The sequence below is a fragment of the Saimiri boliviensis genome, chromosome 4 (genome assembly GCF_048565385.1).
Source record: "Saimiri boliviensis isolate mSaiBol1 chromosome 4, mSaiBol1.pri, whole genome shotgun sequence".
Lineage (NCBI taxonomy): Eukaryota > Metazoa > Chordata > Mammalia > Primates > Cebidae > Saimiri > Saimiri boliviensis.
The window spans coordinates 166,421,055-166,562,811 of NC_133452.1; the positions used below are offsets into that span (position 1 = coordinate 166,421,055).

General features: G+C 44.4%; 3 protein-coding genes, 13 non-coding genes and 2 pseudogenes across 23 annotated transcripts; 8 read left to right on the forward strand and 10 right to left on the reverse strand.

Moving 5' to 3' along the window:
* The first annotated feature begins 2,965 nt into the window (after positions 1 to 2,965).
* Positions 2,966 to 3,038, forward strand: TRNAR-CCG (transfer RNA arginine (anticodon CCG)). Its single transcript has one exon. It is a non-coding gene; the product is annotated as a tRNA-Arg (tRNA).
* Positions 3,039 to 19,076: 16,038 nt separating this feature from the next.
* TRNAL-CAA (transfer RNA leucine (anticodon CAA)) lies at positions 19,077 to 19,181 on the reverse strand. The gene is made up of 2 exons: positions 19,144 to 19,181; positions 19,077 to 19,121 (listed from the first exon to the last, which is right to left on the reverse strand). It is a non-coding gene; the product is annotated as a tRNA-Leu (tRNA).
* An 8,213-nt stretch (positions 19,182 to 27,394) lies between these two features.
* Positions 27,395 to 52,992, reverse strand: TRIM27 (tripartite motif containing 27). The gene is made up of 8 exons (XM_039462654.2): positions 52,270 to 52,992; positions 50,670 to 50,765; positions 46,406 to 46,636; positions 36,135 to 36,157; positions 33,776 to 33,891; positions 33,619 to 33,651; positions 31,870 to 31,896; positions 27,395 to 29,028 (listed from the first exon to the last, which is right to left on the reverse strand). Exons 1-8 carry the CDS (start codon positions 52,714 to 52,716, stop codon positions 28,433 to 28,435), a joined length of 1,569 nt encoding a protein of 522 aa, XP_039318588.1. The 5' UTR covers positions 52,717 to 52,992; the 3' UTR covers positions 27,395 to 28,432.
* Positions 42,987 to 43,087, forward strand: LOC120361186 (U6 spliceosomal RNA; annotated as a pseudogene).
* LOC120361198 (small nucleolar RNA SNORA11) lies at positions 45,590 to 45,718 on the reverse strand. The gene has a single exon (XR_005577542.1). It is a non-coding gene; the product is annotated as a small nucleolar RNA SNORA11 (small nucleolar RNA).
* An 8,783-nt stretch (positions 52,993 to 61,775) lies between the features above and the next one.
* LOC120361170 (U6 spliceosomal RNA) lies at positions 61,776 to 61,882 on the reverse strand. The gene has a single exon (XR_005577520.2). It is a non-coding gene; the product is annotated as a U6 spliceosomal RNA (small nuclear RNA).
* A 4,905-nt stretch (positions 61,883 to 66,787) lies between these two features.
* Positions 66,788 to 66,893, forward strand: TRNAL-CAA (transfer RNA leucine (anticodon CAA)). Its single transcript has 2 exons — positions 66,788 to 66,825; positions 66,848 to 66,893. It is a non-coding gene; the product is annotated as a tRNA-Leu (tRNA).
* Positions 66,894 to 67,325: 432 nt separating this feature from the next.
* Positions 67,326 to 67,397, reverse strand: TRNAQ-CUG (transfer RNA glutamine (anticodon CUG)). Its single transcript has one exon. It is a non-coding gene; the product is annotated as a tRNA-Gln (tRNA).
* Positions 67,398 to 69,287: 1,890 nt separating this feature from the next.
* Positions 69,288 to 69,369, reverse strand: TRNAL-AAG (transfer RNA leucine (anticodon AAG)). The gene has a single exon. It is a non-coding gene; the product is annotated as a tRNA-Leu (tRNA).
* A 1,888-nt stretch (positions 69,370 to 71,257) lies between these two features.
* Positions 71,258 to 71,330, forward strand: TRNAM-CAU (transfer RNA methionine (anticodon CAU)). The gene has a single exon. It is a non-coding gene; the product is annotated as a tRNA-Met (tRNA).
* A 3,944-nt stretch (positions 71,331 to 75,274) lies between these two features.
* On the forward strand, positions 75,275 to 75,347 carry TRNAK-UUU (transfer RNA lysine (anticodon UUU)). The gene has a single exon. It is a non-coding gene; the product is annotated as a tRNA-Lys (tRNA).
* A 2,806-nt stretch (positions 75,348 to 78,153) lies between these two features.
* On the reverse strand, positions 78,154 to 78,226 carry TRNAM-CAU (transfer RNA methionine (anticodon CAU)). The gene has a single exon. It is a non-coding gene; the product is annotated as a tRNA-Met (tRNA).
* A 550-nt stretch (positions 78,227 to 78,776) lies between these two features.
* On the reverse strand, positions 78,777 to 79,254 carry LOC101029885 (large ribosomal subunit protein eL29 pseudogene; annotated as a pseudogene).
* A 4,422-nt stretch (positions 79,255 to 83,676) lies between these two features.
* On the reverse strand, positions 83,677 to 83,749 carry TRNAF-GAA (transfer RNA phenylalanine (anticodon GAA)). The gene has a single exon. It is a non-coding gene; the product is annotated as a tRNA-Phe (tRNA).
* A 439-nt stretch (positions 83,750 to 84,188) lies between these two features.
* On the forward strand, positions 84,189 to 84,260 carry TRNAE-CUC (transfer RNA glutamic acid (anticodon CUC)). The gene has a single exon. It is a non-coding gene; the product is annotated as a tRNA-Glu (tRNA).
* A 7,346-nt stretch (positions 84,261 to 91,606) lies between these two features.
* TRNAL-AAG (transfer RNA leucine (anticodon AAG)) lies at positions 91,607 to 91,688 on the forward strand. Its single transcript has one exon. It is a non-coding gene; the product is annotated as a tRNA-Leu (tRNA).
* A 5,476-nt stretch (positions 91,689 to 97,164) lies between these two features.
* On the reverse strand, positions 97,165 to 109,186 carry ZNF311 (zinc finger protein 311). 8 transcript variants are annotated; one of them, XM_074398607.1, is made up of 8 exons: positions 109,130 to 109,186; positions 108,320 to 108,682; positions 107,008 to 107,124; positions 106,263 to 106,344; positions 102,347 to 102,438; positions 101,885 to 102,011; positions 101,122 to 101,226; positions 97,165 to 98,969 (listed from the first exon to the last, which is right to left on the reverse strand). In XM_074398607.1, the coding sequence occupies exons 3-8, from the start codon at positions 107,014 to 107,016 to the stop codon at positions 97,384 to 97,386; spliced, it is 2,001 nt and encodes a 666-aa protein (XP_074254708.1). In that variant the 5' UTR covers positions 107,017 to 107,124; positions 108,320 to 108,682; positions 109,130 to 109,186; the 3' UTR covers positions 97,165 to 97,383. The 8 variants fall into 8 exon arrangements, with proteins under 8 accessions (XP_074254708.1, XP_074254707.1, XP_039318550.1 ...); XM_074398606.1 differs by having other exon boundaries at positions 109,111 to 109,163; XM_039462616.2 differs by having other exon boundaries at positions 108,320 to 109,171.
* A 6,452-nt stretch (positions 109,187 to 115,638) lies between these two features.
* Positions 115,639 to 118,570, forward strand: LOC101028609 (heat shock protein HSP 90-alpha-like). Its single transcript, XM_010332932.3, is given in 1 exon segment — positions 115,639 to 118,570. A coding segment is annotated over 1 exon segment (2,202 nt). The 5' UTR covers positions 115,639 to 115,679; the 3' UTR covers positions 117,882 to 118,570.
* Positions 118,571 to 141,757: the final 23,187 nt, after the last annotated feature.

Sequence of the window (141,757 nt, forward strand, 5' to 3'; positions counted from 1 at the left end):
TGAAAGTGAGAAAAGAAGAATAAAAGAAAAAAAAGTGCAAGAGAGGAAACTGTTGGCCGGGCGCGGTGGCTCAAGCCTGTAATCCCAGCACTTTGGGAGGCCGAGGCGGGTGGATCACGAGGTCGAGAGATCGAGACCATCCTGGTCAACATGGTGAAACCCCGTCTCTACTAAAAATACAAAAAATTAGCTGGGCACAGTGGCACGTGCCTGTAATCCCAGCTACTCAGGAGGCTGAGGCAGGAGAATTGCCTGAACCCAGGAGGTGGAGGTTGCGGTGAGCCGAGATTGCGCCATTGCACTCCAGCCTGGGTAACAAGAGCGAAACTCTGTCTCAAAAAAAAAAAAAAAAAAAAAGAAACAGAGTGGGAAGCAGGTTAGGAGGCTTAGCATTTTCAGCTTAGCAAGGTGAGATTTAAAAGGAGAGAGAGAGAAAAAAAAAATCTCCACAAACTCTCAGTCCTTATTTTTATTTTAGAATTAGAGCCCTATAAGAAAGCTGACAATTGTGTTTTAACTCACAAAGATCTCAAACCCTAATGTTGTCACTATCCAGGATCTAAACCTTTGAGCTCTTTGTGGCCTCTCTGGAGGAAGGATTAGGACCATGAGTCATGGTATTGGCCACATCTGTCCTTGTGCAGTTTCAGAAGAGGTCCCAAGTCCCAGGTGACCTTATTCCCATTCATTAAAAAGGTGAGCCACATATATTCTTTCAACAGCCACTGTTCCAAGTCTGATGATGAAGATGAGAAAACATCTTCCAGTAGCTGAATTTTTTTTCAGTTTCAATACTTTCAATATATCCAGTTTCAGTAATTGTATGTAACTTCAGATATTGTGCTTTAATTGAAAATGTTCACTAAACTTTGAAAATGGGGAGGGGGAGTTCAATTTATTGGAGTTCCATGTATGTTTATTACATTAAACACATTAGAATGTGTCTTGTACAGGTTCCAATTTCCAGTTATTTGAAAGGATTGAGAACTTCAAGACTGAATCTGAGTGGAGAATCTGCCATGTAAATATAGACTTACACAGTTGGGATCATAATGCGTGTCTTTTTGTTGTTTGTTTTATTCTCAACATTGTATTCTGAACATTTCCCCATGTTATTAAAAATTCTTTTAGCAAAGAGAATCCTCTTCAGTTTCTACATTTGCCCTTGTACTTGTTCGTCATGGTGATGTTATGTTTTGTTAATCATTGCTGCATAGACAGGGCGTGGTGGCTCACTCTTGTAATCCCAGCACTTTGAAAGGCCGAGACAGATGGGTCGCTTGAGTCCAGGAGTTTGAGACCAGCCTGGGCAAAATGGCTAGACTTCTGGCTCTACAAATACAAAAAAAATTAGCTGGGCATGGTGGCAAGCGCCTGTAGTCCCAGCTACGCTGGAGGCTGAGGTGGGAGGATCCCTTAAGCCCGGGAGGTTGAGGCTGCACTGAGCTGTTATAGGGTCACTGCACTCCAGCCTGGGTGACAGAGTGAGACTCTTGTCTCAAAAATAATAATAATAGGTTGGGCGTGGTGGCTCACACCGGTAATCCCAGCACTTTGGGAGGCCAAGGCAGGTGGATCACTTGAGGTCAGGAGTTTGAGACCAGCCTGGCCAACATGGTGAAACCCTGTCTTTACTAAAAATACAAAAATTAGCCGGGTATGGTGGCGCATGCCTGTAATCCCAGCTACTCGGGAGGTTGAGGCAGAAGAATCTCTTGAACCCGGGAGGCGGAGGTTCTAGTGAGCCGAGATCGTGCCACCGCACTCCAGCCTGGGTAGCAGAGGGAGACTCTCTCTCAAAAACAAAACAACAACAAAATAATAACAATTGCTGCATCTTTAGGCAATCTTTGCAGCTTTTACAGTAAAGCTTAAGCCACCTTTCTAAAATGCAGTGGGCTATTCTGTTGCTTTTCTGCTCTACCACAGTTGATGTAATCCTGTATTGGAATGACAAGAAGCACGCAGTGTGATTCCAAATCTTGTCCTAGTGCTAGCTCATTTCCCTGCCGCTTTGTGGCCTCTTTCTCATCAACGTCCCTCGGCTCCTGAGCAAAGCTTAAAGCAGACACTGGAATATTCAGAGATAATTTTAACTTGGTCTTAACCCGAAAGAAAATACTGTAGAAGAAAACAATGGGAAAAACAGAAGTTGATGGGAAAGACTCTCTTTATCGAAAAGAGTGTAGGGTTCAGGAAGGGAGAGATTTTGCTTTGATTTCATTGTGTTAGAATAACACGTCATTTCCAAGGAACCAAAATCATGCCGTGTAATGGGCAGATCGGTCTCACTGCTCTACTTCAGGGCTGGACGTTTACATCTTTCCTACCCCATCCACTCGTTTGGTGACTGTGGGTTTGTTTCCCCAACCCCCTACCGCTCTGTGGATTAGCCCACAGTCAGCTAGTGACATGTTTTTTTCAAGACCAAATCAAACTTGAGAAGTCTCCAAGTCAAGCATGGACGTCACCAGGCTCCATGAAAATAAGCAGTATCTGTGAACTGCACAACCCGCTTTGTTCTGGTCAACCGCGCGCTTCCAGCAGAACCTTCTTCCCCGCGTTCAGGCGCTCCCTGCCCGCGTCCCGCGTCGCCACTCTCAGCCCCGACTCCCCAGAGCAGCTTCTGTGCGCTCTCTGCCTCCTCTTGTTTCCCCATGGGCTGCACTGTCAGTTCAGGGCTGAAAATCTCCGCGCCCCACTTCTCCAAGTCATTCATCGTCCGCTTGTCACTTTGATGCCCGATCTAACTGCTCGTCCTCTCTCAGTTTCTGACAACTGCGCATTCGTTTTTGCAAGTTTTCTTGCAAGGGTTCTGTAAATGGTTTTTAGCTGTTAGTGATTTTTAACTTCAAACGAGGAACTTTTTATGAAGCTGGCCCTTTGAAGTCAGCGCTTCAAAAGCCCCTTCCCCACCAGGTGACATTCCCTGTGTGCCTTATGGAAGAAGCCCGCCATAGCAGTTGGCCGCGTGGCCTAATGGATAAGGCGTCTGATTCCGGATCAGAAGATTGAGGGTTCGAGTCCCTTCGTGGTCGTCGATTTTCGTTTGCTGTTGTGAAAGATGTTTATTGATTCGAAGCGTTTTCCCTCTTCTTGCTGCAGTCTGGCTGCCAATAAACTACTAAAGGTAGAAGTCTTGGTTAACGTATATATGGCGTGCCCGCCATGTGACAAGCGCTTTATAAAATAACAAAGCAGAAATAGCACTTGGCCTCAAGGAGCTTACTTTCTACTGGACCTGACCGTTGAAATCAAGCAAACCCTGGGGAACAAAACAAGATTTAAAAAAAAACCCAAAACTTGTTTCAACTCCTGTGAAAGAAGTAGGAGGTTAAAATAAAAAATAAGGATTGGGGATTCTTTAGGAAGCATTCATCTTCCTGGAGGTTCTGAAGAAATGCTATTTAGCAGAAGAATGGTTATTTTTCAGGTAGAAGGAATAGCATTTGTTAATTCACTGAGAATCTGAAATCACTAAGTATTTTCAAAGTTCAGGTTGCTGAACTCTTGTGTGTATGTGTTTGGAGCTGGGGATGGGCAGGGTGTGGGGGAAGGAGCAGAAATCACTACAGAAAAAAAACAACGAAAAGGGATAAAGTGAGTTAAATTTCTGGGAGCAAGATCTCTCACAGATATTGTCTATGGCTGAGACTCTGAACATGGTTTAAAATCAGTGTTCTCCAGATTTCCACTAGCTACCAAAAAAGGTAACTGTCATCACCTCACAAATCATCATCACTTAAAGAAGCCTAAAGGCAGAAACCACCAAAAGCTTTAATCCCAACTGAGCTGCCCTCTGGTGCAGCCTCTATTAGGGCAGTCATGATAGGTTCAGTTTTTGCAGGAGGGTCAATAAATGGATCTGAACATTACTACAGAGAAAGCACAGTGAGAGCAAGATAAAGCAAATTTCATCATTTTTAATTGAGCTCAAATCCCCTCTTGAGGAAAAATAAGCTAAAACTGATTCTCAAGAACATTTGTTTCTGTGAGAATATGTGGTAACTGAGTAAGAATTCTTCAAAAAGAAACAATGCAATTCCCAGCTTTAACACCAATGCCAGTTAACATTTACTGAACGCATACACTGTGGGTGCACTATTCCAACTACGAGAAATATATTAATAGTGTTGTTTTACAGATATAAAAACCGAACCCTGAAAGGGTGTAATGCATTGCACCACACAACTAACAAAGAGTAAAGCTAGAAACTTAACCAAAATATGTTATTTCTGGAGCACAAGTCTTAATGTTTAAAACCAATTTTTGTTGTTTAATGGCTTGATACCGTCTGGTAAAACATATGTAACATAAAATGTCACTTTAACCATTTTTAAGTGTCAAATTTCGTGGCATTCATTACTTTCATAGGATTGTACAACCATCACCACAATCTACTTCCAAATTGTTTCATCATCTCAAACAAGAACTCTGTCATCATTAAGCAATAATTCCCAATTTCCCCCATTTCCTAGCCATTGATCACCTCTAATCTACCATCTGTCTCTTTGGGGTTCTTGGTTGGTCTGTTTGGTTTTTTGTGTTTTATTTTACAGATGGAGTCTCCTTCTGTTGCCCAGCCTGGAGTGCAGTGGCACTATCTTGACTCATTGCAACCTCCACCTCCCAGGTTCCAGCGATGCTCCTGCCTCAGCCTCCCGAGTAGCTGGGATTACAGGCACATGTCACCATGCACAGCTAATTTTTTGTAGTTTTAGTAGAGATGGGGTTTCACCATGTTAGCCAGGATGGTCTTGATCTCCTGACCTTGTGATCTGGGCCCCCTCAGCCTCCCAAATTGCTGGTATTACAGTGGTGAGCCACCAGCCCCTGTTTTTGTATTTTAAAGAGACAGGATATCATTCTCACTGCAGTCTAGAACTCCTGGGCTCAAAGGATCCTCCTGCCCCAGCCTGCCGAGTATCTAAGATTATAGTCATATGTGACGACACATGGCTGATTTTTAATTTTTTGTTGAGATTTGGGTGTCAGCGTGGTCTCACCATGTTACCCAAGCTGGTTTTGAACTCCTAGTCTCAAGCAATCCTCCTGCCTTGACCTCTCAAAGCTTGCATTATAGGCACGAGCCACAGCACCTCACTTTTTCTGTCTTTTCAGAAAAATCACCTATTCTGGATATTTCACATAAGTGGAGTTAAACAGTACTTGTCCCTTTGTATCTGGCCTATTTCATCACCAAGCAAAACGTTTTCAAGATTCACCCACCTCACAGCATATATCAGCGTGTATCCTATATTGTATGTATAGTCTTCATTTTGTTTATTTTTGTATTTTTCATTTTTTCTGTTTTGAAACCTATTCTGCTTATGTATTTTTGTTTGTATTTACTTGTTATTTTGCTTATCTGTTCATCTGTTGATGGCTGGATTCCCTTTAGCTATTATCGATAATGCTGCAATGAACATTGGATTACAAGTATGTTTGAGTCTCTGCTTTCAATTCTTTATACACCTATGAGTAGAATTGCTGAGTCATATGCTAAATCCGTGTTTAGCTTTTTGAGGAACCACTAAACTGGTTTCCATAGTGGCTTTATCATTTTACATTCTCACCAACAATACAGGAAAAGTTCCAATTCATCCACATCCTCACCAGCACTTTGCATATGCCATTTTCCTAATTTTGCCATCCAAGAAAGTAAGAAATGGTACCCCATGCTGGTTTTAACTTGCATTTCCCTAGTCAGTGAAGATACTGAGTACTTCCTGTGTGCTTCTTGGGTATTTACAAATTTTCTTTGGAGAGGTGTCCATTGGAGTTCTTTGTGCATTTGTTAAATTGGGTTATCTTTTTGTTTGTGAGTTGTATTAAGGTTTGGGGTGTGTGTGTGTGTGTGTGTGTGTGTGTGTGTGTTTTGGCATATTCTGGATGTTAGACCCTCATCAAATATGTGATTTGTAAATATTTTCACCAATTCTCTATGCTCTCTTTTCACTGTCTGGATAATGTCCTTTGATGAACAAAAGTTTTTAATTTTGATGAAATATCATTTATCATCTATTTCTTTGTGGGGTTTTTTTTTTTTTTTTTTTTGAGATGAAACTCACTCTCACCCCAGCTGGACTGCAGTGGCAGGATCTTGGCTCACTGCAACCTCTGCCTCCAGGTTCAAGCAATTCTCCGGCCTTAGCCTTCTGAGTAGCTGGGACTACAGCCATGCACCACTACATACACTGTACAAGCTGGGATTACAAGCATGAGCCACTGCACCTGGCCTAATTATTTGTTCTGTTGCCTGGGCTTTTGGTGTCATATAAAATAATCCATTGCCAAAGCCAAGGATATGAGGATTTATCTCTATGTTTCCTCTAAGAGTTTTCTTCTAATGGTGATAGCTCTTATATTTAAACTGTATTATATAGTATCTACTATAATGTTTATAATGTCTGAACCCCACCCATAATAATAAAAGTGCCATACACTGCTCATTGTGAGAACCATAAATGTCCACAAATTAGATACCAGTAGGTAGCAATGCGCTGGCTAAAGACTACTGCATATTAGTATAGATAAAGAATTAGCACAGATAAATTTTTTTTTTTTTTTTTTTGAGACAGAGTTTCGCTCTTGTTACCCAGGCTGGAGGGCAATGGCGGGATCTCCGCTCACCGCAACCTCCGCCACCTGGGTTCAGGCAATTCTCCTGCCTCAGCCTCCTGAGTAGCTGGGATTAGAGGCATGCGCCACCATGCCCAGCTAATTTTTTTGTATTTTTAGTAGAGACGGGGTTTCACCATGTTGACCAGGATGGTCTCGATCTCTTGACCTTGTGATCCACCCGCCTCAGCCTCCCAAAGTGCTGGGATTACAGGCTTGAGCCACCGCACCCGGCCAGCACAGATAAATTTTATTCAGTGCCCAAATAAAGTCTTTTTAAGGCTCAAGTGTTTTACTCCATAGTTTCCTTTTAATTAAAAGCTGATTCCTTTTGTGAAGACAGCTTCATATTTTATAACTCAGAGTTTTCTTTTAAAAGAAGAAGCACATGTTAGTTTCCAAAGTTAAGTGAAGATAGGCCACATCACAAATAAACTGGGAACAATACTTGACTGTATCTCATAGAAAAAGGAAACCTTGACAAGTTTCACACTGCGTCACAGTTTTAGACAGAACACAATAATTACATTGTTAGTACACCGTACTTAAATAATTGGTGTTATTTTTCTTCTTCATTTAAGAGCATAACTTAGCAATAGTCCCACTTGGTCAGGTCTATGTTCCCCCCAGTCTATTACTGTATGATTCTAAAACTGTCGGAGGAAGCGATGCCTTCCTCCATATCAACTCATGAATTACATATGCATCTTCAAAAGCTCAGAGATTGCCATTTTAACCATCTCATCATTATTTCTACATAAGTTTAAAATAGTTCTATTTTCACCTATGCCACTTCTTACAACTGAATTTCAGTAACTATACTATATAAGCCCAGGATTTCTAATCCTATTTATTTTAACTCATTTCAATAGACATTATGGAATGCAAGTGCTGACCACAATGCCAGCTGCATGCATACAGAGATGAGGAAGAACCATCTGGTTGCCTTTATCTCAATTCATGCTAATTTCACTACATCTTCGTGACAGTCTGGGAATACAACTACACATAGTGGTCCAGGCTTTAAAAAAGGGCAAGAAAACAATTTATTTCTTTATTCATTTTTATTTTAGTTTAGTTTTTTGTTTTTTGTTTTTTGATTTTTGAGGTGGGTTCTCATTCTCTTCCCCAGGCTGGAGTGAAATGGTATGAACATGGCTCACTGCAACCTCTACCTCCTGGGTTCAGGTGATCCTCCCACCTCAGCCTTCCAATCAGCCAGAACTACAGGCCTGTGCCACCACACCTGGGTAATTAATTTTTTTGTAGAGAAAATGTTGCCCAGGCTGCAAACTCTTGCACTCAAGTGATCCTCTTGCCTCAGCCTCCCTGTGAGCCACTGCACCCAGCCAACAATTGATTTCTTAATACCTTTCAACTGATACCCAGTATTTTATAAGTCTTTTTGGATATAGTGAGCATCTTTTCTTGAAACAGAGAACAGGGAATCACAAATATTACAAAGCTCTATTTTCACAAAGTCTCAGGAGTGAGTGACCATTTTGCCTGCCTTCTGAACATCCAAGTTTTCAAATATCTACAGGCTTAGACAAAATACTCTTCACTTCCCACCTAAGAGTTGGTAACTTAGAACTGGTCACTGGGTGAGACTGACTCCTTCCTTAAGGAGGATGTTGACTGAAAACACATTTATTTCTGCTAAATCAATGCTGCTTTTTCAGTACTTTTTGGAACTCTGAAGTCATGCTTACATTTCCAAACCCATACTCAGGCCAGGAATAGTGGCTCACACCTGTAATCCCAGCATTTTGGGAGGGTTACTCGAGCCCAGGAGTTTGAGACCAAGCTAGGCAACATCATGAAACCCCATTTCTTTTTTTTTTTTTTTGAGACGGAGTTTCACTCTTGTTATCCAGGCTGGAGTGCAATGGCGCGATCTCGGCTCACCGCAACCTCCGTCTCCTGGGTTCAAGCAATTCTCCTGCCTCAGCCTCCCGAGTAGCTGGGACTACAGGCATGCACCACCATGCCCAGCTAATTTTTGTATTTTTAGTAAAGACGGGGTTTCACCATGTTGACCAGGATGGTCTCGATCTCTTGACCTCGTGATCCACCCGCCTCAGCTTCCCAAAGTGCTGGGATTACAGGCTTGAGCCACCGCGCCCGGCGAAACCCCATTTCTTTTAAAAAAAAAAAAATACAAAGAATTAGCCAGGCATGGTGGTGTGTGACTGTAGTCATAACTACTCAGAAGGCTGAGATGGGAGAATTGCTTGAGCCCAAGACGTTAGGGCTGCAGTGACTGTGCTACTGCACTGCAGCCTGGGTAACAGAGCAAGACTCTGTCTAAAAAATAATAAATAAATCTACACTCAGCTTCTGAAACAGAACAAAAAATTATTCAAATTTCACTGCTGAAGGATAAACATAATTATCTAAACAAGAGCAGTAAGCTCTATTTCCCTTTCCTTCAACAGATTTGTAAATTTAGCTGTAAATGAAGGATTTGAACACATACAAATTCACACTCAACTCTAGTTTCAGTTCTTCCTATCTTGTTGGCCGTGTAACCTTAGGCAAGTCACATAACTTTGTGCTTTTGTATCTTTGCCTACAAAACATGGACAACAGCTGCAACCTCAAAGGGTTATGAAAGCACACAAAACTGTACCTGACACACTGTGAGCATTAATTAGTGTTAGCTGCTATTGTTACCATTCTCACATGTCAGTATCCCAACATGTTGCTTACCTTAAACTGAAAAAGATTAAGAAACATGACTTGCTATTTCTACGGATTCTCTCTTGCTTATCAGAATGTCATGTAAGTGGCTTTGTAGCAAGTCTTGTGTATAGTAGTTCCTTGTTACATCCCTGGTATAAAGATGACTAAGCTGCTCTTGAAAGTTATAACCTAGAGATATCCTTCAGTTACAGTATTACTACTGTAAGCATGAAGCATAAGAGCTGTGGGAGAGGCCGGGCGCGGTGGCTCAAGCCTGTAATCCCAGCACTTTGGGAGGCCGAGGCGGGTGGATCACGAGGTCAAGAGATCGAGACCATCCTGGTCAACATGGTGAAACCCCGTCTCTACTAAAAATACAAAAAAAATTAGCTGGGCATGGTGGCGCGTGCCTGTAATCCCAGCTACTCAGGAGGCTGAGGCAGGAGAATTGCCTGAACCCAGGAGGCGGAGGTTGTGGTGACCCGAGATCACGCCATTGCACTCCAGCCTGGGTAACAAGAGTGAAACTCCTCCTCAAAAAAAAAAAGAGCTGTGGGAGTGCAAAGATGGAAATTATCTAACTATCTGAGAGAATCAAACAGAAAGCTTTGTGGAGGACAGGTATAGAATATAGAATACACGACTTGACTTCTGTAGAAAATACTTTCCAATGCTGGAATATTAAAAAAAATTTTGATTAAGAAAACTTATTTAGAATAGATTCAGTAAGTGGGTAGTGGTATGTACCCTATGCTCCTTAAAACCCAGGATCACCACTTTGGGAGGCTCAGTTGGGCCACTCACTCGAGGTCAGGAGTTCGAGATCAGCCTTGTCAACATGGTCAAACACCATCTCTACCAAAAAATACAAAAATCAGCTGGGTATGGTGGTGCACACCTGTAGTCCCAGGTGCTTGGGAGGCTGAGGCATGAGAATCTCTTGAATCTTTGAGGCAGCAGTTGCAGTGAGCCAAGATTGCACCACTGCACTCCAGCCTGGGCAATAGAGTGAGATTCTGTCAAAAAAAAAAAAAAAAAAAGGACGGAAGGAAAGAGAGAGAGAGAGACAGAGAGAGAGAGAGAGAGAGAGAAAGAAAGAAAAGAGAAAAGAAAAGGAAGAAAGAAGAAACACAACTGAATTCATTCAACTGCAGTTGAGCATTGCTGCTGAGGACATCAGCCGGAGCTGGTCTTGAACTCCTGGCCTCATGTAATCCTCCCTCCTCAGCCTCACCCACATGCTTGGATTATAGTTGTAAACCACCATGCCTAGCAGGACAGTCAAGAAAATTGAAACTGGAAAGCACCTTGGTCTTTTACCCCAAATCTACCCAATTTTACACAGTGGCAGTGCTGTTTCCTCTAGCCGTATAATAGAATTCTGCAGGAGAAGTATTTCAGGGAGTTTGCCTTTTGTTTTATTAGAGAGCTAAGTAACACTGGGAGGTTGGGGTGGCTTTGGAAGCCTCTGGAAATAAAGGGGTGTTTAACAGACATTAACTCCATGTCACCTCACAGATAAATGCCATTTTACTTTGAAAAGCAGCAAGTGGCGGCGGGGGGTCGAAAAATAAGAAATTCCATCAGTTTTGTGAAAGCTGTTAGAGAATAATGAACTCTGTTCCATGAAAGAATTAGAAATGTGAGCGATGCAGGGAGAAGGGTAAATCCAGACATGCAGGATGGATTCCAGATGAGAAACCGTATCTTCCTTAGTGAATTTTGAAAGGAATTTATAATCTCCGCAAAGTGCGCAGAGAGCACGTAGGATTCCAGAGTTCTGCTGACACCACTCCAAAGCCACATCCTCGAGGGCAGGTTTGGTGGGAGGAAAAGCAGCTATTAATCTGAAAGCCAGCAAACTGAGAAGGTGGCGAACCAGCGTTCTAAAGTACCACCTTACATTAAAAAGTACCATAGGGGCCGGGCGCGGTGGCTCAAGCTTGTAATCCCAGCACTTTGGGAGGCCGAGGCAGGTGGATCACAAGGTCAAGAGATGGAGACCATCCTGGTCAACATGGTGAAACCCCGTCTCTACTATAAATACAAAAAATTAGCTGGGCATGGTGGCACGTGCCTGTAATCCCAGCTACTCAGGAGGCTGAGGCAGGAGAATTGCCTGAAGCCAGGAGGCGGAGGTTGCGGTGAGCTGAGTTCGCGCCATTGCACTCCAGCCTGGGTAACAAGAGCAAAACTCAGTCTCAAAAAAAAAAAAAAAAAAAAGTCCCATAGGATTTTAAACTTGACATTTGGTATGGGAGGCACACGGGAGTGGTGCAGGGTGCGGGGTCTGTGTTTCTTGTTCCTGTGGCTGTCTTGGACGGCTGCCTGTCCAGAGGCCTGGTTGGCTGAATCTTGACTTTGGACAGATGGCGTGGATAACTGCTGGAGACTCTGGCTAAGTGGGCGTAGGTGGGCTTGAGGAAGGAGCCCCAGGCATCTGGGTTTCCCTCCCACTTCTGTCATCCACAGTGCATCTCAACAGAAGAGACAGCAGGCCAGCTGGGCCTCCTGAATCTCCTTCCTGTAGGTGGCAGGCTTGGTCTTGGGGAAACTCTCCGGAAGACACTGTTTTTACTTAAAACAAGGTCAAACCCGAAACATTTTCACATGTGAGTTCAAAAACTGTACACCGGAACCCTTCCATATGTGATTCCTGAAACTGTAAACAGAGACCTTTTCACATGTGATTCCTAAAGCTGTAAACCGAAACCCTTTTCATATGTGATTTCTGAAGCCATAAACCTAAGATTCTTCCATGTGTAACATCTAAAGTATAAGCCTATATAAAGGCAGAACCTTCATTTGTTAGACAGATCATCTCCTCACCTCTGGGCTGCAATAAACTATTTCCTTCTGTATTTCGTGTTCGGGAGATCCATTTCCCGGGGCCTTTCCTGCTACAGCCTAAAGTGCCTGCTTTGTTTCAAGATTAGCTTCTGGAGTTTCTTAAACTGAAACATAATTAGATAAGCATGCATTGTTAAAGGGTAGTGTCTAGAAAGGGAAAGAATGGAGAGGTGAGAGGGGAGAAAAGGAAGAAAAAAGAAGTGGGTGATTTTTAAAATTGAGGAATCTGATTGCAAGAGGAAAGAGAATAAAGAGAATGAGGAAGCAAAGTGAGAAACGAATGAGAAGCTCTCACAGAAAACATTACAAGGGTCATTAATTTTGAGGCTACCATAAATGATTAACTCAACCATGAATGATTAAATGCAATAACAATTCTATTCATTTCCTCTTTTCTCTCCTTTTCTTTCTTGTCCTCATTACCTTGAAGTTAATGAAAATAAGAATACCCAGGCCGGGCACGGTGGCTCACGCCTGTAATCCCAGCACTTTGGGAGGCTGAGGTGGGTGGATCAAGAGCTCAAGTGATCGAGACCATCCTGGCCAACATGGCGAAACCCCGTCTCTACTAAAAATACAAAAAAATTAGCTGGGTGTGGTGGCATGCGCCTGTAGTCCCAGCTACTGGGGAGGCTGAGGTGGGAGAATTGCTTGAACCCGGGAAGCAGAGGTTGCAGTAAGCCGAGGTCGCGCCACCGCACTCCAGCCTGGCACCTGGTGACAGAGTGAGGCCGTTTCAAAAAATAAAAAAGAATACCTGAAAAACTTACATAAAAGCACTTGTTATATAACAATGTAAATGTCACAGAATTTCTCAATAAATGACCATTACTATTTAAGGACACTGATCGGCTAAATCATTAGTTCATATTGGACAGTACTCGCTGAGATGCAGTGAGATCGATGTCTGCAGTCTCCACTTTTTGACAGACTTGTCAAAAGATATAATGACAACACATTCAGTTAAAAATCGAACTGGCTTTTATTTGAGATTCATGAACGGGGCTAGAATCCATTATACAGAAGAGAATGAAGGTTGCCACTAGGCAGTAGCAGAACAGGAGGTTTTGTAAGGTGGGAAAGGAAGCAGAACAATAGTGAGGGAAAGCTGATTCCCTCACCAATTTCTGGTGAGAGTTATATGCTAAGCCCCGGTACACCACAGCAAACCAATAGAATCACTCATGGTAAATGCCATATAATCAAACTTTGAGGAAGCAGATAGATCCCCTAACAGACCAACGTTCCCTTAAGACAAGAGATGCCTGTTAACCTGAGTGAGGTTAACAAGAAAGTCCCCTCTGCTTTAACAGTTGCAAGAAACGGAACTTGAAGTGACTTGATGTTAACCAGTCAGCATTCCCCACCCCTGCCCACCGTTGTTCTGTCTCCTTGTTCCCACCTGACAAAATCCATTGGTCTGCTATTGCCCAGTGGGAGCTTTCATTCCGTTTTGTAGAATGGAGGCTGACTTAATTCATGAATCACAAATAAAGGCCAGTTAGATCTTTTTTTTTTTTTTTTTTTTTTTTCCCCCGAGAAGGAGTTTCGCTCTTGCTACCCAGGCTAGAGTGCAGTGGCGCAATCTCAGCTCACCGCAACCTCCGCCTCCTGGGTTCAGGCAATTCTCCTGCCTCAGCCTCCTGAGTAGCTGGGATTACAGGCACGCGCCACCACGCCCAGCTAATTTTTGTATTTTTAGTAGAGATGGGGTTTCACCATGTTGACCAGGATGGTCTTGATCTCTTGACCTCGTGATCCACCCGTCTCGGCCTCCCAAAGTGCTGGGATTACAGGCTTGAGCCACCGCACCCGGCCTTAAGATCTTTAACTCAATTTGTTTTAATTTTGTGTGTTGACAGGCACTAAACCAAACATAGCATGGGCAAGTAGAAGTGTATAGCCAGGGGTCAGTGTGGGAGTCGGTGGATGGAAAATCACTAAGGGGAAACACCAGGAGTAAGGGGAATTCTGGCTAAACCAGCCTAACAGGTTTCTTGCTGAAGACCCGCCAGGGTGATCAGACATCACCTGGGCAATGGTGGAGGATGCAGAACCTATCAGAGATGAGGATGATCAGATCTCAACGATATGGGTTCTTGCTAAAGTGACTTAGTAGGTTCTTTGCTAAACGGATTTTATGAGGCAGTGCACAGCTGGGTCTAGGAGAAGGTTCAGAAGCCTGACTAAAGTTTGGCCAAGCAAATAATTTTTAACAGTTAAAACAGACGGGACTTTGTTAATCTGACTCAGGTTGACTAGAATCTCGTCTTTTCAGAAAAAACTGGTTTGTTTGGGGGATGTGTTTCCCTAAAGTGTCAGCTTGATTTTATGGCATTTGGCATGATTGACTATTTTGGTTTGGTTTGCTGTGTTGGGGCCTAGTGCAAAAGATCAATCTGAAACGATAGCTTCTCATAACTATTCTTTAACAAATTCAACTCTAAAACCGAATTCTGGCCAGGCGTGTTGACTCATGCCTGTAATCCCAGCACTCTGGGAGGCTGAGGGGGGGGCGGATCACCTGCGGTCGGGAGTTCGAGACCAGCCAGACCAACATGGAGAAACCCTGTCTCTACTAACATAGAATTAGCTGGGCATGGTGGTACATGCCTGTAATACCAGCTACTCAGGAGGCTGAGGCAGGAGAATTGCTTGAACCCGGGAGGCAGAGGATGCGGTGAGCCGAGATAGAACCATTGCACTACAGCCTGTGCAACATGGCTCAAGCCTGTAATCCCAGCACTTTGGGAGGCTGAGGCGGGTGGATCACGAGATCGAGAGATCGAGACCATCCTGGTCAACCTGGTGAAACCCCGTCTCTACTAAAAATACAAAAAATTAGCTGGGCATGGTGGCACGTGCCTGTAATCCCAGCTACTCAGGAGGCTGAGGCAGGAGAATTGCCTGAACCCAGGAGGCGGAGGTTGCGGTGAGCCGAGATCGCGCCATTGCACTCCAGCCTGGGTAACAAGAGCGAAACTTCGTCTCAAAAAACAAAAAAACAAAACAAAGAAAAAAACAAACAAGAGCAAAAGTCCGTCTCAAAAAAAAAAAAATTGTATGAAATTATATTGGTGAATAGCGGGAGGATGGGTTCAGTTTTGAAAGTAATAATTGAATCAATCTCTCATGTGAATTCTGTCAGGAAAAAGTAGAAACAAGTTTCAAATGGAGGAAAAAAGATTCCTGGGTACTTTGTCAAGGGCATTTTTCACTGATTTTGTGTTATCTTACAACTCTTCAAATTACAGAAAATTGAGAATAGTCCAAATGATTTCATCCATAGAAATACAAATGAACTATGTTCAGTGGAATGCAATTGATCATTGCTCTGAATATTGATAGGTTTTTAAAAAATCTATTGGGTTGGGCATGGTGGCTCACATAATCGCAGCACTTTGGGAGGTCGAGGTGGATGGATCACTTGAGGCCAGGAGTTCGAGACCAGCCTGGCCAACATGGGGAAACCCTGTCTCTACTAAAAATAAAAATAAAAAAATAAATAATCTGGGCATGGTGACACACCCCTGTAATTGCAGGTACTCAGGAGGCTGTGGCAGGAGAATTGCTTGAAACAGGAGGCGAAGGTTGCAGTGAGCTGAGATCGTGCCCTGAATTCCAGCCTGGGCAAAAGAGCATGACTCTGTCTCAAAAATAATAATAAAAAGAACAGACTCTTTAAGTCTAATAGGAAAAATTTGCAATCTGTTTTCTCTGTAGCCTGCTACCTGGAGGTTTTATGGGTGTGATAAAAGCTTTGTCTTCACAACCCTTTATCACACTACTTTCTGTTGATAATAACTCTTTCAACCAATTGCCAATCAGAAAGTCTTGTAATCTACCAATGCTTGGAAGCACCCCCACTTTTAGTTGTTTTGCATTTCCAGACCAATCCAATGTACACCTTACATGTATTGACTGATGTCTCATGTCTCCATGAAATGTGTAAAGCCAAGTCGTACCCAAAACACCGCCAGCACATATTCTCAGGATTTCCTGAGGGCTGTGCCAAAGGCCATTGTTTATTCACATTTGGCTCAGAATAAGTCCCTTCAAATATTTAACAGAGTTTGAGTCTTTTCACTGACAACATTAACACCACCTAAAAGAGAAATGTGAGCCAAAGAAGGTAAAAACTCTTAATAACACTTACTTAATCATTCCTCTTCCTACGGGGAAAAGCAAAGGATAGGGGGAAACGTGCTGAAGCATCTTCTTGATTATTCCAAGAGGCATCTGTAAAATGGGAAGGATAAACTTCCTCTTAAAGAGTAGTTTTGTAAAATTCTGCAACTTTCTCGGCTCACCACAACCTCCGCCTCCTGGGTTCAGGCAATTCTCCTGCCTCAGCCTCCTGAGTAGCTGGGATTACAGGCAAGCGCCACCATGCCCAGCTAATTTTTTGTATTTTTAGTAGAGACCAGGATGGTCTCGATCTCTTTACCTCGTGATCCACCCGCCTCGGCCTCCCAAAGTGCTGAGATTACAGGCTTGAGCCATCGCGCCCGGCTTGACTTTTTTTTTTTTTTTTTTGAGACAGAGTTTCGCTCTTGTTACCCAGGCTGGAGTGCAATGGCGCAATCTCGGCTCACCGCAACCTCTGCCTCCTGGTTCAGGCAATTCTCCCGCCTCAGCCTCCTGAGTAGCTGGGATTACAGGCATGCACCACCACGCCCAGCTAATTTTTTGTATGTTTAGTAGAGACGGGGTTTCACCATGTTGACCAGGATGGTCTCGATCTCTTGACCTCGTGATCCACCCGCCTCGGCCTCCCAAAGTGCTGGGATTACAGGCGTGAGCCACCACGCCCGGTCTTTTTTTTTTTTTTTTTTTTTTTTTTTTTTTTTTTTTTTTAAATAATAGAGACAGGGTTTCACCATCTTGGCCAGACTGAGCTTGAACTCCTGACCTCGTGATCAACCCGTCTCGGCTTCCCAAAGTGCTGGGATTACAGGCATGAGCCACCATGCCCAGCCTCTGTAACTTTTTTTGAACAAAAATTAACCTGTTTTTTTTTGTTTTGTTTTGTTTTTGAGACAGGTTTTCGCTCTGTCGTCTAGGCTGGAATACAATGATGTGATGATGGCTCACTGCAGCCTACACCTCCAGGGCTCAAGTGATTCTCCCACCTCAGCTTCCCTTACAGACATGCACCACCACTCCTGGCTAATTTTTTATTTTTCTTTCTTTCTTTTTCTTCTTCTTTTTTTTTTTTTTTTTTTTTTTTTTTGTAGAGATGGAGTCTTACTATGTTGCTCAGGCTGGTCAATGATCCTCCCACCTCGGCCTACCAAAGTGGTGGGATTACAGGCATAGACCACTTATTCCCAGCCTAAAATTAACCTTTAAAAATCTAATATAACAGTCTCAGAAAAGTCATTTATGGCAGCATCCTTGCTTTTTCTCCTGTATAAATTAACAGGAGAGGCAGCTGCTATCTCTTCCTCCTCCTCCTCATACTATCTTCCTTTTTCTAACTCACCTGGGTCTCCAAAAGGAACTGTAATTTTTTATAAAATTATAAAAAATTTTATAATCAAAGGTACACTTTATAATCAAAGGTATAATCAAAGGTACATTTTATAATCAAGGGTCAGCAAAGGTACACTTAGATGCTCATTTGAACAAATCCTCATTAGGGCAGTAGCTGTACATGAAAATGCTATATTATGCCCTGGACTTTTTTTTTTTTTTTTTTTTTTGAGACGGAGTTTCGCTCGTTACCCAGGCTGGAGTGCAATGGCGCGATCTCGGCTCACCGCAACCTCCGCCTCCTGGGTTCAGGCAATTCTCCTGCCTCAGCCTCCTGAGTAGCTGGGATTACAGGCACGTGCCACCATGCCCAGCTAATTTTTTGCACTTTTAGTAGAGACGAGGTTTCACCATGTTGACCAGGATGGTCTCGATCTCTCGACCTCGTGATCCACCCGCCTCGGCCTCCCAAAGTGCTGGGATTACAGGCTTGAGCCACCGCGCCCGGCTTGCCCTGGACTTTTATGTATTTAATAATAATAATAGAAACGTCATGGCCTTTAGTTTCATTTATCTGACACAAGCTTTTAAATTTCATTTCATAGCTCACCCTCCCACGGTTGATTTAAGCATGGCAGGAATCTGGGACCGTTTGGAAGTTCTGTACTTAAAACTATTTGGTTCAGGGGCCGGGTGCGGTGGCTCACCCCTGTCATCCCAGCACCTCGCAAGGCTGAGGCGGTGGGTCATCAGGTCAGGAACTCGAGACCAGCCTGGGCAACAGACGCCAGATTCCTGCCAGTAAATTTCTGACGGTGATGATGTTTGGGAGAGGAAGGCACAGCTTTCCTATTTCATTCAGGGGTTCCATGGTACTCGATTTTGACTGAACAGACAACACGGTGATGATGAGATGTCAAAACGAGTGTGAATGCGCGAAAGTGACGAGAGGCATTTCTGAGAACTAGTTACAGGAGTTCTTAAAACAGGAGAGCGGAGAACCTGCGTAGGAGTTCGGAGCGGACCGCACTGTCACGAGCCACAGGGTTGTGAGGCTGAGAGGCAAGCGCTTCCGGAAGTGTCCAAGGGAAGGGCCTGGAGCCGGCACACAGCGTGTCAGCCTGGTGGAGAACAACCCCTTCCCGACCTCCCTCGGCCAGGCCGGAAGCTCCCTGGGTCCCGAATCCCGCTACTTCCGGATTATCTCGCCTTGCCACACAGAGACCGACCGCTACTCATCTCTGCCTTTTATTGACTGTGTTTTGCCCCAAATCTCGCGGCTTCGTAAAAATATCGCGATACTTCCGCTTTTCCAGGCTTTCAGTTTGGACCATCACTTTGAGAAAAATTGAAAAGCCGATTCCTAAAAATATACGTTGGTGGTTGTTGATGCCTACTGCTGAGATCAAGATACGTTAAAGGGGGAGGAAAAGAAAAAGCGAATGTGTCAGAAGTGGGATTCGAACCCACGCCTCCATTGGAGACCAGAATCCCCAGCACAAGGAAGCTAAGCTTGAGTCTGGCGCCTTAGACCACTCGGCCATCCTGACACTCGGAAAAGCCGTTGCGATTTTTTCACTAATATAGAGATCAACGTGCACTGCGTCTGTGACGCGCACGGAGAAACGCGATGACGTCAGGTTGCTTGGTAACGGATAAAAAACAAAGCCACCTGTGGGTTGAAAGCGGAAGAGACTATGCAGCAGCAGAAAACGTTTATGTGTAAAACTGGGTCAAGTCTCTTAGGGGCCTTACAGCTGTCATCCCTATCTCGAAAAACGCGTGCAAATGTTTTTTTGCACCCAGCCTGCCAGGTTTCGGAAAGGAAAGGCCCTCTTGTGCCTGGTCGCTGGGTAGGCTCTCGAGCGTCTGCTGTTGACTCAAATCTTGACGGTATTCAGCGTCCCCAAGGACTTAATTCTTGGGAAGACCGTGAGCGAAACCTAAGGACAGACACCGCTCTATGCAGGGTACCCTTTTATCTCCTGGATTCTGGCCACGTGTCACCGCCTTGCCATTGGTCTGTGTGTCTTGGGCTCTGAAAATGGCGGCCGGGAAGGTCCCCGCAGGGGCCGCCGGGGCAAGGCTGGTGTCTGCGCCGAGGATCTGCATCCCAGGTTCGGGAGGCTCCGGGAGCCACGCGGTCTCCCGCGGCCTTCCTGCTCGCTTTCGGAAGTTCCTGATTCACGGGCTCCTACGTGTCTACTGCCTGGCACATTTTAATAGGTAAAAAATAATAAGGCCTTTTTTTTTTTTTTTTTTTGTAGAGACGGGGTTTCACCATGTTGACCAGGCCGGTCTCGATCTATTGACCTGTGATCCACCCGCCTTGGCCTTCCAAAGTGCTGGGATTATAGGCGTGAGCCACGGCGCCTGGCCAAGGCCTGTTGCTCAGGCCGGAGTGTAGTGGCTCGATCTTGCAAGGCTCACTGCAACCTCTGCCTCCAGCGTCGTGGTTCAAGCAATTCTCCTACCTCAGCCTCCCAAGTAGCTGGAATTACGGGCACCAGCCATCATGCCCAGCTAATTTTTGTATTTTTTTGGGAGAGACGGGGTTTCACCATGTTGGCCAGTCTGGCCTTGAACTCCTGACTTTGTGATCCACCCGCCTCGACCTCCCAAAGTGCTGGGATTACAGGCGTGAACCACCACGCCCGGCCCAATAAGGTCTTTTGTAAAAATTTAAATTATCCACTATCTCACTAGTCAGAGGTAACTATTAACATTTTTAGATAGTCTTTGATATGGCATACATTTTTCCAAAAAAGGGTCATATGTGGTATATAATTTACTAACTTCTTTTTTAAACGAATATATTATGAACATATATATTTGCTAAGTACTATAGATATTTTGTATCAATCTTAGTAACTGCTCCCGGCACATTTTAATAGGTGAAAAATGAGGACTTTTTTTTTTTTAATTAAAATTATACACTATCTCACTAGTCAGTTCCAGATTCAAGGGCTCCATCCTGTCCACTGCCAGGTCAGGGACACAGCAGCAGTTTTTAAGCATCTGACCCACTTTTCCAGCTGTTCCTCAGCCTTTGCCAAGCAATCCGATCTCCAAGCCAGGAAGCCCTGAGGTTGCAAACTTTAGTGGAGGCCTGAAACTAAACAGAAATGACTCCTTCAAGTAGAACAGAGTCCTAGAGGCTGGGGACACTGCTAAAATGACGTGTGCAGACCAACGCCGCCCAGGTGGCAGTGCCTGGCGAACATAGTACAGGTGCAATACATGTATTTTAACTCAACCGTCATAACTCTTGTATTTGGGGCTGTGAAATTCAGATAGAGGAAATATAAAGTTGGATATTTTAATTAGATTTTGTCCCAATAAGTTACTTTCTGTATTTAACATAAAACATTTTCCTTTTCGTAAGGCAAAGCTTAGGCCTCTTTTCTGCATGGAAAATAGCCTGAGTTTCAGTAGGCTGTATCTTAATTTCCACAGACTTCCTTGGTTTCATATCTTATTTTTGATAAAGACAAAGTTAGCCGTGAGAAGTACAGTGAAGACTGGTTCCCCTAGTCTCCCTCCAACACATGAAATTTCTGTATTTTCTTTCGATTGGAAGTTGTCGTCCAGGAAGTGATTCCCAACATGGCAACTGTAATCCCCTATTTATACCACTTTTTCCTAATTGCAAAGTACACACAAATTGTAGAACATACAAACGTGCCAAGATTGAAATTATCCACTATCTCACTAGTCCGAGGTAACTATTAACATTTTTATATAGCCTTTCACATGGCATGTAAAGTTTATTCTCTGTAGGTTTATTGCCAAGTTAAAAATGAGGAAACTGAGGCAGCACAAGAAAATTAGATGCCAATTTATTCAGCTCCTGGGTGAGGTTCTGTGGTCCCAGAGAGAGAGGCCCGGGAAGTCGCACCTGTCTCCTCTCAGGAGTGGGGTGTTATAAGGAGTCAAGGCATTCGATTGGATTTGGAGAAACAGGATGTGGATGGGGTGAGCTGCTATTGGTAGGTAGGTGGGATTTCCAAGGCGGGCTAAATGCTGAGTGCAGAGGGGATTTCCCAGGGTGGGGTTAGGGGCCGAGTGCAGAGGCGATTTCCAAGGCGGGCCAAGTGCTGAGTGCAGAGGGGATTTCCCAGGGTGGGGTTAGGTGCCCAGTGCAGAGGGGATTTCCAAGGGTGGGGTTAGGTGCTGAGTGCAGAGGGGAGTTCCAAGGCGGAGCTAAAATGATGGGCATATTCTGATGATGTAATTTTCAAGGGGCGAGGGAGATGGGCGTGTTCTCCCGGCGAGGCAACCAGCCTTACATGGCATACATTTTTTCCAAAAAAAAGGTCATGTGTAGTACATAATTTTTGCTTTTTAAACAAATATATGATGAACATATATATTTGCTAAGTATAATAGATGTTTTGTATAAATCTTAACTGCAGATATTCCATATCCAACTGGTGTTCTTGAACATTGGATTCTAATTTCTTATTTTCATGAGCAATGCTGTAAAAACTATCCTTGCCTAAGTATTTCCAAACATACATAATTATTTCCTTAACTTTCTAGAAGTGAAAACACTATATCAATATTTATCCAGTTTTTGCTGTCATTGTTTTGAGATGGAGTTTCTCTCCTGTTGCCCAGGCTGGCCCAGCTAATTTTGTGGTTTTAGTAAAGACGGGGTTTCTCCATGTTGGTCTTGAATTACTGACCTCAGGTGATCTGGCCCACCTTGGCCTCCCAAAGTGCTGGGATTGCAGATGTGAGCCACCGTGCCCAGTCTGTTTATCCAGTTTTAAAAAGTTTTAATATATACCGTCCAACTGCCTGCCAAAAAACAAAAAACAAAACCAAAAAACAGTGAAGCAATTTACACACCCCAAACATAACACTGGACATTAGTGATTATGTGTTTGTTTATTTTGAAACAGAGTCTTGCTCTGTTGGCTAGGCTGGAGTGCAGTAGCGTAATCTTGACTCGCTGCAACCTCCATCTTCTGGGTTCAAGTGATTCTCCCATCTCAGCCTCCCGAGTAGCTAGGATTACAGGCGTGCACCACCACGCCTGGCTAATTTTTGTATTTTTAATAGAGATGGGAGTTCCACCACGTTGGCCAGGCTGGTTTTGAACTCCTGACCTCAGGTGATCCGCCTTGGCCTCCCAAAGTGCTGGGGTTACAGCCGAGAGCCACCAAGCCCAGACATAATTTTATGTTTGAAATGGTTTCAAGTCCTCTTGAAATAAGGTAAAATATAATTAAATATGTAAATATTTTTAACTCTTACACAGTAAGATTCCCCATAGGCCTTTCTTTATTATTCTTTCTCTGTCGCCAGGCTAGAATGCAGTGGCGGGATCTCGGCTCACTGCAACCTCCACCTGATGTGTTCACAAGATTCTCCTGCCTCAGCTTGCTGAGTAGCTGGGATTACAGGTGCAGGACACCATGCCCGGCTAATTTTGTATTTTTAGTAGAGATAGGGTTTCACCACGTTGGCCTGGATTGCCTCCATCTCTTGACCTTGTGATCCGCCCACCTTGGCCTTCCAGAGTGCTGGGATTTTCTACATTTTAATGAAAACATCAGCAAGAGGAATTTTTAAAGGCCTGACAAATTATTTAAAGAGGGAAGCAGGGGACTAAAAAGGAAAGAAGCTGACAATGGTGGTCTATGACAATGAAAAAAAACAAAAAACAACCAAAAAATAACCAGAATTCTCTTTCCAACCTTGAAATGAGTCCTTTGACTGTTTTGTGTGAGTCTTTTTTTTTTTTTTTTTTTTTTTTTTTTTTTTTTTTTTTTTTTTTTGAGACGGAGTTTCGCACTTGTTACCCAGGCTGGAGTGCAATGGCACGATCTCGGCTCACCGCAACCTCCGCCTCCACCTCCTGGGTTCAAGCAATTCTCCTGCCTCAGCCTCCCGAGTAACTGGGACTACAGGCATGCGCCACCATGCCCATCTAATTTTTGTATTTTTAGTAGAGACGGGGGTTTCGCCATGTTGACCAGGATGGTCTTGATCTCAAGACCTCGTGATCCACCCGCCTCGGCCTCCCAAAGTGCTGGGATTACAAGCGTGAGCCACCGCGCATGGCTGTGTGAGTCTTATGTAACTAGATTTCCTGCTATGTCCAGGATTACTTGAGATTAACAGGGACTGGGGTGGAAATTGAGATGAGGCTATATTTAAATGAGATTGACTGTAAATTGGTAGTTAAAGCTGGGAGATGATATAGGAGGGTTTGCTGTGTATTTTCTTCCTTTTGGTGTGTGCTTAAAGATTTCCATAGTGAAGAATTCATTCCACACAGAAAAAAAGAAAATCACCAAGTCTCATTGAAAGCATCTATGCTAATATTTTGGCATATTTCTTCGCAGGTTTTTTTGTTTGTTTTTTTTTTGAGACGGAGTTTCGCTCTTGTTACCCAGGCTGGAGTGCAATGGCTCGATCTCGGCTCACCGCAACCTCCAACTCCTGGGTTCAGGCAATTCTCCTGCCTCAGCCTCCTGGGTAGCTGGGATTACAGGCACGTGCCACCATGCCCAGCTAATTTTTTTGTATTTCTTCCCAGTTTTTAAGGAAATATGTAAGTTGAAATCGTTCTAATCTTAAATTAGTATTTCTCTTTTTTCTCTTACATTCTTTTTGCCCCTCAGAACACTGACTTGGGTTTGGCAATCACGTCCCATACAAATCCAAGTCCTTTACATGCTCTGAACAAAGAATCTGGCAGAGATGTGTGTATCTGAAAAGGATACCTTCGAATGTCCTGCTTACATTTCAAATGTCAACATGCAAAATTAATTCAGCAGATAAGCCAGTCCTAAAAACAGATCTTTTCCCTGTTTTTCTCCAACAGGGAAAGAGGAAATATAACAGGCAATACTGCCAAATGCAAGTCCTGTTTTGCCGGGCATGGTGGCCCATGCCTGTAACCCCAACACTTTGGGAGGCTGAGGAGGGAGAATCCCTTGAGCCCAGGAGTCTTAGGCTGCAGTGCAGTGATGATCTCACCAATGCACTGCAGCCTGGGTGACAAAGTGAGATATTTTTGCTAATGCTGATTTGGATGGGGTTTATTATTCCCACAGACTTCATATAGGAGGAACTTCTGCAACATAGTGCAGGATTTAGTAAGTTACTTACATAATTAAGTCAAAATTTATTGCCGGACCGAACTACTAGGCAAGTCCCATAGTGTCAAGAAAAAGGGCACTGAGAAACAGCCCCAGCATTCTGTCTTCCTCTTAGATTTCTGTGGTCTGCAGTGAGGGCTCCTGGACCGCAAGTTTCACTTCTCCCCAAATTATCTTTAGTTGCACTCTCCTTTTTTTCATGTTATCCTCCCCCTCTCCTAATTAACTTTTTGAAGGACAGAAGCCATGTTCTCTTATATTCTCTTCAGGAGCAAGTTCAGCTGGCACCCAACACTGGTTAATTTTCTATTTGAATAAAAGAAAGTCTTTCATTTGTGAAAAAGAAGCAGTTCACTCACCACTGGTATACTAAGAACCTTTTGAGTTTTGGTTTTTATTTTGCTGGGAGGAGACAGGTGATTTCCATCTATACTCTTTGGTCTGGATCTCTGACAACTAAAGGCATTAGCACATGGCTCTCATTTACCATCTGATAGCTATTTGCTCTTAATTTCATAGTGCCTTAAGTGTGAGGCACTTACATGCATTCTCTCTTAATTATACATGGTGGACGGTAGAGGCCATGCTCAGTCCCTTTGTTCTTTGAACCTATCTCTTCTAAGCCTTGTCTGCTCTTGGGGAAGATGGTCTTTTCATGTTGGCCTGTATCAGAAAAAACAAGAGCACCTAAAGACACACAGGCATGTACACATGCATGCACGCACACACACTTCCTGGAACAGCAAAAGAATTGAGGAGGAGTTATTGAAACCTTAATGTATAATTAACAATTGCAGATGTTCTGAGGAAAGAGAGGAACTACAAGAATCAGGGTGGGCCCTGTATCTGCCTGTAGTGATTCAATTTGTTGACTTATGAACTCAAAAGTGGCTTACCTTTCTGCAGATGAGTAAACTTAAAATCACAAGTTCATTTAACCCCATTCAAAATAGCAGGCTTTTAAAACTAAAAATAAATACCTATTAACACACCACCCACATGAACTAGAAGACAACCAGTAACACCTGTCAACCTATGCTCTCTCCTCTATCCCATCTCCCCTCACTCCATAGGTAACCGTGCTATTCTTCATATTATAAAGGGCATTATAAGGTATATAGTCTTCCGAGACTTTTTTCACTAGGCACTGATAGTCAAATTCTTCACCCTCATAGATATATCCCCATTCAAATTGCAAGAAATTTTCTTGAATCCAACAAGATTGTTTATCACTGGTCCAGCTGATGCTGTCAATAAAAGTGCAGTTAAGATGCTGCACCTAAAGCACTAGGTCTCCTGGGACTAAAATAGACCCAGTGTGGGATTCTCTTAAGTAGCTTGGACACAGCTCTATCAGTGGGCAGCAAGAACCAAAGGTCCATCCCAAGAGCATGTTTCCTTGGACTGATGCGAGGTGTCCTCTTAGTGAGCCTTTATTCTTGCTCCCCGCCCCAACTGACTAAATTAAGTGGAAGGTGATTTTGAATAGGACTCTTCACCCCATTTTCCAGTTGCAGATCCTTGAGTTTAGAGTAGACACTGTCATAAGGTAGACTTCTGGGTCAATGGACTGGTACTCCAAGGCTTCCAGTCTCTGCTCTGCCTCTTCTATGCAGAAAGCATCATCTATATAGTGTGGTCATGTGTTCTACCTCAGTTTGAATCCTGGCTCTGCTGCTTCCTAGCTGTGTTATCTTGGATAAGTCATTTACCCTCTCTGCTGTTTTTTCTTTATCTGTAAAGTAAAAGTAGTACACACTTGATAAAGTTATCATGAGCATTAAATAAGTTGCTGCGCATAAAGCTCTTCATATGGTGTGCCAAGCACTGCTCTGGTTGTTAATAGTATTTATGGCCGGGCGCGGTGGCTCACGCCTGTAATCCCAGCACTTTGGGAGGCCGAGGCGGGTGGATCACAAGGTCGAGAGATCGAGATCATCCTGGTCAACATGGTGAAACCCTGTCTCTACTAAAAATACAAAAAATTAGCCGGGCATGGTGGCGCGTGCCTGTAATCCCAGCTACTCAGGAGGCTGAGGCAGGAGAATTGCCTGAACCCAGGAGGCGGAGGTTGCGGTGAGCCGAGATCGCGCCATTGCACTCCAGCCTGGGTAACAACAGCGAAACTCCATCTCAAAAAAAAAAAAAAAAAAAAAAAAAAAATAGTATTTATGTACCTGTATATATATTACCATATACATGTAGATCTCACAGTATTCAGCAAAAGCTAACCTAGCCTCATGGCAGCTGCTTTCTATAGCCCTGGTTCTATTGTTTCCCTTAAAACCTGATGAATAAATGAAGAATTAGGATACACTATCATCAATACATGAACCTCAGCCGTGGAAATCCAATGCCTGGCACAGTATTTACAAAAAGGAATTGAGAAAAATACTCTCCTAGTAAAACTACAGGATTAACCAGTATAAGAACTGTGGCCGATAGCTGTCCAACACTACTTTCTTAGCACCATTAGAACATAGTGACAAGGTCCCTAGAAAGTGGTTTTATTTTCCAGTTTGAAGTAAACTGTTGGCCAGAATGGAATTTTTGGACCCATCTGGGAAAGCAACAGCATTAACCATTTCCTCCCCACACGCATTCCAACATCTGAACCCCATCCGACCAACACCCAGAAAGCAACAACATAAACATCCATATTCACTTTATTTTTAAACAGAGGAGCATGTACCCAAAGAGAAGCACAACTGAGAACCACCACTGGGGCTTGCTGGAAGTGATCCGCCCCAGCCTTCTGACTTCAGAGTGTCTCAAGTTCCAGTGGCTGTGGGGATGGAGCTGCCCCTTGATACGCACTTTAGAAAGGTCAATTTCCCCATCCCCCAAAAGAAATGGAGAAAAAGAGGTAAGAGGTCAATGAATCCCTGGAAGACTGTCCCGGCATCCTTTCAGGGATGGTGTATGACCGACCATCAGTCCACAAATGTGACTGCTAAGGGTCTAGTAACAGCAAATGGAGCTGGGCAGAGTATTAGCCTGGATGACATGCACCCAGCACTAGATTAGAATACACCTCTCATTAGAACGAATGGAGCAAAGCCCTCAGAAAAGATACAAAGGCAGAGACATTGATTAGAACATTATCTCCTAACAGAGGTGGGGCCATTACCCACCATTATTGTAAAAGAACTGTAACTAACCAAAACACATATAGGCTTCTTTAATGGAGTTAGTAAAACTATGGCAGGTTGGGAATCAGGGCAAAGGTACTGTTCCCAGGTGGAAAAACCAGGAGAAAGGGAGCCGTGCGGATAGGGCCTTGTTCCAGTCTAGGCTGTCAGAAAGGAGCCCTAGCCCAGAATGACAGCCAATAGCCGTGATCATTATGTAGGGCTGAACCAGAGGAAACCAGGCTGAGCCAAGAAGGTGTGAGTATCTTGAATGGCTCTCCAAATCCAAAGATTATTCATACTCTTCATCCCCTCCATCAAGTGTAAAACCACAAAGTGTGACACACTGGAGGCGGACTTCTGGATACGCCTCATGGCATCTCACAATCTGCATGGAGGGAAGAGGGAGGTGGAGAACATGGACATCCTGTCTCCCACTGCAAGGGTGTGGAACGTGGTAAGGAGACCCACCCGTGACGGGGTGTGGCAAGGCAACAAGATGTCTCGTGCCTGGCGTGGGATTTCAGCCAACAGGCCTTTTGGCCTGAATTCACCTCAAGGGGACGTCTCCATGGAATGACCGTGATTCCCAACATGGCCAGAAAACCCATCTATCCCACTCATGGGGCAGATGATCAGAGGAGCTGCGCTTTTCCCTCCTGAGTAACTCAGGCTGAAGTAGGGCCGCACAGGACCACAAAAGGTAGCATGAGAGAAAGTGAAGGTGTGACACCTCTCTGTCACGTTGTAGAAGGAGACCTCACCAGCATCATAGTCCAAGAAAATCCCCACCCGCTGGAGAGGGGTCCGCAGGGGGAGGGCAGTCATTGGGGAGGTAAGAGCCCAGTATTCTTTCCCATACCACAAGGACACTGCCCAGAATCCGTTCTGGGGGGCTGAGGTTACTCCGCCTTTTCTGCACACTGAGTCTTCACAGACACCTATGGTCCACTTGGCTTTATCTCCCACCTCTACCTCCCAATAATGTCTCCCAGCGATGAAGCATGGAGAGCCCAAGACACAGGGAAACAGATTGAACCGCTCGGGGTTGTCAGGCAGGTCCTGCTGGAGGTAGCTGTACCGGACTTGCCGCAGATTGTCAGAGAGGATCAGGCTGGGGTAGGCTGTGTCTGGGTCCAGAGTCACGTCCACTGTGGAGACACAAAGAGGAGTGAGCTGCGGGCCAGGAAAGCCTACTCCACCCAGCCTTCTTCCACCTCCCCAAGAACATGAGCTTCCCACGAGAGGCTGCGCTCATTTTATTTAAAATATATTCTAAATTTCACATTTCAAAAACGACAGCTTGGATTAGCTGGTTACCAGGATACACTTAAAGTACTGAATTTTAGCCCCACAGCTTGCTTTCACATCTGAAGCCACAACATCCATTACGAACTGAGTTTAAGAGATAGGGTCTTGCTCTGATGCCCAGGCTGGAGTGCAGTGGTATGGTCACAGTTCCTTGTAACCCCAAATTCCTGGGCTCAGAGGATCCTCCTGCCGAAGACTCCCAAGTACCTGGCGCCACAGGCGTGCACTACCACCCTGGCTAATTTTTAAAAACTTTTTGCAGAGATGGGGGTCTCACTCTGTTGTCCAGGATGGTCTTAAACTCTTGGCCCCAAGCAATCCTCCTACCTCAACCTCCCAAAACAATGGGATTACAGATGTGAGCCACTGTGCCTGGCAGATACACCGAACTGAGGTTTTCTTACGTGCTCACCATCCCTTATTCTGAAAACTTCGGGGGCCCAAAGTTTCACAGAATTCGGAATATTACAGGTTTTAGACAGGCAGGGTCTGGCACAGTATTCTTTTTTTTTTTTTTTTTTGAGATGGAGTTTCGCTCTTGTTACCCAGGCTGGAGTGCCATGGCGTGATCTCGGCTCACCGCAACCTCCGCCTCCTGGGTTCAGGCAATTCTCCTGCCTCAGCCTCCCAAGTAGCTGGGATTACAGGCACGGGCCACCATGCCCAGCCGATTTTTTCTATTTTTAGTAGAGACGGGGTTTCATCATGTTGACCAGGATGGTTTCGATCTCTCGACCTCGTGATCTACCCGCCTCGGCCTCCCAAAGTGCTGGGATTACAGGCGTAAGCCACTGGGCCTGGCGTGGCACAGTATTCTATAATGAAATATGAATAGGTCTGCTTCGAGATCCATGAATATTTACATCATGAAGGAGACTCTAAATAGTGCCACATAATTTCAGGTTTTGATTTCCTACAAAATAATGACAACACTTTCGGCTTTGAGAGATTTGGGATTTTAGAACTGTGGACAAGGAACTGGGAACCTGTATCAGTATGCTCACCTTTCAAATCACTCTTTTTTAACATTTCTTTTACTTTTTATTTTTTGAGATGAAGTCTCACTCTGTCACCCAGACTGTAGTGCAGTGGCATAATCATGGCTCACTATAGACTTGATCTCCTGGACTCAAGCAATCCTCTCATTTTGGCTGCCCAAAGTGTTAGGAGTACAGTGTGAGCCACTACACTCAGCCCAAATCACTCTTTTATCCATTCTAGAAGATTTTTACTCTGCACATCCAAGCCCTATTCTTCTTCTTCTAATGTCCAGTGCAAGATACACATCCTCCAAGTTTTCCTCCATCTCCCTAGGCCATTAAAACCTTCCTGTTCTGAAATCTAAACTGTGTATGACCCATGTCATCTCCTCTGGCATTTAGTATCACAGCATCTTGCTATCAAGTTTTTTCTCGCTTCAGAAGCACTGATACGGGCTGGGTGTGTGGCTCATGTCTGTAATCTCAGCACTTGGGGAAGCTGAGGCAAGAGGACTGCTTGCCTACATGAGTTTGAGACCAGTCTGGGAAGCATAGTGAGACCCTGTCTCTACGAAAAATAAAAGTAAATTAGGCAAGCATGGTGGTGCATGCTTATAATCCCAGCTACTCAGAAAGCTGAGGCAGGAGGATCACTTGAACCCAGGAGTCTGAGGCTGCAGTGAGCTATGACCACGCCACTGAATACCAGCCTGGGCAACAGAGAACCCGCCTCTAAACTGAGTAATAAAAATGTTAAAAATTAAAATAAATAAATAAAGGCAATGACGTATTCTCTCATTTGCACTCCGCATCTTGTTCAGGAGGAAGATTACCAAATATTACCTCTCAGAAATTTAGGCCCACAAATTTTGACTGCTACAGAAGACAGGCAACTGGCAGAGGTAACCAAGAACCCCAGCAACTCAGTTCCTGGTTCAATAATCTGCCTACGACAGCTGCCTACCTCGTGCTTGTGCCACGTGTACACTTCCAGACAGACAACGTAAACCCCAAGAGTAGGATGCCGTAGGCTCTTCTGCTCCTCTGAAATACCCTGCACAATGTCAGGCAGCGCAGGACACAAGCGAGGTACTCAGGAAAATACTCGCGGAAAGAATTAAATAAGGATCAGAGCCAGTGCGCACCAAGGACTGCAGATCCACTGTATGAAGAGGACGCTTCAGAACAGAAGGCGGCTGTGACTGTGGGACGAATACACCTTTGATCTGAGGACTCCTGCAAGGTTAAATTTTCCCAGGCTCTACCGTAGGGTGAAAATGGTTGAGAGGAAGAGCAGTTTCACACTTTGCCCTGAGGCACAGTAATGGGATGACACAAGACTCCTAGACTCTCTCTAGCACTCAGACTGGAGCTCAGTCAGTCCTGCCTGTCACACACCATGGTTTGACCCCGAAGCTGGGCATGCAGAGCGGTGCAGTTGCGCACCAGCTCTGTTCTGCTTTTGGGGAACTGCAGTTTCCGCCCTGTAATCCTTCTTCAACACCTGAGGTTGATCTTACCCTATGGCTTCAGCTCTGACAAAGTTATAAACACAGAAACAACTGCGGATTTCTGTGGATCTTTATACATGTAACCTAAAAAATCCAATTTAAGCCATTTCCAAAATCATTCATACTGGCAGTTGGGTTCCCAAGGATTTTTACTCCTTACCCTAATATGGTTTTGTCTCTCATCACCTACCTGAGTATAATTGAGCCTCTCTTAATTCTGAAAGAACAAATGAGAAAAGTTACAAAAGTGATGAGTGTTTCCAGGAAATACATAAATGAAGGAGCTCTGGTTAGTCATCATAAAGCAGTGGTCTCCTCTAGAAACCCCAGAACTCTGCTGTCAGTCAGGCACTGATTTTTCCGTATGCTCTATGGCTCTACCATCCAACCAAAAGCTTGAAGGGGAGACAGACTGGGAACCTTGAGTAGAGGGAAAACCACAAGCCTGAGACTGGTGGAACATGAGATCAAACGGAGCCCAAACCAAGAGTGCTACGCCCTAGTGAGTCAGCCGGCCCTGCAGAGGAAAACGCAGTTCCAACCTCACATCACACACGAACGTCTGAGAGCTGAATGGCTCAAGTGACACTGACACTCCAGGGCAAACATGACCGTTCCTTTATAAGGCGAAGCAGATCCCACTAAGCCTTTTACGTGGCAAGAAAAGAAGACAGACCCAGATCAAGGAATGTCATGCCTGAACTAACCACGTCTGGTATTATCCGCTGTACCAACTGCAGTTTCTCCCCATTTGTCTTGCTTGCAGAGGACATGTATCTGCTAAATCTATGTTACCAGATGCCCCCAGAGTATCTATCTGAGCAGGTGCAATGCAAATTAGAGCTCAGCATATACATTACAGAAAATTATCAAAGATTATGGGGGCTTGTAATTTGGAATAATTAAGAAAAGGGTTTACCTACATTTAAGGATTTCAGAATCCACCAGACTGCCCAGGAATTTTAGAATTCAATATATGGCCAACTCTTTACTGAACGTGGATCGTGAGGAGAAAAATTTAGATTTGCAAAAACTTCTCCAAATGCCTAGAACACTTTATTTAATAAACATACATAGCTGGGCGCGGTGGCTCACGCCTGTAATCCCAGCACTTTGGGAGGCCGAGGCGGGTGGATCACGAGGTCAAGAGATGGAGACCATCCTGATCAACATGGTGAAACCCCGTCTCTACTAAAAATACAAAAAATTAGCTGGGCATGGTGGCACACGCCTGTAATCCCAGCTACTCAGGAGGCTGAGGCAGGAGAATTGCCTGAACCCAGGAGGTGGAGGTTGCGGTGAGCCGAGAACGCGCCATTGCACTCCAGCCTGGGTAACAAGAGCGAAAACTCCGTCTCAAAAAAAAAAAACTATACATATAGGACTTATTATGTTTCAGGTTGTATTCTACAAGTGTTAGAAATGTAACCCTATTCTTCTATCTTAGGAGGAAAGAACTATTATTGCTCTTATGTTACAATGAGGAAACTACCCGTAGAATCCTTACTAAGTGGTAGAGCCGGGCCCAGAGAGCCAAGGCGGCCCGACTCCTGACTGCCTGTCAGGGTGGCTCGGTTCCTCCTGCCGGAGCTGGCACTTGTGCCCACAAGCAGTAGGAACTCCGTAAATCACAATGATAAATACTGGCTCAAGTGAAATGTAACCAGGATAGGTTTTGTTTATACTCTTTCCTGAATACAAATCAATTGTGGATTAATTCTGGATGGCTGATTTTTTTTGCCTCCATCAATGCAGATTGAGAACTGACTAAATACACTTAACAGACTGTTAATTGAGAAAATTGAGGCCACAGGGAAGATGTGAAACATCAGGGAAGGCTGGCCAATGGGTAGAGCCTTATCCTATTTTTCTCACTTTCAGTGCAGATGTTCTTTCCAAGCAACTTTACATCAAAAGCCCAGGAGGTAGACAAATTTACCTTGGATTTTCTCCATATCAGACTGCATTTTTTCTAGGAAAAGAAAACAAAATATTCAGTTTGCATCCCACTATCTGGCTGGAAAATATTTCCTTTCAGGGAATATGCAGACATTGAGTATAAATCTGTCTACCTCACGAATCTCTCCACACGTTACCTGTGAACTGCTTTAGCCCCTCCGTCAAGAATAGACATTTTTGGGCAAAAATGTGGATTTTCTCTTGCAAATCTGGAGGAGTGATCCAAGGTTCAGGAATCCTGATTCTTTCAGCCCTAAATTGAAAAAACATGAGTAAATTATTTCCCCCAATTCCATGACCTTCCAAGAACCAGGACCACCTAAGCTAAACTGTCCAGCACAGATGGACAGTCTTTGAAACCAGCCCCGACACCTTTTCCCACCGTCTCTTCCTGGGCTATGATCCTCTAGACCAAAATAAGGTAGATATTGTAGTCATTCTTGTATCTCCCACAGCAGGTAGCTCACAGCTTTCCAAATATTGAGTATCCAAAACGATTTACTGAATTACATATGAGGCTGACTTTGCTGGAAAACAATCTTTGATATTTATGGTGGGCAATTACCCCGAATTCTCAGGTTCCCAAATACGGAGAGACTGACATGTTCAGAGAGAAAGGCACTGTGGGGGACAATACCCAATTCCCTCGCCCTGCAAGGATGTCTATGGCAAAGACTGCCAGTTGGCTACCCAATACCCGTTCCACCACCTTCCACCTTTAATGGCTCACAGCTGCCCAGTCCTTCATAGCTACATGTGACCTTGTGACTGAGTTATGGCCTATGAGAGGTAAGATGTATCTCATGGTGTTTTGAGAAGTCTGCTTAAAAAAGTAACATGACCAGGAACAGTGGCTCATGCCTGCAATCCCAACACTTTGGGAGGCTGAGGTGGGAGAATTGCTTTGAGGCTAGGAGTTTAAGACCAGCCTAGGCAACATGAGAACTTGCCTCTACAAAAAAGAAAAAAGAAGAAAAAGTAACGTCATGTGACTTATTTCATTCCTGTTGGCTGGCATTCTACCAGCTACTGTGGACTCTACGAGAACCACAGCTCAGGATGGTAGAACAGTGAATGCGAAGAAACCTGAGTCTCTAAGGATCGCTGAGTTACCATACTAGCCACAGGCTACCTACCCACACATTTCTCTTTTTCTGAGACAGAGTCTGGCTCTGTCACCCAGGCTGGAGTGCAGTAGTGCAATCTCAGCTCACTGCAACCTCCACCACCCAAGTTCAAGCAATTCTCCTGCCTCAGCCTCCCCAGTAGCTGGGATTACTGGCAGGTACCACCATGGCTGGCTAATTTTTGTATTTTTAGTAGAGACGGCATTTCATCATAATGGCCAGGCTGGTCTCAAACTCCTGACCTCAGGGGATCCACCTGCCTCCGCCTCCCAAAATGCTGGGATTACAGGTTGAGCCACTGCGCCCAGCCTGCACATTTCTTTTATGGTAAGAAAATATTTTATTATGTTTAAGCCTTAAGCCAATAAAATTTTGGGTTTTCTATCTTATACAGCCAAATTCAATCTTTAATGTCACAAACTGCTATGGTCTGAGGGAGCTAACTGCGTATGTTAGGTCGGAGCTAGACTGGCATCATAAAGTAGCAGGTAACAGGAGTATCTGCTTGGGTCATGTGGCTGGGACTAGCATGAACTCCATCTCTCCGTCTTAGGGTCCCTCAGGAACCTCAATTCCAACAACGTGATTCTATCAACACAGGCCTCCCAGCCCCATCGATGAGGCCCTCTCCCGTATCTTTACATGCTCCCCCACGGTCAAGCTCTATTTTGCTTTAGGGGGTTTCACCACTCAGGGTCTTAATCACCTTCAAAGTACAGCTCCCTCTAAGTCAGTCTCCACCTGAAGGCACTCCTGCACCAGACTTTAGCTTCCCAGGGCCCATCCTACTCGCCTAGTCACCTGTCCTGCAAATACAATTCTGCCCTGGCTTACCGCCCCCTTCAAGCTCTCCCCGTCTGGTCATGTCCAGCTGCCAGGGAGCTCTTCCTCACTTTCTTTTTGATGGTACATAGAGAATAGCAAGAATAAGAGCCAGAATCCAGGTGGCTCATCAGTAATTATGTAAATCTAGGTCAGTCACACCTTTATTAGGCCTTATTTCCCCCATTATAGAAAAAAGAAAAGAGAGAGACAATGAAGGGGGAAAGCACTGTGAAATGTGTAGGAAGCAACAATCATAAACTACCCTTATACTCAGCCCAGGTCCCGGTAAGGCCACACTTCTCCATGGAAGTGTCCTCACACCCCTAATCCACCAGCAGCCACCCACGTGAATGCCCCACTCCCTCGATTTTACTGAGAGCTGTGGTTCATGGAATTCTTTGTATACTAGTGACTCTCTTCAGGGATACGTCAATTTGATAAGACGCCCATTCTCAGGCTCAGGGCTCCTTTCAGGATTTACCAATGTGCGGGGGACAGTCTTCTCCTATGTGATCTTTAACACTAGGGACACAGAAAACGTTACCTGCTCAGTGTGTCCCCGATGTCCTGTAAGAGAAACAAGAAACAGAACCATGAGAAGTCATTTCACAGATGTCTGCTGAAAACCCAGCTATAGGCTGGCTCTCCTGGGAGAGGAGGCAAGGATCGCTGGAGCATAACTCAGTCCTGAGGAGCTGAAAAGCAGGCAGAGAAAAGCGAGCTGCACGGTATTTGCCATGGCAGCATTTCCCACACCCTCCTCCTGTACCCACCAGCCACTGCTCAAGGACCTCCGGATTTAAATTTACTAACTCAGGCATCCTTCCCTTGGACCTCAACGTGCCTACCTGTCCAGCTTGCTTTCTTTTCATTATGAAATAAGGTCAAATACACAGAAAAGCTGTTAGCACAAAGAGAAGAACTCCTGTATACTCCTATTTTTTTTGAGGCAAAGTTCTGCTGTCACCCAGGCTGGAGTGCAATGGCGTGACCTCAGCTCACTGTACCCTCTGCCTTCCCGGGTTCAAGTGATTCTCCTGCCTTAGCCCCGAGTAGCTGGGAATACATGTGCACGCCACCACACCCGACTAATTTTTGTATTTTTAGTAGAGATGGAGTTTCACCATGTTAACCAGGCTGATCTTGTACTCCTGACCTCATGATCCACCCACCTTGGCCTCCCAAAGTGCTGGCATTACAGGAGTGAGCCACCACACCCCACTTCAGTAATGTTGTTTACAGCTGTCCCACCCTACCCCCTTGGGTAAACCAGGATCATTCATTTCACTTAGTTATAATGTGTACATTTTAATTTTTAATCATTGTTATTTTACTAACACAACCATAAAAACAAGATTATTTTATTATAATTAATTTATATTTTATATATTTCTATAGAGATGAGCCCTGTTCTGTTGTCCAGGCTGGAGTACAGTGGCACGATCACAGTTCACTGCAGCCTCGACCTCCTGGGCTCAAGTGATCCTCTGCCTCGGCTTCTCAATTAGCTAGGGCTACAGAAGCACCTCTCAACATCTAGCTATTTCTACATGTTTTTGTAAAGGTCAGGTCTCACTATGTTGTCCAGGCTGGTCTCAAACGCCTGGGCTCAAGCAATTCTGCCACCACGCATCTAGAACCAGAGGCACACGCCATCATGCTTGATATGACACGTGTCTTCAACTGGAGCAGTTTCTCAGCACTGCTTCATCTTCATGACAGGGCACTGTTTAATACAAGCCCATTACTGCATAGAATGTCCCTCCCTTTAAGTTTGTCAGATATCTGCCTCATGACTAAATCCGGCTTGTACCATCTTTGACTAGTATATGTTGTGTCTTTCTAAAGGTACACAGTATTTGCTCGGCCCTTACTGGTAATACTAATTTTAATCACTGTACAGTCACTATTTTATCTTTTGTAAGCAGTAAGTAATCTGTGATACTTCCGGTACTCATCAAACTTCCCCGCTTAGACGTAGCATGCATTGATCATTTTTGTGTGAGTTAACGCCAAGTGGTCATTTTTCTAACTTCAAAATTCTGATTTAGTTGACATTCTAACAGAAGAATTTTGCTTTTTTATTACCATGAACTCAGATTATTTTATTCAATGAGTTATAATCCATTGCTGTTCTTATTTCAGTGCCCCCAAATGTCTTAGACTTGGCTAGTGTCCTTGTCGCTCCTCCTCTATCCCTTCCCATCTCATTCTCCCCTCCCCATTTTTTCCCAGTTTATATTTCGTCTCCACTGTAAAAATAAGCAGATACCTAGGCCAGGCGCGGTGGCTCATGCCTATAATCCCAGCACTTTGGGAGGCCGAGGCGGGTGGATCATGAGGTTGAGAGATCGAGACCATCCTGGTCAACATGGTGAAACCCCGTCTCTACTAAAAATACAAAAATTAGCTGGGCATGGTGATGCGTGCCTGTAATCCCAGCTACTCAGGAGGCTGAGGCAGGAGAATTGCTTGAACCCAGGAGGTGGAGGTTGCGGTGAGCTGAGATTGCGCCATTGCACTCCAGCCTGGGTAATAAGAGCGAAACTCTGTCTCAAAATAAATAAATAAATAAAGCAGATACCTGTATTTTCTAATTCTCCCTTCTTTTTTTTAATTTGAGACGGAGTCTCACTCTGTTGCCCAGGCTGGAGTAGTGTCGCAATCTTATCTCACCGCAACCTCTGCCTCCGGGATTCAAGCGATTCTCCTGCCTCAGCCTCCCAAGTAGCTGGGACTACAGGCACATGCCACCATGCTTAATTTTTGTATTTTTAGTAGAGATGGGGGTTTCGCCATCTTGGCCAGGCTGGTCTCGAACTGCTGACCTCAGGTGATCCACCCTCCTTGGCCTCCCAAAGTGCTGGGATTATAGGCGTAAGCCACCATGCCTGGCTTTCATATACAAAAAGTAGCATACTCTCTATTTTACATTTGTATTTTCCACATAGCAATACATAGTGGAAAACACTCCATATCAGTTCGTAGGCAGCATTCTTTTTCTTTTTAAAACTTGCATAATATTCTATCATGTCTATGTGCATAATTAACTAAAACAATCTCGTAGGTTTCAAAGTTAATTTCCAATATTTTGCAATTACAAAACGTTGCAGCAAGTAATCTTGTGCATATGTATTCTCAAACATTTTCATGCTTAGTTATATTTTCAAAGTAAATTCTTAGATTTTTAAAAATTTATTGATACATAGCAGACATACGTATTTTGGGAGTACATGTGATAATTTAACATGATTTAACACACTCATAATTTGTGAAGAAATCAGTGTAACTGGGGTATCCATCACATCTAAAGTATTTGCCTTTTCTTTATGCAAGAAGCACTGCAATCATTCTCCTCTAGTCATCTTGAAATATAAAATAGATTTGTAAACTACAGCCACCCTGCTGACCTATCAATCTCTAGGTCTTATTTCTTCTATCAAGCTGTGTATTTGCACCCATTAATCAATCTCCCCTCATTTCTTCTTCCCCTACCCTTCCTAGAAAAGTTCTTCGTAAATTCCGTGTGTGTATATGTACACATACACACAGAGTTTTGTTAAACATTGCAAAATTCTCCTCCAAAAGGGCCTAGGATTTTGCATTCCCGACCACCCACTGGTGTATGAGCATCCCTCCCACACTTCGTCAACAGTGTATTCAGTTTAACATTTTTGCTATTCTCTTTTATTTTTTATTTATTTTATTTTATTTTATTTTATTTTTTTGAGACGGAGTTTCGCTCTTGTTACCCCGGTTGGAGTGCAATGGCGCGATCTCGGCTCACTGCAACCTCCGCCTCCTGGGTTCAGGCAATTCTCCTGCCTCAGCCTCCTGAGTAGCTGGGATTACAGGCACCCGCCACCATGCCCAGCTAATTTTTTCTATTTTTAGTAGAGACGGGGTTTCACCATGTTGACCAGGATGGTCTCGGTCTCTTGACCTCGTGATCCACCCGCCTCGGCCTCCCAAAGTGCTGGGATTACAGGCGTGAGCCACCGTGCCCGGCCACATTTTTGCTAATCTAACAGGTAAGAAATGATATCTTAGTGTGGTTGTAGTTTGCGTTTCTCTTATTGTAAGAATAGCTGAGCATTTTTTCACCTGTTCACAGACCAACTTACGTCTTCTGGAACTTGGCTCTTTCTGTCTTTTATCTATTTTTCTCTAGAATTTGGGTCTTTTCTTTCTTGATTTTTAAAAGGTCTCTGTATGTTAGAAGTATCATTTGTATTTATGATATTTGTGGCAAATAGTTTCTTTCAATTTAATACCATCTTTTGACTGGTTGCAACGTGTGTGTGCTTTTTTTCTTGTACTAATACCACTTGCTTTAATTACATAGGCTTTAAAATATGGCGTAATAATCTAGTAGGCCCAGTTCTCCCTCAGAGCTCCTTTTTCTCAGTGTAGCCCAGCTATTTTATTTTATTTTATTTTATTTATTTTTTTTTTGAGACGAAGTTTCATTCTTGTTACCCAGGTTGGAGTACAATGGCGCGATCTCGGCTCACCGCAACCTCTGCCTCCTGGTTTCAGGCAATTCTCCTGCCTCAGCCTCCGGAGTAGCTGGGATTACAGGCACGCGCCACCATGCCCAGCCAATTTTTTGTATTTTTTTTCTTTTTTTTTTGAGACGGAGTTTTGCTCTTGTTACCCAGGCTGGAGTGCAATGGCGCGATCTCGGCTCACCACAACCTCCGCCTCCTGGGTTCAGGCAATTCTCCTGCCTCAGCCTCCGGAGTAGCTGGGATTACAGGCACGCGCCACCATGCTCAGCTAATTTTTTGCACCATTAGTAGAGACGGGGTTTCACCATGTTGACCAGGATGGTCTCGATCTCTTGACCTCGTGATCCACCCGTCTCGGCCTCCCAAAGTGCTGGGATTACAGGCTTGAGCCACCGCGCCCGGCAATTTTTTGTATTTTTAGTAGAGACGGGGTTTCACCATGTTGACCAGGATGGTCTCCATCTCCTGACCTCGTGATCCACCCTTCTCGGCCTCCCAAAGTGCTGGGATTACAGGCTTGAGCCACCGTGCCCGGCTTATTTTATTTAAAAAAAAACAAAAACAAAACAGAGTCAGGCTGGGCACAGTGGCTCACGTCTTTAATCCCAGCACTTTGGAAAGCCAAGACTGGCAGGCAGATCACCTGAGGTCAGGAGTTTGAGACCAGCCTGATCAACATGCAGAAAACCCCTCTCTACTAAACATACAAAATTAGTCAGGCTTGGTGGCGCATGCCTGTAATCCCAGCTACTCAGGAGGCTGAGGCACGAGATTCGCTTGAACCTGGGAGGTTGAGGTTGCAGTGAGTCGAGATAGGGCCATTGCACTCTAGCCTCGGCAGCAAGAGTGAAACTCCGTCTCAAGGAAAAAACAAAACAACAAAAACAAAAACAAAAACAGTCTTGCTCCGTTGCCCAGGCCGGAGTGCAGTGCTACAATCATAGGTCACTGCAGGCACAACCTCTTGAACTCAAGTGATCTAGCCCAGCTTTTTTTTTTTTTTTTTTTTTTTTTGAGACTGAGTCTTGTTCTGTCACCCAGGCTGGAGTGCAATGGCATGATCTCAGCTCACTGCAACCTCTGCCTCCTAGGTTCAAGTGATTCTCCTGCCTCAGCCTCCCAAGTAGCTGGGACTATAGGCATGTGCCACCACATTCGGCTAATTTTTGTATTTTTAGCAGAGATGACGTTTCACCACGTTGGCCAGGCTGGTCTCAAACTCCTGACCTCAGGAGATCCACCTGCCTCGGCCTCCCAAAATGCTGGGATTACAGGCATGAGCCACTGTGCCCAGCCTATCCCAGCTATTATTATGTGCTTATTTTTTCTAACTGAAGTGGACTATCAATTTGTCGAGATCCAGAAAAAAAGCTTGTCGATATTTTTATTGTAATTCTAAGGGTAGGAAGGGGGGGATAAGGGATGAGAAACTACTTTAAACACTACATGGGTGATGGTTACACTGAAAGCCCAGACTTCACTATACAATATATCCATGTAACAGGAAAAAAAGAAAAAAACAAGGACAACTTGCTTTTACGATGCCTTATCAAAGAATAAGTGATACCTATTTGTTCAAGTTTATTTTGTGTCTTTCAGGAATGTTTGAATATTTTGTAATTTTCTCCACACAGACTTTTGTACATTTCTTATAGATTTATTCCCAGGTAGTTTATCACTTTTGGTTTTTTTGCAAGTGGAAACTGCATATTCTCTTCTGTCTTCTAATGGCTATTATCTGGCATATGAAGGCTGCTGATTTCTCTATATTAACTTTTCCCAATTTTTTTTTTTGCTTCAAATAGTTTTATTTCCATTTGGTTCCCTTCCCAATTTTTATGCCTGTAATTCTTTTATCTAACTGAACTGGTTACAACCTGTGATGCAGTGTTAAATAGAGATAAATGACATTTATCTCTATAAAATGACATTTATCTCTATTTAACATAATAGAGATAAATGTCATCTTGGCTGCTTCTGCCCTCAATGGGAGTGCCTCCAGTATTGCCCCATTAATTAGTATTTAGCTTGCTTTTCCAGTGACTTCCAACATAAGCACTTTTTGAAGTGCTCATGGAGACCCTCTTCCCTTACTGAGTATATGACTTTCTTTCTCCACCTTCCTCATCATCCACCTTCAGTTTCATGCTATTTGTTTAAAAAATATTCTTAAAAAAAAAAAAAAAAAAAAAAAAGCTTTAGCCTGGCATAGTGGCTCACCCTATAATACCAGCACTTTCAGAGGTTGAGGCAGGTGGATCATCTGAGGTCAGGAGTTTGAGACCACTCTGGCCAACAGGGTGAAACCGAATCTCTACTAATATAAAAATTAGCCGGGTGTGGTGGTGCATGCCTGTAATCCCAGCTACTCAGGAGACTGAGGCAGGAGAATCACTTGAACTTGGGAGGCGGAAGATACAGTGAGCCGAGATCCCGCCACTGCATGACTGTGCCTGGGCAACAGAATGAGGCCTTGTCTCAAAAAAAAAAAAAAAACCCAAAATCAAAAACAAAAAAAAAAACGGGCCAGGCGCGGTGGCTCAAGCGTGTAATCCCAGCACTTTGGGAGGCCGAGGTGGGTGGATCACAAGGTCAAGAGATCGAGACCATCCTGGTCAACATGGTGAAACCCTGTCTCCACTAAAAATACAAAAAATTAGCTGGGCATGGTGGCGCGTGCCTGTAATCCCAGCTACTCAGGAGGCTGAGGCAGGAGAATTGCCTGAACCCAGGAGGCGGAGGTTGCGGTGAGCCAAGATTGCGCCATTGCACTCCAGTCTGGGTAACAAGAGTGAAACTCTGTCTCAAAAAAAACAAAAAAACAAAAACCAAAAAACAGACAAACAAAAAAACCCACCAAAGTTTTAAAGCCTTAATTATGATGCTTGCTTCAGCAGCAGATATCCTCAAATGAGAACCATGCAGGGAAGACTAATGGCTCCTGCATGAGGGTAACACACAAATTTGTGAATTGTTTTCAACTTCTAATGTTCACAGCAGCACTATTCATAATAGCCAAAAGATGCAAACAACCAAAACACCCGTTGACTGATGAATAAACAAAACAGAGTATATATCCATAATAAGAAATAAAATACTGAAACATATTACAGTATGAATGAACCTTTAAAGAAGTATGTGAAGTGAAAGGAAAAGGCCATGTATTGCATGATTTCAATCATCTCTAATACGTAGAATAGACGAATCCACAGAGCCAGGAGTCAGGGGTAGAAGGAAATGAGGAGTGATTGCTTCATAATGTGGGGTTTCCTTTTGGGTGGTGAAAGCATTTTGGATCCAGATGGTTGATAATTGTACAACTTTACTAAATGCCACTTTTGTGCCTGATTTTACACTATAAAACGGTGAAATTTAAGTTAGATATATTTTACACTATAAAACGGTGAAATTTAAGTTAGATATATTTTACAATCAAAAAAAAAAAAAAAATGAAGAAGCCTGGATGTGGTAGTTAACGCTTGTAATCCCAGCACTTTGGGAGGCTGAGGCAGGTGGACTGCTTGAGCCCAGGAGTTTAAGACCAGCCTAGGCACCAGGCACGGTGGCTCAAGCCTGTAATCCCAGCACTTTGGGAGGCCAAGGTGGGTGGATCACGAGGTCAAGAGATTGAGACCATCCTGGTCAACATGGTGAAACCCCGTCTCTACTAAAAATACAAAACATTAGCTGGGCATGGTGGCGCGTGCCTGTAATCCTAGCTACTCAGGAGGTTGAGGCAGGAGAATTGCCTGAACCCAGGAGGCGGAGGTTGCGGTGAGCCGAGATCGCGTGCCATTGCACTCCAGCCTGGGTAACGAGAGTGAAACTCCATCTCAAAAAAACAAAAAGACCAGCCTAGGCAACGTGCCAAAACTACATCTCTACAAAAATTACAAAAATTAGCCAGGCATGGTGGTGGACACTTGTAGTCCCAGCTACTGGGGAGACTGAGGCTGCAGTGAGCCATGATCATGTCACTGCACTCCAACCTTGGTTTCAGAGTGAGACCCTGTCTCAAACAGCAACAATAAAAAGTAAGAAAAAACCCCTCAAATCCATCTTGCAAAACCTAATCCCGGATGAGACTGCTTTCTCAGTGCCTGTGCCACAGCAGTCAAGATTTAAGAAAGCAAAGCTGATAAGAAAGTTACACAACAGGACGCAGGACGGAATGGTTACACTATAGATGTTCACTGACCAAGCACTCCTCCTGGTTCTCGCTGGCCAAGTGACTTTCCCATACTCTCAAACAGTAACTTCTTCCCATGTAACAGAAGACCCCGTGAAACTAATTCCTGGCACATAGACTTTAGTTCTAATTTCCACCTGCCTTCTCAGGAACCACGCACTGTTCATCAGTGTATCGTTTCTGGCGACTTCAGTGTCCCCTCTCTCTCACCTGGAAACCTTACAACACAGACTCCTTTCCCACTCCAGGTAAAACTCCATCATCCTGCCTCATCTCTAGGTATTTTATGACACCCCCTTCTCCTCAGTCACCTACTTGTGCAGTCTCCGGTTCAGGTCCCTGCTCAACTCCCTCTAATATGGCTCCTGCCCCAAGTATTCCACTGTGGCAGTTCTACATGAGGTCTACATAATAATGGTCATGCTATTAAATCAAATTTGCATCAGCTTTGCAATTCATAGTAATGCGATTTCACCTCAATTGCATTACTATGGTGTTCACTCCCTCCTTCCTGAAACAGGCCTGGCCACATTCTACCTCCCTGGCTAACTGTCCTCTTTGCAAATTCTTCCTTTTCTCCCCATCAAACACTGATGTTCATTACAGTTCAAGCTGTCTTTTATTATTCTAAACCAAGGGTTGGTAATCTTTCTTAAAGGCCAAGCAGTAAATATTTTAGACTCTGTGGGCCATATAATCTCTGTTACAACTCAACGCTGCTGGTGTAGCAGAAAAGCAATGATAGACAACACATAACAAACAAATGAGCACGGCTGAGTTCCAATAAAAATTTATGAGTACTAAATTTAAATTTAATATAATTTCACATATAATAAAATACATTTGGCTGGGCGCAGTGGCTCACACCTGTAATCCCAGCACATTGGGAGGCTGAGGCAGGTGGATCACTTGAGGTCAAGAGTTCAAGACCAGCCTGGGTAACATGGTGAAACCCCATCTATAATAAAAAGATGAAAATTAGCTGGGTGTGGTGAAGGGCACCTGTAATCCCAGCTACCCAGAGGCTGAGGCAGGAGAATTGCTTGAGCCCAGGAGGCGGAGGTTGCAGTGAGCTGAGATCACATCACTGTGCTCCCTCCTGGGGGACAGAGTTAGACTTCATCTCAAAAAAAGGAAAAAAAGAAAAAGAAAAAGAAAAAGGGAAAAAAAAAAATTTCTCTGATTTTTCCTATTTAACGATATAAAAACCATACTTATCGCCCAGGACATACAAACACAGGTGATGGACCATAATCTGCTGACCCTTGCTTTATGCCATCATCGATTTTTTTTTTTTCCACATGTAGAGCATTTGTTTGTAGGGAAGCCACAAGCTTCATGCTTCTCATCACAATGACTCCAGATTCCTGTTGGGTGTGTTATAAACAGAGGAGCCATTCTTCAGGCCCCCTGCTCTGAGCACACCTCGCCATCATAAAATTTTAATGGCTTTTATCAATACCTATAAAAACTGTCCGATCGCCACACTAAAATATAATTCAGGATAGTTTATTCAGCTCTTAATCCCAGGGCCTAGAATGGTGTCCCATACAGAGTAAATAATATGCACGGAATGAGCGAACGACAGACAAGCGTTAGCTCATTCCGTGTGGCTTTGCTGGGGTCAGTCTGTGCAGCTTCATCAGCAGCTCTCCAGGGTTACACCACAGGACCTCTCAGTGACCCCAACCACTCCTGCTCAGGTGCTCACTGTTTTGTGGCCATAGTCATATGTTAAAACTACAAGACACTCGAGTGAAGAGAGTGAATGACATGTGGTCTAAGCCCGTCGTTATTAACACGAGGTCACTGAGGCCCAATGAGGTGGAGAGCCTTGCCTGTAATCAGACCACCTGTCAGTGCTGAGCAGGCCCAAGTACCAGGTCTTCTTTTTGCCATTCTCTTGAGACAATGCAATTGACTAATCCAAGCTGTGCCAACCAGAACTTCTAGCGTACATAGTTTCCTTCCACAGTGCACAATGCAGAGTGTGGCAAACTCTTGCTATTCCTGAGAGTTAACACGAAGACAGGGCATCCTGGATACTACTTGGCAAAGGAAGAAGGGAGGCTAATTTCAGTGGACACTGCTCTGGCAGAGCTCGGTAACCCTTACCTGCAGGAGTTCCCTGGTGGGCTGCTGCTGCTTCTCTTCCAGCTGAGCGATCAGGCCACTGAGGTGGGAGATGTTGCAGGAGAACTGGGTGATGGCACCATTGATGCTATTGTAGATGGCCAAGTCCAGCTCCTCAAGGCGGGCCAGGAGGCGATACTCATGCTCCTTTAAGGAGTGATACAGCTGCTCAAACTCCCAAACAATCTTCTCCCTTTCCATCTGGGTTAGGCTCTGTGCAGACGACAGGAAAAGGCAGTAAAGAGAAAAATGGCTCATTTCTAGGGCCTTCACATTTCTCCGCTGGCCACCTACCGCAAGACCTCATCACGGATGAAACAAGCACAATGCACTTGAATTAAACCTTAGAATGACTGAAAACAAACAAACAAACAAACAAACAAAAGAAGCACAGAGCTAACTCATTCTTGCCAGTCTTTACTGACTGGATATATAATGGCAAGGAACTGAGTTACCCCAGTGACTATTAAGACAAAATCCTTATTCTCAAGTAACTCAGAGAAGTGAGTCAGGTTCATGTGATACACGTAGTCATGGTAAGGTAATTAAAGATAGGGTGACAGCTTGTAATGAAAGAAACTGGTACCATCTTCATGGAAGCAATTTCAGTGCTTATGGGATGAACAAGAGTCCACCACACAGGCAACAAGCAGGAAGCCTTTCCAGGCAGAAGAAATGGCACAGGCAAAAGAGTGGGGAGAGAAAGCAAACGGTGCTCTCTGGCTGCAGCACATGAATGTTGAGGGAAAAGATCAGAAAAACTGAGACTTTGTCACACCTTGCCTGGCAGCCTCTATCGCAACTGGGAGGCATGAAATATTGTCACACGGGAAAGGGACAGGGTCAGATATGTGCCCTACGGAGGACGGTTCCTTGCCCAATTTCCCTTCATATATAACCCATATCCTCGACCTGTCTTTCACGGGTGTTCACAAAATGCTGTCTCTAGCTTGGGGTGGGAAAGAGGTGGTTTCCCTATGGTTTCCTCTTGGTGCTCATTTGTTTGCCATAACTTACTGTCTTTTTTTTTTTTGGAGACGGAGTCTTGCTCTGTCGCCAGGCTGGAAGCACAGTGGTGCAGTCTTGGCTCACTGCAACCTCTGCCTCCTGGTTCAAGCGATTCCTCCACCTCAGCCTCCCAAGTGGCTGGGACGACAGGCGCATGCCAAACGCCTGGCTAATTTTTGTACTTTAGTAGAGACGGGGTTTCACCATGTTGGCCAGGATGGTCTCGATCTCTTGACCTTGGGATCCACCCGCCTTGGCCTCCCAAAGTGCAGGGATTACAGGCGTGAGCCAGTGTGCCTGGCCAACTTACTGTCTTTCTTTCTTCAGCCACCCCCATCACCAGCAGGTCTCTATTTAAAAGTTTTGTTCTAGCCTGGCGCGGTGGCTCAAGCCTGTAATCCCAGCACTTTGGGAGGCCGAGGTGGGTGGATCATGAGGTCAAGAGATCGAGACCATCCTGGTCAACATGGTGAAACCCCATCTCTACTAATGGTGCAAAAAATTAGCTGAGCATGGTGGCGCGTGCCTGTAATCCCAGCTACTCCGGAGGCTGAGGCAGGAGAATTGCCTGAACCCAGGAGGCGGAGGCTGTGGTGAGCCGAGATCGCGCCATTGCACTCCAGCCTGGGTAACAAGGGCGAAACTCCGTCTCAAAAAAAAAAAAAAAAAAAAAAAAAGTTTTGTTCTAAACAAGGAGCCAGCAACAAGCTCCAAAGAAATCAAGCGAAGTCGTACTGGACACAGCCATGCCCTGCATTTATGTACTGACAATGGCTGCTTTTGAGCTGAGCTACAACAGAACTAATCAGCTGTGGCAGAGTCCATATAGCCTGCAAAGCCAGAAACATTCACTACCTAATCCTTTTTAGAAAAACCGGCAGGCCGGACGCGGTGGCTCACGCCTGTAATCCCAGCACTTTGGGAGGCCTAGGAGGGTGAGATCGAGACCACCTTGGCCAACATGGTGAAACCCCGTCTCTACTAAAAATACAAAAAAAATTAGCCGGACGTGGTGGCACTTGCCTGTAATCCCAGCTACTTGGGAGGATGAGACAGGAGAATTGCTTGAACCCAGGAGGCGGAGGTTGCGGTGAGCCGAGAATGTGCCATTGCACTCCAGCCTGGGCAACAAGAGCAAAACTCCGTCTCAAAAAAAAAAAAAAAAGAAAAAAAGAAAAATTGGCAACGTCTGTTCTAAACCCAGCTTCTCCCAAGAGCCTTCCCCCACTGACCATCCCTCTAGTCACCCATATTAGACACGCCCCATGGACATGTCTTTGTTTATAAATCCTTTCCAAAAGTCATACTTCATATGAGCTGGGTAATTCTTTCAAAGACATAAACTACACAAAATAATCTTTCTTTTTTTTTTTTATTCTTTGAGACGGAGTTTCGCTCTTGTTACCCAGGCTCGGCTCACTGCAACCTCCGCCTCCTGGGTTCAGGCAATTCTCCTGCCTCAGCCTCCTGAGTAGATGGAATTACAGGCACATGCCACCATGCCCAGCTAATTTTTTTTTTTATTTTTATTAGAGACAGGGTTTCACCATGTTGACCAGGATGGTCTCGATCTCTTGACCTTGTGATCCACCCGCCTCAGCCTCCCAAAGTGCTGGGATTACAGGCTTGAGCCACCGCGCCCGGCTACAAAATAACAGGCACGAGCTGAACTTCTTAGAAACAAAGAAGGCTGAAACAATCCTTAAATATCAACTAATGCAGTGTTTCTCAAAGTGGGTGCTACTGGCACCTTGGCAGGACAATTCTGCCTGGCATGGGACTGTTTCTTGCATTGTAAGACACTTAGCATGCCTGCCCCAACCTCTCCAATCGCTCGAGTTTTCTGAAGACAGCCAAATAAATACCCACACACCATTGCAGAGGACAGAAACGCAGTACTAGCCTTATGAATCTAGTCCAACGTACTCACTTCACATATGAGCAACCGAGGTCCAGAGAGGCTGTATGACTCCATCTTTGAAATTGAGCCTAGAAGCATGTCCAGCTGCCCAGATGCTCAGAGAAGGGCTTTTCTCCCCCTGGATAATCCTCCCACAGAGGATACCATCATGTGGACAATGACCTGAGTCCACTCAGGCTCACTGAGAAGATTCTCCATCCATCAGACCTATTTTCAAGGAGAGCTGAAGTCTCAGTGCACCGTGTGGGCAGAGCAAGTGGTGGGATCTCAGGACTCCATGGGAATGAGTTCCTTGTCCAAAAGTTATTTACTGCACCCTGCCAGGACTGACAAAAGGATGCTAGACTCTACTAGTCTGGGATTTTATTTTTCAGATAGAAATACCTCTACTCAATGGAGATTTGTCATGTTTTATTTATTGTTCCAAAAACACTGTTAAACACCTAGGTGGTATTAAAAAATGTTATAATATAAAAATGCATTTTACAAATGTCTCTGTACTTTTTGTTGGTTTTTTTCTTTTCAAAACAAAACTCCTGGCTGGGTGCAGTGGCTCACACCTGTAAACCCACTTTGGGAGGATGAGGCAGGTGGATCACTCCAGGTTAGGAGTTCAAGACCAGCCTGGTCAGCATGGTGAAATCCCATCGCTACTAGAAATACAAAAATTAGCTGGGTGTGTTGGCACAATGGCTGTAGGCCCCGCTACCTGGGAGGCTGAAGTGGGAGAATTGCTTGAATTGGGAGACAGAGGTTGCAGTGAGCCGAAACCTCGCCATTGCATTGGTGACAGTGTGAGGCCCTGTCTAAAAAAAAAAAAAAAATCCTAAATACCGCTATCATGAATTAACACATCAGCCACTTGTCAAGGCCTTAAGACTGGAAGAAGAGAACAGAGTAAAAACTTCTTAATTAAGGCACTGTCAAGGAGAATAACCCAGAGAGAAGCAACAGTGGGCCTTATAAAACCCTCTACAAGCACTTGTCTGCAGAATGGTACCAAAGGAAGCTAACTGTACCCAATAATTTTATCTATCTCAGTTTCGGCAACAATAAACCGTGGTCTATGCAGTTAGCAGTTTAAACTTTATTGACAGGTCTGGTTTCCAGGGGTTCCAAACAAGGCTCCTCCATCCTTTCCCCAAAAGTAAGGGAATCTCTCAGTTCTCAGGATGAGTTCTCCCTGTCATGTGCGGTTGATCCACCTGTACCTACAAGTTCTGGTTGACTTGCTGGAGAAGTTTAAGGGAAGTAACATCAGCTCTACAGAATAGGGGAGCACCCGCAGAAGCGACTGTGAATTCCAACAACCCTTACCAAGAGTTCAGCTCGTGCCTGTTCCCCCTGGGCCCGACGTCTCTTCTTTAAATCTTTCACTCTTTTAAGATGGTCCAGCTGGTTCTGGATCTGCTCCTGAGAAAAACAAAACAAATGGGCAGTTCAAAATTAAGTTGACCTTAGCATCAGCATGATCATCCCTCCCCCCACCCCCCAGATGGAGTCTCACTCTGTCATCCAGGCTGGAGTGCAGTGGAGCAATCTCAGCTCACTGCAACCTCCACCTCCGGAATTCTCCTGCCTCAGCCTCCCGAGTAGCTGGGCCTACAGGAACGTGTCACCGCACCCAGCTATCTGTTCTTTGAGTAGAAATGGTTTTTACCAAGTTAGTCAGGCAAGTCTCAAATTCCCGACCTTGTGATCTGTCTGCCTCGGCCGCCCAAAGTGCCAGGATTACAGGTGTGAGCCACCTCACCCAACAGCATGGTCATTCTTATCACAGATGGAATCCACACACCCGATGCCAAGTCCCTAGCTGGTGCCTGTCCTCAGGCCACAGTGCCACCCACAAGATTAACACCAGGGCATAGGGGCCATCAAGCCTCGCCTCTGGCACTTTGTGTCTATATGAGCAGCCTGTCGCTTCAACCACTGAGCTACTGCGTCAGGCCTATTTGTGTCTATCTTAAACAATGAGTCATCTACCTGTCCCTGGTCGGATATTGCATGACTTAGCGGAAATGTGGCTGGAGCAGGAGGCTGAGAGTTGTGTGGTACTGGAGCTTTTCCTCACAAGCATACTGCGAAAGTGACTTGTTTTCCTCATGTGTGACATGGGCAAACACCATCTTCCCAACCTGCTCAAGATGTATCACCAGGGAGTGAAATAACATAGCTGAAAGGTCCATTAATGTTAAGTGATTACGCATGAATGTACTCACAGTTAAACACGGACCTAATTGTGTATTCATTTCTGAAGCCCTCAAGATACAAAAAATACACAGTATCACGGACTCCTTGCAGGTCGCCTTACGAGTGTTTTATATGTAGCACTTTGTCTCCACGTCAGTGTTCAGCTATGCCAGTTAGCAGAGGGCTCCGTGCGTCCTATGATTCCACATTCTTCCTCATAACTGTGTTACCTCCTGGGTCCCAGAGTGGTTAAACGACTCACTCAAGCAGCAAAGAGCTGTTATTTTCTGTGAGCTTCCAGAGCAGGGCAGACTGCACGGAAGTGTTAGAGAAACGCTTAGAGACTAAGGAATGGCCGTTAGTCAGCTAACGTCTGAGCGCGTTTTTGTCTGCGAACCGGTGGGAGCGGAGCGTGTTCCCAGCTCGTGGATGTGCGCGGGTTGTATGCGCTTCCTTCATTCTGTCTAAAGGTCTCCGTGTACAACGCGCCCGAGAGGTAGGAAACTCGGGGGCAAACGGAGCGAGGGGAGTGGGGGTGGGGGGACTTGTGGCTTCTTCGCCAGCCACAGGTTTTCCTCCCGATCCCAGCGCGGAGGCTCCGGGGCGCACGGGGAGGAAATGACGGCTGCGAACCAGCCCCACGTCCGGCTCAGCCATTTTCTGGGCGGAAAAGGGACGCCCTGGGCTCCCCCCCTCCCTTTGTCCGCCGCCCGCGCCCCCAGCTCACCTTGAAGCCCTCCACGGCCTCCTCGAGCGGCAGCACGCTGTGTCCGCGGTGCTCGCGGGAGCGGTCGCACACCACGCAGATGGGCGTCTGGTCCTGCTCGCAGTACAGCTTCAGCGGCTCGCGGTGCTTCTCGCACGCGCCCATCTCCCCGCCCGGGCCCGCCGGCCGCTCGGAGCGCAGCTGCTTCACCAGCTGGGTGACGTTGGCCAGGTGGCGGTTGGGCCGCAGGTGCCGCTGCGGGAAGGTCTCCCGGCACTGCGGGCACGACACGTTGGTCTCCGCCGCGCCCCAGCAGCGCGCCAGGCACGCGCCGCAGATGTTGTGTCCGCAGTCCAGCATCATGGGCTCGCAGAAGTACTGCAGGCACACGGGGCAGGTGGTCTCCTGCTGCAGGCACTCGGCCACGCTCGCGGACGCCATGGCGGGGCCTGCGGGGCGCACGGGCATGGGCCCCGGCCGAGCTCCGCGCCGCGCCCAACTCTCCCGCGCTCTCCGGTCGCAGTTCCCGGGAGGCGCGGGGCGGGCGGAGGGCGGCGCCTCGCCAGACGGGCCCGCGCCGCGAAGACTCGAGATGGCCGCGCCGCTCCCCGCGCCCGGGCCCCGGATGAAGGCGCGAACACGCTCCGGGTCAGGGCCGGGTCGTCGAGGGGCAGAAGCCCAAGGCCAGGCGCGGCAAGCGCGCAACACAACGTGGCCGCGTCCGAGCGGGTCCCGGCGTCCGCGCAGACCCCACCCCGGCGCGAGCGGAAGAGGCGGCTCGGCGGGCGGGGCTTGGCCCGCGCTTCCAGAGAGAGGCTGGCTTTCGGGGCCTCGGGGCCTGGGCTTTTCCTCTTGGAAAGGCCGAGGAGGCTCCGCCGCGGTCCCTGCGCGGGTCGCGCCGAAGCTCCAGCCTCGGCGACGGAACCCGAGAGCAGGTGCTGTCTCCGGGCGCGGCGCTGACCCGCTCTCCCAGCCACGCGCTCCGGGCCTACAGGCTTCCGCGGCTGCCGCGCCCGGCCCCGGGTCTTTGTTCGGATTCCTTTTGGTGCCTGGGTCTCAGCCCTGCAGAAGAAAGCTGGCTTTGTATGGGGGCCGAGGAGCGGAGAAATCTGGCCTCCCCCCGAGTCTGGAGGATGAGGGTTGCCGACTGAGCCCACCTGATACGTGAGGCCTTTTATTAAACAGCCCCATTTGTAGGCACTTGCAGTTTCGTTTAGAAAAAGAGGTTTAATTATCAGACGGTAACGTTTCTGTGTTGCAATAACAAGCCCAGTTCTTCTCTCCTGTGCTAAGGCAAGTTGGTTTACGATTCATTTACCTCAGTTTCTCCCGTGTGAAATGTGGATAATTGTACCGCAGTAAGAAGTACATTTCCTTACAACTTTTACTTTTTGTACCATAGGGTTGTTTATCCATTAAAATAGTAATAAAAGTAATAATAAAAAATAGTAATAAAAGTAATAAAAAGCACAACATAGGGTGGTTGTGCTGAGTAGCAACTACAAATTGCTTGCTCCTTTCTGAAGCATAGACTAAGAATCCTGCGGCGACCCAGGGTCTTGGAGGCCCGCAGTTCTCATGGTCTTAGCATCCAGTGGACCGCCAGCATTTTTAGGTTGGTTTCTTCTCCCTTACTTGGCGTTTCCTAGTTTACTTTGAGATTTTTCTCAAAATTATCCTGCTATCTGAGCAAGACAGGCTTCTGCTTCCAGATAATCACTTCATTTTTATTTTTTTCAAAGTGAAAGTAAGTTTATTTTTTTCTTTTCTTTTCTTTTTTTTTTTTTTTTTTTTTTTGAGACGGAGTTTCGCTCTTGTTACCCAGGCTGGAGTGCAATGGCGCGATCTCGGCTCACGGCAACCTCCACCTCCTGGGTTCAGGCAATTCTCCTGCCTCAGCCTCCTGGGTAGCTGGGATTACAGGCACACACCACCATGCCCAGCTGATTTTTTGTATTTTTAGTAGAGACGGGGTTTCACCATGTTGACCATGATGGTCTCGATCTCTTAACCTTGTAATCCACCCAGCTCGGCTTCCCAAAGTGCTGGGATTACAGGCTTGAGCCACCGCGCCCGGCTTCTTTTCTTTTCTTTTTCTTTCTTTTTTTTTTTTTTTTGAGATGGAGTTTCGCTCTTGTTACCCAGGCTGGAGGGCAATGGCGCGATCTCCGCTCACCGCAACCTCCGCCTCCTGGGTTCAGGCAATTATCCTGCCTCAGCCTCCTGAGTAGCTGGGATTACAGGCACGGACCACCATGCCCAGCTAGTTTTTTGTATTTTTAGTAGAGACGGGGTTTCACCGTGTTGACCAGGATGGTCTCGATCTCTTGACCTCGTGATCCACCGGCCTCGGCCTCCCAAAGTGCTGGGATTACAGGCTTGAGCCACCGCGCCCGGCCAAGTTTATTTTTTTAAAAAGCAATGGAATAAAAAATGGCTACTCCGTAGGTGGAGCAGCCCACATCATTGTTTTAGAGAGTTCTACTACTCTGGTCCTCTTCCGCAGGGGACAAGAAGTCTAAGGACCTAAGTGGACTTGCCAACCCCAAACCCACATCCACCTTCTCAACCATACTCTGAGTATCCGGTCTTTCAGATTCCAGTTCCAAATAGCCCTAACCCATTTCCAGAATGATGCAGAGTACCTGGGCCAGGACACACCACAGTCTGGTCTTGGTTTGAGATTGGGTCAACATTGAAATTTGTAAGAATTAGAGAATAAGGACGTCAGTTCTGATTTACTCCAAAAAGGACTAGTAAGCACTGCAATACATGCCGAAATATGAGAGATACAGGCAGGTAGATAAAGCTGCCCTTCATCTGCCTCTTGATTTGGGGGATGCAAGTCTGGACTTTGGCTTTGTTGTTCAGAGTTGATTGATTTTGTTTTACCAACCCTTTATTACCTCTGGAGACAGGTGACCTGGGGTAAAGAAAGGTAGAACAGGTAGGGTGTGGTGGCTTATGCCTGTAATCCCAGCACTTTGGGAGGCTGAGGTGGGCGGATTGCTTAAGCCCGGGAGTTTGAGACTAGCCTGACCAACATAGTGAAACCCTGTCTCTACCAAAAATATAAAAATTAGCCGGGTGCGGTGGCGCACACCTGTAATCTCAACTGTAGAGGCTGAGGCTGGAGTATCAGTTGAGCCCAGGAGGCAGAGGTTGCCGTGAGCTTAGATCAAGTCACTGCACTCCAGCCTGGGTGACAAAGTGAGACTCCACCTCCAGAAAAGGGAAAAAGAAAATTAAAAAGGTAGAACAAAATTGATGAGTTGGGTACAACAGGGTGGGAGTAGGGGGAAGGGAGTATTTACGTTTAGCAATCCCTAACAGCCCCTTTCCTTCTATTTTTATTTTAAAAAGTTACACCTATCTTTTTCTTGATTTTTTTAAGGAAAAAATATATCTGTATATCTTGCAAGAAAAAAAATATTTCTTAGAGATGGGGTCTCACTATGTTGCCTAGGCTGGTCAAGAACTCCTGGGCTTGGCCAGGCTCAGTGGCTTATGCCTGTAATCCCAGCAGTTTGGGAGACCAAGGTGGGTGGATCACGAGGTCAGGAGATCGAGGCCGTCCTGACCCAACACGGTGAAACCCTGTTTCTACCAAAAATACAAATAAATAATCTGGGCGTGGTGGTGCACACCTGTAGTCCCAACTACTCGGGAGGCTGAGGCAGGAGAATTGCTAGAACCTGGGAGGTAGAGATTGCAGTGAGCTGAGATCGAGCCATTGTACTACAGCCTGGGTGACAGAGCAAGACTCTGTCTCAAAAAATAAAAAAAAAAGAAAAAGAAAAAAAGGTAGCCTGAGGATCCTTGTGATGGAACAGTTCTGTATCTTGACTGTAGTGTTGTTCCTCTGTGATATTTACATATGCAATAAAATTGTGTAGAACTAAACATGCCCAAACATGATGTATGTAAAAATGGTGAAATCTGAATAAGATTGGTAAATTTTAATAATGATAATTTCCTGGTGTGATACTGTACTGTATTTATGCAGGATGTTATCATTAGGAGGAACTGGATGAAGGGTATGTTGGATTTTTTTTTTTTTTTTTTTTTTTTTGAGACAGAGTTTCGTTCTTGTTACCCAGGCTGGAGTGCAATGGCGCGATCTCGGCTCACCGCAACCTCCGCCTCCTGGGTTCAGGCAATTCTTCTGCCTCAGCCTCCTGAGTAGCTGGGATTACAGGCACGCGCCACCATGCCCAGCTAATTTTTTGTATTTTTAGTAGAGACGGGGTTTCACCATGTTGACCAGGATGGTCTCGATCTCTAGACCTCGTGATCCACCCGCCTCGGCCTCCCAAAGTGCTGGGATTACAGGCTTGAGCCACCGCACCCGGCTGGATCTTTATTTTAGTTTTTTGGAAACAGAGTCTTGCTCTGTCGCACAGACTGGAGTGGTGGTGCCATTTTGTCTCACTGCAACCTCTGCCTCCTTCCTGGGTGCAAGCAATTATAATGCCTCAGGCTCCCAAGTAGCTGGGTTTACAGGCATGTGCCACCATGCCTGGCTAATTTTTGCATATTTAGTAGAGATGGGGTTTTGCCATGTTGGTCAGGCTGATCTCGAACTCCTGGCCTCAAGAAATCTGCCGGCCTCAGCCTCCCAAAATGCAAGGGTTACAGGAGTGAGCCACTGCACTTGGCCATTAGATCTTTAATAACTGTATGTGAATCTACAATTATGTCAAAATAAGTTTAAAAAAAAATCTGCAATCACAACATCAATTACTTCTTTTTCCCAGGTAGTAAAGCTCTGTATTTTGCTCTTGATTGGACTAATGCCTGTGGACAGAGAAATTCATGTGCCTACTGGGTTAGAGTTAGTTTTACTACCTATTCCTGAACCAATTACTGTGGCAAGGTGACTGAGATCACCCTCATGGTCTATGCATCAAGACACATTCTTGAAGTCTAAACTCTGAAACCTCATGGGTACTGTGGAGTGGAGAGTGGCGTTGAGTAGAGTGGAGTTGAGTGGAGAGTGGAGTAGAGGAGTGGAGAGTTGAGAGTGGAGTGGAGTGTGGAGTGGAGTGGAGTGAAGTGTGGAGTGGAGTGGAATGGAGAGTGGAGAGTGGAGTGGAGTGGAGTGTGGAGTGGAATGGAGAGTGGAGTGGAATGGAGAGTGGGGTGGAATGGTGTACTGGTTCGCTCTTTCCCCTTCCCTATCACTCTTTGTACTCACCTGGGCCTTATATCCATGGAAATTCGGTTCTTCTGGGTAAATCAAAATAAGGGGCTCAGGCATGACAGAGTATTTATCTACCTCAGTAGAAAGACCAGAAGGTGGTTGGGGGTCGTATGGCGGATTCATTATCTTCAGGGCTCACTGTCCTGTTTTCTGCTCCAACATTCTTGGGCATCACAATCTGTCCTCAATGTTATCTGATAGTCCAGGATGACTGCTGGAGTTTCATAGTCCAGATGGGAAAGAGAAAGTGCAAACTGTCATTCATCCCAATTGAGAATTGAGTGACTCTTCCCACTTTTTTTTTTTTTTTGAGATGGATTTTCTCTCTGTCACCCAGGCTGGAGTGCAATGGCACGATCTCGGGTCACTGCAACCTCCGCCTCCTAGGTTCAAGTGAGTGTTTTGCCTCAGGTTTCCGAGTGGCTGGGATTACAAGTGCATGCCACCACCCCCAGCTAATTTTTGTATTTTTATTAGAGACGGGGTTTCAACATGTTGACCAGGATGGTCTCGATCTCCTGACGTTGTGATCCACCCACTTCAGCCTCCCAAACTGTTGTGATTACAGGCGTGAGCCACCGCTCCAGCCTTTTTTTATTTTTAAAGGTTGCCATTGAAAAAGGTGGTGTTTTAATTCATTGCACAAACTTGAGAACACCTTTGAGGGGGAAAAGGGATGCCTTTAATAACCATGTAAGAACAACAGGTAGAAGTAGGAAGCACTTGAGATAAACTGAGAAAAATTATCACCTTATCTTTGAAGACACTTCTCAAAAGTCTGTTCCCCACAGCAACTTGGGCAGTAGGCATATGACTAGGCAGGGTAAAACTCTGCATTCTTTGTGGAAGGAAGGAGGAATGTCAGAATGGCTGTTGGGTAGGCAATTAGCAGTTTTTGTAGCTAGTTCTGTAGCAGGCCCTGAATTAACATTGTCTGTGACCTGAGTTTTACAATGTCTTTTGAAACGACTCCTTTGACTTGGCCTTCACCCTTCTTTGCAAAGGCACTCCAAATAGGTTGTGAATTGTGGCTGGGACCAAACCCTCTTTGGACCTCATCTCTTCCCTTTTATTTTGCAACATCTTCCCTCAGCCAAAAGTTAAAGGACCTCATGAAACAGACTAGAGAAGTGTGTGTGTACTCCACACAAAGAATTAGGATTCTTGGAGCCATTCTCCTCAGCTACTTCTAAAGAGAATCAAGCTGAAATAGTTAAGAAAGATAGAGATATCTTAGAAAAACAAAGAGGAAGGCTGAGCACAGTGGTTCATGCTTATAACCCCAGCCCTTTGGGAGGCTGAGGTAAACGGATCACCTGAAGTCGAGAGTTCGAGACCAGCCTGACTAACGTGGATGAACCCCGTCTCTACTAAAAATGCAAAATTAGCTGGGTGTGGTGGCACATGCCTGTAATCCCAGCTACTCGGGAGGCTGAGGCAGGAGAATTGCTTGAACCCAGGAGGTGGAGGTTGCAGCGAGCTGAGATTGTACCATTGCACTCGACAGAGTGACACTCCATCTCAAAAAACAAAACAAAACAAAGCCCAGAAACTTATTTTCTCACATTTTATTTTCTGGATACTAGAAGTCCAAGATCAAAGAGTCTGCAGGGTTGGTTTCCCCTGAGGTCTCTCTCCTTGGCCCGCAGACAGCCGCCTTCTGAGTATGTCCTCACATGACCTTTTCTCTGTGCGCATGCACCTCTGGTGGCTCTTCCTCTTCTTATAAGGACACCAGTACTGTCAGCTTAGGGCCTCAGTCTTACTGTCCCTGTAAAGATCATATCTCCAAGCAGGCTCAGTGTCTCATGCCTGTAATTCTGGCACTTTGGGAGCCTGAGGTAGGTAGATCACTTGAGGTTGGGAGTTCAAGACCAGCTGGCCAGCACAGCGAAGCCCTGTCTCTACTAAAAATACAAAAATCAGCCAGGTGTGCTGGTGCACACCCATAATCCCAGCTACTCCGAAGGCTGAGACAGGAGAAACGCTTGAACCTGGGAGGTGTAGGTTTCAGTGAGTCAAGATTGCGCCACTGCACTGCAGCCTGAGTGACAAAGCAAAACTCTGACTCAAAAAAAGAAAAGAAAAAAAGAAAACTTCAAATATAGTCCACATGAAGTGTTGGGAGCTGTGTGTATGTGGTGGGGACATGGACACAATTTGGCCCATAATGCTGTCTATCCCTCTGCTGTGGGACTCCTTAGAGGGGGAGCGGGGTCACTGAGGCCATCCTTCCAGCCATTCCCTGGCAAAAGCATGAGGATTGTCAATGAAGAGTAGCCCAATTGCCAAATGGGTATGTTCTAAGTCTCCAGTCAGTGCCAGATGTGACAGAAAAATCACCCCAATGAGCCCTACCTGTTGGGGCAGTTCGTTGTGCAGTAGGACATAATCAGAACAAGCAGTGGGATTCTATTACTACTCAAATCAATGTGTGGAGCCTAACTGTGGCAGGTGCTATGGAGGATGAGACAGGATGCTATGTGAAAGAATAACACTGAGTGGGAACGGCATCCCGAACTGCAAGGAAGAAATGATGGAAGGACCTGGAGATGTTGGGCCTGAAGAAGATGTCAATGCTTTCGTGAGCTCTGGAACCATTTCTCTTCCCTTTCTGGGCTAAACTCAGAAAAGCAGATGCGGCCGCTTTCCTTGCAGGTGACCACTCCCTCCAGATCAGCCTCTCATAAGACTTTTTCCATCTTCCCAGGTCACAACAGCTTCTCCCTTTTTAACGTCACATTAGGCTGTGCATGCACTGCCATGAAGACATACCTGAGGGTCGGGCACGGAGGTCACGCCTGCAATCCCAGCACTTTGGGAGGCCAAGGCAGGCGGATCACCTGAGGTCAGGCGTTTGAGACCAGCCTGGCCAACATGGTGAAACCCCGTCTCTACTAAAAAAAAAAATCAGCCAGGTGTGGTGGTGCATGCCTGTAATCCCAGCCACTTGGAAGGCTGAGGCAGGAGAATCGCTTGAACCCGGGAAGCGGAGGTTGCAGTGAGCCGAGATTGCGCCACTACTGCACTTCAGCCTGGGCGACAGAGAAAGAGACTCTGTTTTAAAAAGCAAAAAACAAAAAAAAAAACAAAAAAAAAAACCCCTGCAACTAGGTAATTTATAAGAAAAGAGATTTAATTGGCTAATGGGTCTGCAGGCTATACAGCAAGCATAGTGGCAGCTGTTTCTGCAGAGACCTTGGGAAACTTATGTTTTTATTTGTTTGTTTGTTTTTGATTTTGTTTTTTGAGATGGAATTTTGCTCTTGTTGCCCAGGCTGGAGTGCAATGGTGCCTTCTCACCTCACTGCATCCTCTGCCTCCCGAGTTCAAGCAATTCTCCTGCCTCAGCCTCCTGAGTTGCTGGGATTACAGGCATGCTAATTTTGTAGTTTTTTTTTTTTTTTTAGAGACAGGGTTTCATGTTGATCAGGCTGGTCTTGAACTCTAGACCTCAAGTGATTCACCCGCCTTGGTCTCCCAAAGTGCTGGGATTACAGGCATGAGCCACCGTGCCTGGTCTGAGAAACTTCTAATTATGGAGGAAGACAAAGCAGGAGGAGGCACATCGCGCTGCGAGAGAGGAGCAAGGGGGTCCCACCAGACCCCATCTCCAATATTGAGGATTACATCTCAACATGAGACAAATATCCAATATGAGTGGAGACAAATATCCAAACGATATCAAACCTCTTTAAAGTTTATGCTGTCGAGTACTTAAATTAAATGATAAACTGTCTCATATTGTTAATTTATTGAAGTAAAATATACATGAAGTGCACAAGCCTTCAGTGTATAACCTAATGAATTGACCCATGTGTAGCCACCATCCAGATCAAGACAAAGAACATTTTCAGCATCCAGGAGGGGTCTCATGCCTCTTTCTCATCAGTACCCACTCCAGAGGTTACCTAGAAGAAATCACTAGTCCAGATTTCTAGAAGCATTGATTAATTCTGCCTGTTCTTGAACTTCACATAAATAGAATCCTATCATAAGCACTTACTGGGTTAAGTTGTTGTCTGTTGTAAATAAAGCTGCCCTGAACTTTCTGGTGATATGTGTCTGTTCATAGACAAATGCCCTCATTTCCAGGAATGGAATTGCTAGTAGGCATATGTTTAGTTTTTTAGATAATGCCAAACAGTTTTCCATAGTGAATATGCTAATTAACACTTCTAGCAGCAATGCATGAGAATTCTAGTTGCTGCACATATTACGCCAATACTTGGAACAGTATATGTGTTTTAAAATACTTTAGCTGTTCAGGTGGGTTTGTGATGGCATCTCATAGTGGTTTTTTTTTTTTTTTTTTTTTTTTTTTTTAAATATGGAATGCTTCATGAATTTGCGTGTCATCCTTGTGCAGGGGCCATGCTAATCTTCTCTGTATCGTTCCAATTTTATTATATGTGCTGCTGAAGCGAGCACCTCATAGTGGTTTTAATTTAATTTATATTTTCCTGGTAAATTAATGATACTGAGCACATTTTCAAATTTTCTTTTGCTGGAGAGCAGTGATACAGTCAAGGCCCACTGCAGCCTCAACTTCCCAGGCTCTTGTGATCCTCCCACCTCAGCCCTTCCAGATAGCTCAAACTACACCACCATGCCTGGCTAATTTTTTTTTTTCATGCCCTGTTGAAAATAGCCTGGCTAGTTTTTTTTGTTGTTGTTTATTTATTTTTTCTTGTGAGATGGAGTTTCACTCTTGTTACCCAGGCTGGAGTGCAATGACGCCATCTCAGCTCACCGTAGCCTCCTCCTCCTGGGTTCAGGCAATTCTCCTGCCTCAGCCTCCTGAGTAGCTGAGATTACAGGCACGCTCCACCATGCCCAGCTAATTTTTTGTATTTTTAGTGGAGACGGGGTTTCACCATGTTGACCAGAATGTTCTTGATCTCTTGACCTCATGATCCACCCGCCTCGGCCTCCCACAGTGCTGTGATTACAGGCGTGAGCCACCGCGCCCGGCCTTGGCTAGTTTTTAAAACAAATTTTTTGTAGAGAAGGTGGGGCAGAGGGCAGTCTCACTATGTTGCTTGCCCAGGCTGGTCTCAAACTCTTGGACTCAAATAATCCTCCCACCTCCAAGTGCTGGTGGCATTACAGCATGAGCCACCATCGTGGCCTCATATATTTACTATTTGAATGTAGGCTTTAGTGAAGTTCCTAATTAAGTCTTTTGTCATTGAAAAAAAAATAGTCTTTTTCTTGTTGATTTGTAAGAGTGCTTTATATATTTAGGATGAGTCCTTTCTCAGATAGTATTTTGCAAATGTTTTCCCCAATTCATGGGTTAAATTTTTCATTTCCTTAATGATTTTTTTTTTTTTTTTTTTTTTGAGATGGAGTCTCTCAGTGTTTCCCAGGTGGTAGTGCAGTGGCTCAATCTTGGCTCACTGCAACCTCCGCTTCCCAGGTTCACACTATTTTCCTGCCTTAGCCTCCCAAGTAGCTGGGGTTAGCAGCGCACATCACCACACCTGGCTAATTTTTTGTATTTTTAGTAGACACAGGGTTTCACTATGTTGGCCAGAATGGTCTCAAACTCCTGACCTCGTGATCCACCCATGTCAGCCTCCCAAAGTGCTGGGATTACAGGCATGATCCACCACAACCAGGCTTATTGACCTGTTTTTACTTTGTATTAATGATAGCTTTGTAGGGAAGATTAGTCTTTCCTTAGTCCAGCAAAGAGGGTGAGACTGTTAGACATAAAAAGAATATACTTAAGAAAATATATTAATAATGTATTTTACTGTATAGCTTTGTAGGGAAGATTAGTCTTTCCTTAGTCCAGCAAAGAGGGTGAGACTGTTAGACATAAAAAGAATATACTTAAGAAAATATATTAATAATGTATTTTACTGTAAGAATCTATCCATAAGAATCCTTTATATTTAGGTGTATGCTCTTCATCAATCTCTTCTTGTAGATATTTATTTTCTTGTACATTTGTTAATTCAACATATATTTATTCAATAAATTTTTGAATATGATAACATACATTCATATGTATTATTATTATTATTATTATTTGAGACGGAGTTTTACTCTGTCACCCAGGCTGGAGTGCGGTGGTGCCATCTCTGCTCACTGCCACCTCCACCTCCTGGTTTCCAGCAATTCTGCCTTGGCCTCTAGAGTCGTTGGGACTACAGAAGCCTGCCACCACACCCATCTCATTTTTGTATTTTTAGTAGTGATGGGGTTTCACCATGTTGGCCAGGCTGGTCTTGAACACCTTCGGCCTCCCAAAGTGCTGGGATTACAGGCATGAGCCAGTGCGCCCTGCCTCACTGTGTAATTTTTAGTTAAATTATTATTTATAGTTTTTATTGTTACGACTTTGCAGTATTTTTCACAGCTGAGCTATAATAGTATACCATAATTACCTTCTTTGACAACCGTTTGTTCTCCCTGGGATTAATTGTTACCACCTGTTTTGTGCTTCCTTTTCTAAATACTTATTGCTATTCATTGCCAGCTTTCTGACAATATTTTCTGGTCAAATGCATGAGGCAATGTCAGTTCCAGTTTCCCCTGGAAACAACCTTCGTTGAGCCCTTCTTTCTTCTATTCCACCATAGACTGATTGCCATCTAGGCTGGCAGCTCAGCAGGTGCTGGCGAATTTTTTCTTACACCTTTCTTCTATGTTACGTCCCCAATCACTGGATTACATATTTCCTTTTTCTTAGTTTAGTTCCTTGTTTAGTGGACAATTCTCTAGAAGCTTTCTGAGCAAAGGTGCATGGGAGGTAATGTCCTGAAAATGTCCATTCGGCCGGGCGCGGTGGCTCAAGCCTGTAATCCCAGCACTTTGGGAGGCTGAGGCGGGTGGATCACGAGGTCGAGAGATCGAGACCATCCTGGTCAACATGGTGAAACCCCGTCTCTACTAAAGATACAAAAAATTAGCTGGGCATGGTGGCGCGTGCCTGTAATCCCAGCTACTCAGGAGGCTGAGGCAGGAGAATTGCCTGAACCCAGGAGGCGGAGGTTGTAGAATTGCCTGAACCCAGGAGGCGGAGGTTGTGGAGAGCCGAGATCGCGCCATTGCACTCCAGCCTGGGTAACAAGAGCGAAACTCCGTCTCAAAAAAAAAAAAAAAAAAAAAAAAAAAAAAAAAAAAAGAAAATGTCCATTCACATTTGATTGGTAATTTGGCTGAGTTCAGAACTCTAGTTGTGGAAATTATTTTCCCTTATTGAAAAGATTTAGAAGATACTGGTTCATTGTCCTTCAGCTTTTGGTGTTGGTGTTGCTGTGGAGAAAAAGAGATGCCATTCTAATTCATAATCCTCTCTATGCAATCTTTTCCTTTTGTCTTCTTTCTGGAAACATTTAGGATCTTCGGTTTATTCCTAGTGTTCTGAGATTTCACGATGACAAGCTTTATTGTGGGGCTTTGCCACACACTATGCAAGGTAGTTGGTGGGCATTTTAAATCTGGAGATTTAAGGTCCTCGTTTCTGTGAAATAATCTTATATTATGTCTTTATCTCCTTTATTCCACGTTCCTCTTCTCTTTTCCTACAATCCCTGTTAGTTTTTTGTCATATTTTCTATTATACACCCTTTTTTTTTTGAGACGGAGTTTCGCTCTTGTTACCCTGGCTGGTGTGTGCAATGGCGCGATCTCGGGTCACCGCAACCTCCACCTCCTGGGTTCAGGCAATTCTCCTGCCTCAGCCTTCTGAGTAGCTGGGATGACAGGCACGTGCCACCATGCCCAGCTAATGTTTTGTATTTTTAGTAGAGATGGGGTTTCACCATGTTGACTAGGATGGTCTTGATCTCTTGACCTTGTGATCCACCCGCCTCGGCCTCCCAAAGTGCTGGGATTACAGGCTTGAGCCTCCGCGCCCGGCCCACCCTTTTATTTTCTTATCAATTATCTGCTATTTTCCAGCATCCACCCCACACTTTCCAGATTTCTACAATCTTATTTTGAAATTTAAAAAAATTCTGCCATAATAATAATAATATGAAGAGCTTCCCTCCTTTTTGTTTGATGAGTGCAGTATCTTCTTTTACTTTCCTGAGGATTATATATATATACTATATAATAATTTTGTTTTTTTGAGATCGAGTTTTGCTCCTGTTGCCCAGGCTGGAGTTCAGTGGGGTGATCTCAGCTCACTGGAACCTCCGCCTCCCGGGTTCAAGCAATTCTCCTGCCTCAATCTCCCAAGTAGTTGGGATTACAGGCATGTGCCACCATGCCTGGCTAATTTTGTGTTTTTAGTAGAGACTGGGTTTCTCCATGTTGGCCAGGCTGGTCTCGAATTTTCCATCTCAAGTGATCCACCCGCCTCGGCCTCCCAAAGTGCTGGGGCTACAGGTGTTAGCCACCACAGCAGGCCAATTAATTACAATTTTTTTTTTTAAAGAGTCCAGGTTCCTGCTTTGTATATGTTTCCTCTTAGGTCCTCCTGCCCCCATCTGTGTGTATTCGTTCTTGTCCTGCTGTAGAAATATTTTCACAACCATCTGATCATCCTTGGTTGTCGTGAATATTTTAAGTGAGGAACTGAACACCTGACTCTGGAAGATTTGTGGGTCGGGGCCAGGCTGTGGACTGCAGAGTCTTTGAGGATTCTGTGGACACTCGGCCATTTCATTGGAAGACCCTCAAATACCAGTGTATGTCGTTGTTTTAATTTTTATTTTTTCCTTGTAAATTCACATGAATATCTCATCTGTCTTTACTTCTAGGAAGCTTTATTCCAGTTTCCCTCGACAGACACCTTCACCGTCCTGGGAGAGGCGTGCGGAGGGGAGATGAGCCAGTTTAGTTCTGGGGATGTGGGGAGGGAAGAGATGGGAGACGTTTCCTTCACGCTGCTCACCCCATTTGCACTCCTAAGTCAGCTCCCGCGGTTCGCCCGCAGCCGTTCTTCGTGTTCGGGGTCCCTGAGCGCACTCCCCCCTCTAGTCTGCAGCAGCTCTCCTGCTTTCGCTTCCGGTCTACACTGGCTCGCGCGTTCCTTCCGTTTGCTAAGCAGCATATCGGGGGCAGCCCCTGCTCTGTGTTCTTTCTTTCTTGTTAAGGGCCGAGTCGCGGCTGGGTCGTTGGGTGTTCGCGCCCCTGTACTTGGGGTGTGCAGGGAAGTGTAGACAGGGCGAGGGGTGAGAAACGCTATATCTTTGCCCGAACTGGAAAAAAAGTGCCTCGTGAGTTGAGTCGCGGCTCCTGATTCCATGTAGACAGAATATGTCAGTGGCTGGAATTTTCTTTCATTAAATCGCGAAGACAGTAACGGTTTGCGCTGGTGACACACTCATCAACGTTGAAGATGATGCTCAGTGGCAGGCAAGGACCCCAGGTGTCAGGATGGCCGAGTGGTCTAAGGCGCCAGACTCAAGCCCTGCTTCCTCGTGCTGAGGATTCTGGTCTCCAGATGGAGGCGTGGGTTCGAATCCCACTTCTGACACAGTTCTTTTATTCTCCCTGAACTTTACTTTCACAGCCACTTCTGTGTTTTCATTGTCTCTACCTTTACTTTTTCGACCCTAACTAAAATGATACACCCTCCTAGAGGTGTATGTCTCCTTCGTTTTCAGTCTTGCTCGCTGTTGAATAGTGAACCACGTTTTGGTTGGTTAAAGGGCGTATTCATTTACTACAGGAGCACTCAGCCAGAAGCGTCCTGGGAGGAAGCCACCCTAGGTGAGAACAGAAAGACTTGTATACCAACTACATTATTACACATTGGCCCGGAGCTCATGGGTTATTGGCACCGCAGATTACATGTTTTTCCTCACGGCCAGAAACCATCAAAAACCAAAACGAAGAAACTGAAATTGAAAGCAGCAAGGTTCATGCACAAGTTACCGGAAGCGAAGCAAAAAGAGAGGAATATGAAAGGTTCCACCGAGATTTGAACTCGGATCGCTGGATTCAGAGTCCAGAGTGCTAACCATTACACCATGGAACCCTCCTTAAGGAAAGCCGGATGCTTGATCCATCTGGGATCTGTCTTTTCTTCTACTTATTTATTTAAAGTAACTTTGCAGGGGCAGTTTTTGTTTTGTTTTGTTTGTTTGTTAGTTTTGGAGTGCCAAACGCAGGGTTGGCACAGGGAGGAGTCACAGACTGTTTCCCGTGCACCTTTCTCCCAGGTTTCTTTCTGTCCTTCTAGGCGGGGCAGCATACTGATCTGCTAATAGAGTTATTCCTGGAGATTTTTATTTGCTTTCGTTTCCAGCCCACGAAAAGGCAAACTGAATTTTAGTCTCACGGTTTGAAAGGGAGAAAAAAAATATACTATCTACTTTCTACAATCTCATGTATTCATTGAACAATGCATACGCCTCTAGAGCAGCCTCCGAGTATCTTTTTTTTTTTTTTTTTTTTTTGCTTGTTAATGAAATTGGTATGGTAGGACATGGGCAGCGAGTATCTTGGCATTGCCCCTCGGTTGTAACCATGGGCTTGAATTTTTTTAAATCTGTCTCTCGCAGTCCTCCAAAATGACTTAAGGGCAGGACTGAGTCTCACCCCTCTTTGATAGCCCACGTTCTGGTACTTAGGAGAAGCTCAATCAATGCTTGCTGCATAAATGCAGAAATGAAAGAAAGAGTGAATGAATGAATGCATGAATGCTCATTGCGACAGCCCACCTTAGACTTTTGGGAGACTTTAGACTTCTTTTTTGCCTTCTCTTGATAGGCTAAATTTTACAGGTTCAAGAGAGGGTAATTATTTCTCCTCCTCTTTCTGTCTTGTTTTGCCTTTCCAGGTCCCAGCTCCCGGGTGGGCATCTTAGTGCCCAGATGGCCCCACAAATGGGTGTCCTTTAGTATGGATGACCAAACAGGGATTTTGCAGTGCCGGATGTAGTCATTTATTTTTTCAAATCTTAGCTTTATTAAGATAACATGGTTATGTATCTAGTAACTGTAAGAACAACACGTAACAAATAGACCACATATATACGTAGCTTGTCTGAAAGAAATAGGTATAAATTACTACTTTAGTCAATCTTAGTGTTAATTATTGGTCATTTATGCTTCATGTGTCTCTCTAGTCTCCCAAGTCTGAATTGCTCAGGAAGCCTTTAATCTTTTGCTGGCATTCATCCTTTTGTTGTATCTCCAATCAAGCAAGGTGCCTGTTACAAAAGTATGTATTGGATACATCTTTTGGAAGGTGACGAAGGAAGCAGTGAAATTAAGTATCTACCCACCTCCCGATATACACAAACTCTCCATTCTAACTAAAAAAAAAAAAAAAAAAAAAAAAAAAAAAAAAAAAAAAAAAGACACAGGTGTCATTCTTTTTATTCTACGAGCCTCCACCTGTTTTTTTTAAATAAAGAAATAAATAAAAAAGGAAAAAGAAAATTAAAAAATGTTTACTGTTTGAAGATGATATCAGAACCTCGTAAAGCGAACTCTTGAACTGTGTTCAACTGAAAGGCAAAGGGGGAAAGGCTCTAGTGTCTGGCGACTGTTTTGATTGATAGTTTGTCTTTTTAGCCTCATCACGTTTATCCCTTGGAGAAGACAATGGAAAATAGGGTAGATGAGCGTGCATGGCTTATTTATTCTTGAGTCTGGAGTTAAGAAGGTTGTATTTTTTTTCCCCACTAATCATGCAAAGTCAATAAAAACACATGAAGGCCACTGAAGGAAATAACTAGGGGAAGAGATATCTGAGCCCTTAAATTGGGAAACAGTTGGGCAGTGTTTGGGGGACTGTATTATCTCTGGCCCCTGCGAAAATAGAAGATAACTCTGCTTCACTTAGGAGACTGCGAGAACTGCCCACACGGGGCTTGGAATGAATTTCTGACAGAATGAGAAGAGGAAAGAAAAAGCCACCATGGCAGCGGTGGGATTCGAACCCACGCCCCCGAAGAGACTGGAGCCTTAATCCAGCGCCTTAGACCGCTCGGCCACGCTACCACCCGCGGAGCGAGGCACCGCTGGCACCTTCACCCCAGTGACTGTCACCCCTTTCCAGTCCGTTTTTGCCCATTCTCACATCTCTATAAACCCTTCCCGCAGGCCGTTCTTCAGCATTCCTCGCGTCTCAGCTCAGCCGGAGAAGCCCCTGATCCCCGACGCTTTGCCTCCTCTCAGCTCCCAGGTGGATCCTGGACAGGATGCTGCAGGTGCTGCAGGAGGGGACTCCTGCCCCGTTTGTCACCCACACAAGAAAAAGGGTCGCAGAGACTGAGAGTGCCAGAGGGCGCCATGGGCTCCACATGCGCTTGGACTCCAGGGAGTCAGCCTCTAGGCTTCAGGAGTAAGCAAGTCCAGCTGTTTGGTTTGAGCCTGCTGCTTGTCAAGAAAAACGAGGAAAAAGTCGTAAGACCCCCTCCCCTCGCCCTTCATCCCTTCCAGCGGACGGAGTGTCTCCAAGGAGCTCCATAAGGGAGGCGAAGAGTGCACGCATGGTTTTCTGTCTTGCCTTCTTTTCAGAGGTGGTGCGTCTACGGAAGCCCTAATCATAGAGGGAGAGACTGCTGGGTCTGGCCCAGAAATGAGTGGAGAAATCCAGGGCCCCAGGCAGGAAGGAATTTTGCAAAGTCCAGACTCAATTGTCTTCGCAGCCCTTAAAGTCCCTTCGGGAAGGTCTGTGGGAGAACGAGTTCGGTTTGGGAGTTGGCCCTGTCTTGTACTGCGTAGTTTTGTCACCCAAAGTCTTTTAGATGTGAATGAAGTAATAGTTCCGCCTTACAGGTATTGATCCACTTACGAACTATGCAACCTAGGGCCATTTGACGTTACTACCACAATCGCTAGCCACGACTGCTGCGCGTCTGGCAGCGCAAACGTGGCCCAGCTGGACGTAGGACACCGAGGACCAGCTTCCGGCAGCACTACCGTCTCCGCGTGCACCATTTCAACTGTTATCCCAGACTCGGTACAGCAGTTTGTGTTTTGTGTCTTGGATATTTTTCATCAAACCCCTCCCAAGATGTCTACCAAGAGCAATTGCCAATAAAATGTTTCGTACATGTTTATGTATGTTGATACGTTTTGCAATTGGGAAAATGTTTCCTATGGTATTTTTTTTACACCTGTATTTTATATTTTTGTATGCACATGTATTTTGTAATTTTATATGTTTCGCAAATATTAAACCAGTTTTACTGGTAATGCAGTATTTTACTTAAACCTGAGGAATGTAAAAATAAGAAACAAAATGGTGTAGAGATGATACAAATGGCATAAAATGAACAAAGAAAATTATCATATATAACAATAATGAAAGAAAATTATGATTAAATATGACTTAGGCCGGGCGCGGTGACTCAAGCCTGTAATCCCAGCACTTTGGGAGGCCGAGGTGGGTGGATCACGAGGTCGAGAGGTCGAGACCATCCTGGTCAACATGGTGAAACCCCGTCTCTACTAAAAATACAAAAAGTTAGCTGGGCGTGGTGGCGCGTGCCTGTAATCCCAGCTACTCGGGAGGCTGAGGCAGGAGAATTGCCTGAACCCAGGAGGCGGAGGTTGCGGTGAGCCGAGATCGCGCCATTGCACTCCAGCCTGGGTAACAAGAGCGAAACTCCGTCTCAAAAAAAAAAAAAAAAAAAGAAAAAAGAAAAAAGAAAGAAAAAAAAATATGACTTAAAGATTTTTATAACATAATTTCACGGTACTCTACATATAGCCTACTCAACTTACGACCAAATAGTGTTACGACCGTCTGTCCGAACCAATCGTGGCCGTAAGTCGAGCACTCGCTGTATTTTGAAACACTGTGATTCAGAGAATTTAAAACCGAATTAATGGTCCTCTTGGTCATATTGGTAGAGCCCTTGGTTCAGAGGGAGGGACAGTTGCCTCCTTAGCGCAGTAGGCAGCGCGTCAGTCTCATAATCTGAAGGTCCTGAGTTCGAACCTCAGAGGGGGCAACGTGTTTGTTTTGCCATTTTTCTTCCCCTTGATCCAAAATGAGTAAGACAACAAAGGAAGCTGACAAAACCTTGTGTTTTTTTCTGTGCTTTCTCTGTAGAAAAGCATACACTATACCGGGTAAGAAAAAAAATCTAAGGAAATTGCTTTGATGAAACAGAAAGGGTAATTGCTGTTTAATAGAACTATGTTCAGTTACAAAACAGTGATTTTCACTAAGAATTCAATTCTCCAAAATTCTTCTCGTCTCCCATTCCGTCCCGCATACCAATTGGAGATAGAGTTGATAGCATTTTCAAATTTTTTTCAGATATGCTTGGCAATTGTCTTTGTTTTAAAAACAGCAGAGTCAAGAAACTTACCTGTTTTAGGGTGCTGAGAGAAGGAGGAGTGGGTGGAGGGCTGTACTAGGGGTGTGGAAGGTATAGAATAGTGCTTATCTAATTATCAATTGCTGACTTAGTTATCTTTTACCATTCTTCTGGAATGGCTTACCACCAGGTTGCCACCAATAACATTCCATATGCAAAAAGAAAGAAACCAAAAAAAGCCTAACGAAAAACTCTCCCGCCTCGTTCTCGTTGCGTTGGAACTTTTCTCTCGCTTCCAGTGCTCTTGACTGGATCTAAATTATCCAAACTAGATAAGGGATAAAATGCAAACAAAAAGTGAAGACAGACAGGCTGATGTTTACAGTTAAGATGAACCCCTGACTCAAGTAATAATGAAAAGACTGATAATTAATGTCCTGCTCTTGAGTCCTACTGTGTGCCAGGACAGAGTAGTAGCTCCTTTGCTGTGTTCCTATTAGTCCATTCCCTCTCAGCTTTTTTTTTTTTTTCTTCCTTTTTGAGACAGAGTTTCACTCTTGTCATCCATGTGGAGTGCAATGGCACGATCTCGGCTCACTGTAACCTCCGCCTCCCAGGTTCAAGCAATTCTCCTGCCTCAGCCTCCTGAGTAGCTGGGATTACAGGCATGGGCCACCACGCCTGGCTAATTTTGTAGTTTTAGTAGAGACGAGGTTTCTTCACGTTGGTCAGGCTGGTCTTGAATTCTTGACCACAGGTGATCTATCTGCCTTGGCCTCCCAACGTGCTGGGATTACAGGCCTGAGCCACTGCACCTGGCCTCCCTCTCAGCTTGAAAATCACCCTCAGCACTGTGTTCTGTGATATTGGGGCTGGGGAATCTGCAGACGACTTTTCCCAAACTCCTTTGCCCAGTGGCTTTCTCTTGTGTTCTGTCAGTAAGAGGAAACAGAAGGAGACTAGAAAGCGAGAGGAGAGACGCAGGGATTGCTTTCTAAATGTTTTTCTTCCTTTCTTCCTGTCAGGTCACAGCAACAATGGCAGTGGAGTCCCATCTCTATTTGTTTACTTCATGCATTCCCAGAATGTCTCACTGTCCCTTATATAAGTAAGTGCTAGTCCAGCTGCAGCAGCAGGACGGTGCTTCCTCCCTAACACTCCAGGGGTCTTTCCTCAGTGGTCACAATCTCTTTCCTTTCCTTCTTCCAGCCCCATAAGGTGGCAGTTACTTCCCAGTAGTTATTACCTCTTGGTTACCATAATGTGCCCCATGGAAATACCTAATCTTTTCTTTTTTTTAAATTGAGACAGGGTCTTGCTCTGTTGCCCAGGGTGGAGTACAGTGGCACGATCTCGGCTCACTGCAACTTCCGCCTCCTGGGTTCCTGCCTCAGACCCCTGAGTAGCTGGGATTACCGGTGCCCACCACCACGTCCAGCTAATTTGTGTATTTTTTACCAGAGATGAGGTTTCACCTTGTTGGCCAGGCTGGTCTGGAACTCTTGACTGCAAGTGATTTGCGCACCTCTGCCTTCCAAAATGTCGGGATTGCAGGCAGGAGCCACCAGTCTGGGCCTGTTTTGCTTTATTTCTGCCTTTCCCTTTAAAGAGCTTTTTTGGTAAATGAGCAGCTGAGACCTCTTGACACCTACTGCTCTCCAGGTTCCCAGGGGCACTGTGGGCCCAAGTCGTCTTTCTTCTAGCTGTTCCCCAGCTCTCTGCATCATCCATTCCCAGTGCCATGTGTCACTGAGCTGTGTCTGCGTGGCCTTCTACTGCACATGGGCCTGATTTACAGTTTCACGTCATCTCTTGCTCCACTCTGACTCATTCTTTACATAAAGCCAGTGTACTCCTAAAAGTCATCATCATGTCATTCCTTCCTCCTTAGAATTCCCAGTGGCTTCCCCTTGCTGCTCGGGTGCAGTCAGCTCTCTGTACTGCTAGCCATAACCTCTGAGCCTGTGAGTCGCTGGGCTGTCCCTGCCTTCCTGTCCACCTCGGCTCCCGTCTTCATCAACAGTCTCTTGAGCTCTTTGCACACAAGCTGCTCAGGTCTCCTCTCAGGTCTCTGAAAGTGCTCGGCTCTTTGATCTTCCTGCAATACTGGAGTCACATTTTTGTCCAGCTAAGCCTGTAGTTTTCAGCTTAAAGATCCCTTCCTGGGAGAAATCTTCTCTAATCTGCTGGAAGAGGTCATCGCCCTTTATAACCCATGCTCTTGAAGGTAGGGGTGGGATGTGATTTATAGTGTGCATTATTTGTCTCACTTTTCTTCTTCTATGTTCCCTTTATCCCGATTTAAATCTATTTTTTTTAATTGCATTTTAGGTTTTGGGGTACATGTGATGAACATGCAAGATTGTTGCATAGGTACACACTTGGCAGTGTGGTTTGCTGATTTAAATCTATTAACATTTTCACTTTATCTTATAGTATAGTTGTGTAGATAACCTCAAATCTGTTTGTGAATAGTAGCTTAAATAAATGCAAGATCAGAAACACACTACATGACAACCATTGTGCTAGACCTAACCTTTGAGGAGGGGTTTCTGTCGTCAGATTTTTTTTTTTTTTTTTTTTGAGACGGAGTTTTGCTCTCGTTACCCAGGCTGGAGTGCAATGGCACGATCTCGGCTCACCGCAACCTCCGCCTCCTGGGTTCAGGCAATTCTCCTGCCTCAGCCTCCTGAGTAGCTGGGATTACAGGCATGCGCCACCACGCCCAGCTAATTTTTTGTATTTTTTTTTTTTTTTTTTTTTTAGTAGAGACGGGGTTTCACCATGTTGACCAGGATGGTCTCAGATCTCTTGACCTCGTGATCCACCCGCCTCGGCCTCCCAAAGTGCTGGGATTACAGGCTTGAGCCACCGCGTCCGGCCTCTGTCGTTAGATTTAACGAGAGAAAGTGGTTGAGAGCTTAAGTAACTTGTCTAAAGTGGCACAACAAAAATGGCTAAATATGGTGTTTTAAATGATCTTCTGTTTTACAATAGTATGAGTAATGATTGTAATAAAACCCAATTTTCACTGAACCGCCAGCAAGAGTTTGCTTACATTATCTCGTTTAATTTGCAAAGTCAAGTCACGAGATTATGCTTGTTTTTCCCAACATTTTGTAAGTTGAACTTTTTCTTGAGAGCATTGACCAAAATGGCTATTTAAACAGTTACAGTATAATTTGTTCTTTCATGGCTGCTTTTCCCTTTTAAAGTGTGAACTCCCCGAGGGCTGAGGTAGTACCTGCCCACCGCAGCAAGCCCAGCTGAGCGCCTTGCTCAAAATAAGTTCTCAAGACCTGTTTTTGTGCGCACTTTGTGCCAGATATTCTCAAGTTCGCAGGGAAGACAGGAGCATAACTTTTGAAGACTAAAGACAAGACAAACCAGGCAATTATGTCTGTAGTTACATATTACTTTTACAAGTAATTGTTTGGATTACATTACACAAGGATGGAAGTTAATTTTTTCCATGAGCTGGAGATGAAAATAACTGTGAGCCGTATTAAAAGGGGCAAAAGTAGAAATGGAAATAAAGAAAAGAAACACGGACAGAATCTAAGTTGAAACATATGAAGTTTGTGCACCTTTTTACTCACTAGAATATACACGAAGGAACTTATTCGTGGGGAGCCCGGATAGCTCAGTCGGTAGAGCATCAGACTTTTAATCTGAGGGTCCAGGGTTCAAGTCCCTGTTCGGGCGTGTCCTGTGGTGTTTGGCAGCTGCTTCTAAGGCTAGGTTTGAGAAAGCTCATAAGAGAAGCTAATGTTTTGTAGAGACAGATTACTAACACCTTAAAAATTCACAAAACTCTTTAGGGCCCAAAATCTCAACCCACGATTAGACAAATAACTGTTGCAAAATAAAAGCGGTGAGGTGAATACATACATGGGGCCTCTACACTGAGATAGCCCTAGATTTTCTGAAGAAAACTGACAAGGCGTTAGAATAAAAAGTATTTAATATTTTATTATTTCTGTTATTCTGCTTACAGGTGCCAGAGTAATTTGTTGTTATTTGCTTTCCAGTGTAGAGTTTATTTTACGTAGGAGGGAATATGCTGATCAATTGCCAAGAAAGTTATAAGTGTACATATTCTGGAGTGGCATGTTTGTGGCATTTAGTTACTGTAAGTCAGCACTGCAAGTCTGAAAAACTAGGTGAATTTAAAAACAGTTTCTGGCCGGGCGCGGTGGCTCACGCCTGTAATCCCAGCACTTCGGGAGGCTGAGGCAAGAGAATCCCTTCAACCGAGGGGACGGAGTTTGCAGTGAGCTGAGATCGCGCTGTTCCACTCCATCCTGGGCTATAGAGCAAGACTCTGTCTCAAAATAAGTAAATAAATAAAATAGGCCGGGTGCGGTGGCTCACGCCTGTAGTCCCACCACTTTGGGAAACGGAGGAGGGCGGATCATGAGGCAAGGAGTTCGAAACCAGCCTGGCTAGCATGGTGAAACCCCGTCTCTACTAAAAATACAAAAATTACCCGGGCGTGGTGGGTAATCCCAGCTACTCTGAAGGCTGAAGCAGGAGCAACACGTGAACCCGGGAGGCGGAGGTTGCAGTGAGCCGAGACCCTACCAGTGCCCTCTAGCCTGGGCGACAGAGAGAGACTCGGTCTCGAAAATCATCATCATCTTAAAAATAAAATAAAAAATAGTTTCTGATTCTGCAAAGAAGAGGAACAGACTCTGAATGATGCTGGCTCCAACAAAGGTAAAGGAGTCTCTTTAAACTCAGCTGTTAGGCATCTCCCGAATCTTTAACAGCCGTTCCTTATCTGTGGTAGATTCAAGGTTCCTGGAACCTGAGGCCTAGGGTCCGGAAGAAACTTTTTTTTTTTTTTTTTGAGACGTAGTTTCGCTCTTGTGACCCAGGCTGGAGTGCAATGGCGCGATCTCGGCTCACTGCAACCTCCGCCTCCTGGGTTCAGGCAATTCTCCTGCCTCAGCCTCCCGAGTAGCTGGGATTACAGGCACGTACCACCATGCCCAGCTAATTTTTTGTATTTTTAATAGAGACGGGGTTTCACCATGTTGACCAGGATGGTCTCGATCTCTTGACCTCGTGATCCACCCACCTCAGCCTCCCAAAGTGCTGGGATTACAGGCTTGAGCCACCGCGCCCGGCCTCGGAAGAAACTTTTAAGATATTCCCCATAAAACACCTCCTTAAGTCGGCCCCCGAAGGAACTACTAAGAAAGCTGCCCTGAAATACAAACCCCTAAGGTCCAGACATTTTGGAGGAGACGCCTAAGGCGTGCCCTCTCTTTTTCAGCACAGACTGGGCGGAGAGGTGTAGCCTGCAAGATGAATTGCAGTATGTGTGACTGCTGGGGGATGATCGCAAATACTCCTCATGTGCGATTTGCATTGCGTGGAGTGAGGTAGTGACAGGAAGCATCTAGAAAAAACCGTAACATTTAATATGCAAAATAATTACGTGATTGATTTGAGAAGTACTTGTTTATCGGATACCGTGCTAGGCACTGAAAATACAGAAGTGGATATGACAAATTCTATCGCTAATGGAATTTACAATCTAGGAGGTTGGGTGGGCAACAGACAACAAAGACATCAAACAATAAAAATCGTTCCTCTCTTCCTTTCTCCGCCATCGTGGTGCGTGCTTTAGTCCGTTTCTTGCCACGTCTTCGCCGAAGACTTTCAGGATTAAGCGATTCCTGGCCAAGGAACAAAAGCAAAATCGTCCCATTTCCCAGTGGATTCGCGTGAAAACTGGTAATAAAATCAGGTAAAACTCCAAAAGGAGACGTTGGAGAAGAACCAAGCTGGGTCTATAAGGAAGTACACATGAGATGGCACACATATTTATGCTGTCTGAAAGTCGCAATCATGTTACCAAATTGAGCTGAAAAATGTCACCGGTATCTGGAGAAGTTTGAACAGTTTCCTCTCTGGATCTGTTATGAAGGCATTAGTTGGTACAACCCACAGTGCTTCCATTATTCGTGTTAAAAAAAAAAAAGAAGAAGAAGAAGAAGGCGGCTTTGGTTGGCTGGGTTCAGTAATAAATATGTGAGACCTTTCACTTTAAAAATAAAAAAAAAAAACATAAAATAAAAAAATAAAAGAACAAGGAAACTTTATATAGTAAAACATTCTATGAAGAAAATAAAGCAGCTTGAGGTGAGGTGATGGGAGGTTGGTGAATGAGCGACGGGATGGTGTATTAGTCTTCTAGGCCTGCCATAACAAATTTAATATCAGGTTTTTATCTGTCTATTCATTTTTTCCATTAATTAAATTGCACCAGTAGAAGGATACCGTCCCAAGAAGGAACTAAAGTCAGAGGAACTCGGACAAAACAGCATGTCCACTGGAAAGAGATGATACTCATTACAGGAAAAGAACTAAAACAGATGTACTGTCGGGACATAGAGACTTGAGATTTAATCTGTCTGACAACAGACGCGTGGCCCAGGAATGACGAGATGGATGTATAATGAACGAGTATGGTTGTTTATGGCAGTTGGAGACAAAAGGCTGCCCCCTCTGAGGCTCGAACTCAGGACCTTCAGATTATGAGACTGACGCGCTGCCTACTGCGCTAAGGAGGCACGCGAGGACACCCCTTCATCAGATATTTTCAACACTGATTTTCACTTTGTTTAAACTTTGGTCCACATTACCTTTACTTTAAATTTCGAAAATAAAACATTCTTACGAAGCTTCTTGAAAGTTCAACAGTTTCCAAAACCTGAACCAGATGAGGAAAGTCTCTGCTGATCCTGCCGCTTTTGCCGCTGTCATTCTGAACTGACGACCCCACTTCTCACCTCAGGTCAAACGTTTCCTAAACCTCCTGTCTGGAAACCTGACACGTCGCCTGCGCGCGTGTCCACCCTTTTTTCCTCGATGGAACAGGAAGCCAGCCAGTTTCCTCTCTCCCTCCGCACCGGGTCTTTCCCACGGGAAAAGTGATTCGGCGTCCCCCGTCGCGAAGCAGAGTGTTTACTATCTTCAACAAAAACCAGCGTCCTTTGACAGACAGACACCACCTGTCGCTCTGCTGCGCTCCCCTACAGCAAACTTCTTGTAAGGCCTCTGCTTTAAGAAAACACCTCTCCAGGTCTCACTGGCTTTTCCACCCGCTGCAATCGTCCCCGATCACGCCTCGGTCTGTGCCTTGAGCAAGTCCAGAGGGATTTGGACAAAGGTAACTTCATGGTGTGAAGAATTGGCCTTGGCCTTGACCTTTGGCCGGCAGAGCCTGAGCCCCTTGGCAATGAATGCGTGCACAAGCAGGCTTCCCAAGCTTGGGCTGGGCAATGTAGGCAAGTCGATCGAGCTTGCGGCTGATACCCCCCTTTGGAATCTTGGGCTTAACCTCCTTGGGCTTTACGAGGGCCTTGATGGCCTCGGCACGTGCACTCATGGCCTTGGCATTGTTGGCCTGCGTCTTCTTTAGGCCCTTCGTGTTGTGCTGCTTGGCAAAGCGCATGTTCCTCAGGAACTTGGGGTCGACCCCCTTAAGAGATTCGTATCTTTGTGATCGGAGTTTCTTGATACCATTTCTGTGCCATTTTCGGGACTGCTTGTGTGTTGTGTGGTTCTTGGACTTGGCCATGTCTGCACCTAACCCGCGGTTCCCCAAGCGCCTAGGACCGGAAGAGCTCTTTCTTTCCTTCTTTCCTTTCTTTCTTTCTTTCTCTCTCTTTCTTTCTTTCTTCTTTCCTTTCTTTCCTCAGTCTTCTTATATAATGATGTGACAGGAATGTGTAGAAACATCAGGTCCCAGAGCATCAGCAGCCTTGTGACTTGCAGCGTGGGCTGCTGATCAGCAACGCTGGCCCAGCCTGGGTATTTCTTAAGAATGCAGAAGACCCCATCCCCTATCTACAGCGTTAGAACTTTGCATTCTAGCCAGATCCCGAGGAGATTTCATGTACATACTGAAGCCTGTGAAACCCACTCAACACAGTCCTCCACTGTTTCCCTTATTAAATTTACAAGTCTTTGTTTAATTGATCTTTTTGCAAAGGTTCAGAGAACAGCATAGTAAGGGAGGCTCATTCACCTCCGCCCGTGCTTTCTGCGGTCTCCTCAGCTCGGTTCTATTTGGCACTTCTCGTAATGCGGAGCTGCAGCCGGCTGGGCAGCCAGGAAACCGCTGCGCGCATCCCGCCTTCCAGCACACGCAGCCGGCAGCTGCAGCCTCTAGGACCGCGGTGCCGCCAAACCCAGCGCCGGGCGCGGTGGCGCGCGCCTGTAATCCCAGCTCCCCGGGAGGCTGAGGTCGGCGGATCGTGGGTGCTCGGGAGTTCGGGGCGGCGGCGATGTGTGGAGCGGGCGTCCGCACCGGGCCTGGCACCAACATGGGGCTCCCGGGGGAGCCTGGGGGTGCCAGGTTGTCTAAGGAGCGGGGGACCAGGCCCAGGCCGGACACGGAGCAGGTCAAACTCCCCGTGCTGGGCGGCGGTGGGACCGCGCCCGCGAGCAACGCCTGCAGTTCTGCCTGGGACATCTGACGAGACCCGGTCTCTTTTAACCTCCCTTTTGGGGATTTCCTTTAAAAAGTCAACGGCATTATTTTTGCATACAGAAGACCACGTGAGTTCACGGGTGGGACTGGCACATGCTACCCTATGCTCGCAGGGAAGGATGATTCAGTCGGTGGGAGCCGGAAGAAGCTCTTGTCAGTGACTTTTATTACCTTGGAAATTTCTCCACGCTATGCTCTTTCTTTCCTAAACAAGACGGCAGTCTGTGTTGCATTTTGCAACTAAATCGCATAAGAATTTGACAAAGATTGTTCGCTCGGCCAAACTTTACTCAAGCTTCTGAATCTTCGGCTAGGCCCATCTGTGCACTCTCTTGTAAAGTCTAGTTTTAGCAAAAGACACTGTCAAGTAGTTTAGGAAGAACTCTCACATCCTCTATGTCTAATTACGCTTCATTTCTGATCAGGTTCCTCATTCTCCGCTATCCCCCAGATGATTGATGTCTGACCACCTTGACCCGTCTTCAGCAAGAATCCTGTTAGGTTTCTTTAGCCAGAATTCCCCTTATCTCTGATGTTTCTCTTAGTAATTTCCTGTCCACTCACCACAACACACTTCTCCTTGCCTATAAATTCCCACTTGCCCATGCTATATTCAGAGTTGAGCTCAATCTCTTTCCCTCTCTTCAAGACCTCCTTGCAACGGGTCCTATGCCTATCCTGATGGTCCTGAATAGTCTTCTTACATTGCTTTAAAAAGTATCACCAAGTCGTATTTGTGCTTTAACAAATTGTATGGCATGACAGCTTCATATTCTAAGATAGAGATTTGCAAAAGGTTTGAGATTTTTCAGGAACATCTCACATAAACACCTGTACACAACTATTCTCGGATTGGATGAAACACCTAAAGAGACATTTCCCCAAAGAAGAGATACAGATGGCAAATGATCACACAAAAATGTTTTCAACATCCTTAGCACTAGGGAAATGTAAATTATAACCACAATGAGATATCACTATACACCTATCAGAATGACTAAAGTGAAAATAGCGGCGACAACCAAATGCTGAAGAGCCTGCATACACATAGGTGGGATGTGAAATGATGTAGCTGTTCTGGAAAACAGTTGGCAGTTTCTTATTTATTTTTAAAATTTATTTTTTTTTAACTTTTATTAAAAGACAGGATTTCACCATGTTGGCCAGGCTGGTCTCAAACTCCTGACCTCAGGTGATTGGTCTGCCTCAGTCTCCCAAAGTGCTGGGATTACAGGTGTGAACCACTGTGCCAGGTGGCAGTTTCTTAAAAAGTTAGTACCATACTACTGGCAGTTGGACTCCTGGACGTTTATCTTGAATAAATGAAGATTTATAGTAGCACTAAAACCGGTATGCAAATGTTTATGGTAGGTTTATTTGTAAAAGTCAAAAAGTTGAAAATGACCCAAATGTTCTTCAACAGATGAATGTTCAAACTGGCAAATTCATACAATGGAATACTATTAAGCAAGAAGAAAGAACAAACTATTGTTGCTGAACAACCCGTAGATGGCTCTCTAGATAATTATAGTGAGTGCAAAAAGCCAATCTAATAGATTACATAATGTATGATTATGTTTTTTATGACATTCTGGAAATGACATTATAAAAGTGAAAAACCGATCAGTGGTTACCAGAGGTTGAGGCAGGCACTGTGGGAAGTGGATGTGGCTATAAAAGGGCAATAAGAGGAGTCCTTGTGTAATGGAAATGTTTTGCATCTTGACCTCATCAATATCAGTATCAATATCCTGACTGTGATTTTGCACTATAGTTGTGTAAGATGTCACCATTGGGGGCAAGACTTGGAATCTCTCTGTACTATTTCTTATAACGGCATGTGAATCTATGATTACCTAAAAATTAAACATTTAATTTAAAAAGACCAAAGTAGTTAAAATGAGAGAGATGAGGAGCCGAAAGGGAACAGTGAGAGAGTACGGGGAAAGATAATGGAGAGTCAAGTTGAAACAGGTTAGAAAGAAATGGCTTAGGTAGAGAGGGCAGAAGAGTCCCCATCAGAACTTCCCTTCTAACAAAAAGCAGCCCTACAAATTATTTCTTTTCTAACAAAGAGGAGCCTGAAAGATTGAGCTGCAGACATAGGTAAGGAAGCTGGAAGCTTGCAATGGGGGTAGGCTGGCGGCTGCACCCATACAGAAGGGCTACCTGGGGGCCAAACATGTCAGCCCTGAGGCTCCTCCTTCCCTTTTTTGTTAGCTTGGCGTGGTAAGAAAGAAATGGGGGGCAACAGGGAGAGGCCCAGGCAGAGAACCCACCTGCATAATAACAGATTGGGTAAGGGCTGCCAGAAATTCACACGTATGCAGCTGGCACACCTGGTCTTAACTGGGTTTTTCGTGCCCTATGTAGATCAGACACCACCCTCCAACTAGCTCATCCGTAAAATCCCCTGCATTTCACAGAATTTCGGCACCCTTTTTTTTCCGGGACCCCTCTCTGTAGCAGAGAGATATTTTCTTTCTTTCGCTTATTAAATTTCCGCTGTTAACCTGACTCTTGGTGTGTCCAGGTCCTTGGTCTCGGTGGCCGTGAGACAAGGAACCTTGGGTGTCACCCCAGATAACCAGGCTGCTTCAAAGTCCCAAAATCCGAAGGAGGACTGCTTCATAAGGGAAGGATTGTCAGTAGGTTAATATACTGTGCAAAAGTAAGCATAGGACCGAAAAGAGCCAAGACATTTGGCAAGTTGGAAAGTTGATGGTAATGGTTTTCTGGGATTGGAAGGCAGACCTCAGCTGAGCAAATAATGAGGCAAACATTATTCTTACAACAGATAGGTGCTGAGTGGAAGGAAAGAGTCTGAGGATGATGCACAAGGGCACGCGTTCCACCTTTGTTGTCCAAAGAGGGAGACTGAGACATTCTGCAGTTTGAAGAGAGACAGGTAAGGAGGAGAGAGGTGAAGGATGCAAGCATAGAGCAAAATGGAATGAATAGGAGAGGGGTCAAATGCGCAGGTAAGTAGACTTGGAAAAGAAAGACCTTTTCTCCGAGTGGGAAGACAGGGGTTGAATATGCCAAGAGCTAGCAAATTGGGAGTTCAGGAAAAAGGTGGCTGAGGGAATATGCTGTCTGTCTCCTTTCACAGCTCAGCGGCCACCTTGCCCCTACCCTGCCTCTAGCAAGGAGCCGCTTTTTCAGTTAAACTCAGTTCAGGAGGCTGCTTCTTCCAGGAACGTTTCCTTCGGTTCCTTGAGTGCCTCTCTCTTTCCTTTGAGAATTGCTTAACAATTCACTTACTCTATAAATATTTATTGAGGGAACATAGAGGTCGAAAATAAAATGTAATAGGTATTGCTCAAGATTAAACTTCTTTCAGCACGTTTGCCTCTTCTTTTATCTAGAGTTCTGCTACTGAAATACACTTTGTATCCCACAGGGTTCTTACGATTTCCTTTATAAATCTGAGAAAAACGTGACTCCATTTTAGGTTCCCAGGAGTGTTTCTGTTTTATAGTTCAGTATCTATATTGCTGTGAACTGAAAAAGTGAGTGCGTTTCTGCCGAAACCCGGGATCGAACCAGGGACCTTTAGATCTTCAGTCTAACGCTCTCCCAACTGAGCTATTTCGGCTCCGCCCACGTCACTTAGAAAAAAGGCATAATGACTTTATTACTTATCTTATTATTTAACTGTTAGTTTTTGTTTTTGTTTTTGTTTTAAATCCGCAATGACGAGTTTGCCGAATAAACCAAAGACAAATTAAAAAATTATCTTGCTCTTCAAGGGTTCACCACTTTATGCAGAGAAAAGCAAGAAGAAAATTATTTCCGGTTGAATCCACAAATCGAAATAGAGCAGGTTCCATCATCCGGTAACGAACCTCACAAATTACTTTTATGGCGTTTCCACGTCCTTTGCCGTGCAGATTTTATGGGTTGGTGCAAGACAAGAGGCAGGTGAATAGGAGAGCATTTTGCGTTGACTCATTGGAAAAACTAGGAGAAGTCAACTGTGAGCATGCATATCGAGTTCTAGCTCGTAAAGTGATTTTATTAAGCTTTTAGTAACTTCCCTGGTGGTCTAGTGGTTAGGATTCGGCGCTCTCACCGCCGCGGCCCGGGTTCGATTCCCGGTCAGGGAATTCGCATTTTTTTAACCTCTAAATTTTTTGATCCAGGAACGAAACCTCGAGGTAAACAGTGAATTGAGGATAAGTTAACTTTCTATTTTCCATATGAGGCATTTTCTGCATAGAAACCCTGATCCTATTTTGGTATTCCAGGTACAAAATGACAAGTGATGTAATATTCAATTACTTAAAAACATTTGTTAATGAATACTTAATCTAGTAGTGTACTCCAAGTGACTGTCATGGTACTAAGTGCTTTAACATTTTTAACTCATTCAGTTGGATGATTCAATAAGCAGGAAATTTCGGAGACAATGGATTAGGAGTTGGTTGAGATTAGCATAACCTTTTGAAATGACAGTTATGAAGATGACAGACAAGAAATGGGGAAGTCATTTTTGAGAGATTTGATGAAGAGCTCGCTTTGTTCAAGCTTCTGAAGCTGCTAGAGCTTATGGGGTTTAGACACCCACTCTGCCTTCCTCGGATTATCTGTACGTTCCACGCTGCTCCAGCTGGGCGCTGGGGGATAGCTCCAGAAATACCTACACAGTAATTTAATATTCCGGGCCAAAGCAGTTTCAGGACTGCTTCATCTCTCCAGGCTTCAACCTTTCTTCCCATATGACGCCACAAGCTATGTTTTTTCCTACGAGAGACTAGGAGAAGGTCATAAACATGAGATTAAAACCTCCTGTCACAAAACTGAGAAACAGGCAAACGAACAGCTCATTCAGCATCACCTCTGAAAGCACATTTGATAAATTTACCTGTAGCTACTGGAGAAAAAGCAGACTTTTTGTTATTCTCCTGACCAGGTTTGGTGCCTCTGCGCTATTTGGCTCCTGCCTGACAGTACTGAGGCAAGAAACTTGGTTTCCTGGTCTGTCTAAAGAGCAGACCAAATGTATTGCTTATTATTTCTTTATTATATCTGATAAGAGTTTGGGGCATGTGTGATTTGGAGCACTTCTCTACAGGTTTCCAAACAAAGGTCATGGTGCTACCCTGATCTTTTTTCACCAACAAATGGGGGTGTGCTATTTTGTTTGTTTTTTGAGAAGAAGTCTCTCTCTGTTGCCCAGGCTGGAGTGCAATGGCTTGATCTCAGCTCACTGCAACCTCTGTTTCCCAGGTTCAAGCAATTCTCCTGACTCAGCCTTCTAAGTAGCTGGAATTACAGGCACGTGCCACCACCACACCTGGCTAATTTTTGTATTTTTAGTTGAGACGGAGGTTTCATCACTTTGGCCAGGTCGATCTTGATCTCCTGTTCTCAAGTGACCCACCTGCCTCAGCCTCCCAAAGTGCTGGGATTACAGGCGTGAGCCACTGCCCCTGGCCAGGATGTGATTTTTATCTATTTATTTATTTTTAATTTTTTTTTAAAATGGAGTCTGGCCCAGGCTGGGATGCAGTGGCATGATCTTGGCTCACTTGAACTTCCCTCTTCAGGGCTCAAGCAATGCTCCTGCCTCAGCCTCCTGAGTAGCTGGGATTACAGGCATGTGCAACCATGCCCGGCTAATTTTTGTATTTTTAGTAGAGACAGGGTTTCACTATATTGGGCAGACTGGTCTCTAACTTCTGACCTCAGGGAATGCACCCGCCTCGGCATCCCAAAGTGCTGGGATTACAGGCATGAGCCACTGCTGGCTAGGGCGTGATGTTTTCATGATCAAGTTAAATGAACCAGGAATTTTTCTAACTAACTGCACTTTCTCTTCCCTCCCCTTGCCCCATATATTCACAGTTTCCAAAACTGCTTTGAGATGGGACACTCTTGTCATCTTGTCAGTACTCTCCGTGAAATAATAAACTTTGACACATTCATAAGATCCATTTGACTAAGAAATTTGGTTTTGACATAAACATAAAAGTAGTATAGTTTGTCAAATTCTGGTATGCACGGAAGCCTTTCAAACTAATGCTTCATAGGAATTCAACCCTCTAGGCCTGGTAGTGAGCACTTCTTGTACTGCACCCTCTTCTCATGATATCACACTCTGCCTCCTTTATGTGCAGCAGGAATCTCTTACTTCATTAGTTTTATGCCTCTGCTCTCAGGGAACAGTCTGGTTGGATCCCACAGATCCCTGTGGAAGGAACTCTCTTGGTTTATTTTCTTGGTAATGCCTTTTTCTTTTCCTCCTTTTCCGCATAAAGCGAATTGGAAGCTGGGCGCTGTGGCTCACGCTTGTAATCCCAGCACCTTGAGAGCCTCCCAAGTTCAGGGTTTGAGATCAGCCTGGCCAACAGGGTGAAACCCCGTCTCTACTAAAAACACAAAAATTGGCCGGGCGCAGTGGCTCACGCCTGTAATCCCAGCACTTTGGGAGGCCGAGGCGGGTGGATCACGAGGTCAAGAGATCGAGACCATCCTGGTCAACATGGTGAAACCCCGTCTCTACTAAAAATACAAAAAATTAGCTGGGCGTGGTGGCGCGTGCCTGTAATCTCAGTTACTCAGGAGGCTGAGGCAGGAGAATTGCCTGAACGCAGGAGGCGGAGGTTGCGTGAGCCGAGATCGCGCCATTGCACTCCAGCCTGGGTAACAAGAGCGAAACTCCGTCTCAAAAAAAAAAAAAAAAAAAAAAAAAAAAAAAAAAATTAGCTGGGCATGGTGGTATGTGCCTGTAGTCCCGGCTACTAGGGAGGCTGAGGCAGGAGAAAGACTTGAATCCGGAAGGCAGAGCTGGTGGTGACTCGAGATCTTCCCATTATACTCCAGCCTGGGTGACACAGTGAGACTGTCTTAAAAAAAAAGAATTAGAGATGAGAAACTCTGCTTCAAATGCTACCATTTTTTTTTTCTTTCTTTTATGAGCTATTATTCATTGTCCATGGAGGGAAAAAAAATCTCTAATTCTGCATTTTGGCACAATAAGTTCTGTTTATTCACCAGACTTGCTACCTGATTACTGGTCAACTCAGAGAAAAAATAAAAAAAAATAACAAAACCAAAATAAGCATCAGGAAAAGAGGAGGAAAGAGAATGTAAATGACTGCTTAAAAAAAAAAAAAAAAAAAGAAGGGTGGGCTCAGTGGCTCACACCTGTAATCCCAGCACTTTGGGAGGCTGAGGTGGGTAGATCACGAGATCATCAGTTCGAGACCAGCCTGAACAACATGGTGAAACCGTGTCTCTACTAAAAAAAAAAAAAAAAAAAAAGAAAGAAAGAAAATACAGAAGTGAGCCGGCATGGTGGTGTGTCCTTGTAATCTTAGCTACTTGGGAGGCTGAGGCAGGAGAATCGCATGAACCTGGGAGAAGGAGGTTGTGGTGAGCTGAGATCGCTCCACTGCCCTCCAGCCTGAGCAACAGAGCAAGTCTCTGTGTCAAAGAAAAAAAAAAGTCAACAGCTAGGGTCAAGGAAACAATCTGTAATTATTGAGAGCCAGTAGGAGTGGGCTCGTACCACACTAGTCACTTTGGGAAGTGAAAAATGACCGTGACACAACCTCATCTATTGACACCCCCTAAATCCCAATTTTGTCAGCTGTAAAATGGGAATAAAAATATTATAGTATCCAGTATATAAAGTTGTGATGAGTCCATAAAATAATACAGAAAAGCAGTCAGCCAATTATCTAAATCCTTGTTATTAATGTTATCATTATCACCATCATTCTTCTCATGGCACTCAGGGAATGAAGGACACAGATCCTGTGGATAAGTTTTCTATTGGGCAGAAAAAGTCACCTGCTAAAATGAAGTGTGGAAAAGTACAATGGTGTGTGTGTGTGAGAGAGGGAGGGAGATTTGGCGGTGGGGTGCAGAAGGCCCTATTTGAAGTGGGCTTTGAAGAATGAACAAGATTTTCCTTAGGAAACAAAATGGAAACCAGCATTGCAGGACAAGCAATCAGGAGAAGCAAAAGCACAGAGCTGTGACAGCTCTTGGATTGTTCAGGACTTTGGTTTCTGAACTATAAGCCTGGAAAATATAGGTTACGATGGGATGGCATCAAGATCTCAATTTCAAGCTTTCTGGTCATGTACAGTAAAGCTGGGGTTAGAGTTTCCTATGTCTGGCAGTTGTTGACAAGTCCATACAGGTACATAAGTGCTTCCCAGAAAGTTTCTCAAGTTGGTAGGTCCTGGGGAATTAGCTTAGTTCTAAAGATAGGACCCACCTGAGATCTCTGTTCAACTTCCTAGAATCTGTGAGGATAGCTCCAAACCTCACTCTCATGTCCGGCCTATCAAACAAAGCAAACCAGTTGGACTGAAGCTGTGGGGTCCTCGGGACTGAAGTCGCACCAGCATGAAAGGCAGTGCTCCTCGATTCGAAGAGAGAATACGTGGGGCCGGCAGTTGGATGGAGGGTATCAACAAGTGCGTTTCCAGGGCCGGGAAAAGGGGATACGTTCACATCCCTTCTGGCCAAGGCGGGAGGGTCGCTTGAAGCCTCGGATTTCGAGATCAGCCTCGACAAAAAAGCTAGACCCCCGTTTCTACTCCCCTCCCCCCCCCAAATAAAACCGAGGGAAGGAAAGAAAAAGAAAGAAAAGAAAGGAAGAAAAGAAAAATCAGCTAGGTGAGGTCACGCGTGCGTGCAGTTCCAGCGACTCGGAGGCTGAAGCGGGAGGATCTCTCCAGCTATAGTTCGAGGCCGCAATGGGTTCCGATGGCGGCAGAGCGAGACCCTGGCTCAGTACATACACACTTTGGTCTGAGCCTGTGTTCCGTGCGCCCTCACTCTTTCTTCAGGTGCGCGCCTGGGCTCGCCCCTGCTGAGAATCTCGGAACCACAGATCCAGCGCGTTCAGGCAGCTGCAGGTGTCGGGGGCCTCCACCGCCGCGAGACTGACCCGCGGGGACTGTGGAGAAGTCCTCCTGCTCTCTTCTTTCTCCTTCGTTCTTCTGGTCCCTGACCTCTTAAGGATTCTCAGTCTGGCTCCGGGAGATAGGGATCCTCTGGAAAGATAAGCATGGTGGGGGTGGTTCTACTGTGGGTCCAATCCCGCCGGCGCCCCCCGAAACCCACATTGTCTATTCTCTTTTCAGGCTTCTCGCCAGTCTCGTCTGGCTCCAGCCTTCTGCCCCCGCCCAGGTCCTCAGTGCATTCGTACATTTCTCTAAGCAGAGGCCTTTCCAGGTCCACACGAAGTTCCCATCCCGAGCTGTGAGACTGGCGCCAATGCAGTCACCGTGACACCTGCAATTGCTTGATCAGGCCGTCTTTCCCCGAGTTCTGAGGGTGAGCATCACTGGGGTGGGCGTTTGTCCTGAGTACTCAGGCCCAGGCACAGAAGAGGCATTGAGTCCACACTTGCTGAGCGAGTTAATGGATCACAGAAGAGGCACTGAGTCCACACTTGCTGAGCGAATTAATGGATCACAGAAGAGGCACTGAGTCCACACTTGCTGAGCGAGTTAATGGATTCCTGATGTTCACTGGTTAATATCGACAAGTGATGGAATCAAATTACTTTTTTTTTTTTTTTTTTTTTTTTGAGACACAGATCTCGGCTCACTGCAACCTTCACTGCCCAGGTTCAGGTGATTCACCTGCCTCCCGAGTAGCTGGGACTACAGGCACCCGCCACCATGCCCCAATAACTTTCTGTTATTAGCACAGAGAAGGTTTCTCCATGTTGGCCAGGCTGGTTTTGAACTCCGTACCTCAGGTGATCCGCCCGCCTTGGCCTCCCAAAGTACTAGGATTACAGGCCTTAGCCACTGCATCCGGCCTTCTTCCATTTCGTTTGTTTGCTTGTTTTTACCCTCCTAGTTTACTGTGCAGGAATGCAAACACCAGAGAGACAATCAGTCCCTACACTGATGCCTTTGATGGACAAGATGCAGCTGATGAAGCACTGAACTAATTAGCACCTAGCAGTAGGGCACCCTTGCTCTGTGTCCTTGAAGGTTAAAGCTGTCAAAAAGTGGTTAGTATCCCTCAAGTTTGGCCATTTCCCTCTCAGAGGTCTAGAACTGGTAGGAGAACATAGTCTTGATAGTGGAGAGAAGACCATTGCTGTTGTGAGGGACTGAGAGACAGAACCAGGCAGAGAGCCCAGACTGACACAGCAGGTGACAAAAGAGGTGCCTACCTTGGGCAATACAGAGGAAGTGAGACCAGGAGGAAGAGTAGGGGGTGACTACGTTGCTTTTGTTTTCTTGGAAATCTTTTTTCTTAGTAATTTTCCTAAAGTAATTTACTTATGAAATGATGTATTGCCATGAGTATTGCAACTTTTAGCATTGATGGGATATTTTTCACTTTTTTGGCGGGGAGGGGGGTGAAGGCCATATGAAGAGAAAGCAGCGGGATATTTGCAGGTGCTGACCTTGAAGGCTGGAGAGATGTGGCTAAAAGCCAACAAACAAGCACAAGAAGCCGGAAAAGGCCAGGATAGGGTTTTCTCCTAGTCTCCAGAGGGAGCTGGACCCTGCCCACACCTTGATTTTGGCCCACGTACTGATTGGATTTCTGGCCTCCAGACTTGGAAGTGAAGACATATCTGTTGTTTTAAGACCCACAGTTCCTAATGATTTGTTACAGTGGCCACAGGAAATTATCAGCAGGCACTATGCAATAAATTTCAAATAAACAATTCAAGTACAGGAATGTGTAAGACAGCCTAGTTTCTACTGTCATATTGGATAAAAACGTCTGTCAGCCTTGATTTTAATGCAGATGAATGACAGAACAATCAGAAACTCCAGCGCTAGTTAACTTTCTTTATTATGATCTTATTTCTCTCATGATTTTTTCACAATGCGTTTTTGTTTTTGAACTCAGTCAAAATTTTGGGCCAAGGAGACGGACGCCTGTCGCCTGCACGGAGAAGAGAAATGTAAGGAACAACTTTATCATGCGTTGTGTTTTATACAGCAGCAACTACGCTTTTAAATGATTCACATCTTGGAGTTTCACAATGAACCGTCCTGTGCCTTTTGCCCGGCGGGCATTTCTGCGGAGACGGCGGGTCACCTTGTGGATTTTCACCTTCCTACACAGCAACGACTGCGTTCTTGCGCACCGCACCCCCGTTTCTCGTAGCGTCCCCTCGGCCAACAACGCTGGACACTCACTCAGCGGCCTCGGGGCCGCAGCTAAGCGTCACCTCCACGGCGAACCTGCGACCTCGGGCCCCGTGGCCGCTTCTTCTTACCTCGGACACCAGGGACTGGCGCCTAGAACCGGCTGTTTCCTTCCTCACGCTCCCATCATTGCGGAAGCAACGCGTGGGGGTCGGGCTGGTGCTGGCTGCACAGCAGCCTGGAGTTCTCTGATGGCGCTGGGGGAGCTCCAGAGCGGAGGTCGCAAGAGAAGACAGACTTTAACCCCCGCAGGGCGCGACATTGACTTATAGCGAAATTGCAGAAAGACGCTGTCTCAAAGCCGCGGTAGCGTGGCCGAGCGGTCTAAGGCGCTGGATTAAGGCTCCAGTCTCTTCGGGGGCGTGGGTTCGAATCCCACCGCTGCCATGGGCTTTTTCATTCTCACTGTGGACTCTTTTAGGAGAATCCCTTTCGAAATCCTCAGTATGGATGGCTGGTTATTACTTATCTATACCATTCTTTCCCTCCTTTGACTTCTGTTTACCAAGGAGCCAGAGATAACCGCCCCCCGAACAGTGTTCCCTCTTTATTGAGAGGCCAGTGTACTCCAGGCGCCTCAAATACAGTAATGAGTGACACAAGCAAAAGAAACCGTTAATGGCACATACTGCCTTATTACAAACAAGCAAATTGATGTATGACTCTTGCAACCTGCTCATAACTAAAGACAGATCCCACCCATTTCCCTGAAGGAGTATTATTATTATTAATTTGAGACAGAATCTTGCTCTGTTGCCTAGGCTGGAGTGCAGTGGCGCGATCTCGGTTCACTGTAACCTCTGCCTCCCCACTTCAAGAGATTCTCCTGCCTCAGTCTCCCGAGTGGCTAGGATTACAGGCACGCGCCAACACACCCCGTCTAATTTTTGTATTTTTAGTAGAGACGGGACTTCGTCATGTTGGTCGGGCTGCTCTTGAATTCCTGGCCTCAAGTGATGCTCCCTCCTCGGCCTCCCAAAGTGCTGGGATTACAGGTGTGAGCCACCGCGCCCAGTCTAAAGGATTAATTTATGTTTGAAATCAGTTGCTGTTTTTCCTCCAGCCTCTCTGTAGTGTGCTCACATCATGCTTGGAACCCTGGTTATGTGGACTGGAGGAGAGACAACCCTAGGGAAAGTGTCAGTGCCTTGCCTTGCCTTACAACTGCCAGACACATCCTGCCTGGTATTTTCTCTGAGTGCTTCTCAGCATCCATGTCTCTATGGTTTCCCGGACGGCCCTAGCCCTCCTCTGAGCAGTTTTCTCTGCTACTTCCGGCCTCTCATTCTCTAGACCTCAGCTTGGAAGTTGCTTCCCCTCGGAAGCCTTCTCTAATTTCTTTCTCTTCCTCCGTCGAGCTTCGTAGTTAAAATTTGGGAAGGTACAGAGACGACGTGCAAGGGAACAGCACAGAACGTCCCTGCCCCGTGGAACTCAAGATTTAGCTTGGCTCTTATGGGATTCACAAGAATTAGACAAGTTATTGCCCTAATATGGTGCAAACTCTACTAAAAAGGAGAGTTTTCTTTTCTTTTTTTTTTTTTTTTTTGAGATGGAGTTTCGATCTTGTTACCCAGGCTGGAGTGCAATGGCGCGATCTCGGCTCACCTCAACCTCCGCCTCCTGGGCTCAGGCAATTCTCCTGCCTCAGCCTCCTAAGTAGCTGGGATTACAGGCATGCGCCACCACGCCCAGCTAGTTTTTTGTATTTTTAGTAGGGACGGGGTTTCACCATGTTGACCAGGATGGTCTGGATCTCTTGACCTCGTGATCCACCCGTCTCGGCCTCCCAAAGTGCTGGGATTACAGGCTTGAGCCACCGCTCCCGGCCAAAAGGAGAGTTTTCTATGAGTAGATTTTGAATGATGTTCCAGAGATTTATGATAAAAGAATAACATGAATTGTATGTCAGAAGGAAGGACAGCTGCAGCGTTGTTCCCGGTGGTTAGGGTTGAGACACAACTTTCCACGGGTCTGTTTCTGCATGGACCATTATTACATATCAACCCTTACAATGTATTGTAAGCCTCTGTACTTTGTTCCCACCTCCAACAAGCAGTTTTTTGATTCTCCATGGACATCAACTAGTGTTTAATAATTCAATGTGACTCCGACACTAACTACAGGTAATTAGTGCAGACGCCACATGTTACGGACTCAGACCCACAACACTGTCCCCTACTTCACACACGTGGCAAGTACCAGGCCTCTTGTACTTCCAACTGACTGGCTATAAATTGGGGGTTCCCACGAATCCCTCCTCATGGTCCATAATTTGCTAGACCAGTTCACAGAACTCAGGAATACACTTCACTTATATTTACCAGTTTATTATAAAGGATACAGCTCAGGAACACCCAAATGGAAGAGATTGATAGCATAAGGTATGTGGAAGGTACCTGAAGTTTCCATGCTCTCTGGGTAAGCTGCCCTCTCAGCACCTCAATTTGTTCACCAACTTGGAAGCTTTCGGAACCCTGTCATTTACAGTCTTTATGAGGGTTTCACCACCATTGACACAATCCATTAACTCAATTTTCAGTCCCTTTCCCTTCCTCAGAAGGTGGAAGCCAGGACTGAAAGTTTCAGGCTTCTAATCAAGGCTTGGCCTTTCCTGTGACCGGACACTGAAACCATCTAGGGGCCTACCAAGGATTATCTCGTTAGAACAAAAGAGGTTCCTATCCCTCAATAAATTTTAAGGGATTTAGGAGCTGTGTGTTGGGACAAGGGACAAAGACCAAATATATGCATTTCTTTTTTTTGTTTGTTTGAGACGGAGTTTCGCTCTTGTTACCCAGGCTGGAGTGCAATGGCGCGATCTCCGCTCACCGCAACCTCCGCCTCCTGGGTTCAAGCAATTCTCCTGCCTCAGCCTCCTGAGTAGCTGGGACTACAGGCACGTGCCACCATGCCCAGCTAATTTTTTGTATCTTTAGTAGAGACGGGGTTTCACCATGTTGACCAGGATGGTCTCGATCTCTTGACCTCGTGATCCACCCGCCTCAGCCTCCCAAAGTGCTGGGATTACAGGCTTGAGCCACCGCGCCTGGCCTATATTTCTTAATATGCCACAGAGTCACCAACTAATTTTGTTTTGGACAAGAACAATTTATAGCCAGTGAGTTGGAAGTACAGGAGGTCTGGGACTTGCCACGGCAATTACTACAGCTTTAGACATCTTGACATCCGATAAAGTATGTCATACTCTTTTGTTATTTTCCTTTAAAATTAACTTGGCTATTCTTGGAAGTATTATATTGCATTTCAATATAAATTTCAGAATCAATTTGTCAGTTTCCACAAAAACGTACTCAGGATTTTGTTTAGGTTGCACTGAATCTGTAGATCAATTTGGGGGAAATTGACATTTTTACAACATTTAGTCTTCCAGTCTATGAACAAAATGTAGTCATCCTTTCATTTTGATCTTTTGTAATTTTTCCAAATATTGTTATAGTTTTATGTGAAGCTTTTACATATTTCTTCTTAGATTCATTACTATTTGATCATTTCTGATGCCATTATAAATGACATTTTAAAGAACATTTCATTTTTGAAGTTTTTATTGCTGGTGCATAGAAATATAATTGTTATTGAAATTGTATTCTGCTACCCTGTTGAATTTATTAATTTTAATAGCTAATCTGTAGATTTGTTTCAGTTTTCTTGATGGATAATCATTAACATTTTTTCCTTTCATATTTTTTATTTCATTTTCTTGCCTTATTGCAGTTAGTAAGACCTGAAGTACAATTTTTTTTTTTTTTTTTTGAGACAGAGTCTTACTCTGTTGCCCATGCTGGAGTGCAGTGGCACAATCTCAGCTCACTGCAACCTCTGCTTCCTGGGTTCAGGCAATTCTTTAGACTCAGCCTGCTGAGTAACAGCCACACACCTGGCTAATTTTTGTATTGCAATACCAGATACACGTAGTCAAACTACAATCCTTACCAAGAAGTATCTTATCATCTGTATTAAATGAAGTTGGCATTCTTCATTTCTTTTGCGAAGTAAAAATAATTTCATTATCAGTGTTTCTGGTAAAAATTTTCTGTTTGCATGTAGAATGTAATTAGATTTAAAAAAGTGAGTTTTACCTGATTTTTGTATGCAAATTTTTTTTTTTTTTTTTTTTTTTTTTTTTTTTTTTTTTGAGACAGGGTTTCACCATGTTGGTCAGGCTGGTCTTGAACTCCTGACCTTAGGTGATCCACCCGCCTTGGCCTCCCAAAGTGCTGGGATTACAGGTGTGAGGCACTGCAACCAGCTTTTGTATGTAAACTGTAACTTAGACTGTCTAACTCTTGTTTGGTAACTTCAGAATTAGAACTACAGCCTAGGGTTTTAAGCAACATGTTTTATCATTCGATTACGCACGTCACCTTTGAATTCCTGCAACATTATTCCTACCAAACTTACTACTTATGGCAGAATCTGTTCCAGTTTAGCATGTCCTAAACATAGACGTCCTGTAGCTTCTACTTGTGGACTGTAATTCTATCCTGGGATAGTTGCAGAACAAGATTAACCCACTGCTCATAAAGTAGTTCTTCAAAATTCAGGACATATCTTTTTCACCGGGTAAAAAACTAAAATTTATTCAAATACGCTCTCGAAATATTCATTTTATGTGTTTAAGAATCAGTAAAAGACGGCCGGGCACGTTGGCTCAAGCCTGTAATCCCAGCACTTTGGGAGGCCGAGGCGGGTGGATCACGAGGTCAAGAGATCGAGACCATCCTGGTCAACATGGTGAAACCCCGTCTCTACTAAAAATACAAAAAAATTAGCTGGGCATGGTGGTGCATGCCTGTAATCCCAGCTACTCAGGAGGCTGAGGCAGGAGAATCACCTGAACCCAGGAGGTGGAGGTTGCAGTGAGCCGAGATCGCGTCATTGCACTCCAGCCTGGGTAACAAGAGTGAAACTCCGTCTCAAAAAAAAAAAAAAAAAAAAAAAAATCAGTATAAGACTTCTGAAAGTCAGGTTGGTAATTTCTTACTGCAAGACTGAAAGTTAATCAGGAGTTCTAAAAGCAGATGTGAGGCTCACAGTGGTATTTTAAAACAAGTTATGTTGAAGATGGATTGGTGAAAGTGGTGTCTGAAGGCAATCTGTCTGGATCCAATACGGAGGCCATCAGAGAATGTTAGACAGAGTGTCCTGAAAAGTTTGCTAATAAATTTGGAAGATTTCATGTCATGTAAATATTTAAGAAATAAACACTTTGAAAAATTTTGGCCTATCTATAACCAAATACTTAATTTGATGGAGCAGGCTTCATGCTCATCCATATATGAACTGTTACTTAAGCAGTTTAGTCGATTTCTTATTTGTAACTTATTACAGGCACCCACCATCAGGCCTGGATAATTTTTGTATTTTTTAGTAGATACTGGGTTTCACCATGTTGGCCAGGCTGGTCTCGAACTCCTGACCTCAAGTGATCCTCCTACCTCGGCCTCCCAAAGTGCTGGGATTACAGGCAGGAGTCACCGTGCCTGGCCCTTATCTGTGGTTTCCCTTTTCACTTTGAATCTCAGCAATCCTGATGAAATACGGAAAAGTATCATTCTAGCTTTATGTTAAAAAAATTGCTAAAAATGATCAGTGTTTATAAATTAAAAACTGTTTTGTTCTGAACTGAGGTATAACTTCATGTCTGAAGGATGTGGTGCAAACATATGGCCTAGGAAAAGTGGAGCATCTGGGGATCATTTGCACAGAAGTTACTAGTTACATGATCCTGAGCAAGTTTGCTAATCTGTCTGTACCTCAAATTCCTGATCTCATAGGGATGTTGTATGGATTTAAAAAGTTTAAATGTGTAAATCCCTTAGAATACTGCCTGGAACACAGCAAGCACTAATAAGTGTTTATTATTACTATGAAGTGACTGACAAACTCTTAGAAGTAAATGTGCTCACTGAAAAAATAAATACTGAAAAGGAAGGTAAAGGACAGTGTCTTTGGAGAATCTCACAATTAAGGATCAGGAAATCAGGAATAACTAATATAGGAGACAGAAGGATCAGCCTCTAGGTAGGAGAAACAGAAAAGAACACCAGCAGCATTATATTCAGGCAGTGGTCAAAATCCTGACTACTGAGGTCTGAGAAACAGTTACTGGAGAGAGGGATTTCCTACTCTCATCAAGTTCATGGGCCCTCCACACTTGATGTTTTCTTTTCTTATGTCCAGTAAGATTTGAGCTCACTCTAAAAGCTTTTCCACACTCCTCACATTCATAAGGTTTCTCCCCAGTATGAACTCGCTTATGTCCAATCAGAGCTGAGCCCTGACGGAAGGACGTGCCACACTCACTGCAGGCGTATGGCTTCTCACCAGTGTGGATTCTTTTGTGCTGCCTCAGGACTGAACTATGATGGAAGGCCATTCCACACACCTCACATTTGTGAGGCTTCTCTCCAGTGTGAATTCTTTGATGATTGGTCAAGTTTGACTTCCCACTGAAAGCTTTGCCACACACTACACATTTGTAAGGTTTCTCTCCAGTGTGGATTCTCTGATGGATGGTGAGGTAGTGTCGATCTTGGAAGGTTTTCCCACAATCCCCACATTGATAGGGTTTCTCCCCAGTGTGCCCTTGTTTGTGAGCCCTGCGCTTACAGTTATGACGAAAGGCTTTCCCACACTCCTCACACCTGTAACGCTTCTCTTCAGCGTGGATCCTCCTGTGTTTGGTAAGTTCTGCCTTGATGCTGAAGTCTTTTCCACACTGGGGGCACCCATAATGTTTCTTCCGCGTATGGATTCGTTTATGTTTGCTTAGGTCTGAGCTCCGACTGAAGGCCCTTCCACACTTGCTGCATTCATAAGGTCGTTCCCCAGTGTGGATTCTTAAGTGTTTGGTGAGGTCTGAACTCCCGCTGAAGGCCTTCCCACACTTGTCACATTCATATGGCTTCTCCCCAGTATGGATTCTGCCGTGGATGGTAAGGGAATACTTAAACTGGAAGGCCTTCCCACAGCAGTTACATTCGTAAGGCTTCTCCCCAGTGTGGATGAGCTGATGCATACAGAGATGGTTCCTGGTCTTGAAGGCCTTCCCACAGTCCCTGCACTCGTGAGGCTTCTCCCCACTGTGGGTTGTTTTATGTCGGCAAAGAGCTGATCTACTGCTGAAAGCCTTCCTACACTGGGTGCAGTTAAAAGGCTTCTCCCCCGTGTGGATTATCTGGTGCATAGAAAGCTGACTTCTGGTCTTGAATGCTTTCCCACATTCATTACACACATGGGGTTTCTCGCCAGAATGAATTTGCTCATGGAGAATGAGATCTGAGTGCCAACTGAAGTTTTTGCCACAACTGGCATATTTATGGAGTTTCTGTGCTGTAAGAACTCTGTTACATGGACTATGCATTGAGTTTAGATTCAAGCTTTTTCTAAGTACCTTCTGGTTCTTTTGTTTTTTGGAGTTCCCTTCCTCTGAGCCTTCTTTCTCTTCCCTCAGTTTCTCCCGTTTAGGTGTTTCCCAGGGATTCTCTAATTTGGCATTTTGTACACAAGCTTCTCTAACCTCAGGATCCTGGGAATCAACTTTTAGGAGACTGTTAAATTTCACCCAGCAGACTTCTCCATTTTCAAAAATCTCTTGTTGTGAACTTGCCTTCTCATTCTCAGGCCATGTCTTGTCAGTTGACACTTAAACAAGAAAATACTAATGTCAGAGGAAAGAAAATATGTGAAATGGGAGAGGTAAAAAAATTTAAGCTGTTTAAAGAGTAAATAACTTTTCCATGCTGGAAAAATTAAGGAACTGTCTGCTTTGCTCCCAAGAGAGAGTCCTGGAGAGCCATATTTCTGTGTGACTCAGCTGATCTGGCTGGGGCAGATTAGATCTGTGCAATAACTGACCCAAACCAGGCTAGATTCTCTCATCCTAGACCTTAGAATTGTGATCTGAAGGTAGGATAAGGCCAGCTCTAAGAGTAGCTCAGTCTTTAGCACTTAAATTTGAGAACCAGTGGTAGTGGGATGGTATTTGGTAAAGAGGAGGGAACGTGATACCATCTGATCTGAGAAGCAGAGGTCAATTTGCCCAGAAAGAAGGAAGCTGACCCACAAAGAAGCAGGGAATACAGCTGGAGAGAGGGACCTGATGGTTTCCAGTCTCTTCTAGAGCCTGACACATAGCTGCCCTTAGGTCCCATGACACATCTGAATAATAAATACATTCTTGTTTTTGTGCTTAAGCTAGCTTGGGTTAATTCTTATTGCTGGCAACCAAGGAGTCCACACATCTTATTAATATTATCTCTGAACTCTATCTCTTCCTCTTCATTTCCACTGCCAGTGCATTCTCACTCACTAATTGCCATTCCCTCAAACATCCTTTAGTCTGACTTCCTTGTAATCCATCCTCTATACTGCTTCCAGGTTATTCTTTCTGAACATCAAGTCTAATCATGTCACTTTTTAGCTTAAAATACTTCAATGGCACCCTTTATTTAACTAGACAGGAAGAAAGTAAATCATACGGTCAAGAGCCCTAGTTCCAGCATGAGACTGCCTGGGTTCAAATCCTAGTTCTGACACTTCATAACTCTTTTTTTTTTTTTTTGAGACAGAGTTTCGCTCTTGTTACCCAGGCTGGAGTGCAATGGCACAATCTCGGCTCACCGCAACCTCCACCTCCTGGGTTCAAGCAATTCTCCTGCCTCAGCCTCCCGAGTAGCTGGGACTACACGCGTGCACCAACATGCCCAGCTAATTTTTGTATTTTTAGTAGAGACGAGATTTCACCATGTTGACCAGGATGGTCTCAATCTCTTGACCTGGTGATCCACCTGCCTTGCCCTCCCAAAGTGCTGGGATTACAGGCTTGAGCCACTGCGCCCGGCTCACTTCATAACTCTTAATGGCTGTGTGAACGTTCACTTCTCCTTTGCCTCAGCTGGTTTATCTATAAAATGAACTCTAGACTATCTATGATGATTATATAAGTTGACTTATGTAAAGCACATGCCACACTGAGGTATTTTAATCAAAATTAGCTGTTACTGTAAGTTCAAGTTTTGTAGTTTAGATTCCTTAAGAACACTCCCCCAAAACAGAAGTCATATCATGACCTTGCCCCTTTCTATTGCTTATGAACCTCCCCAGAGCTATTCTACGTCCTTTGCGCTACTCATACTGAACAATTCGCAGTTCATATTCTTTTACTCCTCAATACTTTCTCACATGTTATTCCTTCTGTCTAGAATGCCTCTCACCTGTTTCAATTTACAAGCACTGAAGTAACTGATACACAGAAGGGTGATAAATATTCTGAGCGTTTTTTTTTTTTGAGATGGAATCTTGCTCTGTCCCCCAAGTTGGAGTGCAGTGATTCTGGCTCACTGCAACCTCTGTCTCCAGGATATAAATGATTCTCCTGCCTCAGACCTCCCAAGTAGCTGGGATTACAGGCATGAGCCCAGCACTTTTGTATTTTTAGTAGAGATGGGGTTTCACCATGTTGGTCAGGCTGGTCTTAAACTCCTGACCTCAGATAATCTGTCCAACTCAGCCTCCCAAAGTGCTGGGATTATAGGCGTGAGCCACTGTGCCTGGCTTCTGAGCTTTTTTTGAGGGACAAATTGCAAAATCTATTAAATAGGTTGCAAATAACCAATTAAATAAGGACAAAATAATTGCCCAAATAGTTTGTCATTGTTTCAGTTTTCTTTTCTTTAAGTTTCCTAAATGGGTTTCCTTTCTGGGCTCTTTGGGCCGAACAGTCCACCACTGAGCATGTTCCATAACCATTGTCACGTGGAAGATCAGAAGGGACTGAAACTTCTCTATTACTCACCCAGGCAGGAGCAGCTGAGGGGCTCCCTGCCCTGTGGATCCTGCACACAGAGCTCCACTCCACGCTCCAGATGAGAGATTAAAGGAGGTTTAGGAAATGGAAGTCCTGGTTGAAGAGAAGAAATAAGTGTGTAGAGTAACATATAACTTAATGCCTAGCCCTTATCCTTCTGTTTGCATATGGAAACAGGAAAGAAATGTTAATTTAGGTAGAGAAAAGGGTTTTTCAGGGGTCTTGTAACGTGTAGAAGAACATGTTTAGGGACTTTTTCAGAAAAGTCACACTCAAAGGGAAAGAGAAGGTTCTGGGAAACAGTCATTTGGGTGTACTTCCCTGTTTTTTTGTTTTGTTTTGTTTTGTTTTGTTTTGTTTTTAAGGAGAATAGGAGTCTATACAGGACGACTACCAGTCTTAGGTACCTAGAAGGCAGTTCATGACTAGGAGCAGAACATAGAACATGTGATTAAAAAATGAGAGGCATGAGGAAACCAAAACCCAGGGCAAACAGAAGCTAAGCATCTCCTTTTCACCCAGGCAGAGTCTCATTCTGAATCAGAAAACAGCAACTATGTTAGCCAAAAAATTATCTTACTACGTAACAGAGGTGACTCAAAACTCTAATTTTTGGGTAAGATCCTGATGATAAAATATAAGGAGTCTGACTTTCAATATGAGACCTCACGTATATCAATAAATAAAGCAATTAAATTAAAAAAAAGAAGAAGATAGAAAGCATTAAGTCAAGTGCAGGAAACGTCCATACCAAGTGATACCAAGTTCCCATAATTTTCCAACATCACATCCTTATAGAGATGCCTTTGAGCGTAGGTCAGACACTGCCACTCCCCGTCAGTGAAGGTCACAGCTACATCCTCAAATGTCACTGACTCCTGAAATAATATGCTCCTGCTATCCTGAAGGAAACGCCAGTTTCCTCAGGAAACAGAGGCAAAAGAAAGGAATTTGCAAGGAGGTTTATAGAAGTGAAAGTCTGTTACAGTTTGCTGGACATGTACAAATGAGATGAAAGGAAGCATGGGTTTTGATAGCCAAAAATCATGAAAGAGAAAACCCACAAGTGGTTTATCATGCAAAAAAAGGTTCCTTATGAGAGACGGAGAACCTTGACTTAGGAGCTGCACAGCCAGAGAACGCCGTGAAAATGAGGCCATGTTTTGGGGGTAGTGATGTATCTTCAGGGAGAAGGAAAGGGGCCTCAGCTCACTTGGGCCTGGTTCATCAGTGTGATATCTGCTTGTGGCAGGTTTCCTTGGCTTCCATCTTTAGTGAACGCAGGATATTGAGCAGGTGATAGAGCTGAGGGAAGACAAACAAGCCAAGAGTCAATTTAGCACAGTATTAATGAAATCTCCTGCATTCATGTTCTCTTCCTCAAAGGTAGAAGCTTATGCAGTTCTAACCCAGGGCTTCAGGCTACTGCCTTACAGTATCCTTCCTCTTCATTATTTTTCTAGTCTCAGCTTCCAGTGTTGGGCAGCAGGCCCTGGCACAGTAGCCAAGACAACTCTTGGAAGTGTACTCTTCTCCTCTCTCACCTCCTCTGTTTTCCTGTGGTCTTTGTCCTGGAATAACCCTTCCCCCTCCCCAGACGGGTCTAGTAAATCAGTGACTCCCAGGTTTTGGATAACCTTTCTTCCCGTGTTTGAATACTGAAGTCATTTCCTCCAAAATACTTGGGAGTAGGAGTATGAAAAAGAGTGTGTGTGTGTGTGTGTGTGTGTGTGTGTGTGTGTGAGTGTGTGTGTGTGTGTGGTGATGTGTTGAATACAAGCATCCAGAGATAGGACCAAAGCTTATTGCTTCAGGTAACTTAATAGCTGGTCTACCTCCAGCTAGTTTGTTACATTTTTTTTCCCTTATGAGAGGAATCATTCTTTCCCTGATTTTGCACATTTTTCCTAATTCCCGAGTACTAAGCTGTCCTCTCTACACCAATATAGTATAGCACACACAGCCTTTTAAAATGCAAAAGAAACTTTATGAAGAATGTCCGAGTGTTCAAGTATAATCCATATGACTGGGTAAGAAGTGGTTTCATATTACTAATTAATAGGGCCTTAGTTTATTCTTTGCAGGCTAGCACAATCTTTCCATAGCTTCAATGTTTAAGGTGCCTATTTTTCTGGATAGTTTATCAACACATCCCCAAGTCCAAATCTGAATAACTGCTTTCTCCTATTAATCACCAGCAGGGTCAAAGTAATCTATTAATAAGATTTTAAGATCACCCTTTGGCTTTAGACCTCCAAGATTATCATTCCATTTTTACCAAAACCTGATTTTAGAACCAAGCTGATTTTTTTTCAGTGAAATTGCCCAAGTGGACTCTTGTTTCATTTCAGCTACTTGCAGCTTCTGACCAAGATGAAGGCTACATCTCAATTGTGGTGGCTCCAGTTTTTCCACTGTCTTGCCTAAAAGCTCCAAGTTCCTTTATAACTGTTTGTCTCAAAAAGTCTAAACTCACCTGGGTAGCACACAACTCAAAATAGACACATTTGTGCCATATTAATGTTATATAACAGTTCTTTTCTTTATAACATTAACACAATTAAAGCTCTCTATCGGATGTTTTCAACCATTATTTATATTATTATGAATACTTTCAAGTATATAGAAAGTCAAAAAATTATATAGTAAATATCCACATACCAACAACTTACATTCTACAATTTACGTTCTACAGGATTTGCTTTATCACATACTTTTCCATTTATCTATTCCTCTCTCTGTTCATTAACGTATTTTATTTTTTGAATCATTTCAAAGTAAATTGAAACATCACTACACTTTGCCCCTAAACACTTTAATAACATGTATATCACTAACTGGAAGTTTATATTTGTTTACCTTCTTTGTTCATGTAAAATTACATATAATGAAATGCACATGTCTTAAATGTATCCTTATAGACACTGTGACAGAAGCATGCTGCTATATGACTCTAATTTCTCTCCATCTACATTGCTCCTGGTTTTTACCATATCTCATTCACAACTGGGAAAGTCTGTCACTCATAGGGATTCATAAGCTTTATTTTTAGCTTTAGAAATGGAGAAGTCAGTTATTCCTCTTAAGTTAAAAATGAATTTAGGAAAGAGGTTACATGAAAAAACAACATAAAACTTTCTGTTAAAGCAATATACAGATATTTTGTGGGATGAGATTAACACATTTGTACTGTATTACATGATATGTGACTGTAGATTTTCTGATTCTGAAAATCTACCACAGGAGATTTCAACACTTTTGAGAAGAAGAGGACTAGGAGACTCGTGCATCTGAGCTGAGCAATAGCTACTATTTTCTGTTTCTAAATTTATAAAAAAGTTATGTTCTATATTAATTCTCATTTATACCTTGTACAGTAGACATTTCAGGATTCCTCCTATGGAGGTATCAACATTGTATCTAGAAATATATTTTATTTTTCTTGTTGCAGGTAACATATACTAAAAAGCTTACTTTGGAATGTGCCTACTCATCTGTTCAAAAGTGTATGCCTTTCTGGGACTGATTTTATGACTCCTGAATTGCTATATACCATTTCCTAGGCTGCACCTCCAACAGCAGCATTTTCTGTTTGTTTGTTTTTAGACAGTCTTACTCTGTTGCCCAGGCTGGAGTGCAGTTGCACTATCTCGGCTCGCTGCAACCTCCGCCTCTGTGTTCAAGTGGTTCTTCTGCCTCAGCCTCCTGAGTAGCTGGGGTTACAGCGCGTGCCACCATGCCTGGCTAATTTTTGCATTTTTAGTAGAGATGGGGTTTCACTATACTGGCCAGGCTGATCTTGAACTGCTGACCTCAAGTGATCCACCCACCTCAGCCACCCAAAGTGTTAGGATTACAGGTGTCAGCCATCGCACCTGGCCTACTAGCAGCTTTTTTTTTTTTTTTTTTTTTTTTGAGACGGAGTTTCGCTCTTGCTACCCAGGCTGGAGTGCAATGGCACGATCTCAGCTCACTGCAGCCTCCGCCTCCTGGGTTCAGGCAATTCTCCTGCCTCAGCCTCCTGAGTAGCTGGGATTACAGGCACGCGCCACCATGCCCAGCTAATTTTTTGTACTTTTAGTAGAGACGGGGTTTCACCATGTTGACCATGTTGGTCTCGATCTCTTGACCTCGTGATCTACCCGCCTCTGCCTCCCAAAGTGCTGGGATTACAGGCTTGAGCCACCGCACCCGGCCACTAGCAGCTTTTATACAAATCTTAACCCCTTTTCTTCCTCACATACGTCCCCAGAGAGCACAAGGCTTCAATGAAAAAACTATTGCTCCTTCTTTTGTCACTGCTTTATGTTTCAGAGGTATCTATACATCATTTAAAAGTATCAGAGCTCCAAAAAGGTCTGCAGAAGTAAAACTGTATATACTCAAACTTTACATGTTGGCAAAATTATGCTTGGGTATGAATTAATTACTGAATTACACCACAAGTTTTGTAAGTGTAAAATATTATGTATAAGTATGTATGCTATTTACCATACATCTCAAGTTATATATATATATAGTAAATGTCTGACTGCATTGAGTTTCTTTGATAAATTGCTTTGTAGAATCTTTTTTTTTTTTTTTTTTTTTTTGAGACGGAGTTTCGCTCTTGTTACCCAGGCTGGAGTGCAATGGCGCATTCTCGGCTCACCGCAACCTCCGCCTCCTGGGTTCAAGCAATTCTCCTGTCTCAGCCTCCCAAGTAGCTGGGATTACAGGCATGTGCCACCACGTCCGGCTAATTTTTTTTGTATATTTATTAGAGACGAGGTTTCACCATGTTGGCCAAGATGGCCTCGATCTCTTGACCTCATGATCCACCCTCCTAGGCCTCCCAAAGTGCTGGGATTACAGGCGTGAGCCACTGCGTTCAGCCCTGTAGAATCTTTTATAAATTTTTGATTTTTTTCAAAATTTAAGATACCAGCAAAAACAGATTATTTAGTTCTGCTAGATATCGATCCAAGCCTAGTACAGAAACAAAAGAAGACTTTTTATAAATGCTCAATAATGATATCAGATTTTTAGGCTCTGATTTTCCATTCTGTGTCTTTTTCCATTTTCCATTCTGTGGTCTTACTCCATTCTCAGCTGCCATGACTCCTGCCACAATCTCCTGTGTACCTCACCTCTTTTCTGAGGGAGCTGGGTATCCTGGGAGGTCCAGAGCAGCTGGCTTGGTGGTCCTGAACTCTCATCCAACAGCACAGCCTATTGCAAGGCACAGAATGAATTCAGGGAAATTATGAAGGTGAGAAAAAGACATAGGAAGATGCAAGTAACCATATAGTCCTATCCATGGAAACTGTCTCCCAGAAATACCGAAAGAGGGGAAAAAATAATGGACTCAGTTCCTAACACCTTAAGAAAACAGAAATGGCATCCAATTACTCTCTACAACTACAAAGCTTTAATGATCACCAGGTCAAGCAGGAAAAAGAATATCTGGGAGACCTTCAACAGTATCTAGAGTCGGACCCACCACCACTTGCACTGCTTTCTTTCTTTCTTGGACTCACATTTCCTTCTTCCTTGTGATTTTTTTTTTTTTTTTGAGACAGAGTTTCGCTCTTGTTACCCAGGTTGGAGTGCAATGGCGCGATCTCGGCTCACCGCAACCTCCGCCTCCTGGGTTCAGGCAATTCTTCTGCCTCAGCCTCCTGAGTAGCTGGGATTACAGGCACACGCCACCATGCCCAGCTAATTTTTAGTATTTTTAGTAGAGACGGGGTTTCACCATGTTGACCAGGATGGTCTCGATCTCTTGACCTCGTGATTCACCCGCCTCGGCCTCCCAAAGTGCTGGGATTACAGGCTTGAGCCACCGCGCCCGGCCTTTTCCTTGTGATTTATCACAGACCCTCCTCTTCTTACCTCCTGCATCTTTTCGCCCAGGTTTCTTTAACAGTCTTCCACCGCTGCCCCAGTATCTTCCTACAGGTCAGATCGAGTCCTCAAACAAGTTGTGAAGTGGCTCCGGATGTCAGACTCCTTTGGAGAACACATGTTTTGGTGGTGCCAGCCAAAGGGCTCTTCTTGACCCACAGGGCAGCTTCTGTTTGGCTTAATGTGTCAAGCACTGCCCTGGATTTGGGGTTCATTAGCAACACTAAACCAGCTGTGATCAAACATCTTTTTTTTTTTTTTTTTTTTTTTTTTTTTTTTTTTTTTGGAGACAGAGTGTCGCTCTTGTTACCCAGGCTGGAGTGCAATGGCACGATCTCGGCTCACCGCAACCTCCGCCTCCTGGGTTCAGGCAATTCTCCTGCCTCAGCCTCCTGAGTAGCTGGGACTACAGGTACGCGCCACCATGCCCAGATAATTTTTTGTATTTTTAGTAGAGACGGGGTTTCACCACGTTGACCAGGATGGTCTCGATCTCTCGACCTCGTGATCCACCCGCCTCGGCCTCCCAAAGTGCTGGGATTACAGGCTTGAGCCACCGCGCCCGGCTCAAACATCTTATTTTTCTGCATATTTGGTGAAGGGAAAAGAGAGGACGGTTACCACATTAAAAAAAAAAAAAAAAAAAAAAAATAAAAAAGGTAGTCACTGAGAACCTGAGGCAGGAAGACAAACCTGAAAATGCGAACATATCCAGAATAGAATCTCTACTGCTACCACCCTCGTCTGAGCCACTATCACCTGCTACCTCCCCTTCTTCCCATTACTGCAGTAGCTTTCTAACTGGTCTCCTTTCTTCAATCTTGGTCTTCCTCCAGTCCTTCTCAATAGAGCAATGAGTGGTCTGTTTACAACTTGAGTTGGATCATTGCATCTCTGCTCAAAACTCTCCAGTGGCTCAACCTTACTCATAATAAAAGCTGAAGTCCTTACAGAGGTATACAAGGACCTATTCAAAGTATACGTTACTTTTAACTTCCTCTCCTGCTCACTCTAAAGAAAAGGTGAAGCCTTAAGCGTGGCATACAAGTCTACAGCATGTGTGATTCTCAACAGCCCCGCTCCCTCAATCTTCTCCAGCCACAGCGACCTTCCTTCTTTCCTATCTTAGGGCCTTTCCATTGGCTGCTCCCTTCACCTCAAGCGCTCTCCATGGCTAATAATCTTGCCTCCTTCAAGTGTTTTCTTATATGACATCTGGCCAAGGAGGTCCACTCTAAGTACCTTATTTAAAATTTAAAATTGCAACCTATCCCCTTCCCACAATTCTGATGTGCCTTACCTTGCTTTACATGACTCCTTCTTTTCCTCTGTTGCACTTTATCACTTTCCAAGATGATGCATAAATTACTTATTAATATATACAGTGTGGCTTGGGGTGCGGTGGCTCACGCCTGTAATCCCATTACTTTGGGTGGCCAAGGCGGGCGGATCACGACGTCGGGAGAGAGATCAGTCTGGCTAACACGGTGAAACCCAGGCTCTACTAAAAACAGGAAAGTGAGATGGGCGTGGTGGCGCTCGCCTGTAGGCCCAGCTACTCCGGAGGCCGAGGCAGGAGAATCGCGTCAACCCGGGAGGCGGAGGTTGCGGTGAGCCGAGATCGCGCCAGTGCAGTCCAGCTCGGGGGACAGAACGAGACTCCCTAAAAAACAAACGAACAAACAAACGTTTACAGCCGTTGTGTCCTCGCCGAAACGTAGGCTCGTAGGCTCCGTGAGGGCAGGAATTTTTGCCGTTTTGTTCACTGTTGTATTCTCAATGCCTAAAGCAGCACTTGCAACAGTATGTGCTGGATTAAAAACTGGCTGGCTGACTGATCATACGAACGCACGCTGCGGAGAAGAGTAAAAAGAACGGGTCAGGGGCCGCTGGGAGCAAGAGGAGGGCAGGCGAGGCAAAGACGTCGCAAAAGCTCATTTTGGGGATTGGCTTCGAGGCCGGAAACTGCAGCGGGCCCCCTTCGTATACGGCCCAAAGCCCCGCCCCTGCCTGCAACCCCTGGGCCCGGTATTTAGGTAACGCGGCGGCGGCGCCGGACTCCTCTCCGCTCAGCCGCAGATTCCGACTCACGTCTGCCCAAGCCACCGACCTTCCAGCCGAAGAGATACAAAAACGTACGGCGGATCCACTTCCTAGTCCGCCAAGGGCCATTTCCGGTGACGTTCTAGGAAAGGGGCCAACTCGCTGGTCTGCGCATTCCCTCAGACTTTTCCAGCCTCCCTCCTCGCGGCTCAGCCTTCTAGGAGTTCGCGCGCGTTGAAAATCTAGGTAGAAACGGACAGAAGTTTTGTGGCAAATATATGAAAAAGTTACTTTTAAATATTAGCTAAGACCACCACGGAATGTCTTTTTCAAAAGTAAGTACTATTTTAAGCCTATGCAGAAGTCGAAAGAAGAGTATAATTAACCCTCATATACCTATCGTTCACGATTAACAATACATGAAATACTTGTTTCATCGATCTCCATTTTTCCTGCGAAACGTTTTAAAGCAAACCCCAAATATGTTACTTTCAACTTCATTATGCGTTTCTTTGCAAAAGGATATTTCCTTACAGAATCACAGTATCATTATCACATTTAACAAAATAATTCCTGGTTATCATCTAATATCAACTCCATATTATATTTCCCTAAATATATACGTATGCTTCTTACATTTATTTTCTTTTTCACTGAGGATCTGAAGTCCATACTTTAATTTGGGCATGTGTCTTAATTTTTTTAAAATTCACATCTGGGCCAGGCACAGTGACTCACGCCTGTAATCCCAGCACTTTATGCCACACATCAGGAAGCATATTATGTTTTTGATGCTAAGATTGACCAATGAGTTTAATACTTGGTAGTTGAATCCCTCCGTGTAAACTTACCCGTTGGCTTTTAATCTGATACATTCAGTCACTCATCATTTTTGCCAAAATTACCCATTTCTTCAGAGATTGTAAAATTGTAATTTTTCTAATTCAATTTTTTTTTTACATTTATTAGTTAGAATTCCTCTAAAAAGAGAAACTTTTCTTCATAATTTTAGCAATTCATGGCTATTTGGTTATCCTGAAATGTAGTTTGTACAGGAAAGACAGACTTTAACTTTCTTTTTCTTTCTTTTTTTTTTTTTTTTTTTGACACTGAGTTTCACTCTTGTTACCCAGGCTGGAGTGCAATGGCGTGATCTCGGCTCACCGCAACCTCCGCCTCCTGGGTTCAGGCAATTCTCCTGCCTCAGCCTCCTGAGTAGCTTGGATTACAGGCACGCGCCACCATGCCCAGCTACTTTTTTTTGTATTTTTAGTAGAGATGGGGTTTCACCTTGTTGACCAGGATGGTCTCGATCTCTTGACCTTGTGATCCACCCGCCTCGGCCTCCCAAAGTGCTGGGATTACAGGCTTGAGCCACAGCGCCCGGCCTGATTTTTTGTATTTTTAGTAGAGACGGGGTTTCACCATGTTGACCAGGATGGTCTCTATCTCTCGACCTCATGATCCACCCGCCTCCACCTCCCAAAGTACTGGGATTACAGGCTTGAGCCACCGCGCCTGGCTTTCTTTTCAATACTAATCTACTTAACAGTATTAATGTCCACTTCACATATTTTTGTGCTGAGCATTCATGAAAGACTGCTATACTCTTTACTGTTATAAAGATACTTCTACAGTACACCTTTAGTAATACTTTAATAATCTAGTTCCATTGAGACATTTATTTACACTATTTGTTCTTGGCTAATCACAATCGCTCATAAAATATCTCCTAAAAGATTTACTACTGGAATTTTGCCAGGGATCCATGTAAAATTTTTCTCCCTGTTAATCCCACAGTTCACCTTCTTACTTTTTGAAAATTTACGTATTTTTCCAAGTTGGGCATCTGTTGCACTACTTAAAAACGGCCTTCAGGGGTCCTGTGGCCAGTCCTCCTGAGTTTTAGAACGCTCTAAGCTGGGCATGAATACTTGTGCTCATTTATGGCAAATAGTTATTCTTTTACTACCTTCCTTACATAAATGTTTATTGTACCATTCTCAACTTGAATGTCATGAGATTTGATGGAGAAATGAAAGCCTGATTATGTTAAGTAATTCTCTGCCCCGTGGAGCTTACCCTCAAGTAATTCTAATTAACCTGTGCTTTCGTCTTCTTTGTTTTTCTCTTTCTACACTGAAGAGGATACATTTCATATTCAAGCTTATCTGTTCGCCCAAAATGATAAGAGTGTAAGGGTGGCCAAGCTGTGATTCAGACAGCACAGCTTTCTGGAGTTTGCAGGGCTAGACCAAAGGGAGGAGGGCTAGACCAAAGGTCCTCTGCGGATCCTAGAAGGGCGAAGCACGCGTTACCATGGAGACTGCGGAATGGAAAAGCCTTCGGGTTCTTGTCTGTGATCCGCGGATGGGGTCGTGATTCCTTCGACCTCGCAGTGCAGAAGCGGGCGGGAGGTCTTCGGACTATACTTTGGCCACACCACGGGGAAGCTGAGGCCACGGAGCAGGTCCTCGTGGAGGATGGGAGTCCGGCCGGGGAAGCCCCTCCTGCGGGAGCTCTGGACTGGGCGGGGTGTGGAGGTGGGTAGAGAGGATCCCGCCTGCAGAAGCATCTTATTTTTATCCTCTTCTCGGCTGTTTTTCTTTTTCTTTTCTTTTCTTTTCTTTTTTTTTTTTTTTTTGAGACGGAGTTTCGCTCTTGTTGCCCAGGCTGGAGTGCAACGGCTCAGTCTCGGCTCACCGCAACCTCCGCCTCCTGGGTTCAGGCAATTCTCCTGCCTCAGCCTCCCTAGTAGCTGGGAGTACAGGCACGTGCCAACATGCCCAGCTAATTTTTTGTATTTTTAGTAGAGACGGAGTTTCACCATGTTGACCAGGATGGTCTCGATCGCTTGACCTCGTGATCCACCCACCTCAGCCTGCCAAAGTGCTGGGTTTACAGGCGTGAGCCACCGCGCCCGGCCCCCTCTGCTGTTTTTCTCTCCTCCATTTGTTTCTCCTTCTTTAAGCCATCCTTTAATATTAAACATTAAAAAATATATTTGGCAAACTTTAAAAAAACTTTCATTTATTATACTTTAAGTTCTAGGGTACATTGTCAGAGCGTGCAGGATTATTAAATAGGTATACACTGGCCATGGTGGTTTGCTGCCTCCATCACTCCGTCACCTACATTAGGTATTTCTCCTAATGCTATCTTTTCCTTCTCCACCAACCCCTGACAGGTCCCGGCGTGTGATGTTCCCCTCCCTGTGTGCATGTGTTCTCATTGTTCAGTAACCACTTATGAGTTAGAGAACGTGCAGTGTTTGGCTTTCTGTTCTTGTGTCAGTTTGCTGAGAATGATGGTTTCCAGTTGCATCCATATCCCTGCAAAGGACATGAACTCATCCTTTTTTTATGGCTGCATAATATTACATGGTGTATATGTGCCACATTTTCTTTATCCAGTCTATCATTGATGGACATTTGGGTTGGTTCCAAGACTTTGCTATTGTGAACGGTGCTGTAATAAACATATGTGTCCATGTGTCTTTATAATAGAATGATTTATAGTCCTTTGGGTATATACCCAGTAATGGAATTGCTGGGTCAAATGGTATTTCTATTTCTAGATCCTTGAGGAATTGCTACATTGTCTTCCACACTGGTTGAACTGATTTATGCTCCTACCAACAGTGTAAAAGTGTTTCTATTTCTCCACATCCTCTCCAGCATCTGTTGTCTCCTGATTTTTAAATGATTGCCATTCTGACTGGTGTGAGATGGTATCTCAATGTGGTTTTGATTTGCATTTCTCTAATAACCAGTGATGATGAGCAATTCTTCCTGTGTTTGTTGGCTGCATAAATGTCTTCTTTTGAAAAGTGTCTGTTAATATCCTTTGCCCACTTTTTGATGGGGTTGTTTTTTTCTTGTAAATTTGTTTAAGTTATTTGTAGATTCTGGATATTAGCCCTTTGTCAGATGAGGAGAGTGCAAAAATTTTATCCCATTCTGTTGGTTGCCAGTTCACTCTAATGATAGTTTCTTTTGCTCCTAAGTTTAATTAGATTCCATTTGTCTATTTTGGCTATTGTTGCCATTGCTTTTGGTGTTTCAGTCATGAAGTTCTTGCCCATGCCTATGTCTTGAATGGTATTGCCTAGGTTTTCTTCTACAGTTTTTATGGTGTTAGGTCTTACGTTTAAATCTTTAATCCATCTGGACTTAATTTTTGTGTAAGGTGTAAGGAAGGGCTAGCCAGTTTTCCCAACACCATTTATTAAATAGAGAATCCTTTCCCAATTGCTTGTTTTTGTCAGGTTTGTCAAAGATCAGGTGGTTGTAGGTGTGTGGTGTTGTTTCTGAGGCCTATAGTCTGTTCCATTGGTCTATATCTCTGTTTTGGTACCAGTACCATGCTGTTTTGATTACTGTAGCCTTGTAGTATAGTTGGAAGTCAGGTAGTGTGATGCCCTAATTTTTTTTTTTTTTATGCTGAGGATTGTCTTGTCTGTGCAGGTTCCTTCTTGGTTCCATATAAAATTTAAGATTTTTTTTTTTTTTCCAATTTTGTGAAGAAAGTTAATGTTAGATTGATGGGGATAGCATTGAATGTGTAAATTACTTTGGGCAGTATGGCCATTTTCACAATATTGATCCTTCCTAACCATAAGCATGGAATATTTTTCCATCTGTTTGTGTCCTTTCTTATTCCTTGAGCAGTGGTTTGTAGTTCTCCTTGAAGAGGTTCTTCACATTCCTTGTTAGTTGTATTCCTAGGTATTTTATTCTCTTTGTTGCAGTTGTGAATGGGAGTTCACTCATGATTTGACTCTCTTTAAGTCTGTTATTGGTGTATAGGAATGCTTGTGATTGTTGCACATTGATTTTGTATCCGGAGACTTTGCTGAAGTTGCTTATTATCTTAAGGAGATTTTGGGCTGAGACGATGGGGGTCTTCTTTTTTTTTTTTTTTTTTTTTTTTTTTTTTTTTTGAGATGGAGTTTCGCTCTTGTTACCCAGGCTGGAGTGCAATGGCGCGATCTTGGCTCACCGCAACCTCCGCCTCCTGGGTTCAGGCAATTCTCCTGCCTCAGCCTCCTGAGTAGCTGGGATTACAGGCACGTGCCACCATGCCCAGCTAATTTTTTGTATTTTTAGTAGAGACAGGGTTTCACCATGTTGACCAGGATGGTCTCGATCTCTCGACCTCGTGATCCACCCGCCTCGGCCTCCCAAAGTGCTGGGATTACAGGCTTGAGCCACCGCGCCCGGCCCGGGGGTCTTCTAAATATACAATCATGTCATCTGCAAACAGAGACAATTTGACCCCTTCTTTTCCTAATTGAATACACTTTATTTGTTTTCCTTGATATTTGGCAAACATTTGAATAGCGCATGCTTATTCTGGGTCAGGGGTTGTTTTAAATGTTTTATGTGTGTTAACTCATTTAATTCTCAAATAATCCAATGGGATGCATGTTATCATTATCTCAATTGTTAGACAGGCAGCCTGAGGCCTGGAGAAGATAATATACTTGCCCTCAGCGTCGCAGCTCTTAAGCTGAGGATGGGAAACCCAGGCAGTGTGGTGCCTGCCTCTATGCTTTTAATCACAACTGTAGACTGGCTTCACCAATCCTAAAAACTCTGATCAGAGCTTTAACTTTTTTCATCTCTGCCAACGTCTTTTCCCTTTAGACTGCTCAGTTCTTGTGGAATATTTAAGTTTTTTTTTTTTTTTTTTTTTTTTTTTTTTTTTTTTTTTTTTTGAGATGGAGTCTTGCTCTGTAGACCAGGCTGGAGTGCAGCGGCACGATCTTGGCTCACTGCAACCTCCGCCTCCCAGGTCCGGTTCAAGCAATTCTCCTAATTCAGCCTCCCAAGTAGGGGATTACAGGCACGAGCCACCATGCCCAGCTAATTTTTGTATTTTTTAGTAGAGACAGGGTTTTACCATGTTGGCCTGTCTGGTCTTGAATTCCTGACCTCATCATTGGCCCACCTTGGCCTCCCAAAGTGCTGGGATTACAGGTGTGAGCCACTGTGCCTGGCCATAATTTTTAATTTTTAATGTGGTACTGCATCCGTTCCTGGCTTCTTTTCTCTGAACCTTTTCTTGCAGGCTGATTACGTGAAATGTAGAACTTAGCCTCTGAACTTTCCTGGTCTCTAAAGCCAGGAAGACCAACAGATACAATGCACCCCCTGACTCTCAGCTCAAAATGTCAGCTACTCTGGAGAAGACACTTATCTTTGCTCAGTGTTCACAGAGGGTTGGTTCACGTGAGGAGTCCTATGCTGAGGAGCAGGGCCTGGATGTTCTACCTAGAGAGAGACAGGACTGGATGTGGGTATCCGATTCTCCTAGCAGAAAGGTCATAAGAGTGAGAGTAGAGGCTGTGTCTACACTAGCAAGGAGAGAGAAACAATGAAAAATGTGAATTTGTTAAGGGGTAAGAGAAAAGGGGGTAAACTTCCTTCATTGAGATTTTTTCTTTAACCTTTTTGTTACTGACTATACTGTGTTGCTGCAGTCTTTATTGTTGCATGCTTTTGTCAAAAAGACTATGAATCCTTTGTCTTCTTTTACAATGGAATGAAAATTGGGAGTTGCTTCAGCGTCCTGGTGCTGCTGCGCTGCGGAGCCCGTGTGGTCCCTTAGCCAAGATGCGTGAGGAAACCCAGACCCAAGACCAACCGATGGAGGAGGAGGAGGTGGAGACGTTCGCCTTTCAGGCAGAAATTGCCCAGTTGATGTCACTGATCATCAATACTTTCTATTCGAACTAAGAGATCTTTCTGAGGGAGCTCATTTCAAATTCCTCAGATGCATTGGACAAAATCCGGTATGAGAGCTTGACAGATCCCAGCAAACTGGACTCTGGGAAAGAGCTGCATATTAACCTTATACCAAACAAACAAGACCGAACCCTCACTATTGTCGATACTGGAATAGGAATGACCAAGGCTGACTTGATCAATAACCTTGGTACTATCGCCAAGTCTGGGACCAAAGCGTTCATGGAAGCTTTGCAGGCTGGTGCAGATATCTCCATGATTGGCCAGTTCGGTGTTGGTTTTTATTCCGCGTATTTGGTTGCTGAGAAAGTAACAGTGATCACCAAACATAACGATGATGAGCAGTACGCCTGGGAGTCCTCAGCAGGGGGATCATTCACAGTGAGGACAGACACTGGTGAACCTATGGGTCGTGGAACAAAGGTTATCCTACACCTACAGGAAGACCAAACTGAGTACTTGGAGGAACGAAGAATAAAGGAGATAGTGAAGAAACATTCTCAGTTTATTGGCTATCCCATTACTCTTTTTGTGGAGAAGGAACGTGATAAAGAAGTCAGCGATGATGAGGCTGAAGAAAAGGAAGATAAAGAAGAAGAAAAAGAAAAAGAAGAGAAAGAGTCTGAAGACAAACCTGAAATTGAAGATGTTGGTTCTGATGAAGAAGAAGAAGAAAAGAAGGATGGTGACAAGAAGAAGAAGAAGAAGATTAAGGAAAAGTACATCGATCAAGAAGAACTCAATAAAACAAAGCCCATCTGGACCAGAAATCCCGACGATATTACTAATGAGGAGTATGGAGAATTCTACAAGAGCTTGACCAATGACTGGGAAGATCACTTGGCAGTGAAGCATTTTTCAGTTGAAGGACAGTTGGAATTCAGAGCCCTTCTATTTGTCCCACGGCGTGCTCCTTTTAACCTGTTTGAAAACAGAAAGAAAAAGAACAACATCAAGTTGTATGTACGCAGAGTTTTCATCATGGATAACTGTGAGGAGCTAATCCCTGAATATCTGAATTTCATTAGAGGGGTGGTAGACTCAGAGGATCTCCCTCTAAATATTTCCCGTGAGATGTTGCAACAAAGCAAAATTCTGAAAGTTATCAGGAAGAATTTGGTCAAAAAGTGCTTAGAACTCTTCACTGAACTGGCAGAAGATAAAGAGAACTACAAGAAGTTCTTTGAGCAGTTTTCTAGAAACATAAAGCTTGGAATACACGAAGACTCTCAAAATCGAAAGAAGCTTTCAGAGCTATTGAGATACTACACATCTGCCTCTGGTGATGAGATGGTTTCTCTCAAGGACTACTGCACTAGAATGAAGGAAAACCAGAAACATATCTATTATATCACAGGTGAGACCAAGGATCAAGTAGCTAACTCAGCCTTTATGGAACGTCTTCGAAAACATAGCTTAGAAGTGATCTATATGATTGAGCCCATTGATGAGTATTGTGTCCAACAGCTGAAGGAATTTGAGGGGAAGACTTTAGTGTCAGTCACCATAGAGGGCTTGGAACTTCCAGAGGACGAAGAAGAGAAAAAGAAACAGGAAGAGAAAAAAACAAAGTTTGAGAACCTCTGCAAAATCATGAAAGACATATTGGAGAAAAAAGTTGAAAAGGTGGCTGTGTCAAACCGATTGGTGACATCTCCATGCTGTATTGTCACAAGCACATATGGCTGGACAGCAAACATGGAGAGAATCATGAAAGCTCAAGCCCTAAGAGACAACTCAACAATGGGTTACATGGCAGCAAAGAAACACCTGGAGATAAACCCTGACCATTCCATTATCGAGACCTTAAGGCAAAAGGCAGAGGCTGATAAGAATGACAAGTCTGTGAAGGATCTGGTCATCTTGCTTTAAGAAACTGCGCTCCTGTCTTCCGGCTTCAGTCTGGAAGATCCCCAGACACATGCTAACAGGATCTACAGTATGATCAAACTTGGTCTAGGTATTGATGAAGATGATCCTACTGCTGATGATACCAGTGCAGCTGTAACTGAAGAAATGCCACCCCTCGAAGGAGATGATGACACATCACGCATGGAAGAAGTAGACTAAGCTCCAGCTGAGGGATGACTTACCTGTTCAATACTCTACAGTTCCTCTAATAATATATTTTCAAGGATGTTTTTCTTTATTTTTGTTAACATTAAAAAGTCTGTATGGCATGACAACAACTACTTTAAGGGGAAGATAGATTTCTGTCGACTTCTAAGCAATGCTGTGATACTTTCGGCAGTTAAAGCAGAGCTAGTAATGCTTTTTTAGTTTCGCATTGACTTACATTAACAGATGGAGGTAATGTGTGTTGTAAGATGTATGTAACATGTTAACTTTGTGGTCTAAAGTGTTTACCTATCAAGCCGGATTCCTTAGTAGACCAAATCTTGTTATCGAAGTGTTCCCCAGCTATACCTTGATGTTTAGAAGAAAAGTATTTTTTATATCTTGTAGGATCTACTTTCTGAACTTTTCATCCCCTGTAGTTGCCAATTCTGCATGTACTAGTCCTCTAGAAATAGGTTAAACTGAAGCAACTTGATGGAACTCTCCATAGGGATTGTTTTCCAAAGAGAAGTATTGTTTGGAGGAGCAGTTATTAGCCTACCTAAGTATATCATAAGCTGTTCAAAAATAACTCAGAGCCAGTCTTGTGGACGGAAATGTAGTGCTCAAGTCACATTCTGTTTAAAGTTGTAACAAATACAGAGTTTAAAAGTTGAAAAAAAAAAAAAAAGAAAAGAAAATTGGATCCTTCCTTTCTAGGCAGTCCAGTGAGATTGCTCCTTTATCTCTCCTGGGCTTTAAGTTTAACATCCGAATAATATATTATGTCTTCCCTTTTGATGATATTCCTACATCTAGGTTTTATCTAGAAAGGGCAGAGCTTGCCATATGAGACTTTGACAACATCCTTGGATTCACCAGTTATTCAACATGGCCCATAGTCATTCAGCCTTAAATGTGTTCCTCTTTTCTTGGGTCCTGCAAAGGAGAGGTAGCAGTTATCCTTCTGGTGATAGGGGAGAGTTTTGGCAGTGCAATAGAAAATGAGCTATGGTATGATGTCAAAGGATGGTACCAAGAACTTGTTTTTAGATGTTACATATCTGAGTACTTTTCAAATAGATCAAGTGAACAATGAGCTGTCTTCTAAGTGATTGTAAGTCACTCCTTACCTGTTCCTGAAGCAATCCCATCTGCTGTGGCTCTGGAGATTGGCCACCATATCTACTATGGCAAGGGTCAGCAAGCCACAACATGAAGACTAAATGGGACCCACTACTTGTTTTTGTATGGCCCTGAACTAAGAATGGCTTTTACATTATTATTACTAATTTTTTGAGTCTCGCTCTGTCACCCAGGCTGGAGTGCAGTGGTGAGATCTTAGCTCACTACAGCCTCCACCTCCCGAGTTCAAGCAATTTTCCTGCCTCTGCCTCACAAGTAGCTGGGACTACAGGTGCGTAAAAATATCACAATTTATCATTCTACGATAAATATATATTTGAGTTTTTTTCAGATTTGATTACTACAAACAATGCTGCTGTGAACATTTTTGTACATGTCTTTTGCTGCATGTATTTCTGTTGCATTTATAACTAAGAGTGGAATTGCTGGGTTATAGACTATGCCAAACAAAGTAGTTGTACAGATTTACTCCCAGCAGCAATATTGGAGAGTTCTAGCTGCTACACAGTTGCTAATGCGTGATACTGTCTTTTCACTTTAGCCATTATAGTGGGTGTGTAATGGTATCTCATATGATTTTAGTCTGCATTTCACCAATGACTAATAAAGTTGAATACTATTTTAAATGTTTACTGACTCTCTAGATATACTGTGTTGTTAAGTACTTGTTCTTTTGCTGTAAGTTTAATTGGTTGTCTGAGTTTTTCTTCTTGATTTGAAGGAATTACTTATGTTTTCATGCCCTGAGGACATTTTAAATCCATCTATTTCTTAGCCTGTTTATCCATCCCCTCTGATTTTTGTTGAGCTCTTACAGACTATACAAGTCTAGGACAAGGCTTTGAAGTAGCTACATTCTGTTCTCCAGGTAATTGTGTAGTTACCTTCCCTACAGGAGCATTCCAATTTCCCAAACCTCCTGTAATCTCCCAGCTGGAGCAAGGTCAGGTGTATTATCTTACCTCTCTGCTACAGTATAAACTCCATGTAGGCAGGGAACTTTATCTCTTGTTTACTAATTATTCTTATGCACCAGAATCCTGCCTGGCAGATGATGAGGGTCAGAGGAAGGGGAGGAAGCACAATAAATATTTTTTGAATGAAACAGATTCCTTAATTTCCATGATACTTTTTCTTGATTGTCTCCAGCGGTCCTTTCCTCTTGAATTTGCTTAATTCTTTTGGTGTCCTTATCCCTAAGTCATGGCTGTGCATCACGCACCATTCAGAAGTCCTCATTGCATGCATCTCCTAATTACCTATATCTTCTCCTGAACTTAACTCCTTTCTTATTTGGCTAAATAATGTTCTGCTGTCACTTCTATGTCAACAGGATATTTAATGTAAATAAAACACACACATGCTATTTCTGTATTCAGTTGGACATTTCAAAGTAAATCATGGGAGGGGAAAAATAAATATTTGTGTTTATACCATTTTCTTGCCTGAAAGTCCTGTTCCTTTTATCTCAGGAATGTTGCAAATAATATCAGTGCTATATTTGAAATATATCCTGAAGTTGGATGTGGTGGCATGTGCCTGTAGTCCTAGGTACTCAGGAGACTGAGGCAGGAGGACTGGTTGAGCCTAGGAGACTGAGACTACAGTGAGCTATGATTGTGCCACTGCACTCCAGCCTGGGTGACAGGGTGAGACCCTGTGTCAATCAATAAGAAAACAAACACAATCCTGAATCCACTTGTTACTATCTAGGTCAGGTCATTGGTTGTCCTGCTTATCCTACAGTGTAGACTTCAGACAGACTCCACAGAGTAGCCAACAGTATTATTTAGAAATGCAAGTCAGGTGATGTCATTTAAAATTCTTCAGTGGCTTTCCATAACTTTTCCCACCATTTTAAACAAAACTTTTGGTCATATTTGCTTTATCTCTTTCGAAATCATTTGAAAATAAGTTGAAGATATCATGATACTTATTCCTAAACACTTCAGTATGCCTCTTCTGAGAATAAGGGTATTATCCTTATTACCCCTTAATAAGGGTATTATCATTATCCTACCTAAGAAAGTGACTAATAATTCAATAAGTCTAGTATCCAGCCCATATTCAAATTTCCCCATTGTCCTTGAGAACCTTTTATAGTTGCTTTCGTCCCCTATCAGTCAGTTTCCAATTAAGGAACCTAAGTGAACAATGTAATCGTTACATCTATTTAGTCTATTTTTATCTAGAACTATACTGTCCAGTATGGTAGCCACTAGCCACATATGGCTACCAAGCACTAGAATGTGACTAGTCAGAATTGAAATGTGCTGTAAGTGTAAAATACACACCAGTTTTGATTTCTTATGGAAAAAAATGAAATATCTGAATTTTAACTAACATGTTAAAATGATAGTATTTTGAATATGTGGGTTGAGTAAAATATATACTTAAAATTAATTTCATCTGTTTATTTTTCAGTTTTTAGACATAATACTAGAAAAGTTAAAATACATAGGTGGCTTGCATTTGTTGCTTACATAGTATTTCTATTGGATACTGTGATTCTAGAATAATTAACTCACCTTTTTCTTTCATGACATTGACTTTTTTGTTTTTATTGCATTTTACGTTTTGGGGCACATGTGGAGGACATTGACTTTTTAATGAGTACAGGTAAGTTGTCTTGTAGAACATTTCACATACTGAATTATCAGGTTAGAATAAAAAGTGGTCTTGGTTGAATATCCCTAATCTGAAAATCCATATTCTGAAATGCTCCAAAACTTTTTGAGTGCCAGCATAACGCCACAGATTGTCTACATGAGTGACTGAGATAGTGACACCTTTGCTTTCTAATGGTTCAGTGTATACAAACTTTGTTTCATGCACAAAATTATTTAAAATTAAAATTATTTTTTAAAAATTGTAGAATAACATTTAGGCTGTGTGTTGGCAGTATATATGAAGTATAAATGAATTTTGTGTTTAGATTTGGGTCCCATCCCCAAGATATCTCATTATTTATATGCAAATATTTCAATATCCTAAACAAATCTGAAATCCAAAACACTTGTGGTTCCAGGCATGTCAGATAAGAGAGGTTTAACCTGTGTATGGATATAAGGGCTTCCTGATTGTCTCTTTCCATGCTGCTGCTATAGGAGCCGTTCCTATGATTCTTCCACTTCTTCCACACTGACCTCCTTGCTGTTCAGCAAACACATCAAACATTTCTATTGTAGTTTTCTGGGAATTCTGTTTCCCATAATTTTCACAACACTGATTCCCTTATTTCGTTTAGATCTGTGCTCACATATCATATACTCAGAGAGACTGTCTGGCCATCCTCTCTGAATTAGGACTTTCCAGCTGTCTCTCCTTACCATGCTTTATCCTTCTTAATAACACTTACGACTGACCTGACATTTTATTGTATATTTGCTCATTGTCTGGGTTATAGGTTGAATTGTATTCCCTTTACCAAAATCCCATATTGATGTTCTAACCTCCGGTGCCTCAGAATGTTACTTTATCTGGAAATGGGATTGCAAATGCAGTCAATGTGAGTTCAGTACGGTGGACCCCAATCCAATATTGCTGGTGTGCTGATAAAAAGGAGTAAATCTGGATACAGATACAGTGAGAGCACCATTTGAAAACAAAGGCAGAGACCGGGGGAGGGGTGATACTTCTACAAGCCAAGTGATTTCAACAATTGCCAGCAAACCACCAGGAGCTAGGAGAGAGGCTTGGACCAGATTCTTCCTCACAGCCCTCAAAAGAACCAACCCGCCAACACCTTGGTCTGAAACTTATAGCCTTCAGACCTGTGAGAAAATAAATTTCTGATTTCAGGCCACCCAGTTACAGCAGCCCCAGGGACACCACTACATATTCCCAGGTAGCACATATATTTTCTTTTCTGTTGCCCCCATTGGAGTGTAGTGCAGTGGCGCCATCTCTGCTCACTGCAACCTCCACCTCCCGGATTCAAGCGATTCTCCTGCCTCAGTCTCCTGAGTAGCTGGGACTGTAGTCAACAGCCACCATGCTCGGCTCTTTTTTTTTTTTTTTTTTTTTTTTTTTTTTTTTTTTTTGTATTTTTAGTAGAGTTCTGTCTTGTTGTCCAGGCTGGTCTCGAACTCCTGACCTCAGTTGATCCACATGCCTCAGCCTCCCAAATTGCTGGGATTACAGGCCTGAGCCACCAATGCTTGGCCTAGCACATATATTTTCTTTTTATGTTCTTTAAGGTTTGGGATTCTTTTCATTTTCTTGGACAGAAAAGAACAGTTAGCACTGACATTGAACCCTCCACGTGGTATGCTCCTTTGAGAAGATTAAGCAGCCATTTGGTGGCAGATTGATCACTTTGAACTCTTTCTATTAATACCCTATAGTGGGCAGAGACTCATCCTTATCGGGATTTATATGTATTCCAGGTATAGCTTTGCCTTCCCTGTCTCCAATGCCCCTGCTAATACCACCCAAGGACTCACAATGTCATACTGACAAGGAATCTTGCCTAACATCTCAGACCAAGGGACTCGCTTTACTGTGAAGGATGCGTTAGAAAGGGCACATGATCGTAGGATCTACTGGTCCTGCCTTATTCTACATCACACAGAAATGGCCAGCCTGTTTCCCCTCAGCTTTGCCAACATAATAATTAGTTAAACCTTTTAATTATATGATATATTTCAGGAAGAAAACACTGAATGGTGAAATTTGAACTAGAGGGTAGGGAAACTGTAACTGGGGAGACCAGTCAGAAAGCTGTTTGAAAACAAAGATACACATGAGTTCTAAAGCTGTGGGCTAATGTAGATGTCGATGTGATTATAAGTCTCCATTAAAAGAGTTTAGGGTGAGGTTTGAGGTGCTTTTAGATTATTATTTTTGCTAAAGAATCCAGAAATGACCAAATTTATCCCTGACAATCACTTCTCACACTCTACCCATATGATGTTCCTGAGGAAGTTGAATGAAGGAAGTGATAGCCAAATGGGACTAATTATAATAGCTAATATTTACTGAGTACTTATTAACACTGTACTAAACATATTGTGTGCTATATTTTACTCAATCCTCCGTTGGGCAACAAGCAGAACTATCCAGAAATGATCCTGGGATCTCACTCTAGATTGCCCAGGAAATGAGCGAGCTAGAACTGGGGTTTCCCCCCTCCTCTTAGAAAGAGGGGTTGCACCTAAGTTTAGCTTCACATGAGACCAGTTGCTTACACTCCCTAATAGGAGGGGCTGCAACTCTCCACATGGTCTCCAGGTGCTGGGCATCTGGTCTTCCTCAGATTCTCTGCTGGCATCTACACCCAGGCTGCCTGGCAGTCAAGTAGTCTGCTTGTTGCCTTACTGAAAACTGGTTGTTCAAGTTTGTCCTTGAGAAGACAGAATAATTGGGTCAGGACCAGAGCCCAACCTATTGCCTGTCAAATGGCTTGGTCTTGCCCTGGGTTCACCTCTCCATGGAATTATAAGAGGATTGAGAACTCTATGCCTCTTGTGCCTGACTCTTGGTTTCTAACTTTCCCTGGTAAATCCTATTCCCGTTCCTTAGTTCATACTATGTGATGTTGTAGAATTTATTGCATGGCTCATTGTACCACATCCTTGCAGTGAATTTAAAACTTAGAAATTACTGTTTCTATTTTAGAGATGAGAAATGAGACACAGACAAAGTCATATAACTGGTAAGTGGTAGGATTTGAAACCAAGTCATCTGATTCCTGAACCTATGATCTCAAAACATTCCTTTTTTTTTTTTTTGGAGACAGAGTTTTACTCTTGTTGCTCAGGCTGGAGTGCAGGTGCAATCTCAGCTCACTGCAACCTCTCCCTCCCGGATTCAAGTGATTCTTTTGCCTCAGCCTCTCGAGTAGCTGGGATTACAGGCATATGCCACAATGTCTGGCTAGATCTCAAAAATTTTGTTAAACTAAATGGAACTACTAATTTATAAAGAGCTAAGTGAGTGCTGAGGTAATTAAAGAATCACCCATGGAGAAGTTCAAATCTCATGCAGAATTTCAGATCTCAGTTGGAGCGTGTAGCCTAGATTTAACCTCCAGTGGTGCCTTTTACTTTCTCTTACGTCTAAGGCTTGTGTCAACTGCTGGCCAGCTACAGGGAGAAAATAAGTTGAGAAAAGGCAGGAAGCAACAATAGCTGGGTCTACAGAGAAGATCCAGGCTTAGCTGTCTCATCCTCTGTGGGCCCAGAGGAGAGGAAAAGCAAGACAAAGTCTTAACTTTCTACCAGATATCAAGACCTTGTCGATGTCCTAGAACATGACCAATCAGATTAATGATGGCTGTACCTTGAAAGAGTAGTGGAGAAAGGATTAAGTTGAGGCAGGCCTGGTGTGAGCAGGAGTTGAGTTTTGAATGTTTACCAGTACCCTTCCAGCCCACTGTTAGAATGTTTTTTCTTTTTTAAATCATACACTCATGATGAGCTCTATTAGTCATTTCCTCATCTCACTTGTTTTTTTTTATGCCAGTTAAGCAAAAGCTGAAGGACAGAAAGATCACAACCTTATTAATCTCTGGACAAATCTAGTTCAGGGCCAGAATCAAGAGGGTGAATCTCAGGAGGCTGTGATCCAACTGATTGCAAATAGGATTTCAGAATAACCGTTTCCAAGATGTCACAAAGGACTGTCAGCACTTGTATCTGTTCCCAATGCAATGCAATTTTTAGTTTCTTCTATGATTCCAAATTTCATAAACTCATACTATAACCAGAAAATAGGCAGAGGTGTCTTTTGATGAACGAAATTATCTGAAACCTTTATAATAATCCTCTTGGTGTATTTTCCCAGCCACAGAACTGAGTCATTCATTGGTCCCAAAGCTAACCCCTGCTTAAATAGTAACGCTTTTGTGGATGGGATTCTTTCTCTCTGACACCCCTTTTTCCTGCAGTCCTTTATACTCTGCCAAATACCAGTGTGGCTCCAGGGGCCTTCAATTCTGTCCTAATTCAGTCTCGCACATTCAGGCTGCGCCTCCTCAGGCATCAGAGTGCGTCAAGGTCTGTTCCTTCAGGGAACATTTTCTTTTGGCAAGGCCATCTCACTGAGTCAGGCTTACTGATCATGTCCCAGAGTGGGCTCAGCCTCTGCCCTTCAAGGAACTTAGAGGGCTCTGGAGCTACAGGACGTCATTCTGCTCCGTCCCCGGGGCTTGCACAGCAACGCCCGTGTAGCGCAGCGTGGACGGCGGGCGTCTTCTTTCCTCCTCGCGGAATGTCGCCTTACTCTTCCGCGGGCTGTCGCGGGAAGACGCACAGGGAAGGATCGAGACAGACACCCAGGGCTGAACCGTCATCAGAGACACCTCTAAGTTACTCCAAGGCCAGAGACGCCCGAAACAGGAAGACTCCAGGGAATTCCGAGAGGCGTGGCGGCAACTGGGATCCACTGGCCTAAAACGTGGCCTCCTGCCCGGGATCCTGAGGCCGGGGAAACGCAGACCGGGACGCACCCCCCTTGCCTGCCCCACAGCTCCTCACAAGTTACGCGGAGGTGGAGCTTTTCCGGATTAAACCTGGGTCACCCTCGTCTCCCTTCCCCACACGGTCGCAGACAGGGAAGTCGTCTCGGCTCCAAGTGGCGCTGCGGTCCAGGCTCGCGAAGGCACCGCAAGCCGGCAGGCCGGGGGCACCGCCTGCGGGGGAAGGGTTGTCATTACTTACACTTTTTGTTTTTCTTGAGGGTTAATGAAGGAAAAAATGCGTGGGCTGCGGAGATGTGGATCCCCAAGGAGGAAGAGAGAACAGCAGTCAGGGCCTTGAACCTCACACCCGAATGGAGTTAATGAGCGGCAGGCGCTCTGACGGAGATGTAGGCTTTTCAGATTGCAAGACGTGAAACAAAGATGAGTCACTCCGAACGCAGGGCTCACTGAGATGCGACTGCCATGAGAAAGCGGCTGCGAGGTCTGGGATCTGCCCACCTCCTTAGAAGGACCACCGTGGCCTCTGCAGAGGTCCGAACAGTTGGTTATTCAACGTGGGCGGTCAGTGCCTATACTCTGGACCATTTCTCCATCGCGCCACCTTGTGGCAGTGAGAAAATGGCTGTAGTGGGCTTGGGCTCAGGTGCTTGTCAGTGCAAACTGATCACTCACGTTTTGAATCTGAGATTTGGAGATAATTCAGGCAGAAGGGGATCCCTAAGTGGAAACAATGACATTTTGTTAATACTGCAAGTGGGGATGATGAATAGACTAATAACAATAAAGAAAGCAATGGGCCACATTTATGTTCCGAATTCATGGAAATTTTTTTTGTTGGTTTTTCTATGTCTCATTTTTTATTGATGCATAATGAATGCATTTGAGGGTACAATTAATATTTTGGTACATTAATATAATGTATAAAAATCAAAGATAAGGATAATTGGTATTTATCGATATGTATATTAAGCAATCTTTTAGGTATTTTGAAATGTCTGATAGATTATATTAAGTATAGTCACCTTCCTGACCTATTGAACTCTGGTCTTCTTTTTTCTATCTAATAGTATATTTATACCGTTTCATCAACCTCTCTTTATCTCCCCTCTCCCCTCCCATTCCCAGCCTCTGATGACTACCAATCTACTCCCCAGCTTCATTAGATTTACTGTTTTAGTTCCCACATAAGAGTGAGAACATGCAGTATGTATGAATCCCACTCATCATGATGAGCAATCTTCGTAGTGGGCTGTTGAATTGAGGTTGCTAGCTATTTTGTTGAGAATCTTTTCATCTGTGTTCATCAGGGATTTTGGCCTGTAGTCTTCTTTGTTTGTTGTATCCTTGTCTGGTTTCGGTATCAGGGTAATGCTGCCCTTGCAGAATGAGTTTCAATTTTTTTTTTTTTTTTTGAGACGGAGTTTCGCTCTTGTTACCCAGGCTGGAGTGCAATGGCGCGATCTCGGCTCACCGCAACCTCCGCCTCCTGGGTTCAGGCAATTCTCCTGCCTCAGCCTCCCGAGTAGCTGGGATTACAGGCACTCACCACCATGCCCAGCTAATTTTTTGTGTTTTTAGTAGAGACGGGGTTTCACCACATTGACCAGGATGGTCTCGATCTCTCGACCTCGTGATCCACCCGCCTCGGCCTCTCAAAGTGCTGGGATTACAGGCTTGAGCCACCGCGCCCGGCGAGTTTCAATTTTTTTTAAAAGGAATCTGAGTAGAATTGGTATTAGTTTTTAAAATATTTGCTAGAATTCAGCATTGAAGCTGTAAGGTCCTGGGCTTTTCTTCGATGAGAAACTTTTTATTAAAGCTTCAGTTTTATTCCTTACTGTTAGTTTGAGGCTATTTCTTCATGGTTCAATCTTAGTAGCTTGTACATGTTTAGTAATGTATCCATTTCTTCTGTGTTTTCCAGTTTGCTGGTGTATAGTTGTTAATAATAGTCTCTAATGATTCTTTGTATTCCTGTGATCTCAGTTATCTCTCTCTCTTTTTTTCTTCTTTCTGATTTTATTTGGGTGGTTTCTCTCTTTTTTAGTCTAGGAAAAGGATTTTCAATTTTTATCTTTTCAAAAAAATCAACTTTTCATTTCGTTGATCAGATATATTTTTTGGTGTCAGTTTCATTTATTTCTTCTCTGATATTTATTATTTCTTTCCTTCTACTAATTTTGGGTTTGGTTTATCCTTGCTTTTTGAGTTCCTTGAGATGCATTCTTAGGTTGATTATTTGAAGCCTTTTCCTTTTTTGATGTAGGCATTTATGGCTATAAAATTGTTGTTTATTCTATATTCTATAGGCTTTGGTATGTTGTACTACTTTCATTTGTTTCATGAAATTTTAAAAATTTCTTCTTAGTTTATTCATTGACCCATTGGTTGTTTAGGAGCATGTTGTTTAATTTCCATGTATTTGTATAGTTTCCAAGGTTTCTCTTGTTATTCATTTATGGTTTTATTCCTTGTGATCAGAAAAGATACTTGATATAATTTTTAATTTTTTGAATTTATTGAGACTTCTTCTGTGGCTTAAGATGTGCTCTGCTCTGGAGAATGTACCATGTGCAAGTGAAAAGAATGTGTACTCTGTAGTGATTGGGTGAAATGTTCTATAAATGTCAGATAGCCCTACTTGTTCTACTGTGTAGCTTAATTCCAGTGTTTCTTTGTTGATTTTCTGTCCGGATAATCTGTCCTTTACTGAGAGTGAGGTGCTGAAATTTCTACTATTATTATATTGCAGCCTATCTCTCCCTTGAGATTTATTAATTTTTGTCATATATTTTGATGCACTGGTGTTGGGTGCACATATATTTATGATTTTTACTATCCTCTTGATGAAATAACCCCTTTATCATTATATGATGACCTTTTGTCACTTTTTACATTCCTTGACTTGTAGTCTATTTTATCTGATATAAGTATACCTAATCCTGTTCTTTTTGATTTCTGCTTGCATGGAATATCTTTTTCCATGAGAGGCCAATCCATTACAAGGGTAACATGAATAAACCGAGCAGAGACAAAGAGATGTGGGGTAAACAGACTTAAGCTGGGAAAAACCTCTTCTCTATTTTCTTTCTAACTTAATGGACCAGCCGGCTGCCTTTGGCCTGCCCCAATAAAACCTTTTGGCCTTTCAAAAGGTTTGAGACTCGCCTATAACTTTTCCCAATCTTTAATATTTTGTCAGCCACGCTCAGTGAATATCAACATTTCTCTCCTTGTTTTCAACAATGTTAGGCTTTATTTTTAACAATCTGACCACTGACGTGTTTCCTCCTTGTTTTCAACAATCTGGCCACTGATGTGTTCAGCTATGGGTCTGTCAGGTGATGCGCTCATTGCTTTTATTCTGGTTTTGCATCCTAGAATTAATAAATAACATAAGACAATTGTAAGTACAATTAGCAACAGTCGTTTCCAGTCAAAGAGCAACTACCAGGAATGGGGGTCTAACCAGGAAGAGATTATTTTGCACACCTTCCCATATTTTTTGGCCAGATTATTTACAAAAGCAGATGTTTGTACTGACTCAGTAATAGATGCCACTGCAATGCTGGCTGTAGCAAGGATGACTATGGCTGAGACTATAAAGGCCATATGTGTAACTGTGAATCTTTTGTATCTGACCTGTAGTATCATTTGGCATTTCAGTTTACTGTATGCCATTAATGAGGAACTATACTGGGGGTATGTTAATTTCTTTTAGTTAAGGAGTCGTGTTGTTAGAATCTGTGAAGGGTGTGTTAGTTTCAGTAACTAGGGCAGAAAAAGTAGCTTAGAAAATGAGCTTGATAGGGTGTAGCAAGTACAGGTTGCAGGCAAAATACAAGAATAAAAAATAAACAATCCTAAGTAAGATTCGCTTAGCCTTCTGCATTGTCCTCTTCAGCATCCCTCAGGTGACATCTGGGGCTTTTGTGGTCTGAGGAAGCTGCATCATCCTGCAGGATCTCTCTCAGGCTGGCTTGAGTTTTTTTTTTTTTTTTTTTTTTTTTCTTTTCATCCTTTTAATGAGGATTCAGTCTCTTGGCTGGTACTGGTGTACTGGAAATTCTACAAGTTGTGCCTTTGCTAAGAGGCTTTTATAATCTTGTAAAAGAGCAGGTTAGTAGTTTAAAAACAACTTGTTGTGCTTTATCTTAAAGTCCAGTTCACAGAAAAACTGGATGATATTTCTTTAACTTTTAACCAAGATGTTTATGCACCAAATTTCTTTTACAATTAATGTTTTAAAACTTGCTTGGACTTTCAAAACAAAATTTGTACAATCTACTTGCATAAGTTCCCTTTTATAATATTTTTCTTTCTTTTTTTTTTTTCCTTTAATCTTTCTGTTTTTGTCTGTTTTGGTTAAGCAGTGATGTTATTACTTGTAAGTCTGCTTGCTTATTGCCATAAGCTAATAGGCAGTGAGCTGTGGTCTCCAGATTAGACTTAATTAAAGCTGTGTCAAGATTTTGTAGTAGAGAAACTGAGTAAGCCAACTTACTTACTATATATGTGGGCTGAACGGAAAAGTGTTTAATGCCAGAATTAGGTCTCCAATCTCAGCTCTCTGACTCCTAGTAACCTTACAGTGATTGAATTATGTGGTCCCTACCAGACTGCACCTTTTCCTTGCTTACTTGACTTGTTAGTAAACAGTGTTAAAGCATTAGATATGGAAAAGTGCAATACTGCTTTCAATTGCTTTTTCCTTAAAGGAATCTTGATGATATCAGGATTATAACTTAGCAATTGACCATATGATTCATTAAAATAGTAAGTTGAAATTGGTAACATGAAATTTAAAAGAAAATCTGAAAGCATCTCTGAAAACAGAGACTAAAAGAATATACTTTAACCATGTGCTTAAAGTTGCAGGCAGAATAGCTTAAATCTTACATTTGAGTTTTGAGGGTGACCAAATTTATGGACTTTAAACTGGCAAACAGTTCTGAAAACGATGACTTACTAGCTGAGCAAAGACTATCTCTAATTAGTTTTTCATGCATATGTTTTTACCACACTTACATACAAATTTCTTTTTTCACTCTCTGAGAAATGGGCACATTGGTACTTCTTAATTCAACAAATACAGTTTAACTTGGCTTAAAGTTTTCCTTTAAAGGAATTTGTACATGCTTAGCTTTTAGTTGCCCTTTAACTAATGTGTGGGCCTTCCTCTATAGCTGATTGAAATTTATTATTTAAATTTACAAAATTAAAGGTAAATAAGGCTTGTGCCAGTAGTGTTGCCTTTTAAGATAGAAAACAGGTTTTGCAACTTATCAATCACTTAAAATTTTTCTACTGAGGAGAAAAGCTATATGGCTGACTTTTAATTGCTCCTTACTGATTCATGAACTAGCTGTAATTTTTCCCCCTTCAGAGGTTACTGTTTTACTTAATTTGGATTTTAAAAGAGCTAAGTTAAGGGTAGAGTTGAAATAACAACTGTGGCTAATATCAAGAAAAAAGTCTTACAAATCCTTACATTTTACTTAAATCTTAGCAGAGAATTACAATTTGGGATGTTGCTTGTATACAAAGAACACATGAAGTTCCGCTGTGGGACACCTGCAGAGAGCAGCAGCAGTGGTGTGGGTCCTGGGACGACAGCGCTGCTGGCCCTGCCCGGGTGCTGCTCGCTGCTTTAGCTACTGGCCTTGGGTGGAGCTTCCTTGCCAGAGCCTTTTTGTATTGCTGCTTAAAACAATTTCCTATAGCTGTAGCGTCTTCCTTGTCCTTTTCCCTATTCATCTCTACTAAAAATAGAAAAACTAGCTGGGCATGCTGGAGGGCGCCTGTAATGCAAGCTGCTCCGGAGACTGAGGCAGAAGAATTGTTTAAACCCTTGAGGTGGAGGTTGCAATGAGCCAAGATCGTGCTGTTGTACTCCAGCCTGAGTAACAGAGTGAGACCCTGTCTCAAACAACAACAACAACAACAACAACAACAACAACAACAACAACAACAAACAAACAAAAAAAACCAAAAAAAGGAAATTTTAGAAGAATTTGCTGGATGGACTACCTTGCTATATTCTCTATTCTTGTGTTAGCAATTGCAAGGTAGTTTATGTTTGAACTTTTATATTTTATATAGTCAATCAGTATAGTTAACTATGAAAAGGTCCTGTCCACATCATGACTACATATATAAATATTTGCAAACCTCTTCATCTATACAATGAAAATTCGTAAAGTAAGTGTAGTGTTGTGTGTGCGTTTTTTTTGTTTTCTTTGTTTATTTGTTTGTTTTTTGAGACAGAGTCTCGCTCTGTCACCCAGGCTGGAGTGCAGAGGTACAATCTTGGCTCACTACAACCTCTGCCTCCTGGGTTCAAGTAATTCCCTTGCCTCAGCCTCCTGAATAGCTAGGACTACAGGCACCTGCCACCATGCTGGGCTAATTTTTTGTATTTTAGCAGAGACAGGGTTTTACCATGTTTTCCAGGATGGTCTTGAACTCCTGACCTCATGTAGCCTCCTGCTGGATGGCAAATTTTTGGCCTGTGGAGACTGAAGAATAAACTGTCTCCTTCATTGGAAACTCTAGTTCAGCAGGAAAGTCCTCATTTCAGAATGTACTATTTCCTCCCAGGCATTTTTTTTTGAGATGGAACTTCATTCTTGTCACCCAGGCTGGAGTGCCATGGTGCAATCGCAGCTCACCACAACCTCTGCCTCTTGGGTTCAAGTGATTCTTCTGTCTCAGCCTCCTGAGTAGCTGCAGTTACAGGTGAGTGCCACCATGCCCAGCTAATTTTTGTATTTTTAGTAGAGATGGGCTTTCTTCATGTTGGCCAGGCTGGTTTTGAACTCCCAACCTCAGGTGATCTGCTTGCTTCAGCCTCCCAAAGTGCTGGGATTATAGGCATGGGCCATTGCATCCTGTCACTCCCAGACATTTTGATGTCCTTTCTTATTTTCTTTTTGAGATGGGATCCTGCTGTGTCAGCCAGGCTGTAGTGCAGTGGCTTGATATCAGTTCAGTTAAACCTCTGCCTCCTGGGTTCAAGCAGTTCTCCTGCCTCAGCCTCCCAGGTAGCTGGGATTACAGGTGAAGGCCATCAAGCCTGGATAATTTTCATATTTTTAGGTGAGATTGGGTTTTGCCATGTTGGCTAAGCTGGTCTCAAACTCCTGACCTTAAGTGATCTGTCTGCCTTGGCCTCCCAAAATTATGCGATTACAGGCATAAGCCACCATGCCCAGCCTTTCTTTTTTGAGATAAGGTCTTGTGCTGTTGCCCAGGCTGGAGTGCAGGGGTACAATCTAAGCTTACTGCAACCTCCACATTCTGGGCTCAAGCAATCTTCCCACCTCAGCCTTTCAAGTAGCTGAGACTACAAGTGTGTGCCACCTTGCCTGGCTAATTTTTGTATTTCTAGTAGAGATGGCTTTTGCTGTGTCATCCTGGCTGGTCTTAAACTCCTGGAGTCAAGTGATCCACCTGCCTTGGCCTCCCAGTGTGCTGGGATTACAGGTGTTAGCTACCATGCCAGGTCTATTTTTAATTTTTGAGGAAATAGCAAACTATGTTCAAAATAGGCCACACTATTTTATATTCCATGTACTAAGTATTTAAGCATTGTGATTTTTCTCCAACCTTGCCAACACTTGTTATTTTTCATTTCTTGGATTATAGCCTTTCTAGTGTGTGTGAAGGAGTTTGTCATTGTTGTTTCAGTTTAGATGGTCATAATGATAATGGTATTGATCATCTTTTTATGTGCTTGTTTTCCATTCACATGTCTTTTTGTTGTTGAAAAAACAACAAAAACAAATTATACATTGTGATTAACAGACTGTTAGATATATAATTCACAAATATTTTCTTCCTTTCTATGGGTTGTCTTTTTACTTTCTTTGTTTTTTGAGACAGAATCTTGCTCTGTTGCCTAGGCTGGAGTGCAGTGGGTGCAATCTTGGCTCACCACAACCTCCACCTTCTGGGTTGAAGCAATTCTCTTGCCTCAGCCTCCCAAGTATCTGAGATTACAGACTCCCACTACCATGCCCAGCTAAATTTTTGAATTATTTTTTCTTGAGAGGGAGGGTTGCTCTCTCACCCAGGTTAGAGTGCCTTAGTGCCATCTTGGCTCACTGCATCCTCCAGCTCCCGGGTTCAAGCAGTTCTCCTGCCTCAGCCTACTAAGTAGCTGGGATCACGGACGAATGCTACCATGCCCTGCTAATTTTTGTATTTTCACTAGAGACCAGGTTTCTGGCTTCTTCGTGTTGGTAAGGCTGGTCTCGAACCCCCAACCTCAGGGTTAGGTTTAGGGTTAGGGTTCAGGGGTAGGGGTAGGGTTAGGGTTAGGGAATTATTTATTTATTTATTTTTAACGTTAGAATCAGGCCAAGTATGTTTCAGCCTTACTTTTGCATGTTCATTTGCATGCTACTTTATGTTTTTGCATATTAATGGTTATATTTTCATTGTAGGGCTTGCATGGGAACCCTAGCCTGCCCTAGGGGCTAGGGTTATGGTTAGGGTTAGGGTTAAGTTAGGGTTAGGGGTTAGGATTGGAGTTGGGGTTGGGGTTAGGGTTAGGGCTGGGGTTAGGGTTTAGGGGTTAGGGGTAGAGTTTATGGGTAGGGTCAGGGTCAGGGTTGGGTTCAGGATTAGGGTTAAGGGTTAAGGATTAGGGTTAGGGCTAGAGTGTTAGGGTTACAGGACTAGGGTTAGGGGTTAGGTTTAGGCTTTAGGGTCAGGTTCAGGTTTAGGGTTTAGAGGTTAGGGTTAGGGTGTTTGGGTTAGAGTTAAGGTGTTAGGGTTGGGGTTAAGGATTAGGATTGGGGTTGGGGTTAGGATTAGGGTTTAGGGTTGAGGGTTACAGGGTTGTGGTTAGGGTTGGGTTAGGTTTAGGGGTTAGTATAGAGGCAAGGGCTAAGAGATTAGAGTTAGGAATTAGTGTTAAGGGTTATGGTTTAGGGTTTATGGATAGGGTTAGTGTTAGGGTTAGTTAGGATTTGGGCTAGTATTTGGGTTATGGTTAGGGGTTAGGTTTAGGTTTAGGGGTTAGGTTTAGTGTTATGGTTATGGTTTAGGGTGAGGATTAGGTTTGGTAGTTAGGGTTTGGGTTAATGGTTTAGGGTTAGCGTTAAGTTTAGGGATTAGGGTTAGCATTGGGGTAGGGTTAGGTGTTAGGGTTGGGGTTTAGGGTTAGGGTTGGTGGTTAGGGTTAGGGTTTAAGGTTAGGGTTGGAGTTGGGGTCTGGGTCAGGAGTTCAGGGTTTGGGTCAGGGCCATGCTGGGAAAGTAGGTTGCTCTGGCTGACTTTTGAGTACTGTGAGTTCGACAGTGTTGATGCCATCGTGGATATTGCTTGACTGAGGAGTAGGCTGGCTGAGGGGTAGGGTGGGCTAGGGTAGGGGATAGTGTGGCCCAGGAACTGGAATCCCTGGTGGATTTCTGATTCCTGTGCTGAGAAGGAAAACTACAGGACCTGGAGAGGTGGGCACAGAGGCAGGCCTACTGACCACTTGTTGCTGGCAATCACAAAGCTGGGGGTCCTGGTGCAGGCAGCGAACAGGCTTCTAATGTGACGTTCAGTAGTGCCAGCAAAGTGGGGGAAACTTTCAGTATTGGGCTAGCTCAACACTTCGGCTGCATTTCCATTCCTTTTCCACAGCTTGAGGAAATCGGTTGGATAGAATCACACATCATGTAGTGGGCAGATGGAAATAAGTACCCGTGGTGAACAAGTTTCTCCTGCTAATTGGAGATCATTAGAGTTGAATTCAGTTTCTCTTAGAATATGATCAGGTATAAACCTCAGTTAAACTTTTTCTGAAACAGGGAGCATCCAAAGACAGTGACTGAGCTATAGAGAGTAAGAATCATACTAGAGTTGAATTGAGTCAATTTTAGGAAGCAAGTTGATTGCATCGATTAAGCAGGCTCTTTTCAATTTGCTGACACTGGGACCTTCAGTTTTATTCAGTATAGCTTGCCAGTATTGGAGTATCCAAAGGCCTTTCTAGATGGAGACAGAATAAGTGACTTGAACATCCATTGTGCCTGTAAATATTCAGGTTCAGAGCTGTGAAAACCCTTCTGCTGGGCATGTGCAGGGTTAAACCCCCGAAGTTTCTTGTGAGGACTTCAGTGCATGCTGCACTCCTGGGCAGCAGCACAAATGCCTTTACCAAGACATGCTGACTTGTATCCCCGAATGAAGCAGATGTGGCTGTGATGTGGCCCTTGCTCCCTACCACACAGAGCATCACAGGGCTGGCCTGTGCTGTTTCCAGAGGAGGGTCTAGGTCTTGGATGCTTGTGTTGAGAGCTCAGTGGATCCACACCCTTATTGAACTCCTCACAGTTCTTGGGGTTGCTCAGCCTAGAATTGTACCAAACATGCCCTAAAGCAAAGCCCCTGCAACTGCATGAGCCACCTGGCCGCAGTCTTCCCATGGAGGCCTCTGTGACCGCTCAGTGGAGAGGGCAGGGCATGTGTCCCTACGCAGGCCACACAGTGAGAAGGAAACAACAGATGAAGCCGCTTGCTGATAATACTCTGGCCCATGTTTGCCTTGCCCAAGCCAAAGAGGAAGGTGAGGTTGGCTTGCCAAGCCATTGAGCGATGGCAGTGGGGGTGGGAAGGAGATGAGCCCCTGCAGAGAGTTGGGTCATGTCCTCTGGGAATGAAAGGAGAGGCGAAGGCGTCACCAGAGGCCCTGTGTTTCCATCAGGTTCCCATGCTTGTCAGGGCTTCTCTCTTGAGTCACTGTTAGGAGATGTGAATTATGCCCAGAGATGTCTCATCCTGAGGAAGGAAGACCTTCCTTTTGTTCACTTTCAGGACTCTTAGTGCCATATGAAGTAGAAAAGGTAGTCTTGGCCAGATCAGTGTTACATTGATTCTAAAATTACAGTGTCCCCATTAAACATCTATTTTAGGTGCTGAAGTGTATTTGAAGAGTGCATTGAGAAAAAAGAAGTATTTCTTCATTGATTTAAATCAGTATGAATAGTATATGCTTAAATTAAAAAAAAAAATTGCACAGGTCAATTCTCTCTCTTGTGAATGGGAGAAGCTGCCCCAGGAGTCTGTAAGTGAGGGTGGTGTTCCCTGAATCCTGGCTCTGAAAGATTTCATTGTTGGTAGAAATACCAGGGGTTGAGGAAGAAGGGAGCTAGCATCTGCTAAAACCTGCATGTGAATGAGGGTTGACATGATACACTATGGCCTAGAGAAGGCCCAGGTGAAAATCGCTGCGGTCTTTCAGAGCCAGGCAGACAGGTGCCCAGAAGAGCCCGGGGCTCGCTACTTTTTCAGTCATTCCTTAGCCCTTTGAAGGGAGATCCAGACACTGCACGCTGTACTTCGGACATTCTGGCCTGGTGTGTCTGAAGGTTGCCTCAGTCCTCATGGTGCAAACACGGTTTATCTAGGAAGTCACACAATGACACTGACATTCTGCAGACCAAAATCCGCTTGTCAGCAGGAGCAGCAGCCCAGCACCAGCATCTTCCGGCTCCTCTGAGGGCTGCCCACATTGGGCGCGGGGAGCCATGCCAAGGGTCCAGGCTGCTTTAGGCCACCTGGGCCCCACTCGTCAGGGGACAGACAGTTTTTCTTTATTGTAAAATAGTGGACTTTAAAAACCTGTTGACTAAACAGTAATTAATTTATATTTGTGAAAAATGCCACTGTCCTAATGATTTCTTTCCTTTTTTGAGACGGAGTTTCACTCTTGTTACCCAGGCTGGAGTGCAATGGCACGATCTTGGCTCAGCGCAACCTCTGCCTCCTGGGTTCAGGCAGTTCTCCTGCCTCAGCCTCCCGAGTAGCTGGGATTAGAGGCACGTGCCACCATGCCCAGCTAATTTTTTGTATTTTTAGTAGAGACGGGGTTTCACCATGTTGACCAGGATGGTCTCGATCTCTCGACCTCGTGATCCACCCACCTCGGCCTCCCAAAGTGCTGGGATTACAGGCTTGAGCCACCGCACCCGGCATGATTTCTGATGTAAAATATGTTGTTTATATAGTATGTATTAAATTTTCTTACACTGTAAAACTGCTGTACTTTTGATCCTTGTATACTAAAAGGTGTTACTGAGGATTTTTAGAATTGGGCTAACACGTTGCATTGCAGTGCATTGTGGTGTGAGCTGTGTGCCTAGAGATACCGCCTGGTGTCCCTTCCTCAGTTGCTGGGTCACATCTAGATTTCCTGACAGCTTGTGAAGAAAGCCACATTTCCCTCTACCCAGTAGAGTGGCATTGTTGCGTTTAAGCCTTAACACTACAGGTTTCTAAAGCTAGTCCTGAGCACACCGCGGCTGAGGTTCAGAGTTCCCTGGTTGAGCAACTCCAGGCCATGGCCCACAGCTCCGCACTTGAGGGAGGACTGTAATTGCTGAAACCCGTAGTTAATTCCCCTGGGTTAGTGCTGCCTGGGAGGATCCTGGGAGACCTGGGGTGGGGGGGCACCCCCTTTGTCCTGAAGGAAATAAAAACACCGCGTCTGCCAGCCTGTAGCCTTGAGAGTAATTTAGCAGATGGGTTATGTGGGGTAGTGGCATTTTGTAATGGAAAAACTGACACAAACGTTAGCTCTAGCGTTCTGGCTTGGGTCAGGCCCAGCTCTGGCACAACCCAGACAGAGGAAGGGTGGCACAGCCTGCGGGTGGAGAGCTCTGTCTGAAGAGGGCTCGAAGTTTCCCAGATGTACAGTTTTCACTCATGTTTTGGTGACTCTGAGACCAAACTAAATCCCTGTGAAGCTCTTAAGTCTTGATACCAAATAAGCCCATGTGTCTACTCAGAGCTGAGGGTCAACTCCTGTGACTGCTGTCAGCCCAGCGGACTTGGATGCCACAGTCCACAGCAGTCCACGGTGGTCCTTGCCAGTCCTGGCCTGTGCTGGAGCCGGAGCCTAGGGTTTCTAGATCACGTAGTTTTTGAGAAAGGTAAAGAAAAGCTGAGGGTTCTTTGAGCCCATAAAGAAACAACTCACAATCATGTTGCAACTCATGACTCAGCTGGTACAATTGGGGGAAACTTTAAGAACAAGTACTGCAATAATCAGCTTATTATGATTTACAGTAGCAACAAGCCTTCGAAACTGCCAGCTGCCTAAATGCCTGCCTTTTACTGGAAGCGGCCACCCAGATCCTCCCCCTTTCTCCTCCCTGGTGGGGCCTCGCAGGCCTGACATCATGGCAAGCCCTCCTCAACTAGTGCCAACAGAAAGGTCACTTACTGAAACCCAAGTCCCTGCAGTTTGCCAGACCAGCTCCAGGTTCCAACCTGTGGTTTTTTTATTTTTTATTTTTTTTTTTTGAGACGGAGTTTCGCTCTTGTTACCCAGGCTGGAGTGCAATGGCGCGATCTCGGCTCACCGCAACCTCCGCCTCCTGGGTTCAGGCAATTCTCCTGCCTCAGCCTCCTGAGTAGCTGGGATTACAGGCACGAACCACCATGCCCAGCTAATTTTTTGTATTTTTAGTAGAGACGGGGTTTCACCATGTTGACCAGGATGGTCTCAATCTCTCGACCTCGTGATCCACCCGCCTCGGCTTCCCAAAGTGCTGGGATTACAGGCTTGAGCCACCGCGCCCGGCCCCAGCCTGTGGCTTTTAAAGGAGCAGGACGTGCTCTGACATAAGGCTTCGCCTTAACTCAAGCCCCTGCACCAGTCCTGTCCGTCATCTCTTACGAGACCCATTTGGTCTCCCAGCCTATCTCGACTTTGTTCTGATCAATGAGGGGGTGATGATGAGGAGGAGGCACAGCTGGACTGAATGAAAGTTCCTTGCTGCCGAAACCTGGGCACTAATTGAGGGGCTCCCCCGGCTGCTGCTGGTAGGACCTTCCCCCAGGCTCACTGTCTTGGGGATGTCTCGGTCAGTTCTGCGGCCATATGATGTGGTGGATGATAATGTGGTGAGGCCCCCTGGTTTTGCCCTGAGCCTCCTGGTCTCTGGATTTGTGTGGGAACATGGACAAGTCCGTGGCCTAAAGTCTTCTTACCTTGAAGTTGGGCAGAACAATATCCACTTACAGAGCATCACATGTAACCTCTTAATTTCCTTAGTGACCTAAGAAGGAATTGTTGCTAAAACCCAGCGCCTGTTAACCACAGGTACCGTGGTGGCCTCAGGGCCTAGGGGGCTGTAAAGGGGCCCCCGGAGTTACCGCGTTGCCCCCAGGTGGCCCCTCCCAGTGTTCAGTTGGGTGACCACCTTCCATCTTCACTTGCAAATGAAGGAGGCAGCTTCTTGGGTTCATGTGGTTTTTCAGTGAGAGTGTGCACAGTGGAGAAGGAGAAGATTTGTAACTGTGAGGGCTAGCTGGAAGACACAGCACTCAGTCCTTGGCTGGGGAGTGGGTGGAGAAGGCCGAGTCAGAGGGCAGCTGCATGGGCTGAGGGAGGCCAACGACAGAATTACCCAGTCTGGAGGGCAGGCCCGGCTCAGCTTTGGGCCCAGTACTTCCAAAGTACTCAGTACCTCAGCATTGGGCTCAGTACTCCAGAGCCTGTAAGACAAGAGAGCTACCTTGTGGAAAGTCGCAGCTTGCTCTGTGGGGAAACTAAGCCCCAGCAGGTACTGGAACCGTCTGGAGCAGCTCACAGTCTCATGGAAGAGACATTGCTGGAAGCAGGCAGTTACGGGAGAGAACGTTTTCCTTGACCCAGGTCTACACGACCCTCCTTTGGGCTAGCTCTGCTCCAGGAACTCGACCCACACAGTGAACCAGGAGGATAAGACTCCCTGTCCCCTTGGAGTTGATACTCTAGCTGGAGTGAGGGGGCAGGCCCTAGAGAAGCAAACAGAGGACAAACATTGCATGAGTGCCAGGGAGAAAACAGCAAGACAGAGAGGGATGGGGTAGTGAAAATCCCGGATCTGGGCAAACTGCAACCCCTATTCAGACAGCTGAGCCCTGGCGATGAGGATGGGTGGTCAGGAAGGCACGTGGGCCAGTGGGAGGGTGCCGGGCACGGCTGCACAGACTTGGATTTAACCTTGGCTCCGTCCCTTCCCAGCTGGTGTTCTCGGGCACCTTCTCTCCCTCTCTCCAAGCCTCAACTACAAACAGATACTAACAGCTCCTCACCAGGCTGGGCGGGGACAAGTGAGGTCCCCAAGATGCAAGCTGGGTGGGCTGGGCAGCTGTCATGATGTGAGGGTAGCACTGGGGCCCACACTGTGTTTTGGGATCAGCTCCCACTCTCTGAAGCTGAGACTGAGGGCCCTTGAGCAGATGTGGTTCTAGAACCGTCCTGCAGAGGGCAGCAGGTTTCCATAAAAATCAGCCTGCCCGGCACCCAACACCTAAACTCAACCCAGGGACAGTT

Coding starts and splice junctions, on each gene's coding strand:
- TRIM27 (XM_039462654.2), bottom strand. CDS start 52,716: ATGCCCGTGCGCCCCGCAGGCCCCGCCATGGCGTCCGCGAGCGTGGCC. Junction 36,158..46,405: donor CCACCAGGGAACTCCTGCAG/GTAAGGGTTACC, acceptor TTTCTCTTACAG/GACATCGGGGACACACTGAG. Junction 33,892..36,134: donor ATCGGGGACACACTGAGCAG/GTAACGTTTTCT, acceptor TTTTCAATTTAG/GGCTGAAAGAATCAGGATTC.
- ZNF311 (XM_074398607.1), bottom strand. Junction 102,012..102,346: donor CACTGATGAACCAGGCCCAA/GTGAGCTGAGGC, acceptor ATATTATTTCAG/GAGTCAGTGACATTTGAGGA. Junction 101,227..101,884: donor TGGGAACTTGGTATCACTTG/GTATGGACGTTT, acceptor CTCTTCAACCAG/GACTTCCATTTCCTAAACCT.